Source organism: Oncorhynchus mykiss, chromosome 22 (genome assembly GCF_013265735.2).
Source record: "Oncorhynchus mykiss isolate Arlee chromosome 22, USDA_OmykA_1.1, whole genome shotgun sequence".
NCBI classification, from domain to species: Eukaryota; Metazoa; Chordata; class Actinopteri; order Salmoniformes; family Salmonidae; genus Oncorhynchus; species Oncorhynchus mykiss.
In genome coordinates, this window is record NC_048586.1 from 34449286 (window position 1) to 34593464 (window position 144179).

At 41.7% G+C, this 144179-nt stretch overlaps 3 protein-coding genes across 9 annotated transcripts; 1 reads left to right on the forward strand and 2 right to left on the reverse strand.

The window, feature by feature from the left end:
- Nucleotides 1-14447: 14447 nt before the first annotated feature.
- LOC110501788 (von Willebrand factor C domain-containing protein 2-like) lies at nucleotides 14448-50205 on the forward strand. 4 transcript variants are annotated; one of them, XM_021579614.2, is made up of 5 exons: nucleotides 14448-15533; nucleotides 17157-17563; nucleotides 31638-31763; nucleotides 40233-40362; nucleotides 49194-50205. In XM_021579614.2, the coding sequence occupies exons 2-5, from the start codon at nucleotides 17174-17176 to the stop codon at nucleotides 49343-49345; spliced, it is 798 nt and encodes a 265-aa protein (XP_021435289.1). In that variant the 5' UTR covers nucleotides 14448-15533; nucleotides 17157-17173; the 3' UTR covers nucleotides 49346-50205. The 4 variants fall into 4 exon arrangements, with proteins under 4 accessions (XP_021435289.1, XP_021435290.1, XP_036815065.1 ...); XM_021579615.2 differs by lacking the exon at nucleotides 31638-31763 and having other exon boundaries at nucleotides 14449-15533; XM_036959170.1 differs by lacking the exon at nucleotides 14448-15533 and having other exon boundaries at nucleotides 17075-17563.
- bard1 (BRCA1 associated RING domain 1) lies at nucleotides 24335-94947 on the reverse strand. Of its 4 annotated transcripts, none has more exons than XM_036959169.1 (11): nucleotides 94670-94947; nucleotides 94464-94520; nucleotides 94182-94336; nucleotides 91705-92813; nucleotides 90806-90886; nucleotides 89712-89887; nucleotides 70768-70894; nucleotides 70407-70539; nucleotides 69289-69381; nucleotides 60505-60602; nucleotides 24335-25156 (listed from the first exon to the last, which is right to left on the reverse strand). In XM_036959169.1, the coding sequence occupies exons 1-11, from the start codon at nucleotides 94756-94758 to the stop codon at nucleotides 25067-25069; spliced, it is 2208 nt and encodes a 735-aa protein (XP_036815064.1). In that variant the 5' UTR covers nucleotides 94759-94947; the 3' UTR covers nucleotides 24335-25066. The 4 variants fall into 4 exon arrangements, with proteins under 4 accessions (XP_036815064.1, XP_021435291.2, XP_036815063.1 ...); XM_021579616.2 differs by lacking the exon at nucleotides 24335-25156 and adding an exon at nucleotides 57254-58274; XM_036959168.1 differs by lacking the exons at nucleotides 24335-25156; nucleotides 94464-94520 and adding an exon at nucleotides 57254-58274 and having other exon boundaries at nucleotides 94182-94317; nucleotides 94670-94920.
- A 41467-nt stretch (nucleotides 94948-136414) lies between these two features.
- On the reverse strand, nucleotides 136415-143403 carry LOC110501791 (GDP-fucose protein O-fucosyltransferase 2). The gene is made up of 9 exons (XM_021579617.2): nucleotides 143172-143403; nucleotides 142424-142674; nucleotides 141909-142053; nucleotides 141485-141595; nucleotides 141143-141209; nucleotides 140099-140224; nucleotides 139682-139862; nucleotides 138673-138796; nucleotides 136415-136744 (listed from the first exon to the last, which is right to left on the reverse strand). The coding sequence occupies exons 1-9, from the start codon at nucleotides 143396-143398 to the stop codon at nucleotides 136591-136593; spliced, it is 1386 nt and encodes a 461-aa protein (XP_021435292.2). The 5' UTR covers nucleotides 143399-143403; the 3' UTR covers nucleotides 136415-136590.
- Between the last annotated feature and the right edge of the window lie 776 nt (nucleotides 143404-144179).

Genomic DNA, 144179 nt, shown 5'->3' on the forward strand with positions numbered 1-144179 from the left:
TGATCCTCAACACTGGAGCGTGCTCAGTCCCCTCCTGTACTCCCTGTTTACCCACGACTGCGTGGCCAGGCACGACTCCAACACCATCATTAAGTTTGCAGACAACACAACAGTGGTAGTCCTGATCACCGACAACGACGAGACAACCTATCAGGAGGAGGTCAGAGACCTGGCCGGATGGTGCCAGAAAAACAACCTATCCCTCAACGTAAGCAAGACTAAGGAGATGATTGTGGACTACGGGAAAAGGAGGACCGAGCACACCCCCATTCTCATCGATGGGGCTGTAGTGGAGCAGGTTGAGAGCTTCAAGTTCCTTGGTGTCCACATCACCAACAAAGTAGAATGGTCCAAACACACCAAGACAGTCATGAAGACGGCACGACAAGTCTATTCCCCCTCAGGAAACAAAAAATATTTGGCATGGTTCCTCAAATCCTCAAAAGGTTTAACAGCTGCACCATCGAGAGCCTGGTTTCATCACTGGTTGCATCACTGCCTGGTACGGCAACGACTCGGCCTCCGACCCAACACGACTTTTACGCTGCTGCTATTCTCTGTTTATCATATATGCATAGTCACTTTAATCATATCTACATGTACATACTACCTCCATTAGCAAGACTAACCGGTGTCTGTATGTACCTTGCTACTGTTATAGCCTTGCTACTGTATATAGCCTCTACTGTATATAGCCTCACTACTGTATACAGCCTCGCTATTGTTATTATTCACTGTCTTTTTACTGTTGCTTTTTATTTCCTTATATATTGTTCACCTAATACCTATTCTTTACTTAAAGATTGCACTGTTGGTTATGGCCTGTAAGTAAGCATTTCACTGTAAGGTATTCAGCTTACGTGACAAATACACTTTGATTTGATTTGACATTGATATATTTACCATAATGAGGTTGCTTAATTGACAGCATTTTTTTTTTAAATCTGAAATATTTGGATAATCTATAGAGAGATTCATTTATTTTTGCTCAGCTTTTCTTAACAGCAAGGGGGTTCCAGCAGCTCTGCCAATGAGTAGATTTGTCACGGTGAAATTATGCTAGGATCAATTGAAGTCCAAGGGAAGATTACAACGACGTCAAGAATGACAGCCTATTGGCAAGAGTATAAAGGCAAAAATATGACACAGTCTACTGTACTGGAAGGGAAGGATAATGACACAGTCTACTGTAATGGAAAGAAAGGTAATATGACACTGTCTACTATACTGGAAGGGAAGGTAATATGACCAGTCTACTATACTAGAAGGGAAGGATATGACACAGTCTACTATACTGGAAGGGAAGGATAATGACACAGTCTACTGTAATGGAAAGAAAGGTAATATGACACAGTCTACTATACTGGAAGGGAAGGTAATATGACCAGTCTACTATACTAGAAGGGAAGGATAATGACACAGTCTACTGTACTGGAAGGGAAGGATATAATACAGTCTACTATACTGGAAGGGAAGGATATGACACAGTCTACTGTACTGGAAGGGAAGGATAATGACACAGTCTACTGTACTGGAAGGGAAGGATATAATACAGTCTACTATACTGAAAGGGAAGGATATAATACAGTCTACTATACTGGAAGGGAAGGATATGACACAGTCTACTGTACTGGAAGGGAAGGATAATGACACAGTCTACTGTACTGGAAGGGAAGGATATAATACAGTCTACTATACTGGAAGGGAAGGATATGACACAGTCTACTATACTGGAAGGGGAGGATACTGACACAGTCTACAATACTGGAAGGGAAGGTAATATGACATAGTCTACTGTACTAGATGGGAAGGATAATGACAGTCTACTATACTGGAAGGGAAGGATAATGACACAGTCTACTATACTGGAAGGGAAGGTAATATGACCAGTCTACTATACTGGAGGGGAAGGATATGACACAGTCTACTATACTGGAAGGGAAGGATATGACACAGTCTACTATACTGGAAGGGGAGGATACTGACACAGTCTACAATACTGGAAGGGAAGGTAATATGACATAGTCTACTGTACTAGATGGGAAGGATAATGACAGTCTACTATACTGGAAGGGAAGGATAATGACACAGTCTACTATACTGGAAGGGAAGGTAATATGACCAGTCTACTATACTGGAGGGGAAGGATATGACACAGTCTACTATACTAGAAGGGAAGGATATGACACAGTCTACTATACTAGAAGGGAAGGATAATGACACAGTCTACCATACTAGAAGGGAAGGATAATGACACAGTCTACTATACTAGAAGGGAAGGATAATGACACAGTCTACTATACTAGAAGGGAAGGATAATGACACAGTCTACTGTACTAGATGGGAAGGATATGACACAGTCTACTATACTGGAAGGGAAGGATAATGACACAGTCTACTATACTGGAAGGGAAGGTAATATGACCAGTCTACTGTACTAGAAAGGAAGGATAATGGCACAGTCTACTATACTAGAAGGGAAGGATAATGACACAGTCTACCATACTAGAAGGGAAGGATAATGACACAGTCTACTATACTAGAAGGGAAGGATAATGACACAGTCTACTATACTAGAAGGGAAGGATAATGACACAGTCTACTGTACTAGATGGGAAGGATATGACACAGTCTACTATACTGGAAGGGAAGGATAATGACACAGTCTACTATACTGGAAGGGAAGGTAATATGACCAGTCTACTGTACTAGAAAGGAAGGATAATGGCACAGTCTACTGTACTAGATGGGAAGGATAATGACACAGTCTACAATACTGGAAGGGAAGGATAATGACAGTCTACTATACTGGAAGGGAAGGTAATATAAACAGTCTACTATACTGGAAGGGAAGGTAATATGACCAGTCTACTATACAGGAAGGGAAGGATATGCCACAGTCTACTATACTAGAAGGTAAGGATATGACACAGTCTACTATACTGGAAGGGAAGGATATGACACAGTCTACTATACTGGAAGGGAAGGTAATATGACACAGTCTACTGTACTGTAAGGGAAGGATAATGACACAGTCTACTGTACTGGAAGGATATGACAGTCTACTATATTGGAATGTCAAATTTTTTGATGTTCCAAATTAATTAAGTTTAGGCATTAATTCTTCATTTTTAATTAAGGTTAGGGTTAGATTCAGGCATTAAATAAAAATGATTAATTAAGGTTAGGCATTAACTTTGAAATGTTAAGGTAAGGGTTGAGGCATGGGAAAATGACTTTTTCATCGCTGGATTTGTACATGGAACCTTTGGAATTAGAGGCAGATGCTTACACCCATCTACAACAGCCTAGCAAAACGAAACCTACTTGAAGGTAACAGCGCTCACTCTTGCCCCTAGATGCCGGTTTCTATGTCATCTCCCAACATCCTTAGAAATGGATTGACATCAAATTGTTATTTTATTTGTATTTAACCTTTATTTAACCAGGAAGGACTCATTGAGATTTGAAATCTCTTCTTCAATAGCGTCCTGGCCAAGATAGGCAGCACCAATTCATTACACAAGTACAGACCCTCAACATGAAAAACTACAAGTCATCTAGTAAAAACCATAAATCACAGGAGTACGAAATCATAAAACAGTAAATTAAAACATTTCAGGTCAAGGAATCAGTCTCTAAATCCTTCATCAATTATTTAAAAGGACAAGTTCTTCCAGTTTAAGTATTTTGTAAAGTGTTCCAAGCCGATGGTGCAGAGTACATAAAAGCCATTTTTCCAATTTCAGTTTGGCCATTTGGAAAAGTTAGCAGGATCAAGTCTTGCAGACGAAGAGAGTACCCACCACATTTCTGAAGAATAAAAATGCCTAAATAAATTGTAATGCTTGTCGTCTGGGGAAGGAGAGGAGGACCAAGATGCAGCGTCGTAAGTGTTCATATTATTTAATGAAATATGCAACACTAGACAAAACAACAAACACGACAAACAAACAGTTCTGAAAGGTGAAACAAAAACACTAAACAGGAAACAACCACCCACAAAACACAATGGAAAACAGGCTACCTAAATATGGTTCTCAATCAGGGACAACGATTGACAGCTGCCTCTGATTGAGAACCATACCAGGCCAAACACAGAAATAGAAAATCATAGACAAACTAATATAGACAACCCACCCAACTCACGCCCTGACCATACTAAAACAAAAGACAAAACAAAGGAACTAAGGTCAGAACGTGACAAAAATGGCTTTGTAAATAAAAGTATACCAGTGACTGAGCTTGCGAGTGACTAGAGAAGGTCAGCCAACCCTGGTATATAAAGTGCAGTGGTGCGTAAGGGTTTTGCAGTTTAAAATAAATCTCAATGCTCCATGGTAAAGGGTGTCAATTGACCTTAAACACTGAGCAGAAGCATTCATACAGTATATATATGAAATGTCACCATAGTCTAGTATAGGTATCAATTTAGCTGATACTAGCCTCCTTCTGGCTTCAAAATAAAAATTCCTAAAATTCCTAAAATAAAATCTTCAGCTTCCATTTTTTTGTATATGCAATTTTAAAGAGAGGCTGTCATCAATTGAAATGTTTATGTGCGGTTACAACCTCAATCTCATTACCCTGACAGGTCATAATAGGTGAAAGGTTCAGAGGTCTATTTCTTGCTTTAGAAAACACCATTAGTGTAGTTTTGTCAGCATTAAGGATAAGCTTCAATTGACACAAGGTATGTTGAACAGTATAAAAAGCAGTTTGCAAGTTCTGGAAAGCTTTTGTAAGAGACGAGGCACAACAGTAAATAACAGTATCATCAGCATAAAAGTGAAGTTGCGCATTTTGCACATTTTTGTCAAAATTATTTTTATAAACACTAAATAAGGGGACCAAGAAAAGAGTCCTGGGGCACACCATTACATGTAGACAATTTAGCAGACATGAGCCCATCAAATTGAGTGGTATCAGATAGATAGTTAGCAAACCATGCAACTGCAAGCTCCAAAAGACCTACGCTCAACAATCTCTGCCTCAGTATAGCATGATCAACTGTATCAAAAGCCTTAGAGAGACCAAAAAAAGTGAGACACTGCTGTTTTTGTCAAGCACATCAGTGATATCATTTAAAACATTCATGGCTGCTGTAATTGTGCTATGCTTCTTCCTGAAAGCCTGATTGGTATATAGATAAAATAGTTAGTATATAAAAACTATTGTAGCTTTTTACTAGCAAAGGTTTCAAGTATTTTTGCAAGGGGTGACAGCTTTGAGATTGGCCTATAATTATTTAAAAGAGTTGGATCTCCCCTTTTAATAGGGGTAGGACAAATGCTGATTTCTAGATCTTTGGAATTTCGTTACATTCCAGGGATTGATTGAACAGATATGTACAGTGCCTTGCGAAAGTATTCGGCCCACTTGAACTTTGCGACCTTTTGCCACATTTCAGGCTTCAAACATAAAGATATAAAACTGTCTTTTTTTGTGAAGAATCAACAACAAGTGGGACACAATCATGAAGTGGAAAGACATTTATTGGATATTTCAAACTTTTTTAACTAATCAAAAACTGAAAAATTGGGCGTGCAAAATTATTCAGCCCCCTTAAGTTAATACTTTGTAGCGCCACCTTTTGCTGCGATTACAGCTGTAAGTCGCTTGGGGTATGTCTCTATCAGTTTTGCACATCGAGAGACTAACATTTTTTCCCATTCCTCCTTGCAAAACAGCTCGAGCTCAGTGAGGTTGGATGGAGAGCATTTGTGAACAGCAGTTTTCAGTTATTTCCACAGATTCTCGATTGGATTCAGGTCTGGACTTTGACTTGGCCATTCTAACACCTGGATATGTTTATTTTTGAACCATTCCATTGTAGATTTTGCTTTATGTTTTGGATCATTGTCTTGTTGGAAGACAAATCTCCGTCCCAGTCTCAGGTCTTTTGCAGACTCCATCAGGTTTTCTTCCAGAATGGTCCTGTATTTGGCTCCATCCATCTTCCCATCAATTTTAACCATCTTCCCTGTCCCTGCTGAAGAAAAGCAGGCCCAAACCATGATGCTGCCACCACCATGTTTGACAGTGGGGATGGTGTGTTCAGCTGTGTTGCTTTTACGCCAAACATAACGTTTTGCATTGTTGCCAAAAAGTTCAATTTTGGTTTCATCTGACCAGAGCACCTTCTTCCACATGTTTGGTGTGTCTCCCAGGTGGCTTGTGGCAAACTTTAAACGACACTTTTTATGGATATCTTTAAGAAATGGCTTTCTTCTTGCCACTCTTCCATAAAGGCCAGATTTGTGCAATATACGACTGATTGTTGTCCTATGGACAGAGTCTCCCACCTCAGCTGTAGATTTCTGCAGTTCATCCAGAGTGATCATAGGCCTCTTGGCTGCATCTCTGATCAGTCTTCTCCTTGTATGAGCTGAAAGTTTAGAGGGACGGCCAGGTCTTGGTAGATTTGCAGTGGTCTGATACTCCTTCCATTTCAATATTATCGCTTGCACAGTGCTCCTTGGGATGTTTAAAGCTTGGGAAATCTTTTTGTATCCAAATCCGGCTTTAAACTTCTTCACAACAGTATCTCCGACCTGCCTGGTGTGTTCCTTGTTCATCATGATGCTCTCTGCGCTTTTAACGGACCTCTGAGACTATCACAGTGCAGGTGCATTTATACGGAGACTTGATTACACACAGGTGGATTGTATTTATCATCATTAGTAATTTAGGTCAACATTGGATCATTCAGAGATCCTCACTGAACTTCTGGAGAGAGTTTGCTGCACTGAAAGTAAAGGGGCTGAATAATTTTGCACGCCCAATTTTTCAGTTTTTGATTTGTTAAAAAAGTTTGAAATATCCAATAAATGTCGTTCCACTTCATGATTGTGTCCCACTTGTTGTTGATTCTTCACAAAAAAATACAGTTTTATATCTTTATGTTTGAAGCCTGAAATGTGGCAAAAGGTCGCAAAGTTCAAGGGGGCCGAATACTTTCGCAAGGCACTGTAAGTGGTTCAGCTATGAAATCAGCTGCTAGTTTAAAAAGCAGGGATCAAGAAGATCAGAACCTGCAGGCTTTCTCTGATCTAAGGAGGTCAGGGCTTTATATACCTCCTGCACTGAGTTTGTCAAAAAGCTAAAAGTTTGACCAGCTCTCAACAGTTCATCCACACAGGGTTGTACAGAGACAGAGGATACTGAATCAAACAGCCTACCAGATGATGCAAAGTGCTCATTGAAACAATTCAGCATTTCAGTTTTGTCATATACAGCAACAGTCCTTCAATGGACATAACGGTAATTCGTTAACATTACTTTTACCAGACATAGACTTAATCTTCTTCCAAAACTGTCTAGGGTCATTCAGGTTATCAGTGTTGACTTTTTGGGAAAAAAACATAATGAAATCATTTCCAGGCAGTTTCCACATCAGGAATGAGCTCAATCTTGCTCCAGTCAAAATAAAACAAATCATGAAAGAAAGCCTGCTTATTAAAACACTTAACATTTCTCTTACGAATAAAGCGTGGGTTTGTCTTAGGAACCTTAGTATTTCTACCAGCAACAACAGCACAATGGTCACTTAAATCATTACAGAAAACACCAACCGCAGAATATTTGTGTAGAACATTTGTCAATATCAAATCAATCAGGGTAGATTTCTCTGGACATTTGAGAGTTGGGCGGGTGGGTGAGTTAATCAACTGGGTAAGATTCATAGAATTACAATACATTTTAAAATCTTTCACACACCGGCTTTAACCAACACCAGTTGAGATCACCAATCAAGATCATTTCGCTGTAAACATAAGGTGCATAAGAGAAGAAAATGCATCACCGAGAGCAAAGGGGGGTCTATAACAGCCAATCACGTACTGACTTGTATCACGGATGACCTGGCTGGGAACCCAATAGGAATTAGACATCACTTTGCAAGCCAGCATAATGTGACTTGCAGTCCTGAAAACCAAGAGGTTCCTAAAACCACTGTGATTGGGTAAAACTAGATCAACAAAGTAAGACCTTTTGAGATCTGTATTGTATTATCTTAGCATTACATTTTTATGATGGTATTGAACTAAGTATTCACTTGGCCACAAGCCCATATATTATAGATTTCAATAACTATGTGTCTGTCACTAACAAATACAGTCATGCGTGGTAACTCTACAATTCACTCAAAAAGAGAAGGCCCCATGGGAAATATGCACATTTGGCTTTGCGCAACGCGCACAAAGGATCTACTGTAATAATACAGGTGTTCATTTCTTACACTGAGAAAGTGTAAGAGTTTCATGACTAAGCAAAGTAAATCCAGTTCACTCTAAATCAAGTGTTATGTTTTACACTGTAGGTGTTGCATATTACACCAGAGCAGAGCTATGCAAACACAACAATCAAGTTATTTTGAACACTTTAAGAGTTGAATGGGGAACACTGCAACAGAGTTAAATCTTTAACACTTTATTTAAGTTATTTTAACACCAATTCTGTGGGAATCATATGTTCACTGAAAATAATGTACATTTAACACTTTTAGAGTTAAAAGTAGTCCATTGATTTTGCTGTGTAAAGTACACCTGTCCGCAAGAAAGACTTACAGTTGAAGTCGGAAGTTAACATACACCTTAGCCAAATACATTTAAACTCAGTTTTTCACAATTCCTGACATTTAATCAGAGTAAAAATTCCCTGTCTTAGGTCAGTTAGGATCACCACTTTATTTTAAGAATGTAAAATGTCAGAATAATAGTAGAGATAATGATTTATTTAAGCTTTTTATGTATTTCATCACATTCCCAGTGGGTCAGAAGTTTACATTACACTCAATTAGTATTTGGTAGCATTGCCTTTAAAATGTTTAACTTGGGGCAAACATTTTTGGTGGCCTTCCTCAAGCTTCCCACAATAAGTTGGGTGAATTTTGGCCCGTTCCTCCTGACAGAGCTGGTGTAACTGAGTCATGTTTATAGGCCTCCTTGCTCGCACACGCTTCTTCAGTTCTGCCCACAAATGTTCTATAGGATTGAGGTCAGGGCTTTGTGATGGCCTCTCCAATACTTGGATTTTGCCACAACTTTGGAAGTATGCTTCCAAATTGTCCATTTGGAAGACCCATTTGTGACCAAGCTTTAACTTCCTGACTGGTGTCTTGAGATGTTGCTTCAATATATCCACATAACTTTCCCTGCCTCATGAAGCCATCTATTTTGTAAAGTGCACCAGTCCCTCCTGCAGCAAAGCACCTCCACAACATGATGCTGCCACCCCTGTGCCTTACGGTTGGGATGGTGTGCTTCGACTTGCAAGCCTCCCCCTTTTTCCTCCAAACATAACGATGGTCATGGTGGCCAAACAGTTCTATTTTTGTTTCATCAGACAAGAGGACATTTCTGCAAAAAGTAATTGCAGTTGCAAAGCGGAGTCTGGCTTTTTTATGGCGATTTTGGAGCAGTGGCTTCTTCCTTGCTGAGCGGCCTTTCAGGTTATGTCGATATAGGACTCGTTTTACTGTGGATATTGATACTTTTGTACCTGTTTCCTCCGTCATCTTCACAAGGTCCTTCGCTGTTGTTCTGGGATTGATTTGCATTTTTTACACGTTCATCTCTAGGAGACAGAACGCGCCTCCCTCCTGAGCGGTATGACGGCTGTGTGGTCCCATGGTGTTTATACTTGTGTACTACTGTCTGTACAGATGAATGTGGTACCTTCAGACATTTGGAAATTGCACCCAAGGATGAACCAGACTTGTGGAGGTCTACAATTTTTTACGAGGTCTCAGTTGATTTCTTTTGATTTTCTCATGATGTCAAGCAAAGAGGCACTGAGTTTGAAGGTAGGCCTTGAAATACATCCACAGGTACAGCTCAAATTGACTCAAATTATGTCGATTAGCCTATTCTGGAATTTTCCAAGCTGTTTAAAGGCACAGTCAACTTGGTGTATGTAAACTTCTGACCCACTGGAATTGTGATACAGCGAATTATTAGTGAAATAATCTGGCTGTAAACAATTGTTGGAAAAATGACTTGTGTCATGCACAAAGTAGATGTCTTAACCGACTTGCCAAAACTATAGTTTGTTTACAAGAAATTTGTGAAGTGGTTGAAAAATGAGTTGTAATGACTCCAACCTAAGTGTATGTAAACTTCCGACTTCAACTGTACATACAGCTCTTTGGCTGTCATGTCATGCAAGAGAACATCTTTGTACAGTGACTGACATAATGGATACCTCAAGGCTGTAGAGGCAGAACTTACCTCGGGCCTTTACTGCCACTCTGGCATTGAGTTTATTAGGCCAGCGTGAACAGCCGTGACCGAATATAATACTGAGAAAATCTGATAGCAGTCTATAAATGTAACCCTAATGGCTAAACCATTATAACATTGTTACAGTCCCTGCCTGGTTGCAGTTTGTGAATGAAGCCCTGGGAATGGAAAAGGAGGAGGAGGATGCATGCTGCTTCTTCCATTAGCTAATTGAATTTGAATCGCTCCTACAGATCTCTTAATTTGATCACTCTTTTGTTGCTGAGAATTTTTATGCACAGTAGCAAATGCAAACGTTACTGTATTCAAGGTTTAAAAAGGCTTCTAAAGTTTGTAATTTCCACTTCAAAATTGCAGGCTTGATATGCCATAACAAAGAATTATCAACCCCTACATCAGTATACTGACGTCTGTGTTTTTCTCATCTTTTGTTTTTCACAGTATGTCAAGCAAGTGCAGCTTTAGGAGCAGTAAATAATTACACTTTTGGAAGTAGCTAGAGAAAGGAAAAGTCAGCAGTGAGAAAATAAATGCTAAACTGTGAGATGGAGCTATTTTAGGTACTATTTCACTTGTTTCTGCTCGGCTGTAAACAACAGTATGATCCGTTGCATGGTTTCCACAAGCCAAAGTGAAGGGCTAATGGACCAAGGCTTGCTGTAGTAGTGGTTAGTTGTCTGTACCTAGCCGACCTTATAACCCTATAAGGACCAGTGTGCAGCAGTGTCACTAAATAATTGATCCAGCTCTGGCTTGATGCCATGATGCCTTCCCAATTGGAGTCCTTCCTTAATAAATGTGAAATCTGGGAATCTGTTCAATGGTCAATTAAAAATGAAAGTGATAGGAAAGATATACAAAACCTTGCAAGCAAAGAGCATATCCAACTGACAATCTCTTAGAAGAAAATATAAACTATTGGAACCAAGACTTAAAAATAACTGATGTTGGCACAAGATGGAAGGAAAGTTGGAGCATGACTAATGAATGAATAGAAATGTAAACTTTTGTATAAACAAATATATATAATTTATTATACAATTCACAAATTCTACAGTACAACAGCAGAGTCATGTTTTAAGTGTAAAACAAACAATGATTCAATAAGCCATGCTTTCTGGGAATGCTATAAAGTCCAAAAGTTATGGGCAGAGCTAGAACATTGGCTGTCAGAAGTATTACTAGAACTTACTTTAAATTTGTCTGTCTGCATATTTCAAGACATGGCATATGGGGGTGTAGTGAGATACCCAACTGACTGGATTATTCTCTTCTCATCACTCATCTTGAAAAAAATGTATACTAAAACTTTCAAATCAATTAATCTGCCATCAATAACGCAATGGAAAAATATAATGAATTGTTATTGAAATACTGAATTAGCATGGCGACTGAGAAAAAAAATTGGTACAATTTAAGGCCATGTGGTAAACAATAATGCAGGCTCTAGGGATGGAGGTGTCAGCATGTGGATCTGGTCAGAGGAGATGTGTAAGTTTGTGTGTGTCTGTAAGTTGTTGTTCGTATGTGTATGTTTGTATTTGGTGTGAAAAAATACATAACAAAAATAAAAAGGAAAGTGACTTGGCTACTATGGAGCTGAATTGTTTTTCTCCAGATTGAAACCATCAGTGTTTCTAGGCTTCATACAATCATACAACCAGATCACAGACAAGCATATACTGTAGTGTTAGATGGGAGATGATGTGATTCATAGCTAAGAACTAAGCATGGCACAGCCTGTGACTGTGGCTGCACATCTAGCCCCTGCCCATGGTCATGAGGAGCAAGCTCTCATTCCGAAGTCACACGAGCCAGTCTCGTTAACATCTTCAGACGCTTACACAGACTCAAAAAGGCACGAGGAAGGTAAGTAAGGTAAGGTAACTTAGGGCAGGTTTCCCAGTAGACTAAAGAGGGATTTTCAGTAGAGATTATCCATTCAACTTTTTATGATCAGAATTAGGCTTAATAAACTGTGTCCGGTACACAGATCCATAAGCTTTGCGGGTGTAGACAAATATGAAGACATGAGGGATAGCATCAATATGCATGAAGAAGAATATGATAATATTGCCAACGATGTATTTTAGTGAGAGACAGGGTCAGCACATTTCATACTGTACATTCAGGATAGATAATTGTTCTTATCATCAGTGCAAGTGCAACCTTGTCCTTGCTTGTTAACGTTGCAGATGAAACTGTAATATAATATAGATGCATGTCACATCACACACGATGGCGTCAAACACCCACTTCGCCAAGCGGCCACAGCTTCCCATTGGACTGCATCTGGATCTCACTAATCATTCAATACGAGAAATTACCCATGTAGAATTTCAGCAGTAGCGCCTTAGCTCAGAGTGTGTGTGTGTGTGTGCGTGTGCGTGTGCGTGTGTGTGTGTGTGTGTGTGTGTGTGTGTGTTTCTCTGAGGCTGCTGATTGTCTTATGGAACATGCTGTGCCTATGATACTCCAGTACTGTGAAGGGTGACCTATCTATATGTTGCTATAGTGAAACCTTTCAAAGTCTGTGTTGGTCTGTATACCTGTGTGTGTTCATGTCTGTGTGTGCATACATGCATTTGTAAGTTTGTGCCTGTGTATGCTGTGTGCATGTGTGTGAGCGTACGTGAATGTTTTTGTGCCTGTGTGCCTGCCTATATATGTGTGTGTGCATGTTTGTGTGATGGGTGTTGTGGGTGCGTGAGGAGCCAATTAGAGAGTACATTGCGTCGGTGATCTAACAGGGAGACAGCTAACACGTTGCTATTAAAAATGTGAGAAATCATGCTTCAATTACTAAGGAGCAGGGATATGACATTAGTGATGGTTATTCCGAGTCTTTTCGGTGAGCCAGATCTTTTGGCTCAGCTCACCTAAATGAGGCGTTAATTTGTCTCCCAAACGGCTCTTGGTCAAGTGGTGCTTAAAATGCGATGAAAAGCAATGAAAAATAGCACATTTCTAATGTAAAGCCTAAAGGGTTGCCTACCATTATGTCAGATCATGAAATTTGAGTCCAAATGCTACATTTCACCTGACAACATTTTGTGTGGACCAGAATGTGGCTCTCTCCCCACTACCTATTGTTCCTGCAGTGAGGAATTACCATCTCCAGATAATGTTTTTATAATGTTTCTATAGATCATCATTTTCTGGTGCTCAAAAATCAGTAGCAGTAGTATACAAATCGGGTACTCAATTGAACGGCTCTCTCTCTCGATTCGGTTCCCTATGTTCTCCAAAAGATATCTGGTCAAAAAGAGCTGTTTGTTCGCGAATGAATCATCACTGGAAGACGTCATCCAGGGCTCTGACACAATTCATCCTGATTATCTCTGATAGGTGTTGTTTATGCTCCATTTAAAGAAGCATAACACTGACTCTGACAGAGAGGATGGAGACAAGGCTAAGCACACACAGAGACATTATACCACACGCAGGCAAGCATACGCACACACACAGATGGACTCTCTCTCTCACACACACACCGATGCATGGTACTCTCACACACATAGACACACATGGACTTACTCACATACTTTCTCACACACACACACACACAAACACCGATGCATGGTACTCTCACACACACACACACACACACACACACACACACACACACACACACACACACACACACACACACACACACACGCACAACATTTTACAGTAGTGTACATGCTACATGTCTCTGCATGGCTACTTGTCAAGTGAAGTATTATGAGTATGTTTTCACTCAGAGATTAATCCACCCTTGACATTTTACACCATGTTAGCCAGAGATCCCCAGGGACAGCCTGAGAAGAGAGCTTTAGTTATATCCATTATAGACATGAACCATACCGTACTGTACAAGCAAATGCCTTGGGAGCTGAGCTCTGTAGTTTCTTATTTCTTCCCTCCACTCGAAAATGTGGCACCTCTGTAGGTTCTCTGTAGAGCAGATACGGTATAATGTGGAATTGTGTTCATCTTCAATCCTGGGAAATTACTGTGTAGTCTATTCTGAAATGAACATAACGCCACATTGTACATCATCTCTTCTCTAAGTCTATTTCAGTTATTTGCTGCAAGAATGGTAAAGTGTGTGTGATCTAGCTCATTGGCTACAGTAGCATAAATAACGTCTGCGCACAGAGAAACTGTGCTATCTGTTTATGAAGCTTTCAATAAAAAGTGCTCCACGTGATTTTTAAGAGAGCAAACCCCATCCATCTATTTCGATTGATTCAGTGCATTTTTGAGCGGATATCGATATAATAAAATGCCACTTCAAGTTCTTTGAAGGGTGATCTAGCTGCGCCAAACCATTCGCTTTTTCCTTGCTGGTCTGGGGAGCAACACAAGATGGGAAAGCTCTCCAATCTCCGCGTGCTCAGCGGGACGCTCGACTGAACAGCGACAGTGCTGAAGATAGCGCTGTCTGCCGCTGTGCCCTCTGCCACTGTCCGTGGTCCTGAAGTCAAATGCGTCCCCTCTCACTCACAAGGGCGATGTAAAGCGCCGCTGTTCTGCACGCTCCTCTTCACAAAATTGGCGGTATAGGCAGAGGACTTGAATCGGGGCTTTTTCGCTTCAGCTTATTCAACTAACGAGAATCAAGCTATGATTGGTAGGCTACCATATTCTCTGCTTCTTCCCGGAGAGTGCGCACGGAAAAGTGTGGACAAATAAAATATCTTTAGTAGGCTAAACATTTAACTTTTACTGGAGATGCTGGGTTTAAACTTATTTTCTTTTAGTTAATTTTTCTCTTCTTAAAGGTGTATCTTCCAGAGTTTGGGTCTATTATTCAAATTGCACTCGCTGCTGGATGTATGTTACAATGCATAATTATGTTTTTGATCTACCTGCAGCATTTGGAAGTTGATTGAAATGACTCTCACTGCCGTGGACGACTATGAGTAGCCTATTGGCAAAAATAGAAGGCAATATAATTTCGTACAATTTTTTTCAAGGCTTCTTTTTCACACATCAGCTACCTATTGTTATCTTTATCTACGGGAAATACGGGATCCTCTGAGTCATGTATCAGATTGATTTGTGTGTGCATATCACATCGCTCGCGCTGCTCCGAAGTCATCCGTACCGAAAATGGTCTCGTTTCTAACTGCTTTTACGCGCAACAACAGCAATTGAAGGGGGATTATATTTTTTATCTGGAGCCTGTTGGTTTAATCCAATGGTCAATCTGGAAGTTATTGGATCCTGTGTTTAATCCATTCTACTGGGTTTGGATCTCTGTTGATCCTGACTCCAACTAGTGGAACCGAACATTTCAACGCGGTGAGTCTATAATGCCCAATGTATCCACCTTCCCATTCACTGTAAAACTCATCCTAAAACCTCATGTATTTTTTTCATTGTAAACACATCTTGTTTTTATTGGGGGGGGGGGGGGGGGGGTGTTATCTTACTTAAAATACTGACATTCTGCAATGTATGTAAGAAATGTAATAATAGACAGAACATTATTCAGTGTTAAATCAACACTAGTCCATTGTCTATATGGGTCCATACTTTTCAGTGTTAAATTAACAGTGTGTTAAACATTATTTGCATATTTCCCAGAGTGCCTTGCCTTTCAGTGAATTGTAAAGCTACAAACCTTAACTGTATTTGTTAATGACAGAGACATGATTGTTGCATTCATCAAATAAAACTTACTGGCCATCGAATGAGATCCCATGCAAATATGTTATCATAAGATGTAATTAACACACTGAAACACTTCTATAATAAGATCTTATTTTGAGGGCTGCATTTTTACCTAATACAGTGGCCTGAAATTCATGGCTTTCATGCTACATCAGGCCTGCAAATCACATTATGCTGGCTTGGAAAGTGATGTGTAATTCCTATTGGAATACAGCCAGAGTGGGGATATTCAACATTTTGAATCTTTATTCACCCACAACCTGCATTTAGAAAGACTGCCAGGGTTGGGAAGACTAAGATAGGAGACCACACAATGGGTTTCAAACATACGGTCCAATCCGGCCCATTTTTAAAATGACTCAAATCAAAACTGTGTATAAAGTATAATGGACCTACATTCATACAGTTTCAGTGGGGCCCTATGGACCTCATTGAAGATCAAATGCAGCACCCAGGGAAAAATGTATTTGATACCCCTGAGCTAAACCATTTAAACTGGAACAACCATTTCAGTAACGGGTAACATATTTTTTCTCTGCCCCATGGCAAAAACTGTGGAATTGCAGGAAATTAGCTTTAAAAAACTTCAACATTTTCTCTTAGCCTCATGACAAAAAGTGTAGAAATGCAAATTTTTCTCTCTGCACCCTGGCAAAATGTATTGAAATGCAGTAAGTTAGCTTATTTCCCCAAAAAAACGGTGGGTGGGCCCCTGGAGGCCGGTGCGCTGGGGCCCCAAATGTGGTAATCCGGCCCTATAGTGCAATAAGTCCAGCTCATGGATTGGATTAGATTAGAAAAATGTTTGTTATTTATTTTTGAGTAGCATAATATTAATTAACCAATCAATGTACATGCACAAACATAGATATTGAAACAAACAATTCTAAAAAGCCACCTGCAATAGAGCATACTGGGAAATATGATAAAGATATTAACACCAACACTGGGGTTATTTTACATCAGTGAGTGTTAAATGAATTATGTTAGTGTTAAATTAACACCTGGATCAACACACTGGACCTGTGTTAAATTTAACACTAAGTGTTGAATTAACACTTGAGAATTTGCTGTGTTAGATTGTAAATCTTTTCTGGGATTGTGTCCGTTGCTGTGGATACTTCTAATTGAATATATACCATTATATTTGCATGATATCATCAGCATGTTAATTTGGCCTTCGTGCTGCACAGACTGGGAATGGAATGGGCAAAGTAAATGCAACTTCGACCCTTTCCTTGACTGCAATAGGAATACCGCGGCGAAGGATGGGCCCTCTCTTTCCAACACCCTGCATTGTCCTCCTCGTCCTCCACGCCACCTTGTCACCAGCCTCCCTCAGTCCCGAGGATTACGCCGCGGACGAGGCAGAGCGAACTGCCAACAGCGACAACATAATTTTCGACGATTACCGTGGGAAAGTTTGCGTGGACGACAGTGGCTTTGTTTACAAACTGGGGGAGCGTTTCTTCCCAGGACACTCTAACTGCCCATGCGTGTGCACTGAGGATGGGCCAGTGTGCGACCAGCCGGAGTGCCCCAAGATACACCCTAAGTGCACAAAAGTGGAGCACAATGGATGCTGTCCTGAATGCAAGGAGGTTAAAAACTTTTGTGAATACAGGGGGAAAACTTACAAGATCCTGGAGGAATTTAAGGTAGGGATGTTTGGTGTTTATTGTTTTAATTTGCATGGTCTATTGATCAGTCATTTGTAATCATTTTAAATGTTCAATTCTCATTTGGATGCAATTGCATTTGTACCACAATACACACTATAAGCAGTGTTGCTTATTTAGGTAGGCCGAATGAGCTAAGTGTGACAATTGTATGTGATCAAAACAATGCAGCAGTGTTGACTGGATAGCCATTCCACTCAAAACATAATGATTTTGTTTTCCCCCAATGTTCTCTGCTCGTAGAGAATCGACACAGCAAATTCTCCATTGTTAAAGAAAGTCTAAATTAACAGTGTTCAATCAACCATGAAAGGATTGAGTCTGTGGACCTATATAGACACCGCGACAGTGTTAAATTTACACACTCCGTAGTGTAAAGCCTTATTCAAATATTTCCCAGAGTACCATGCCTTTCGAGTAAATTGTAGAGTTACTGTATTTATTAGTGACAGATACATATTTGTTGCATTCATCCATTTCCAGTCCTATGGACTTCACCAAGTGACATCCTAAGTGGATATGTTCTCTTTCAACATATATATTTAACACAACACCATACGTTTTTTTCTTAAGACCTTATTTTGAGGGCCTAGCTTCACCCTAGTACAATGGCCTGAAAGTCATACACAGCTCATTATCATATTACCCAGCATTCAATATTGCAAACGTTTATAAAAAACAAAATCATTTCATTAGCCTTGAAACCATGTCTCTGTAACTAATAAATTCAGTCATGGGTGGTAACTCTACAATTTACTCGAAAGGCAAGGCACTCTGGGAAATATTTAAATAAGACTGTACACTAAGCAGAGTTAACATTTAACACTGTTTCGGTGTAAACATGGGTCCACAGAGACTCAACATTTTAATTGTTGATTCAACACTCTTAGTCTTAATTCATTATATTACACTGTAAAAAAAACACAACTTGTTTTAATGGTAAATTACTGACAAACAGTTACCTGTAAGTTACTGTAAAAAGAAGTACAGCATGTTACTGTACATTATTGTAAAAGTGCCTTCTTTACAGTAATGTAGAGTTAAACCAAAGTTTATTGGAATTTACAGTAACATAAGTTACCTTAAAAACAAGTAAAACATTTTTACAGTGTATAATACTGATAATAATGGCGCCGGAGGGGATGGCTGCCGTTTTACGGCCTCCTAAATAACTGTGCTATTTTATTTTGCATTGTTTGTAACTCATTTTGTACATAATGTTGCTGCTACCATCTCTTATGACCTAAAAAAGCAATTACTAACCTAGAACTGGACAAAGAGTTCTTCTTTAATGAGTCCAATGCAAAATATATACTGCTTTGTCAAGACAAGGCCCAAATCCCACCTTTACTCCACACACATACAAAGCATACAAAGCTCTCCCTCACCCTTCATTTTTGCAAATCTGATAATTAATAATTATAATAATTATATCATCCTGATTACTGTTTACAAGCAAATACTAAAGCAGGAAGTACAAGTGACTCACGCAATATGGAAGTGGTCAGATGATGCGGATGCTTCATCAATAAGTGCATTGACGACATCGTCCCCACAGTGACCGTATGTACATTTCCCAACCAGAAGCCATGGATTACAGGCAACATCCTCACTGAGCTAAAGGAGCGAACCATCAAACAGGCAAAGCATCAATACAGGACTAAGATTGAATCCTACTACACCGGCTCTGATGCTTGTCAGATGTGGCAGGACTTGAAAAATATTACGCACTACAAAGGGAAACCCAGACACGAGCTGCCCAGTGAAACAAGCCTACCAGACTTGCTAAATGCTTTTTATGCTCGCTTCGAGGCAATCAACACTGAAGCATGCATGAGAGCACCGGCTGTTCTGGCTGACCGTGTGATCACGCTCCCCGGAGTGGATGTGAGTAAGACCTTTAAACAGTTCAACATTCACAAAGCCGCAGGGCCAGATGGATTACCAGGACCATCAGAGATCAAGATAAGACCCAGATGCAGACTGTCAAAGTAACACTGTTTTTTGTAGCAACAGGGGCAGGCAAAGACAAGTCAAGGCAGGCAGGGGTCGAAAATCCAGGGTAAGGCAAAGGTACAGGACTGCCGGCAGACTCAGAATCAGGGACAGGCAGAGAGGTCAGGCGGGCGAGTACAGGGTCATAACAGGCAAAGGTCAAAACCGGGAGGACTAGCAAAGAAAGGCTGGTAAACGATAGGCGCTGACAGGAAAAACGCTGGTAAGCTTGAACGAACAAGACAAAGAGCACAGGGGATAATTGGGAAGATGGGTGACACCTGGATGGGGTGGAGACAAGCACAAGGACAGGTGAAACAGATCAGGGTATGACATTTCGACCCCCGAGTCGATGAGTACCTGGAGAGACTTGGACTGGTCGCCCCATAGCAGGGTGGCATAGAGAGGGGGGCGAGTAAGGGGAGAATAAGAATTATCTTTCAGACCCACCAGTGTACTCCAACGAATAAGCTAGCTCTCTTGAAGGGACAAGTAGACACAAAATGACCGGCAGTACCATAATACAGACAACTCTGGGTGTCAAGTCTGCGTACACGTTTGGCTGGAGACAGCCCAGCCCTGCATCGGCTTGGGAAGAGGTGAGTTTATCAGCTACAAGGTGGGATCCCTGAGTGAGCGATTGGGACTGCATTCGAACCTCTTCTCCCTCCTACGTTCCCGTAGCCGACCATCGATCTGGATGGTTAAAGCGATGAGTGAGTCGAGATCCGTCGGTAGTTATCGGGCTGCCAGCTCATCCTTTACCTCCTCCGATAATCCATGCAGGAACGTGTCGAACAGCGCTTCTGGGTTCCAGGTACCCTCTGCTGCTAGCGTGCGGAACTCCACCACATAGTCTGTCGCACTGAAGGTGTCCTGCCGAAGCTGGAGTAACTTCCAGGCAGTCTCTCTCCCGGACACTGGAGCCTTCAACACCTTTCTCACCTCTGCCACGAATACCTGAGGCAGACGGCGGATTGTTGCTCCCATACCGCCGTGGCCCAGGCGAGTGCCTTCCCGGACATCAGCGTGATAATATACGCTATATTCGAGCGGTCAGAGGAGAATGAAGAAGGCTGCAGCTCAAAAACGAGGGAGCACTGGAAGAGAAAGGCCCGGCAGGTTCTGGAATCTCCATCATTTCACTCCGGTGGAGGTAAGCGGGGTTCTCGGGATACCGGGGTGATGGCGCTGCTACCAGCCGGGTTACAGAGAGGCTGGGAGGGTACCGTCGTGGTCGGCTGCCTAGTAGGCAACCCACGGACTTGCTCCCGCAAAATGTCCAATGCTTGGTCGTGACGATCGGCCGTGGCCTGGAACCCCTCCATCATGCCGCAAAGCAACTCCTCATGCATACCAATGGTGGCTTCTTGAGAGGAGATGGAGTAGCGGAGCTGGTCCAAGACTGCTGGGTCAGTCATGGCCAGTTCGTACTGTCAGGGATCAAGGTAAGACCCAGATGCAGACTGTCGAAGTAACACTGTTCATTGTAGCAACAGGGGCAGGCAAAGACAGGTCAAGGCAGGCAGGGGTCGAAAATCCAGGGTAAGGCAAAGGTAAAGGACGACAGCCGGGTACATGGTCAGGACAGGCAAAGGTAAAAACCGGGAGGACTAGCAAAGAGAGGCTGGGAAACGATAGGAGCTGACAGGAAAAACGCTGGTAAGCTTGAACGAACAAGACGAACTGGCAACAAACAGAGACCAACTGGCAAGTGTCTTCATTGACATTTTCAACCTGTCCCTGACCGAGTCTGTAATACCTACATGTTTCAAACATGTGCCCAAGAAAGCGAAAGTAACCTGCCTAAATGATTACCGCCCCATAACACTCACGTCGGTAGCCATGAAATGCTTTAAAAGGCTTGTCATGGCTCACATCAACACCCTCCTGCCGGAAACCCTAGACCTACTCCAATTCGCATACCGCCCCAACAGATCCACAGATGACACAATCGCACTCCACAATGCACTTTCCCATCTGGACAAAAGGAACACCTACGTGAGAATGCTACTCATTGACTACAGCATTCAACACCATAGTGTTGCTGTTAATTGACTGTGTCCACATCACCAACAAACTTTCATGGTCCAAACACACCAAGAGAGTCGTGAAGAGGGCACGACAGATCCTATTCCCCCTCAGAAGTCTGAAAAGATTTAGCATGGGTCCCCAGATCCTCAAAATGTTCTGCAGCTGCACCATCAAGAGCATCCTGACCGGTTGCATCACCGCCTGGTATAGCAACTGCTCGGCATCTGGCCGTAAGGCGCTACAGAGGGTAGTGCGTACGGCCTAGGACATCACTGGGGCCAAGCTTCCTGACATCCAGGACCTACAGTGGGGCAAAAAAGTATTTAGTCAGACACCATTTGTGCAAGTTCTCCAACTTAAAAGATGAGAGAGGCCTGTAATTTTCATCATAGGTACACTTCAACTATGACAGACAAAATGAGAAAAAAAAATCCAGAAAATCACATTGTAGGATTTTTAACGCATTTGCAAATTATGGTGGAAAATAAGTATTTGGTCACCTACAAACAAGCAAGATTTCTGGCTCTCACAGACATGTAACTTCTTCTTTAAGAGGCTCATCTGTCCTCCACTCGTTACCTGTATTAATGTATTACCTGTATTACCTGTCCACAACCTCAAACAGTCAAACAGTCACACTCCAAACTCCACTATGGCCAAGACCAAAGAGCTGTCAAAGGACACCAGAAACAAAATTGTAGACCTGCACCAGGCTGGGAAGACTGAATCTGCAATAGGTAAGCAGCTTGGTTTGAAGAAATCAACTGTGGGAGCAATTATTAGAAAATGGAAGACATACAAGACCACTGATAATCTCCCTCGATCTGGGGCTCCACGCAAGATCTCACCCCGTGGGGTCAAAATGATCACAAGAACGGTGAACAAAAATCCCAGAAGCACACGGGGGGACCTAGTGAATGACCTGCAGAGAGCTGGGACCAAAGTAACAAAGCCTACCATCAGTAACACACTACGCCGCCAGGGACTCAAATCCTGCAGTGCCAGACATGTCCCCCTGCTTAAGCCAGTACATGTCCAGGACCGTCTGAAGTTTGCTAGAGAGCATTTGGATGATCCAGAAGAAGATTGGGAGAATGTCATATGGTCAGATGAAACCAAAATATAACTTTTTTGGTAAAAACTCAACTCGTCGTGTTTGGAGGACAAAGAATGCTGAGTTGCATCCAAAGAACACCATACCTACTGTGAAGCATGGGGGTGGAAACATCATGCTTTGGGGCTGTTTTTCTGCAAAGGGACCAGGACGACTGATCCGTGTAAAGGAAAGAATGAATGGGGCCATGTATCGTGAGATTTTGAGTGAAAATCTCCTTCCATCAGCAAGGGCATTGAAGATGAAACATGGCTGGGTCTTTCAGCATGACAATGATCCCAAACACACCGCCCAGGCAACGAAGGAGTGGCTTCGTAAGAAGCATTTCAAGGTCCTGGAGTGGCATAGCCAGTCTCCAGATCTCAACCCCATAGAAAATCTTTGGAGGGAGTTGAAAGTCCATGTTGCCCAGCAACACCCCAAAACATCACTGCTCTAGAGGAGATCTGCATGGAAGAATGGGCCAAAATACCAGCAACAGTGTGTGAAAACCTTGTGAAGACTTACAGAAAACGTTTGACCTCTGTCATTGGCAACAAAGGGTATATAACAAAGTATTGAGATAAACTTTTGTTATTGACCAAATAGTTATTTTCCACCATCATTTGTAAATAAATTCATAAAAAATCCTACAATGTGATTTTCTGGATTTTTTTTCCTCATTTTCTTCTGTCATAGTTGAAGTGTACCTACGATGAAAATTACTGGCCTCTCTCATCTTTTTAAGTGGGAGAACTTGCACAATTGGTGGCTGACTAAATACTTTTTGTATATACTAGGTGTTGTCAGAGGAAGACCCCCAAAATGGTCAAAGACTCCAGTCACCCAAGTCATAGATTGTTCTCTCCTCTACCGCATGGCAAGCGATACCGGAGTGCCAAGTCTAGGACCAAAAGGCTCCTTACCAGCTTCTACCCCCAAGCCATAAGACTGCTGAACAATTAGAAATAGCCACCCGGACAATTTCCATTGACCACCCTGTTTGTTTTTACACTGCTGCTACTTGCTGTCTATTATTTATGCATAGTCACTTTACAATTACTTGTACCCCTGACTCGGTACCGATACCCCCTGTATATAACCTCGTTATTGTTTTGTAATTTTCTTGTCTTACTTTTTATTTTTATTCTACTTTAGTTTATTTAGTAAATATTTTTTTTAAACTCTGCATTGTTGGTTAAGGGCTTGTAGTAAGTAAGCATTTCACTGTAAGGTCTACCTACACCTGTTGTATTCGGTGCATGTGACAAATACATTTTGATTTGATTTGATAGTCACAGTGCAACATGAACTCATTAACTTATTGCATTATTTGACATCTGTCCTATTTACCTAACACACCAGATTTTGACTTCACCAGAAACTTTATTTTCCACTCAAAATGATGCCATAAAATCCCCAAACTCAGGGGCGGCAGGGTAGCCTAGTGGTTAGAGCCTTGGACTAGTAACCGGAAGGTTGTGAGTTCAAACCCCCGAGCTGACAAGGTCTGTCGTTCTGCCCCTGAACAGGCAGTTAACCCACTGTTCCCAGGCCGTCATTGAAAATAAGAATTTGTTCTTAACTGACTTGCCTGGTTAAATAAAGGTAAAAAATAAATAAATAAACATAGCAATAACCTTGAAATGTTAAGGTTAGGTAAGAACCCTGAAAAGGTTAAGGTCCTTTAATTTGGTTTTTCAAAATTCAAAATGATAAATAATTATAACAATAAGCTATCAAGTCAAATTAGGCAAACCAAATGGTCATCTAATCAAGGAAAAGCAAAAACAAAAGCAATCTGTCCATCAGTCAGTCCACAATGTGTCTGTGTCTTTGTGTTGTGGGTGGGGTCTGGGCTGGCAGTTGTGGTTTGTCAGTGCTGTGTCCAGGGTTGTTGCTGGTGTTGGGGCCAAGACTGAAGTCATGTTGGTGCTGGGACCAGGGTGGAAAACTGGAGACCAGGAAAAAACAGGAACCGGGAACAAGAAACTGGGGCTGGTTCAGGTGCTGGATTGAAATCTGGGTCTGTAGAGGGGAGGAAGGACAGCCTGACGAGCAATCAAACACACAAAGGTGCCTTAGACCCACAGGCCCATGGTGTTACTTTCCTGTGGCCTGATCCCCAGGTGAAGGTTTGATCTTTGGTCCCTCCTCTGCACTTCGTCTGGTGGTCTGGCGCTGGGACTGGTGCTGGAAGCCGGGTACTGGGATGAGGCTGTAACTGGACCTGCAGAGGGGAGAAAGGACAACCTGAGGAGGAAGCAGACACACACGGGAGCCCTAGACCCGGATATCAATGGTGGCACTCCCCTGGTCTGCTCGTTCCGGGTGAAGGTTGGATGTTGGGTCCCTCCTCTTCACCTCCTCTCTGCACCTCTTCCAGTATTCTGGTGCTGTAACTCGTTCTGGTGCTGGAACTGGGTCTGGTGCTGGAACTGGTGTTGAATCTGCAGAGGGGAGGTTAAGGTTGGGGTTAAGGTTAGAGGAGAGGCTGGGCCTGAACCTGGTGGCAGAGAGAAAGTTGTAAATGTGCACGTCTTATGACACAGCAAATCATGGTATCTTGTATTCAGGCCTACGCCTACTCTGTGGATTAGAAATGGACAAAATTAGATTATATTAGATAATCTGGTCGGCGTCTAGCCTATGTATTTATCCATCCTCCAGGCTAAGATTCTCAAGCGTCTCAAGCATCTTTGCTGTGACAGTGGGGGGCGTAACGAATATGGCTGATTAGTAATGACACTGTGCTGCACAACTACAGGCACCTCACACTTTATCAATGGGCTTGGAGATTCCCCAAGCACATTCATCAATGGCAAACTGAATGCTTTGAGCCATGGTTGGAGCTGTACCACGCTTGAGGTAGGCTGGCCTACTATACTGTCCTATTATACTGGATAAAATATACGCATACCCAGGCCTACCCTAAGGCCTGAACTGGCCTGATATATTTATATGATGATTAATCATGGCAATTAGTCATGTTGGTTGGACATTACATGATGGAAGAGGCTGAAGCACATTATCAGTGTTGGAGGGCTATGTGTCAGTCGGGTGAGAGCAAGAGAAGATGGCAGAGTCATATATTTATTGTTCTGTAGTTGCCATGGCACCAGCCTAAACAGAGAGCTTAAACAGAGAACTCCTGTAAATGTGTACATATTTAATTATTTGTTATTTGTTTTTTATCAGCTGTTTTGTTTTTGATAACATTGAGTTTTAGTGCATATTTCTGGTGTTTTTTTACCCACAGATTTGCAGATATACTGGCAGGTCAACTATTTTTGGCTTGTTAGCTAGCCAATTGTTTTTGTTTGAATGAGGCATCTGGACACTGTACCAGCTTTTTTGTTTCACCTGGCTGCTGGTTCCTGATCTTTTGAAAACATCAATTTAAGAGTCACCTGAAGCCTGAGAAGAATGGGAGATGCAGTAAATTAATGCAGTGCTGAGGCAGAGGGCTTGTGGTTGGGGACGACTGGCTAGTACTCTAAACTGTGTGTGGTGAGCTTTCTGGCACCAAGAGCTGCTAATGCGTCACCCAACTGGATGCCATACATTGTGAAGGAGGATAAGTCCAGTAGCTACACGACTCATGCTAGTTCCCAGAGTAGCCTTCTACATGATTGTCACCAGACTCTTCATCAACCATTTCCCTGACTATACTACCTCTGATCAAGCCATGAACTTCCCATCTCTATCTTTGGATGATGCATGGACTCAAAGACATGGCCTATTGGTTACCTAACTATAGCTAAACTACTCATGATGATGTATTGCTTGTTTATTTTTTGCTTTTGAATCGCATTAAGATTGTTATGAAAAGTGCTGTAGAAATGTGATAAATTATTAAAGTCGATTTTCACTTGCATAGATAGACCCATTTTTCACTCACACACTGTTGCCTATATCCCCCAACAGTGTTTAATAGAACTCTGCCGGATAATGCAGCAATCATTCTAAGCATGAGAAGGAATTGTACCAACTTTTATCTCAGAACATATCTTAGACCTGTGACAGGAGGAGCACCTGGGGGGGATACACAATGAGCTGAATACAGTACAGTAGCTCTGACATGACAAACATGAACTAAATCATTCAGAGATATGCCCTAAATAGTAATGCATATTGAGACTGTAATGCCTTTTTTACTGATGTGAAATAGGAAATGTTATATTAGAAAAAGTAGGCTAGCTAGATGAGCAGCTTAATTCCATGGTGCCTCCCTAATCTGCTGTTAGAGCATTGTTTTTCTCTCCCTGTCAATCCAAAACCATATACACTATTTACAGGGTTCATATTTGTTATTATAAACTGGGTGGTTTGAGGCTTGAATGCTGATTGGCTGACAGCCGTGGTATATCAGACCCTATAACATTGGTATGACAAAACATGTGTTTTTACTGCTCTAATTACATTGGTAACCAGTCTATAATAGCAATAAGGCACCTCAGGAGGTTGTGGTATATGGTCCTATATACCACAGCTAAGGGTTGCGTTGTACATAAGAACAGCCCTTAGCCCTGGTATATTGGTCTTATACCACACCCCCTCAAGACTTATTTCTTAATTATAGTGTCAAGAAACATACCAACGCTTATGCAGTATCATATCATTCCTAGTATATCTTGTGTAAATTCCTCCAGTGAAGATGTGTATAGATCAAATCCAATTTTATTTTTCACATGCGCCGAATACAACAGGTGTAGACCTTTCCGTGAAATGCTCACTTACAAGCCTGTAACCAACAATGCAGTTTTAAGAAAATAATGAGGCTATATACAGGGGGTACTGGTACTGAGTCAATGTGTGAGCTTACAGGTTAGACGAGGTAAAATTACTATGCATAGATAATAAACAGCCAGTAGAGATGTATAAACAAAGAGAGGGGGTGTCAATGCAAATAGTGCAAGTGGCCATTTGATTAATTGTTCAGCGGTCTTATTGTTTGGGGTTAGATGCTGTTAAGGAGCCTTTTGGACCTAGACTTGGCACTCAGGTACCACTTGCCGTGCGGCAGCAGAGAGAACGGTCTATGACTTGGGTGACTGGCCTCCCTCTGACAACACGTAGTATATAGGTCCTGGATGATGAACTAGGCCGTACGCACTACCCTCTGCAGCGCCAAGCAGTTGCCATACCAGGTGGTGATGCAACCGGTCAGGATGCTGTCAAGGGTGTAGCTGTAGAACTTTTTGAGGATCTGAGTACCCATGCCAAATCTTTACAGTCTCCTGAGGGGGGAAATGTGTTGTTGCGGCCTCTTCACGACTTTCTTGGTGTGTTTGGACCATGATAGTTTGGTGGTGATGTGGAAACCAAGGAACTTGAAACTCCCGCCCTGCTCCACCTCAGCTCCATCGATGTGAATGGGAGAATGTTCAGCCTTCCTTTTCCTGTAGTCCACGATAATCTACTTTGTCTTACTCACGTTGAGGAAGAGGTTGTTGTTGTGGCACCACACTGCCAGGTCTCTGACCTCCTCCCTATAGGCTGTCCAGGGTTGGGTAGGTTACTTTCTAAATGTAATCCATTACAGTTACCTGTCCAAAATTGTAATCAGTAACGTAACTTTCAGATTACCCAAACTCAGTAACGTAATCTGATTACATTCAGTTACTTTTAGATTACTTTCCCCTTGAGGCATTAGAAGAAGACAGCAATGTATGTTACCAATTGAAGAACATCTTTTGCAAGATACACTGTAAATCTATGTTAAAGTTTATATTGCTGGCCATATATATTTTTTATTTAACCTTTATTTAACTAGGCAAGTCTTACTGTAAATTGGTCAGTGTAGTTAGATGAACAAGAATTTAAGCTTTTGCCCATATCAAACATGTCTATGTCCCGGGGATTTTTTTGTTTGTTTCTTACAACCTCATGCTAATCAAATTAGCCTACGTTTGCTCAACTCTCCCGTGGGGGACACACCGATCCTTTAAGAACATATTCTTATTTACAATGACGGCCTACCACGGCCAAACCCTGGCCTGGACGACGCTAGACCAATTGTGCACCGCCCTATGGGACTCCCAATCACGGCTGGTTGTGATACAGCCTGGAATCAAACCATGGTCTGTAGTGATGCCTCTAGCAGTGAGATGCAATGCCTTAAACCACTGAGGGAGCCCAACATATATGGACGTTACATTTTTCTTTATGGTTTGGTTATGTAGGCTTCTTCTAACCCATCACTACACTAGGCTACCCTGGGGCGGCAGGGTAGCCTAGTGGTTAGAGTGTTGGACTAGTAACCGGAAGGTTGCAAGTTCAAATCCCTGAGCTGACAATCTGTCGTTCTGCCCCTGAACAGGCAGTTAACCCACTGTTCCTAGGCCGTCATTGAAAATAAGAATTTGTTCTTAACTGACAGGTTTTGTTTATATATACGATACGACTTTACTTGCATAAAAACTGTGAATGGAAACGTCGTTAGTGGGCACCTAACTTTGTAATTTTTGTTTGTAAGAAATCTCATCTCTCGAATAGCTCAGTTAATTGATTTGATTTTCCTATTGTCCATGTTCCACCTTTGTCCTTGATCACATTCTTCAACTCAATTCAATTCAATCACAATGTGACTGCTCACCCCAGTGAAACACCTGCCACTAATTTTAGACTCCATGGCATTAGCTAATTAGTATGGGGGACTTACGTAAAGCAGTGTGTTGCTAATAAGGTTGTGAGAGATCAGCCCTTTAAACCCGTGTACTTAATCCATTGTGATCAGTGACTGGGGGCGCGTCCCATGGCACCTTATTCCCTTTATAGTGCATTACTTTTGACCAGGGCCCTTAGGGTAGTGCACTATAAAGGGAATGGCGTGACATTTGGAACTCAGCCTGGCTGGATCGGTGTTGAGCGGACAAAGCCTCTTAGGCCTGTATTGGGATGCAGATCCATGCTCCCCTCAGGGAGAGAGTGAGGCCTGTAAGTAAAGCCTGCTGGTTTGATGTGAGATCAAGTCCATCAATAGTGCAGCTCACCCTCACATCCCCACTAACCTTGAGTGGCAGGGCCCGGCGAGAGGGAAGGACATTTCACACCTCTTGAAAAACCATTCATTTGTTCCTATAGATTTTCTCACCTGAACAGAGAAATTACAGGGGGAGGCAGAACACAGAGGGGAAACTGTGGGTGGTCAATGAAAATCGCCATTTTCAGATAGTTTAGATAAATAATTGATATAGCAAAGAATTCCCATTGACCACAGCTTTGAAGCTTTGGTCAGATCACTGTTGTGGGGTTGTTGATCCGTGACAGGCATCTGATGACTTGAGGAAGCTAAAGTCATAATCACCATGCTTGTGCCAGAATGAAAGTGCCTATTTATGAAAGTATTAAAGACATGAAAGTATAATTTCTCTTTGAATTACTGTATAAAACGATGACTGCATGGTGTCCAGCGGAGTAAACAAAAAATTGAAGGGTGTTGGTAGCTTCTGATCAAAGCCCCAATTAAGAGGATGCTGACAGGGCTGGCTGGTTAACCTTTGGCGTGGGCTGCGGTGGCATTTCCTTGGCCGTCGTCCTGGCTCTTTATGCATAGCTCCGCATTTACTGAACACAGCAGGCGGGGAAGGAGTCCAACAGAGATCTATATCTTTAAGACCCACAAGGCAGGTTCGATCTCTTTAAGGTTGGAGATCTCTCTGATATCTCTTCTAAACAAAGAGGCATGCAGACATAGGGACCATGAGAGAAACACTGGGGTTTTGGAACACAAGCAGTGTATCTAAGACCAACAAGGCAGGTTTCATCTCTGTAAGGTTGGAGATATCTCTGAGGGTTGATTCACACTACTGTGCCAAGTGCCAGGCCGAGCTGAGCCATGATGCACTGGCTTGGTTAGGCATTCAACATAGCTGCTGGAACCGTGCTGGAAAGGACAATGTAGGAAGGATGTATAGGAGCCAGGATGTGAAAATGGTATTATATTTATCCTAAACACAGGCCAAGAGAGAAACACTAAAGTTTTAATCTCACAGATCAGACTGTATCATCACCTTGTCCAACATTTTGTGTCTCATAGTAACTAATTCACTGACCATGGAATAGGGAATGTGATCAATCTTTTGTGCAAGTGTCTCAGGGTTACATTCTGTATAGATGTAGGATCTTCATTTGATCACTATTTTGTTAATGTGCACAGCAGGAAATGTAAAGCAGCAGGAAATGTAAACTTTTAGTGTATTCAAGGTTTAAAAAGGCTTTTAAAGTTTGTAATTTCCACTTTAAAATGTCATACTTAATTTGCCCTAACGTAAAATGTATCATCTCCTACAAAAAATGTCCATTAATTATAATCCACATAATAATTCACATTTACGGTTGCTGTATTATTTTCCTGCTGGAGAAAACTGGCTCAAATTAAGATACTACATCTGTAGATACCTTGTCAGTAATAAAACCCTTTGATAAGTAAGGACTCTCTAACCATTGATTGATCACGGACGATGCCCTGTAATCTGTTAAGAAATATGATCCAGCCTTAAAGACCTCATTCATCAGAAAGTGAATCTTTCCACAGAATGCTGAGTCAGTCTCTATTGGGCAGTGGATGTAATGTAGTTGATGTGGAGCTACTTTCTTAGCCTGATGGACAGTTATGTGGTTTGGTGATGGGGACGGTAGAGTGAAAACAATAGTAGTTCCATAGAAAAATAGTCATATTTGTGAGTTAGTCTGTAGAAATAGAATCACATAACTATGGGTGGGTCTTTGCTGCTGTGTTGTATTCAGTACTATAGCACATTAAGTACAGTTTCATTTCAGATGCATGTAATGTAGAATATAACACAGATATATATAAATATATATATATACAGTATATTTCTAAGATAGAGAGATAGTATACAGTATGTATATAAGACAGTATGAGAGAGTTGTGCCACTCAACCTCGGTAGGTGTTTCACCTACAGGGTTCCCCGTCCGACGAGGAAGGGACCAGTCCGCCCGCCGTCGCGCCCGTACTACCCCCGGTCCTACCCCCGGTCCTACCCCCAGCCTCTGCAGCGCAGCTCCAATCAAGAACCAGGAAATATAGGGTGAGTTCAGATCCCAGGCCACAGATATAAAACAACTGTTCTATATCTATGTCCCAGGTGAGAAGAACAGGACTCGACAGGCTGTAGGGCTGAAATCCGATCAATCCCCATCCCATCCGTGCTCCTGACTGAGATCTCTAGGGGAGAGGGGTGAGAGATGGGCTGAGAAGGACCGTAAAGACATATGTTGTTGGGTCCCCATCCATTCAAAAATGACACAAAAAGCAACTGTAGTCTTACAAGCTACACTGATTTATTTTGTTTTTACATAACGTTAATCCTCTTAAATATATTCTGAGTGTAAAAAACATTATGAACACCTGCTCTTTCCATGACATAGACTGACCAGCTAAATCCAGGTGAAAGCTATGATCCCTTATTGATGTAAATAGTTAAATCCACTTCAATCCATGTAGATAAAAGGGAGGCAGGTTAAACGAGACAGGTTAAATAGGGTGAATGGGCAAGACACAAGATTTATGTGCCTTTGAATGGGGTATGTTAGTAGGGGACAGGCGGGACGGTTTGTGTCAAGGACTGCAACGCTGTTGGGTTTTTGACGCTCAACAATTTTCCGTCTGTATCAAGAATGGACCATCACCAAAAGGACATCCAGCCAACTTGACACAGCTATGGGAAGCATTGGAGTCAACATGGGCCAGCATCCCTGTGGAATGCTTTCGTCACCTTGTAGAGTCCATGCCCCGATGAATTAAGGCTGTTCTAAGGGCAAAAGGGTGGGGGTGGGTACAACTCATCAGCTAACATCACTTCTCGTGAATTTTTAAGCATTTATGTCATAAAAAAAGCACATAAAGCACATCAAGGCTTTATTCTTAATGTTAAATGACTGATATCATCTCATAGAACAAAACGTATTAGATCTCCTAAACCTGTGTTAACCTCAGACCATATTTTTGCCATTTATCCCAAAACCCTGTTCTTTCCCCACTATTTTTCCCATAGGAATGGCTGAACAAACCAGAGGGAACTCATTTCCGTTTTTTAGGAATACAAGCTGGCGAGCTCTATTACCCACATTGTTACAAGAGACAGATTGGACACAGTTGAATAACATGGGAACCCAAGAGATCCAGCTCTGAATCTACTGAATATTAAAGCACTCATCAGAATCATAACAGAAGTGACTGTAGTGGAAGTTTCTAAATAAAATGCAGTTATTAGTAAATAACACTTTTGGACAAAATGTCAAGGTTTAGGTTAAATTCTGAGGGTTTTATAACTCTCAGCTCTCTCAACTGCCCAGTCTGACATTGCAGCAGCTTTTTAAACACTGATCAGGCTCATAAGAGTAGTGTCTGACTGCAGTAAAAGTTCTGCAACAAAAAACTATTTACAAAGTAATGAACCAATATATCACCCTTTGCACAGCAGAAAATTATAGAATGGAGGACAGAACACACACTTTTACACACACACTTTTACACACACGTGTGCATACACACTGCACATCCTACACTAATTAGTTACTGTGCTCTTCAGCACTGACACCTATGAAAGGAAACCTATGAAAAACATCTAAAATGAGTTGCTCAAATTCATTTTCCTATCCAATTTGCCTGAAGAAAAAAGCATTGTTTTAATTTGAGAAGCTGATTAAGAGAAGCAAACAAGTAGGCCAGAGATAACTGGAGCGTTGAACTAGTTTGAGCAAGTTCCCCGCATAACTTACTTTAAATGAGTTAACTGAGTGAGGTAAATGAAAGCTAAAAAAGATTGCCTTGTGTCTTTATCTGACTTTGGATACCCCTTATACCCCCCCATCCCTTCCTCTCCCATCTCTACCTCTCCTCTCCTCTCCCATCCCTTCATCTCCCATCTCTACCTCTCCTCTCCCATCCCTTCATCTCCCATCTCTACCTCTCCTCTCCTCTCCCATCCCTTCATCTCCCATCTCTACCTCTCCTCTCCCATCCCTTCATCTCCCATCTCTACCTCTCCTCTCCTCTCCCATCCCTTCATCTCCCATCTCTACCTCTCCTCTCCCATCCCTTCATCTCCCATCTCTACCTCTCCTCTCCTCTCCCATCCCTTCATCTCCCATCTCTACCTCTCCTCTCCCATCCCTTCATCTCCCATCTCTACCTCTCCCATCCCTTCATCTCCCATCTCTACCTCTCCCATCCCTTCATCTCCCATCTCCAACTCTCCTCTCCCATCTTTCATCTCTCCCATCCACCCCCCATCCCTTCATCTCCCATCTCTACCTATCCTATCCTCTCCCATCCCTTCATCTCCCATCTCTACCTCCCCTCCCCTCTCCCATACCTTCATCTCCCATCTCCAACTCTCCATTCCCATCTGTTCATCTCCCATCTCCTCTCTCATTCCTTCATCTCCCATCTTTTATCTCTCCCATCCAACTCCCCTCTCCCATACCTTCATCTCCCATCTCCACCTCTCCTCTCCGATTCCTTTATCTCCCATCCCTCATCTCCCATATTTCATCTCTACCTCACCTCTCCCATCCAACTCCCATCTCCACCTCTCCTCTCCCATTCCTTCATCTCCCATCTCATCTCTCATTCTTTCATCTCCACCTCCTCTCTCATCCCTTAATCTCCAATCTCCAACACCTCTCCTCTCCCATTCCTTCATATCCCATCGCCACCTCCCCTCTTCCATCCCTTCATCTCCCATCTACACTCCACCTCTCCCATCCCTTCATCTCCAATCCACCTCTCCCAATCCTTCATCTCCCATTTCAACTCCACCTCTCCTCTCCCATCCCTTCATCTCCCATCTCCACTCCACCTCTCCTCTCCCAATCCTTCATCTCCCATCTCCAATCCACCTCTCCTCTCCCAATCCTTCATCTCCCATTTCAACTCCACCTCTCCTCTTCCATCCCTTCATCTCCCATCTACACTCCACCTTCGTTCTGGTAATGTAAGATGTTGTTTTGATGTAACTTAGAATTACATAGAATAGTCTCAGAGTACAACCACTACAGTCTCTAATGCAGCTTTGACAGTCAGTTCACTCTTATGTGAACCTGAATGGGCTCACAAATCACCATATAGTTTGATCCACAAACTCACTAACACACCCTTCGGCATGGCAAAACATGGTCTTGGTGTTTTTCTTTTTTTTTGTGAGTTACTGTCGTACTTACAGACCGTGGCATGATTAATCCACTTCAACGAACGGTAAATCTCACACAAAAGGTTGCATAAAGCACTCTAGCACTGTTACAGTAAATACATTGATGGACGCATGCACTAGACTGCAATGTATTATTGAGATGCAGGAAGTACAGTATACAGTGGATACTTCCCGTTCATTTTAAATATACTTTCATTTCAGATGTATCAAATGTATAACAATGCATCCAGTCAAGAAATTGCATTCAATGTGTTTTTCTTGTCATGATTACAGAGAAATATGTAATTATTCCTGTGATCATGTCAAATAAATTAATCTTACAGTCTTTGTAAGAGACACTGTGACAGCACATGAACATGTACCGTAGAGACGTAACACAACTTATACAAATGAAATAAATAATAGCTTCAGTTGAATTCAACAATCCATATCTAATGTATCCCTCGATGAGTAGTGTGCAATTTCTTATTTTGTTTCATCTTCTATCTATGCCATGAAGAAGCAAATGTTTGTTATATGTAAATATAGAGTGCAGTAAAGGCTTGTCAGTGTTTTAACTTCATCACCTTCCCCATAGATTTGGCAGTGGCACCAGATCAAGCAAATTCAGCGAGATATATCCGTCCATTTACATCTACAAGAAAACTGGAGGCAGTTTACTGTACATCTAGTGCTGAAAATATTTGTTCAAGGTCTCTTACTAATTCAAGTATTTTAATGACTATTGAGTGCTGGTAAAAAAATATTCCAAAGGAAAGGGGATAAAGAAAGTTACAGGTATGTTGGAAGATCAGTTGCAGGAAAATATGTAAATTAGATAGATTGATATCAAGTAGATATCACAGTTTGAGGAGTTTTGTGTTGTCTGAAAAACAGAGGAAGCTCTGAAAATGACAGGTTTCATGAAAGTCTGTATCATGAAATTGCATGTTACTAGTTACAACCTGAGGATGCTTGAGTTGTCTGACAGTTCACTTTTACTAAAGGTTCAATAAGACCATTATCCCAGAGCTGCAGTTTTATAACGATACCATAGACCTTTAAATGCCTTCATAAAAATGTTACTGCCAGTCTGTGTATAATAAAGTGTTTTTTAAATGATTTATGACAATAAATTACATATATGATAAGGCATTTCTTTGAGGGCCTAGTTATGTCTAGTGATGTTTGATACTGGAGCTCTGAGGCATGCATCGAAATCTCTACGCAGTATACTTCAAAGCAGTGTGCTGATGCCTGTATCACTTTATCAGAAGCATGTGATCAATGATGTCTGAAGTTTAGTTTCATCGAACAACCACCTGATTGGTTTGGAATTGGTTTGGTAGAAGACAAAAAGGCTGTTGCGCACGCGATACGGGGTGTGGGACGTCATCTATAATAATTTGGCAACTGTAAATTATTTTTACCAGCAGGTGCCACTAATGTACACTGTGTTAATCAATGCCTCAAGTAATTGTTTCAAGACTATTGGAAAACCACAATGCTTAATCAAGCTTTGTTTCACTATCACTAATTTAACACAGTGTTAAGAATCTCCTGGTTTACAGGTCACATCAAGCCTGCAAGTCACATGCTGGCTTACAAAGTGACGTGTAACTCCTATTAGGATATCCAACAAGTGGCATTGTTAATCACCTGCATTCAGACTGACTGCCAGAGTAAGGCAACTTGAATACTGAGACTGTCAGTCATCCAAACTGGAACAACCATCTCAGTAACGGGTGCAATACATCCAATAGATTGGATTAGTTTAGAAAACTGTATGTTCTTTATTTTTGTGTTGCATAAAATGAATCAACCAAATAATGCACATGCAAAATAACAGACATGCTAGGAAATATTATATATGGTTCTATGTAGAACCCTTCTTGCCTTCCAAAGAATAATCAAATAACCCTTTCTTCCAAAAATAGTTCTTAAGATGTTAACGTTCTAGGTAGAACCCTTTGCCTTACAAAGAACCCACTTTTAACCCTGTACAGTTGAAGATGGAAGTTTACGTACACCTTAGTCAAATACATTTAAACTCCATTTTTCACAATTCACAACATTTAATCAGAGTAAAAAATCCCTGTCTTACATCAGTTAGGATCACCACTTTATTTTAAGAATATGAAATGTCAGAATAATAGTAAAGATAATTATTTATTTCAGCTTTTATTTCCTTTATCACATTCCCAGTGGGTCAGAAGTTTACATACACTCAATTAGTATTTGGGAGCATTGCCTTTAAATTGTTAACTTGGGTCAAACTTTTCGGGTAGCCTTCCACAAGCTTCCCACAAGAAGTTGGGTAAATTCTGGCCCATTCCTCCTGACAGAGCTGGTGTAATTATAGGATTGAGGGCAGGGTTTTGTGATGGCCACTCCAATACCTTGACCTTGTGGTCCTTAATTAAGCCATTTTGCCACAACTTTGAAATTATGCTTGGGGTCACTGTCCATTTGGAAGACCAATTTGCGACCAAGCTGTAACTTCCTGACTGATGTCTTGAGATATTGCCTCAATAAATCCACGTAACTGTCCCTCCTCATAATGCCATCTATTTTGTGAAGAGCACCAGTCACTCCTGCAGAAAAGCACACCCACAACATGATGCTGCCACCCCTGTGCTTCACCGTTGGGATGGTGTTCTACGGCTTGCAAGCATCCCTCTTTTTCCTCCAAACATAACGATGGTCATTATGGCCAAACAGTTCTATTTTTGTTTCATCAGACCAGAGGACATTTCTCCAAAAAGTATGATCTTTGTCCCCATGTGCAGTTGCAAACCGTAGTCTGGCTTTTTTATGGCGGTTTTGGAGCAGTGGCTTCTTCCTTGCTGAGCAGCCTTTCAGGTTATGTTGATATAGGACGCATTTTACCATGGATATAGATAATTTTGTACCCGTTTCCTCCAGCATCTTCACAAGGTCCTTTGCTGTTGTTCTGGGATTGATTTGCACTTTTCGCACCAAAGTATGTCCATCTCTAGGAGACAGAATGCGTCTCTTTCCTGAGTGGTATAGCGGCTGCGTGGTCCCATGGTGTTTATACTTGCGTACAATTATTTGTACAGATGAACGTGGTACCTTCAGGCGTTTGGAAATTGCTCCCAATGATGAACCAGAGTTTGAAGAGCACTGAGTTTGAAGGTAGGCCTTGAAATACATCCACAGGTGCACCTCAAATTGACTCAAATTATGTCAATTAGCCTATCAGAAGCTTCTAAAGCCATGACATAATTGTCTGGAATTTTCCAAGCTGTTTAAAGGCACAGTCAACTTAGTATATGTATATTTCTGACCCACTGGAATTGTGATACAGTGAATTATTAGTGAAATAATCTGTCTGTAAACAATTGTTGGTAAAATGACTTGTGTCATGCACAAAGTAGATGTCCTAACCAACTTGCCAAAACTATAGTTTGTTAACAAGACATTTGTGGAGTGTTTGAAAAACTAGTTTTAATGACTCCGACCTAAGTGTATGTAAACTTCCGACTTCAACTGCATCACTAACTGTGAGGTTTCACAGTAAAAGTCATGCAGTTTCAGTCGAAAAGACTGCCATTTCACCCTCAGGCACAAACTTGTTTGTTTGTTCTTGTTTACCATTGAGCTCAGTACAATTAGGGAGCGTTTCCATGGATAAGAGCCCTTGGCTCTGAGGCCAAACAGTGTTATTGAAGGCATAGACAGGGGATCTGTCTCAGTCTCAGTTTGGCAATTACCTATGTACAAAGTTTAAACACCTTGGCTACTGAGAGGGCTCAGGCTTCTCCTCTGTCTCTCATCACCCTATTGACACACACACACACACACACACACACACACACACACACACACACGGAGGCACCGCTCCAAATGTATGAGTCAACATCCTTCTGGCTTTGTCTCAAATGGCTCCCCACTCCCTTTATAGTGCATTATTTTTGACCGGGGCCCATATGCCTCTGGTCAAAAGTAGAAGACTATATAGGAAATAGGGTGACATTGTTAAGTTGGGGCAGAGAAAAGGCCATTGGGGCTGCAGGGACTTTTAACATTGCTAAAAGGATACCCTTTGCAGTGGGTGAATGTGAAAATGAAAGATAGTGGTTTTGTCATTCTCTAGAGGCAGTGACTTGCTTTCACTGTAGCTTACAACATGATGGCATACATTCTATACTACAAAAGGCATGTAGTACACTCTTAGGAAAAATAAGTGCTATCTAGAACCTTAAAGGGTTCTTTGGCGGTCCCCATAGGATTACACTTTGAATAATCCTTTTTGGTTGCCGGTTGAACCCTTTTGGTTCCAGGTAGAATCCTTTTGGATTCCATTTAGAATCCTTTCCACAGAGGGTTCTACCTGGAACCAAAAAGGGTTCTCCAAAAAGGGTTTTCCTATGGGGACAGCCAAATAACCCTTTTTTTTAAAGAGTGTACAAACTATAATCGAAATGTGGTCAGTGGGTAAACTAAAGGTTTCTGCTTATGCAGACATGGCATGCCAACAACTGTTGGAGTTCATTCTGTTTCAATTGGGTTGAGTTCTCCCACGCAGTATATTCTCTACGTGAGCTTATATTTACCTTTTGCTACAGACAGACGTTTTTCTCTTTTATTTTACCTTGGACTTACTCTAAGTCCCATGGACATACAGTAACTTTTTTCCAATAGGAGACCTGTCCATGACATTAGGTACCAGTTGGATCTCAGTAGGTAGAGGGACAGACGGAAACATACCCAGGTTGATGTGGCGTGATTGAGATGTTCCAATTCAATCACTCTGTTTCCAGCATGGCCCCCAAGGATGAGTAGGCTAATCACTGTTGCTTAGGAACACTGCTAAATAATATCATAGTTGTCAGTTTACAAGTGAAGTTTCAGTGTATTTCCTAATGTGTTGTAAAGAGTAACCCTACACACTTAGAAAAAATGTGTTATCTAGAACCTAAAAGGGTTCTTCAGCTGTCTCCATAGCAGAACCCTTTGGTTTCAGATATAACCTTTTTGGATTCAATGTAGAACCCTTTCTTACATGGGGTTCTACCTCAAACCCCAAAGGTTTCTAAGTGGAACCAAAGAACACTTTTGGGACCATTTTTTCTAAGAGTGTGCAGACATCCTACTGTGACCATGAGTTGATCTTTTAAATGTTCAGTCAAATTAACCCCATTTTTTCAAGGCTTATAACTTGATATTAACAGTAATCTTGCCACCATGTTGTTACAATAGTTATATGATTGGTATTCAAATGCAATTAAAATCTTCCCCCCTCTCTCTGCCTCTCCTTCTCCCTCCCTCCCCTCGGTCTCGCTTTCTCCCTCACTCTCTCTCTCTCTCCATTTTCTCCCTCCCCCTCTCTCCCTTCAGCCTTCGCCTTGTGAGTGGTGTCGCTGTGAACCAAATAACGAGGTGCACTGTGTGGTCTCTGACTGTGCCGTCCCAGAGTGTGTCAACCCAGTCTACGAGCCAGAACAGTGCTGTCCCGTCTGTAAAAACGGTAAGGGCACTTACTGTCGTGTGTTTCTGACACGCACGCACATAGGTTTTACTGAAATACTTTATGTATATCAACCTTACGATTGCATTGCTGGTTGTTGTGTACATGTACCCTGGTAAGCCAGACTGATGCTGTGCTCACCATTGTTTCACAAAACAGAATGATGAACATAGCTATTTGTCTGGTTAACCAGGCTAGTATGTTTGTATATTTATTGCTGATCTTATTGTGAGCACACTGGAGAGTTACATTTCTAAAGTAGTCATTACAAATTTGTTACACAAATAAACTTGAAATGTAACTGTTTGAACCTCAACCCACACACACACACAAACCCACTACAAAATAATGACACTTTTATCACATCGAAACCAACCAAAAGATTCTCTTTCTCTACGTCTATATTTTCATGATTCGAGTCTTCAGTCTCTTCAATTGAGGACGTGCATCTTTTATGTTTTACTGTATATTAAACTGTTACTTTGGGGGGGTTGCCCGAGCACTAATGAGGACACAACAAACTGCTTTAATTAAATACAACACACTAAGCAGCATTAACACTGCAAATGTGTATGAGTCTCAGGCCCATGTATTTGTGTAAAACTAGGCCCTCAAAACAAGGCTTAATGAAATATGTATGATATTTAGTGATGTTACGTTTGATACAGGAACTCCAAGGCATGTGCAGAAATCGCTAAGCAGTGTACTTCGAAGCAGTGTGCCTATGTCTGTATCACTTTATCAGAAGCACATGATCAATGACGTCTGAAGCTTTGTTTTGTCAAACAACCATCTGATTGGTTTGGTATTGGTTTGGTAGGAAACAAAAAGGCTATACTGCAAACGCGATATGGGGTGTGGGACGTCGTCTATAATAATTTGGCAGCTCTAGATTATTTTGACCAGCAGGGGCCACCAATGTACACTGTGTTGATCAAAGCTTCAAGTAATGAACCTATTTTCGATGCAATTGGCTAGGAAACATCAATGCTTCAGGAAGCTCAGTTTCCCCATCACTAATGGTATTGTGTTAAATAATAAAACATTTTAATTATAACATATGACGGAAAATGGATGAATTCAAAGAACATTGTCTCTGTCACTAACAAATACAGTCATGGGTGGTAACTCTACTAAGTCCTGTGTTAATTTAATATGGATCATGTGTATATATTGGTCCACAGACTCAACATTTTCAGTGTTTAATAGATTAAAACATTTACACTGAAGAATTTGCCTTGTAGCTCAGGGCATCCATACCTGAGCCAAATAGCCACTATGCGGGTATAGTCTTGCAGGTCAGACGTCATGATGATGATTTTGCCGTTGTATAGGCTAACTCTCTCAATGGAAAATGCAAAAGGGACTAAACTGACTGTTGATTAAACTAGCTCCACGTAAACAATGAAGAACAAACTAATGAAGGGTTTCTCACATGCAAGAGACAGGAAAGGACATTTCAGTGCATCCTTAAGGAAAAGGACAAGAGCATCCACTTGGGATATGGCTCATAGCAGTGTATATATAAGGAATAAAGAATAAATAAATGTCCCAATTTAGACTTCAATCAAACTCCTATGTTCATTAAAATGACTGTATCTTCGTTTGTAGCGCAGTTTGTCCTATTTAGGCTAACCTCTCTGAAAGAGGGTACTGGAGCTGTAAGGTGTACAAGGAAGATGCTTGTACACACAGACACACACTTCCGCAGGCGTGCGCGCACACACACGTTGGGCCTGCAGCTGGAGGAAGCACTAATCCACACAGACAGGATACAGTGACACCCTCGTGGTGGTGGCATTTCAGGGAGCCTGTCTGCCATCTCCAGCCCCATAGGGAACCAAAGCCAGCTCTGGCAAGATTCATCTCTGTTGTAGAGCAAGAGAGAGAGAGAGTGTGTGTGTGTGTGTGTGTGTGTGTGTGTGTGTGTGTGTGTGTGTGTGTGTGTGTGTGTGTGTGTGTTTGATTTTGTGTGTGCTTTTTCTTTGCAACTGACTAGAAGGCCAGCATCCCGGAGTTGCCTCTTCACTGTTGATGTTGAGAATGGTTTTTGCGGGTACTATTTAATGAAGCTGCCAGTTGAGGACTTGTGAGGCGTCTGCTTCTCAAACTAGACACTAATGTACTTGTCCTCTTGCTCAGTTGTGCACCGGGACCTCCCACCCCTCTTTCTATTCTGGTTAGAGCCACTGCTCTTTCTATTCTGGTTAGTGCCAGTTTGCGCTGTTCTGTGAAGGGAGTAGTTCACAGCGTTGCATGAGATCTTCAGTTTCTTGGCAATTTCTCGCATGGAATAGCTTTCATTTCTCAGAACAAGAATAGATGGACGAGTTTCAGAAGGAAATTCTTTGTTTCTAGCCATTTTGAGCCTGTAATCAAACCCACAAATGCTGATGCTCCAGATACTCAACTAGTCTAAAGAAGGCCAGTTTTATTGCTTAATTAATCAGGACCACAGTTTTCAGCTGTGCTAACGTAATTTCAAAAGGGTTTTCTAATGATCAATTAGCCTTTGAAAATGATAAACTTAAAACGTGCCATTGGAACACAGGAGTGATGGATGCTATTAACGGGCCTCTGTACGCCTATGTAGATATTCCATAAAAAATCTGCCGTTTCCAGTTACAATAGTCATTTCCAACATTAACAATATCTACACTGTATTTCTGATCAATTTGATGTTATTTTAATGAGCAAAAAAAAATGCTTTTCTTTCAAAAACAATGATATTTCTAAGTGACCCCAAACTTTTGAATGGTAGTGTAGCTCTGACCATATCTGGATAGTGCCAATACTGAGATATTCAAGGTAACTTGATGCCAGAGAAATTAAACACAGTAAACGTGACTATTAAACTGTAAGAAAATTATTTCTACAGTATTTTACTGTAATTACAAGGGATTAGACCAAGCAGGTTGGCTCTATGTATTTACATATTACAGCATAAATGTAAATACTAGGTGTTTTATATCAGTTGCACTTTAGGCCTTAACAAAGGCTTCTAAACTGACAGAAACGGATCAAAAGCACATGGCTAGTCACGCAACCATTAAAGGTCCATTTAAATGATTATGCCAAAATTCAATACATGCTAAAATTTCAAAACAAATTTTGTTCAATTCCAAAAAGAATAAACAATTCAAACAATAAATAATCAATTCAGCTTACAATAATCAAATCAAACAATTACACCCCCCCCCCCCCCCCCCCCCCAATTGCATCTGTTATAATAACATGTAACAATCATCAGTCCATCAGGCACCCGGCCCACAAAGGGTCGTTCAAGCACAATGAGCAAAGTAAAGCGCCACCAGCTAAACCCTCCCCTAACCCAGACGTTGCTGCGCCAATTGTGAACCATTCAATATCTCTCACGGCCAAGGCCGACCATGTCACAGCCCAGGAATGTACCCGGGGTGATTTAGCCGTAGACTGTTGCACCATTGGAGTAGCTTATATTACCGTATTCTGTGGAGGTACAGCATTCTCACTCACTCACGGGTGCAACAAATGTAGTCTCTTACATATTTTATACCTTCAAATATGTTAATGAGTCAGAGACTCTTTCCCCGCCCATAACATTTCTCTCCAATGCACCATAATTAATACAGTAAAACACATTTACGTTATTTTACTCTGCATTTCACAGTGTTTTACTGTTGAAATTACGGTGTACTGTAAAATAAATGTTCAGTATTTTACTGTGCATCCTACGGTAATTTACTATATTCAGTTTACACAGTATCCTACTGTTGATTAATACAGTAAATTACTGATAAAATTACAAAAACGGCTAACATTGCAGGGCCCATCGGGTGACATATGGGACACTCACATAGCATCAGCAGATACACATACTTTGACTAAAGTACTCTGACTTGCAGAGGGCTTCATCAGGCTTTCTTCAAGGTTTCCTTAGGCAAATTAAGCTGAGGATCCCTAAGGACTATGCAAATGTAACAACCTAGCTCTATCCTAAAGGGATATAAATTAACTTATGAATTTGATTTAAATAAGAATTTACTTTATGTAAGATACATTTAAATTATTCACAAGTAAATGTAGCTTACATAAAGTTATTTTACAGTTTTGCAGGGAAAATACACATGGGAACTAGTCTTTTCAGTGTCTATCTATTCCTTTTCATCTGACCTGTCAGTCACTGTATTCCTGATAGACAGTCATGTGACAACACAGAGAAACAGGTAACATGTATCTCTGTTGACAGTACTAACAGACAAGCACTGGCTTTGAATGGAGAAATGTCCCAAGGTCTCAGAGCCTTGTCTTTTCTATCTTCTGCAGTGACAGGCAGTAGTGACAGGCAGTGGTGACAGGCAGTGGATACTGTGTCCTTGCATGTGACTGCATCACAAATGGAACCGTATTCTCTTTACAGTGCCGTTATCGGGAGCCCCATAGGGCGTCGCACAATTGGCCCAGCGTAGTGCGGGTTAGGTGGTGGTTTGGCCAGGGAGGGCTTTGCTCTAGCGAATCCTTGTGGCAGTTGAATGGTGTTTTCTCCGACACATTGGAGTGGCTGGCGTCTCGGTTAAGTGGGCGGGTGTTAAGAAGTGCGGTTTGGCGGGTCATGTTTCGGAGGACGCATGACTCCACCTTCGCCTCCCGAGCCTGTTGGGGAGTTGCAGTGATGAGACAAGATCGAAATTGGGGAGAAAAGGTACTGCACTGCAAAGGGAATAGGGTGCCATTTGGGACCCATATTGTGCCTTTCTCCTGATGTGACTCAGAAGTGTCATTTCCCATCGTAAACACCCACACTTGGCAGGGCTGCTTGATGCCCACTTTTCTTATCAACCTCTGCCCAGTTTGTCTATGACTTGTGCCAGCTGTACTGAAGCTGTACTGAAGGTGGGTGGTGGATCAATGAGAATTAGGACTTGGCATCAGGCCTCTCACGATTTCTCCATTGAGGTACAGGTTGATTGATGGGCTTTTATCATATCTTAGTAGACTGCGAGAGGAGAATCGACCCGGGCACGGAAGAGAGGGGTATGGGTAGCCCAAGGTGCCGGAAGGAGGTAGTGCTAGGCTAGATAGTGTTTGATGTATTATAAGGTATACTTGATGCCATTAGATCTATTTGGTTCAGAGCAGTCTTGCACTGCTACACTGCTAGTGTGTTCACTCAGCTATTAGCAAGAAATCCGGAAACCGAAGTTTGTTCCAGAGCAGCTGAGGGGTGTTTCCAAATGCCTGGGTGTCTGTTAAAACACTAAACTCCTGGATGGAGTCAGTAGTATACCTTGAGGAAGAGGAGTAAGAGACAGTACTGCAGATCATTGAGGACTGCTTTACTGTAGGCCTTGAGACAAGCTATTTTAATGCAATAAAATCAGAAAGAAAACTGATATTGATTGCATATTTTAGATTCTGCTGTGGGGATGTGGGCAGTGTCTTATTATTATGAGGTGTAGCTAGTGGTCTATTATTACTATAGTTAGAGATGTTTTTACATATGATTATTCCTGACATGATATTCCCCTATGTGGGTTAAACAGACAAGGGTGAGTTAAATATGTGTCTGAAATGGCACCCTATTCCCTATATAATTCTGACTACAATCCTAAAGAAAATATGTACTTTTACTCCCATACATTTTCCCTGACACCAAAAAGTTACACTTCGAATGCTCAGGCAGGACATAATTATGGTCCAATTCAAGCATCTATTAATATACCGCTGTAATGAATACTCAGGGAGAAAAAGGTGTAGATTCATGCGCAGAGCGCGGCAGGTGTTAATTTCACCTTCTTAGAAGGCAGGAATCGTGGTCACAGGCAGGCAGTGGTCATACACAGGTAGGCAAACAGGCAGGTGAATCAAAACTAGGACTGAAGGCTGTAACTGGTTCTCACAAATGAGCTAGGAAAAGGCTTAGTAGAGTCAAAACGAACAATACCTAAAACTGAACTAAATAAGGAGCAGATGAGACCAGGTGAGTAACTAACACAGGAGAAATCAATTAACATAAATGAAAGACAGGGCTACGTTCAAGAACACAGAGAAACAGGGCTACGTACAAGAACACAACGAAACAGAACACAAGGTTGACTAAGAAAATAAATACAGAACCTTACAACCATGTTGTCATCCCTAATGCCTCTGATCTGAAGCACTTACTAAACGCAAGTGCTGTGTTTGTAAATTATGTCTGAGTGTTGGAGTCGGACCCTATCAGTCAGTAAATAAAATAAACAAGAAAATCATGCCGTCTGGTTTTCTTAATATTAATCAAATGTTATTTGTCACATGCTTCATAAACAACAGGTGTAGACTAACAGTGAAAAGCTTACTTACGGGCCCTTCCCAACAATCCAGAGAGGAACATTTTTAGAAAGTGTAAAAATAACCAAGCAGTGATGCAGTCAGTCAAGATGCTCTCAATGGTGCAGCTGAAGAACCTTTTGAGGATCTGAGGGCCCATGCCAAATCTTTTCAGCCTCCTGAGGTGGAAGAGGCATTGTCATGCCCTTTTCCCGACGTGCTGATGTGTGTGAACCATGATAGTCCCTTAGTGATGTGGACAAGCTCTCCACCTGTTCCCTGTCGATGTGGATTGGGGCGTGCTCGGCCCGCGTTTCCTGTAATCCACAATCAGCTCCTTTGTCTTGCTGACATTGAGGGAGGGGTTGTGTTCTTGGTACCACACTGGTCTCTATCCTGGCAGGTGTCAAACTCATTCCACGGAGGGCTACAGGTGTCAAACTCGTTCCACGGAGTGCCAAGTGTCTGCGGGTTTTTGTACATAATTGATTAATTAAGGTCACTAATTAGTAAGGAATTCCCCTCAGCTGGTTGTCGAGGGCTTAATTGAAAGAGAAAAGCAAAAACATGCAGACACTAGACCCTCCGTGGAATGAGTTTGACACCCCTGCTGTAGGCTGTCTAATCATCGTCGGTGATCAGTCCTACCACCGTTGTGTCATTAGCAAACTTAATTATCTTGTTGGAGTTGTGCATGGCCGCACAGTCGTGGGTGAACAGGGAGTACAGGAGGGGACTAAGCACGCACCACTAAGGGGCCCCTACTGTATGTTGAGGGTCAGCATGGAAGATGTGTTGTTGCCTACTCTCATCACCTGGGGACGGACCGTCACCAAGTCCAGGATCCAGTGAGAAGGAGGTGTTTAATCCCAGGGTCCTTAGTGATGAACTTGGAGTGCACAATGGTGTTGAACGCTGAGCTGTAGTCAATGAACAGCATTCTCACATAGGTGTTCCTTTTGCCCAGGTGGGAAAGGGCAGAGTAGATTGCAATATAGATTGCGTCATCTGTGAATATTTTGGGGCGGTATGCAAATTGGAGTGGGTCCAGGGTGTCTGATGATGGTGTTGACGTGAGCCATGATCAACCTTTCAAAGCATTTCATGGCTACAGATATTAGTGCTACGAGGCGGTAGTCAGTTAGACAGGTTACCTTGGCATTTGTAGGCACAGGGACTATGGTGGTCTGCTTGAAACATTTAGGTATTACAGACTGGGTCAGGGAGAGGTTGAAAATGTCAGTGAAGACACTTACCAGCTGGTCAACAGTATGCTCTCAGTACGCTTTATGGTAATCCGCCTTGTGAATGTTAACCTATTTAAAAGGTCTTACTCACATCGGCTATGGAGAGCGTGATCACACAGTCGCCCAGAACAGCTGATGCTCTCATGCATAGTTCAATGTTGCTAGACTCGAAGGGCGCATAGAAGGTATTTATCTTGTTTGGTAGGCTTACATCACTGGAAAGCTCGTGGCTGGTTTTCCTTTTGTAATTTGTGATAGTTTGCAAACCCTGCCACATCCTAAGCGTCAGAGCCGGTGTAGTAGGATTCAATATTGATCCTATATTGATGCTTTGCCTGTTTGATGTAGGGCATTTACTTTGACTTTTTACTGAAGTATAATTTAGGCCATGCAATAGACTTGTGTCCTGTCCAGGACGTGTACTTGTACAGCAAGCTACCTCGCGCTTCAGAAACAGGAGATAGGCTCCTGCCCTATGGGCCATTCCAGTTCAGACAAGGCTAGCTACTTACTTTACATTACTTTTGAATCAAGATCATATGCAGCCAGGGAGCAGGGACACAATCTGGACATGATTATCTTTTCCAAAGAAATTAAATAGGCTACTAGGCTTTCCTAATCTCAGCACCCAGAACCAAATCTCACATGCATGCTGGGAAACATTCATTGTTAAGTCTTGTAGGAAGATAATGTAATACATTTTTCAAAGCGACTTACTGTCCTGTGTGCATTTCACATATGGGTGGTCATGGGAATCAAACCCACTATCTTGCGCGCTGCTAGCGCAATGATCGACCAAATAAACTTTCTACAGAGGCTGAGGAGGCCTTTCCATGCAGACTAGGAATCAAGGAGTGACTTTCTCTCTCTCTGTGTGTTGGTGTGCATTTGTTTTTGTGTGTGCGGGAGTACATGTGTACATGTGTGCATTTGCGTGTGTGTTTGTATTCCAGCCCTCTCTGTGCTGTCAAGCCCTCTCCTTCCTCTTCTCTCCTCCTCTCTGCTTGCTGCACATTGAAATGCAAAGCATTCTATGTCGAGGGAGAGCCAGGCTAAGAAAAGCGCTTTAATGTTGCAAAAACAAGCCCATCTGTGCATGCCCGTGAAAGGATCTGTGTGTCTGTCCTGACTTCAAAACTCCCCAAGCAGGCATCACTCTGCCATCCTCTTCTTACAGAACCTCCCGAGAAAACAACCACCACACTCATTTCTCCTTTTCTCTCCCCTCCTTCCCTCTCTGTCTCTCTTCCTTCTGTCTTTCTCTCTTCACTCTCTTCCTCTGCTCCCATGAGGCAGGTCCAAATTGCTTTGCCGGAACGACGATCATCCCAGCCGGTATTGAAGTGAAGGTGGATGACTGCACCATTTGCCGCTGTCACAATGGGGACTGGTGGAAGCCAGCACAGTGCCTGCGCCGGGAGTGCCTCAATGGCCAGACGTTGTCATAGAAACCCCGGCGGGGACGGTGTCGGTGACGTGCAGCCAGGGAGCGGTCCTGCCTGCTGCAAAGGCAAACAAACAAACAAAACGCTCATCTTGTATGATTGATAGGATGGACAGGAGAGGAGCACAATTCCTTGGCAACATTGACTAGGAGACTGCATAACAAGCTGAAATTAAAAGCTCTCGTACACAGTACCTACACACCACAACTTTAACCACAGAGGAGCGGAGAGAGCAGGAGGAACTTTTCTTGAGACTGTTTTTTTGTCTTCTGTTTTGACTGTGTGACTATTTATATTTTCTGATAACTACTTACTGCTTATGCTGCTTATAAACATAATGTTTATATATTTCATGAAGTCATTTCCACCCAATCATTAGCACTGTTAAACATGGTCAGATGTGTTCTGTCATCTGCTTACTGTAGCTCTCTCTCTCTCTGAGATGTCTTCACCACACCGCTTCGCTATGGGAATTACAATGGTCACAAAAACATATCACTCACAGCTGTTGGCTTCCCACTAAATGCACAATCCTTCTATGAGTCAATAGCAAGAGTTCACTTCTGGTGTTGGGGTCAATTAAATTTATTATTGACATAAAATGTCAGCATTCTGATGTGCTGTTAGTTACACTAATCTGGGTTGACAAAAGATGCATGGCCACAAACAGATCCCCTCAGTTACTGTTTTTACTACACACAATATGCTTGATGAGACTGTCTTCGAGGTGCTCTTCTCTGCATGGAGAGATTGGAGGCCAGTTTTATCTAATATACAGTACCTGTCAAAAGTTTGGACACATCTACTCATTCAAGGGTTTTTCTTTATTTTGATTATTTTCTACATTGTAAAATAATAGTAAAGACATCAAAACTATGAAATAACACATGGACTCATGTAGTAATTAAAAAAGTGTTAAACTAATCTAAATGTATTTTAGATTCTTCAAAGTAGACACCCTTTGCCTTTATGACATCTTTACACACTTTTGGCATTCTCTCAACCAGCTTCACCTGGAATGATTTTCTTGAAGAAGTTCCCATATATGCTGAGCACTTGTTTATTGCTTTTCCTTCACTCTGCAGTCCAACTCATCCCCAACCATCTCAATTGGGTGGAGGCCAGGTCATCTGATGCAGCACTCCCTCACTCTCCTTCTTGGTCAAATAGCCCTTACAAAGCCTGCAGAGGTAACTGGGTCTTACTTTCCATTCGCAGTCCTCATGACAGGCAGTTTCATCATAGCGCTTGATGGTTTTTGCGACGGCACTTGAAGAAACTTTTAAAGTTCTTGAAATTTTCCAGATTGACTGGCCTTCATGTATTAAAGTAATGACGGACTGTCGTTTCTCTTTGCTTATTTGAGCTAGAGTATTCTGGCCATAATAAGGACTTGGTCTAGGAAATTAATTCCACAAATGGACTTTTAACAAGGCACACCTGTTAATTGAAATGCATTCCAGGTGACTACCTCATGAAGCTGGTTGAGAGAATACCAAGAGTGTGCAAAGTTGTCATCGAGGCAAAGGGAGGCTACTTTGAATAATCTCAAGTATAAAATATATTTTGATTAACACTTTTTTGGTTACAGCATGATTCCACGTGTTATTTCATAGTTTGGATGTCTTCACTATTATTCTACAATGTAGAAAACCTTTGACTGGTACTGTATAGCCAACCGATACATTAGTAAGTGATAAGTTACTGGAAACAGTAGAAAAAGGAACCAACTTTACTTATTTTAGTTGTTGAAACAACTACTTAAGTTAGAAGCCATGTAACCCATAACAGAGGGGGCAAAAAATACACTACCGGGGCCATTCCTCTTGGCTTAATTGCCTTTGTTGTTTTTCCCCATAGCCCAAACCAACAAAAATTGTCCTCAGTGTGAACAGCTTGAACTTGTTATCTAAGAAATTAGCGGGGCAAGCAGTGGCCTGCTTTAATTTCCATTAAGCAAAGGGTATTCTGTGATAAATCATCTGGCCGGGCCTCTCTGCGCTCAACACTACGCCACCTGGCTGCCGTCTGCAAGCATCAGCCAAGCACCAAGTACACTCGGCAAGAACTCAGAGAGAGACAAAGGGGATATCTGCATAAGCAAACAAACGCACAGGTGAACACGTATGCATGTGCCTACACACAAGCATGTGCGGGCACACACACCCTTTCATCCTCTAAGGCCCATACCTACAGCTTGCACATGAATTCATTTTCAGCTTAAAAAACGTTGATCCACTGCACCCCAAGAAGAAGCACTTAAGCCAATAAAGCTCTCACTGAGATACACAGCTTCTCTCCTCCCCTCCCCTCTATAGATTACACAATAGATTTTCTGTTTTCTAGCCTCCTCCATATATCTGCATAGCTCCGCTACAGCACCCCACAGTATGGCCAGGGTTATAACTTAGCTTGATTTAATGCATTGCTTTGCCTATAGATTCCTTCCTATATGTTTCAGGGTCACACTCCAAGCAACCAACCCCACCCAACCTCCTTTTCTTTTTGAAATGATAAAAACTATTCATTAATTCAAAGGCAGATTTCCTGCTAAGCCCATGCAATTCATCACTGATACTTTAGATTTGTGTGTTCCACTGAGAATCCATTCCTGTTCACCTTTTAGAAGCTATTCGTCCTGTGTGATAGATTAACTACTTAATAACGGCTTCCAGCGTCTGGTAATGAGACGGAAATGAACACAGGAGTGAGACCCCTGACTAAAGAGGTGGAAGAATAGAAAATGACATAGACTGTGTCCCAAATGGCACCCCTATTCACAATGTAGTGAGTGCACTACATTTGACCAGGGCCCAAAGGGCTCTGGATAAAAGTATTGCACTATATATGGAGCAGGGTCCCATTTGGGACATTCCCAAAAATATACATGACCTAATAAGCATCTCCTCCCAAACCCATCTATGTCTGTCTGCAGCCACTGTACTGTAGACTAGCTCATTCTGTTATACTCAGCTGCCTGTAGTTGTATCATTATTGATTCAGGAATTCAGAAGATGAACAAATGAGGGTAGGGGACTTCAATCCTGGGTGCATCATTATGGTCAAAGTTGCTCAGGTCATTTTTATCATTACCTTGTCTCGTGATGAATTAGTCCTTTGTAATGAGAAGAGAGACGCAATTTGTCAAGCCAGAATACTTACTCATACAGTACCTAGAGAAGAGAGTAGAGTGTTGCTTTATTAATCCCAACTTGGGAAGTTGTTTTATCACAGCATACATCATCAATAACTCACAAGGACACATAACAACGACAGACATAGAATTAAAAAACGACACATATTAAGATGCATGAAGGCACATGCACCTTAAGATATACATCACTCTACAGGTCCATACATTGTATGAGACTCCATGACACCTTTATCACTCATCTCTTTTAATTAGGTCTATCATAGTCCTGATATCTGAGATTTTCTCTTTAGTGTGTTATAGATTTTTAGTACTGGATATAGATTATCTCTTGCTACCATGGTAATAATTGAGAGACAGAAAGAGAGGTGGAGAGAGAGGGAGACAGAAAAATTGAGAAAGACAGTATTCCAGATGAACAAGACAGAAGTTGCTCTGGAACCCTTACAGGAACCGTCCATGGTCCGCAGCTGCAAACCAACCAGCTGAGACCTCCTCAAGTGCTATGTATATCCATTATCTGCCTCAATTTAGTTAAACATACTCTACATGCATAGCCAAGAGGTAGTGGATATGTAGCTCCCCATACATTCAGCATAGCCAAGAGCTAGTGGAGTCACCTCGAACCTGCATAGCTCCTCCGTGACCAGTGGCCAGCTGGGTTCAGTGTACAGTGGGATAAGGCAGAGCCATATATAATGTATAACATTGCATATATAGTATATAGCGCTGGGGATAGGGAAGGGGTCCTCCAGGGATTGTGTGGGTAGCAGTACAGCTGAACTCAGACTAACCTGTTCTGGATAGGTGGTTAACCTCTCCCTCAGGAATTGCTAACTTCCTGCAATTCTACACGTTTTGCCATGGGGCAGAGAGAAAATGTTGCTGTTTTAAAAGTAATTCAAGCTCAAATATAGGTGTGTTGACTGTGATAAAGGCACTGGATTATGAGCTGTCTTGCTTGTTGAACGAACAAATGATGTAGGCAGTGGCATGGTGCATATAGCCATAGAAGCACAGTGACATATCCATCAATGCAGTCATATTCATGGCTTTGTTGGGATGTGGCTTTCAGTTAGTTGTTTTTGGCCACCCATCCCATGGAATTGAATTTCATTCCAGTGCACTGCTTGCTGTGAATTTTTCTGGTGGTGTTTGCATGTTCAGGTAAAAAGGCTAAATAATGTCCCATTTAGAACACTGACAAGTAGAGAGCCATAGAGATTATATTAAATTAATAGAGGGGCTATGTCATAAACCCTCAATGTTCCAGAATAGGGTGAAAATAGCAGTCATATTGGTCAGGGAGAAACCCAAACCAGTCTAATTGGAATTAATGGCAGTAGAGGCATTTAATTATGCAGGGGGGGGAAAGTAAGATGTGATATATAAAAAAAAAAGTGGTAATATAATTATTTTCAACACAACTTAAAAAGGTTTTATACCGTATTTCTGTAAAATAGCCTCTAGAATATATGCAAAGACCATAAATATCAACACTTTTGTCTTCTTGGAAAGCTGTGAGTGCTATTACATGAGACAATATCAGTACTTGTTGCATTTACAACTTGTGTAAGTCCTATCATCAACTGATTTCAGCCAGTGTATTGACTGCATTGTTTGAATGGAATGTTGGCCTATTGGCAGTTAGAAATATTTATGGAATCATTCCTCTAAAACTGTCTGGACAGCTAGCTAACAAGCGTACAGTGCAGATCAATTATTAAAATTCATTATTTTACACAATATCTTATCACAGCAATGGCAAACAATGGTGGACCAACTCCCTGACCAAAATGGCTGACCTTTATCCCATAATAAGAAGCTTCTACTCCATTCTAGTATTGTAATTCCTAATTCTATGTAGGGAGCATAATATTGAAATAACCCCTCTCCCATTAATATTGCTAACCCCTATCTCTTTATTGACAATCATATTCCAGGTATTTGTTTCATGAACAGTTGTACAACGAAAGGACGGAAAGTCTTATTTGAATAATACAGAGGGAAATTATTCAAGTACAAAAGGTTAAGGCGGCAGTCATAATTGTGTTCACCACCAGCTACCTTTCAATGTACTGAAACTGTTCAGTGAACTTGCAGTAGATTTGGAATCCAACTGTGAGACCCCAGCTGCAGTGAAGAATTATTGACTGAGTAATAGAGTTTGAAAATGTATCAAAAGATAGTCGGAGGGAGCAGTCGATATCCCTGTTCATTTTCTGCTCATGAAATAGTCTGGTCTTTTGTGTGTCTGGCCATGAAAGTCTAGCCTACTACTCACAAAGCACTCTCCAACCCATTCAACTTGACACTGCTCATTTGCTGTAAAGGTATACCATACAATTTCTCTTTGCACCGACTTACTGTAGCTGGAAGCTATGAAAGATTGTTCTATTACTTCTTTTTTTTATATATATATAAAAAAATATGTTACATAAAGTGTGCCTGAAAAAAACAAGAGTACTATCTAGTATTGAGAGAAAAACACTTAAACAATCAAATTGCATTATTATACAGGCTCAGGGGGGTTACTCCTAAAGATTCTATTAATATTAACTCCTGTTATCAATTAATGTTATATTGAATTAGAGCCAGAAATGTTCATAATAAAAACAAAAGAGATGGTTTGGTTGGAAATACCAAGACACACTAACCTCTAGAGTCTAGAGACCATACATAGCTTATAACACATAGTGGGTACATACATCTAACCAAACACTCCCGATTTTTGTTCCAATTGAAATAAAACCCTCGGTGCCAATTATGGTGTATAGTAAGTTGTAAATACCTTCAAATCGTATGTGTATTCTGAAAATCAGAGTTGAAGAAAAAAAATGTGTCATATTTATGGAGACAAACTATTTTGTTAAATAGAGTGAAAAATAAGTGTTATTATACAGCAAGGGTGTGTGTGTCAATTTATTTATTTATTTCATTTCCACTTCTATTGTCCAGGCAGAAACACAATCCTACATGCGTGCAACTCTTCACCACTTTATTGTAGGAAAGGTCACTCCTTATTCACAATATAACCTCTGCATGAAACTTAGGGGCAGTAATTCACTGCACCAGAAATGAGATAAATATGGTGGTGAGTTAACATTTTACTTCCAATTCTTCACCATTGACACCGACAGTATTTCATATGACTTACACCTGAAGCATCATGCTTCTTCCCATCCCGGTGTAGCTGGGAGTGAGAACACCAGTCAAACAAACCATGCAGAGATCAGAAAAATAACTATTTTGGGAATAGTGCCTGGGCCATAGCCTACCACTATAGAAAACCAGGAAAGGGAGGATACTTGTTTCAGGGGTAGGTCAACTTTAATGATGCACAGATAGAGGATATAAATGTCAAAGAAGTGGGAATTCCTGATTGATCAGGAATAATCATATCCCCGAGGTCTACTAGAGGAAGCAACCCAGGGCTTTCCTCTGTCTTTCTCACAAATGGCACCCTATTCCCTATATAGTGCACTACATTTGACCGGGTCCTATATGGCTCTAGTCAACAGTAGCGCACTATGCAGGAAATAGGATGCAATTTGGGATACGCAGCATCTGCTTAAACACACCATCTGCTTAAACACTCTGGTTCTATTCCACATTCCTATTAATTATGAGGCTGAGCTGAGGTTCTGTTTGTCTGCACCATTAATTGCCCCCCTACACCTCCCGCAAGAACAGGAAGGGGTAATTTAATGTGGCACGCTGCAATCAATAGCAATTAGACCTATCCCTGACTAATGCTATTGAGAAGGAGAGGGGCATCCTGGGATATGGAAGAGAGAATGGCTGTGTCCTACTTCAAAGGCTGGCAGATGGAAATATTGAGTCATTTCATCTTACTGTCCAAAGGCATTGTATGCAGCCAGCTATACACTTGTATCCCCGTGGACCGGTTCGTATATAAAAATAATAATAAATTAAAACAACAAAAATAAATAAAAACATTCTCAATTCAGGTTGCAAAGGCGTTTCTTTCCTCCTTAACTCGGTTTAATGGAGAGAAGGCGGGAAAAAAATGGGAATATAAATATATACTTTATGAAACACAATTTTCCACCATTATGGCTAATGCTACTTTCTGATGTTACACCCCAACGTTCAGCCAGGGACTGCTGCAACCTGATTGGTTGAATACGATACCCAACATCCAGGACTAGCATTCCTATGCATTAGCCACTATGTCCACCTTCTAGCCATACAATTCCTAATATTGAGTTGCACCCCCCTTTGCCCTCAGAACAGCCTCAATTCGTCAGGGCATAGACTACATTGGGTCGAAAGCGTTCCACAGGGATGCTGGCCCATGTTGACTCCAATGCTTTCCACAGTTGTGTCAAGTTGGCTGGATGTCCTTTGGGTGGTGGACCACTCGGGAAACTGTTGAATGTGGAAAAACCCAGCAGCGTTGCTGTTCTTGACACAAACGCACTGGTTGGAGTGTGTCAAGAACTGCAACGCTACTGGGTTTCACATTCAACAGTTTCCCGTGTTTATCAAGAATGGCACCTACTACCATACCCCATTCAAATATTTTGTCTTGCCCATTCATCTCAAAGCATAAAAAAAAAAACTTTAGCCTGTCTCCTCCCCTTCATCTACACTGATTGAAGTGGATTTAACAAGTGACATCAATAAGGGATCATAGCGTTCAACTGGATTCACCTGGTCAGTCTCATGGAAAGAGCAGATGTTCTTAATGTTTTGGACACTCAGTGTATATAATTAAGATGCATATGAGTCAGTAATTGTGTTGCTGCAACAACGTTTATTTTGTAGAATACCATTCGTTCTCAAAAGCCCAAACAGAAAACTGTGTGCAGCAGCAGGAGGTGACGTTGGTATTAATAAAAGGCAGTGTTTCATAATTTTTCTTTTTTAAGTCATACAAATGGAGAAGAGGCAGTCACAATTCAGTTGCAAAGAAAAGGGCATTCTCAAAAGCACAGACGTTATAAAGAGTCTCAGTAGGAGAAAACAGTTTGATTTTTCACTCCTTCATTCAAAATAGTGAAAAGCTAACATTTTTATAATCTTCTATCGTCATTGAGCGGGGATAAAATTAAACACTTCCCTAGCTTATCTTTGAGCTACAGGTACAAGGCGTGGATATATTTAAGGCCAAATCCAGAGACATCAGAGATTGGGGACTGACTGTGGCTGTACAATCTCTATTATGTCAAGGTTATAGTTTTACAACCACAGCTGTCTGTGTTCTGATTAGACCTTGATATTCAGGTGGGAGACGGAAAGACCATGGGCCTGTTAAAGAGGGTGCAAGGTTACGGAACATTTACATAGAAACATAGTGTAGAACAGATATGATTGTCTGTCGTGTAGAATAGGCAATCATGACAACACTATTTATTACATTTCTATCGGAAATGTTGCGAATGTTTCACCTCACTGATTACACACCAGCTGTGTCTGTGATTCAAGCTCAGGCACTGGCAGTAGCTGGAAGGCCGATATACAGTTTACAACCCATGTAGATGGAGCTGACCACACCTTTCCTAACCTCACCCTGGGTGGCCTGTAAGAGCCCTGGGGATCATAGATGATGTACTGGGTACACAGGGCCTGGTCTGAGCCCAGAGAGGCGTGGTAGGCTGCAGCAGACAGGGTCTGGGTCACATCACTGTCTGGTTTGGGCTGTCGGGTAAGAATCTGGCCCCCTGCCTCTCTCACCAGCTGGAGGAGCTCGTCCCTGGGGGGCTTCCTGAAGGAGCCCATGAGGTAGAAGAAACAACCGTCCAACAGCGGGGGCAGCTGGGGTAGAGTAGAGATGAGTGGAGTATTGAAGAATAAAGTCAAATACAGTAGTCAAAAAGAGTATAGTTAAACAGAGTAGAGTCAAATAGGAAGAGGGGACAGAAATGAGATAAGGCTTGTTAAGACAAAAACACGTGTGGACTGCAAGGAGAACTAAACAAATCATTTGTTGTCCTCTAACAAGGAAAAGTGAGGATGTTTCATGAATTTTGTAAATTACGGTAGACAAGCCCTTACAAATTCATCAAAGCCGTGCACATACAGAGGGAGAAAAAAAGAGAACAGAGAATGTATCTTCTTCCTTGATCCTAAACGATGCTAACCACTCTAGTGCCTCGGGATAAAATCAAGTCCCACTAAGAATAGCCGAGTGTCTGGACAAAGTGTCCAGACAACAGAGATTGTTCTGTAGTTAATGAGTTGAAATGCTGCTGAATCACTGCTACATCACAGCCACAACATTTCAGTTCTTACATAACCGCAGCCTCTACTCCACTCCTAATAAAATACCAAATACTCCACTCCTAATAAAATACCAAATACTCCGCTCCTAATAAAATACCAAATACTCCACTCCAGGGTTGGGTGATATGGACTAAAACTCATACCTTGATTATTTCAAACTTATGGGCGATTTATGATATACATCTCAATTTATTTTATTTTCTCTAAATAAGCTTTGTTGCACAATTAAAAAGTTCAAACACACCACATTTTTTAAAAACAGTCAGCAATAATCTATTGATTTCAAAGCTTGTGTAATGATACCGAGGCTGAATACATACATTCCACAACCATAAGACCCACTAATCATTTCATCAAAATAGTTGTACCTGCTTTTTTTTTTTGCAATAATCACTGATCTGGATTTCAGGTCTGTCTATAAAAATGTCATATTGTTACAAATTGAATCACCAGAACCATTCTTAATGCACATTCACTAATAATGTAGCAGGCATTATAGAAAATTAAAACTGGTCTCAAACAATTGCTCAAGCACAAGCCCACGTGCTAGTGAGTAGCCAGCTAATACTTATATTTCAAGTTTAGCCAACTTGGCATTAATAATTTCATAAGCTCTGAATTCAGCTAACAAGGCAGAACAGTTGAATTGTTATGAACACAGCTTTCTGTCCATCTCCAACTGTTTGAACAGCATGCTTGCCAGATGTTGAAATCAAGTGGCCTACCTTATTTCTCAGAATGAGGAGATGTCAAATCCTTATTTGTTTTACGCTTATTGCACATTTATAAAAACAGAGACTAAACAGCTAGTATAACAATCCTTATTTGACAAATGCTGCTAGCGATACATGGTACCGTAATGTGCACGAAAAAAACTGAGCCTACATTTTCCAGAATGAATGTTCATTGGTACATCCGTTTTAGTAGTGTCTACTCAAAAATATCAAACATAAACAGGGTATGGTTCAAAGGTTAACTTCAGTGTCACAGTAAAATAACGTCTCCATGTGTTTCGGTGTCCACATGACCAATTCTGTTGGACCAAACATCAAAATGCAAATAGCCGTTGAAACCATTTATAAGAGAAGAATAAGGGATCTCTCATCTTTGTTGTTGTGAGTGGTAGGGGGAGGGGTGTAGGAGAAAGTGGCGAAGCGAGAGGTTTTACTCCCGCCAAAATCTGTCCGAAATCAGCCCAATGCCTTTCTACGAGCTTATTTTGAACCTTAGCTGGTCGCCTGCCTACCTGCCTTTGGGACAACGACTCCCATTGTTAGGGCGGAGACAGGAGCATCTCAGAAGGAGCAAATGAGACAAGACCAAAAAGACATGAGTACAAGCGGACATAAACACTCAAAAACTATTCTGCAATTCTGGTATCTGGAATATCACGCAAAAACATGCATTTGAATTAATCAAATTAATTCCATAGATCAGCCCTATTGCATTGTACTCCTGTATTGTATTCCTCTATTGCATTCTATTCCATTCCATTGCATTCTATTCCATTGGGATTGCATTGTAATGACGTTGCTTTCCAACCCAAGAGCCAGACTCCATTGTAGCTTTTTTTTTTTTTTAAACAAAACTCTTATCAGTTTAGTGGCTGTGTATTCGGGTGCCAGAAGGCCCCTCCACTGAATGCATCAATGCACTCAATTGTTTCCTGCTGTAAACTGGTACTCTCCAGAGTTTTAGAGAAAGCCGGTTCATTGCCTCCATTTTGTTTTGTTTCTTGTTTGCAGGGGTGTGTGTTACCTACCAGGCTGTGTCTGTTAATGCGGCTGCGTTGCGGTCCTGCTCCTGCTTCATGGTCACTCTCGGAGATCCAGCTATCTGCCTGCAGGCACGCCTCTACCCCTGTATGAGGAGAGAAAGAGACAGGGACAAGAAGGGGACAGCAGAAGCTTAGATGAGAGGAGAGAACTTGAAAACCTATTTTATAGCTAGATGAGAAGATCCCTGCGGTCAAATGAAGTAGAGGTCGACCGATTAATCGGAATGGCCGATTAACTTGAAATCGGCCCTAATTTTCATAACATTCGGAAATCTGTATTTTTTTATATATATTTTTTTTTGTACACCTTTATTTAACAAGGCAAGTCAGTTAAGAACACATTCTTATTTTCAATGACAGCCTAGGAACAGTGGATTAACTGCCTTGTTCAGGGGCAGAACAACCGATTTTTACCTTGTCAGCTCGGGGATTCAATCTTGAAACCTTACAGTTTATGGTTAGGTACACGTTGCATATAATCGATGCGGTGCGCATTCGCGGAAAAAGGACTGTCGTTGCTCCAACGTGTACCTAACCATAAACATCAATGCCTTTCTTAAAATCAATACACAAGTATATATTTTTAAAATCTGCGTATTTAGTTAATATTGCCTGCTAACATGAATTTCTTTGGGGTAGGGTGCAGTATTTTCACGTACGGATGAAAAGCATGCCCAGAGTAAACGGCCTGCTACAAAGCCATAAAAGCTAGAATATGCATATTATTATTAGTAGATTTGGATAGAAAACACTCTGAAGTTTCTAAAACTGTTTGAATGATGTCTGAGTATAACAGAACTCATATGGCAGGCAAAAAGCTGAGAAAAAAAATCCAACCAGGAAGTGGGAAATCTGAGGTTGGTCGATTTTCAACTCCGCTCATATTGAAGATACAGCGGGATATTGGTAATGTTGCTAAGGCTTCCACTAGATGTCAACAGTCCTTAGAACCTTGTCTGATGCTTCTACTGTGAAGTGGGGCCGAAGGAGAAGGGAATGAGTAAGGTCTGCCATGAGCTGACCATGCGCGTTCACATGAGAGGGAGCTCTGTTACATCGCACTTTTGAAGACAATGGAATTCTCCGGTTGGAACATTATTGAAGATTTATGTTAAAAACATCCTAAAGATTGATTCAAAATATTGTTTGACATGTTTCTACTGACTGTTACGGAACCTTTTGACATTTCGTCTGCTTTTAGTGAACGCGCTTCGTGACTTTGGATTTGTTAACCAAACGCGCTAACAAAAGTAACTATTTGAACATAAATGATGGACATTACCGAACAAAACAAACATTTCTTGTGGAAGTGGGAGTCCTGGGAGTGCATTCCAACGAAGATCAGCAAAGTGAAGATTAAAAATGCTATTTATGACTTTTGTTGACTGCATAATATGGCGGATATAGTGCCTTGATTGGGCTCTGAGCGCCGACTCAGATTATTGCATGGTTTGCTTTTTCCGTAAAGCTTTTTTGAAATCTGACACAGCGGTTGCATTAAGGAGAAGTATCTTGTATCTTTTAGCAATGTTTAGCAATGAGTATTCCTGTAAATTGATGTGGCTCTCTGCAAAATCACCAGATTTTTTGGAACTACTTAACATAACGCGCCAATGTAAACTCAGATGTTTGGATATAAATATGAACTTTACCGAACAAAACATACATGTATTGTGTACCATGAAGTCCTATGAGTGTCATCTCAAGATAATCAAAGGTAAGTGATTCATTTTATCTATACATCTATACTTTGGCTGGAAAAATGGCTGTGTTATTCTGTGAATAGGCACAGAATAAAGCCTTTTTGAAATCGAACACTGTGGCTGGATTTACAACAAGTGTATCTTTAAAATGGTGTAAAATACATGTATGTTTGAGGAATTTTAATTATGGGATATCTGTTGTTTTGAATTTGGCGCCCTGCAGTTTCACTGGCTGTTGAAGAGGTGGGACGCAACAGTCTCACGTACCCTAGAGAGGTTAACTAGGTAAATTATGTCACTTCTCTTGCAACAGAGTCAGGGTATATGCAGCAGTTTGGGCCGCCTGGCTCGTTGCAAACTGTGTGAAGACTATTTCTTCCTAACAAAGACAGCCAACTTCGCCAAACGGGCGATGATTTAACAAAAGCGCATTTGCGAAAAAAGCACAATCGTTGCACAACTGTACCTAACCATAAACATCAATGCCTTTCTTAAAATCAATACACAGAAGTATATATTTTTAAACCTGCATATTTAGCGAAAAGAAATCCAGGTTAGCAGGCAATATTAAACAGGTGAAATTGTGTCACTTCTCTTGCGTTCATTGCACGCTGAGTCAGGGTATATGCAACACAGTTTGGGCCGCCTGGCTCGCCGTGAACCAATTTGCCAGAATTTTACGTAATTATGTCATAACATTGAAGGTTGTACAATGTAACAGCAATATTTAGACTTAGGGATGCCACCCGTTAGATAAAATACGGAACGGTTCCGTATTTCATTGAAATAAACGTTTTGTTTTCGAAATGATGGTTTCCGGATTTGACCATATTAATGAACAAAAGGCTTGTATTTCTGTGTGTTATTATGTTATAATTAAGTCTATGATTTTATATTTGATAGAGCAGTCTGACTGAGCGATGGTAGGCAGCAGCAGGTTCGTAAGCATTTATTCAAACAGCACTTTCGTGCATTTTGCCAGCAGCTCTTCGCAATGCTTCAAGCATTGAGTTGTTTATGACTTCAAGCCTATCAACTCCCGAGATTAGGCTGGTGTAACCGATGTGAAATGGCTAGCTAGTTAGCAGGGTGCGTGCTAATAGCGTTTCAAACATCACTCGCTCTGAGACTTGGAGTAGTTGTTCCCCTTGCTCTGCAAGGGCAGCGGATTTTGTGGAGCGATGGGTAACGATGCCCTCGAGGGTGGCTGTTGTCGACGTGTTCCTGGTCGCCCATGTAGAGGCGAGGAGAGGGACGGAAGCTATACTGTTACACTGGCAATAGTGCCTATAAGAACATCCAATAGTCAAAGGTTAATGAAATACAAATGGTATAGAGAGAAATAGTCCTATAAATACTATATTAACTACAACCTAAAAACCTCTTAGCTTGGAATATTGAAGACTCTTGTTAAAATGAACCACCAACTTTCATATGTTCTCATGTTCTGAGCAAGGAACTTAAACGTTAGCTTTTTTACATGGCGCATATTGCACTTTTACTTTCTTCTCCAACACTTTGTTTTTGCATTATTTAAACCAAATTGAACATGTTTCATTATTTATTTGAGGCTAAATGAATTTTTATTGATGTATTATATTAAGTTCAAATAAGTGTTCATTCAGTATTGTTGTAATAGTCATTATTACAAATTAATAGATAAATAAAAATCGTCCGATTGATCGGTATCGGCTTTTTTTGGTCCTCCCAAAAAATCGGTATCGCCGTTGAAAAATCATAATCGGTCGAGCTCTAAAATGAACCCACGAAATTGGCTGTTAGTACCACACACTAGGGTTGTGAACATATACAAACAAAATTGGGATCCTTCAAGTTAAGAAAAATACCTAACTCAAAAACATTTTAATCAGTGTAGTTATCACAAAATATTTGTGTTATAGCCTAATTAGAAAAATAAATGTGTAATTTGAATGTAGACTTGGTTATATGAAGCAGATACACAGAAAGTAAACGGCAGTGGGTCAATTTCCACAAAAAATAAAGAGCTCTGAAGCGCAAAGCTCTGGTGCCCTAGCTACCACGCTGTAGATAGAGTGAAGCGAACCTGTGCACATGTGCCAATAATCTGTGAGCCAAGTGTTGAATTTAGCTCATCTCAATAATCTAGCCTATTCATTGATGATGGCATGGCCCCTGCTTTACTGAAGTTGCGAGACATTGCAAGCCAATCATTGCAGATAGATAATCCTAGTGGACCATTCAGACTATCTGCCAGGTGGCCGACCTGCCTATGCTGTGCCCCTCCTCTCTCGCTCTGTCCCTTGCTAGCTCGCTATGAAAAATTTGAGTTTTTGTGTTCTCGAAAGTACGGCAACTAATCAGTCTCCTCCGGTCCAACAATACTGAATCAAATCTTGACACTCAGAAATGGGAGTAGACGTGCAAGGAGTCAAGGAATCAATTATTTTGGAGTAGACGCTACACCACTACATCATCGTCATTAAGAGTTGGAAAAATGGCAGAGAAAGGCAAGTGAATGCAGCAAAGTCCTGTGTGGCAATACTTTCAGAAGGAAATGCAAACTTTGCGGGGTAGAATTGAGGTAAAGTAATGGTAGTATAGGTGCAATGCTTAACCATCTGAAAGGGACGCACTGAGACCCAAACTGTTGCCGGCAGCAGCACAGCTGCATTGTGAATTCATATGGAATTTTATGAAATCCTTATCGTTTTAATGGAAAACTGATTTCCATTTGTCAAATCCCTACCATACACTTACAGATCATAGCTACAGTATATAACCATGAAAATGTCCTATGTACCCGCATTTAACCATGGAAAGGTGACTGGGAACATGGCAGAACACAGAGTAGTCATTCCCTCCGCAAGGCAATCAAACAGGCAAAACGTCAGTATAGAGACAAAGTGGAGTTGCAATTCAACGGCTCAGACAATCACGGACTACAAAAGGAAAACCATCCACGTCGTGGACACCGACGTCTTGCTTCCGGAAAGGAACATGTTCTTTGCCCACTTTGAGGATAACACAGTGCCCCTGCTGCCGGCCCAGACGGAATCCCTAGCCACGTCCTCAGAGCATGTGCAGACCAGCTGGCTGGTGTGTTTAAGGACATATTCAATGAATCCCTATACCAATCTTCTGTCCCCACATATTTCAAGATGGCCACCATTGTTCCTGTACCCAAGAAAGCAAAGGTAACTGAACTAAATTATTATCGCCCCATTGCACTCACTTCTGTCATCATGTAGTGCTTTGAGAGACTAGTCAAGGATCATATCACCTCCACCTTACCTGCCACCCTAGACCCACTTCAGTTTGCTTACCGTCCCAATAGAGCCACAGACGATGCAATCGCCATCACACTGCACACGGCCATATCCCATCTGGACACATATGTAAGAATGCTGTTCATTGACTATAGCTCAGCATTCAACACCACAGTACCCTCCAAGCTATCATTAAGCTTGAGGCCCTGGGTCTGAAGCCCGCGCTGTGCAGGCCGCCCCCAGGTGGTGAATGTGGGAAACAACACCAGTTAGGTGATCCTTGACACAGGTGCCCCACAAGGGAGTGTGCTCAGCCCCCTCCTGTACTCCCTGTTCACCTATGACTGCGTGGCCAAGCACGCCTCCAACTCAATCATCAAGTTTGCAGACGACACAACAGTGGTATGCTTGATTACCAACAATGACGAGACAATCTACAGGGAGGAGGTGAGGGCTCTGGGAGTGTGGTGTTAGGAAAACAACCTCTCAATTAACGTCAACAAAACAAAGGAGATGATCGTGGAAACAGCAGAGGGAGCACCCCCCCTATCCACATCGACGGGACAGCAGTGAAGGTGTAAAATTAAGTTCCTCGGCATACGCATCACAGACAAACTGAAATGGTCCACCCACACAGACAGTGCTGTCCCGTCGATGTGAAATGGTCCACCCACACAGACAACAGCGCCTCTTCAACCTCAGCAGGCTGAAGAAATTTGGCTTGTCACCGAAAATCCAAAAACTTTTACAGATGCACAATCAAGAGCATCCTGTCGGGCTGTATCGCTGCCTGGTACGCCAACTGCATCGCCCACAACCGCAGGGCTCTCCAGAGGGTGGGGCGGTCTGCACAATGCATCAACGGGGGCAAAATACCTACCCTCCAGGATACCTACAGCACCCGATGTAATAGGAATGCCAAAAAGATAATCAAGGACAACAACCACTGCCTATTCACCCCACTACCATCCAGAAGGCTTGGTCAGTACAGCTGCATCAAAGCTGGGAACGAGAGACTGAAAAACAGCTTCAATCGCAAGGCCATCAGACTGTTAAATAGCCATCACTAGCACAGAGAGGCTGCTGCCTTTATAGACTTGAAATAATTGCCCACTATAATAGTGTCACTTTAATAATGTTTACATATCTTGCATTACTTATCTCATATGTCTATACTGTATTCTATACTATTCTACTGCATCTTAGTCTATGCCGCTCTAACATTGCTCATACATATATTTTTTATTCTTCATTCCAATCCTTTACATAGATTTGTGTCTATTGGGTATGTTTTGAAATTGTTAGATTTTAGTGTTAGATATTGCTGCACTGTCGGAACTAGAAGCACACACATTTCGTTACACCCGCAATAACATCTGCTAAACACATGTGACCAACAAAATTTGATTTGAAGAAACCATTTGAAAAATTAAAGTGTGATGAAGAGTAGAATGCCCTCAACACACTTGCCCTATAGGCGAATGATGCAACACAGAATGAAATACGGCAAGCTTTAGCGTAGTATCTCCTTCTCTCCACGTGTAAGAAATTAACTGTTTACAAAAAGCAGTGATTTTTCCCCACATAGCACTTGAATAAATTGAGTACCAGGATCTGGTCTAGTCGTGCTTCTAACCACTGACGACATATGGCCCCCAGTGGCAGGAGTTCAATACACACATCCACCATAATCCTCTCTTCACTTCACTCTAATCTAGCGCCCCCTTTCATTTCTTAATATAATATCACAATTGTTTTTAAAAAACGGGAGAAGTTGCATAGAGATGAAAAGGCCCTAGGATTGATCCCAAATGGCACCCTATTCCCTACATAGTGCACTTATTTTGACTGTAGGATCCTGGGAAAAAATACTGCACTATATGCAGTAGGTTATAGGGTGCCATTTGGGAAGCAGACGTTTTCCCCCTCCATGTGGTGCTCTCCCTGTGGTGCCACAGACAAGAGGAAGGTTTTCTCCAACGGTACCAGACAACAGAACTTTAATAGTACTGTCTGGGACTAGGTAAATGCTCCATTATTACATTATCGATTGTAAAAACAAAAACAATATTTGGGTTGTTGTGTTGCTCAGCACTGGGAGACCTCTTCGTGCCGAGAGAGGTTCGGATGACAGATGAACAGCAGTCATGGCTAAAATAAGAAGCATTTCAAGGGGATGGGAGTGAGGGTTGCTTTAAACTTTTCCATTGGCTGCATCCGAAATGGCACTCTATCCCCTACATATCGCACTATATAAAATACAATTTCAGACAACCCTTACTCCAGTAAAATAAGGCTTTCAAGGTGATGGAGGGTTGCATTACACTTTTCTGTTAGTTGGGGTAATTTATGGACATTAGTTACTACATGCAAATAACATGGCCTAAAGCTTAATGACAATCTGCAAGGTAACCAAGTGTTTTCCAGTTGAATGTATCATGATGCCATTGTGCTTGGCATGATGATATATGCTATCAATACAACAGTGTCATGTTGATCACTGCCTAACCGCGGCAGTGGCAGCTACAATGTATTTTCTCATGAGGGCACTTCCCATGTGACCACACTACACAGTCACACAACACTGTCTGACACACACAAACAGTGTCCAAAGCAGTCATCAAGCATAATTACATTTACTAATCCCCCTTAATTGCAGCTTTCATTTCGAGAGACCCTGCGAGGCCTTGGCGGGGGGGAAAGAGATACCGGGGTTAATCCAGGCTCCCACTCCACTCTGCTTCGGAAGATAGGGCCAGCTAGTTAGCCTCACCACCAGAGACTGGGGTTCATGGAAAGAGGGACAGACAGAGGGATGGAGCGTGGCACACTTGTTGTTGAGGGTAGACAGGCTGTGTCAAGTGTTCATCCTCCGTGGAGGAGAGAGAGGTGTTGGGAATAATAAAAAAATTCTCAATCCTAAAAAGACAAGACACACACACATACCCCAAGGCATCAGACACCTTGATGACAGTCACCTTTTTCCTTCTTGAGGTAGACTGCCTGTGAATATCTAGTATATTTTATGGTTGCCGCTAGGAATAGATGGCAAAAAAAAAAAAAAAAACTGCATGGAAATTGTAAAGTTTCCACTTATAAATTCACCTCTGTAGGAAACAAACACAAGAGAAGAGAGTTTCTTTCTTTGATTTCTACCAATTTTGACATCTAGGTCCACTGACAATTCTCAAACCCCCCTATTTCAATCCACTGTATTTGCCTGTATGCCCGACACGTAATATCTACAATATCCTGTTGAACAAACGCTTCATGCCTCTCAGGACACTGCATGACATAGAATAAAGAAGATAAAAGACAAAGTACAAAAGCAAATGCATTTCTTCCAAAAGCAAGGAAACAGCAGATAATGCAAGGGAAGATGAATAAAAAGTAGGCATATTTCTCCATCTAGATTGTTATGGAGTATAAATCCATACTGCTTTAAAGCATACTTGAAACAGAGGGTAGAGGATAACTCTAAATGCCTGACATCGATCATGTAAAAATGTAAGGGTTTGAAATTATATATTATTAATGCCCAATGTATCCATGTACAGGTTATTACACAATATATGGACAGTTTTACAGTTTAACTATATTTCTCATTAGAATACATTAACCATACATAAGACACACATTTGAAAGAAGCAGTACAGAACCACGGTCAAAGTTAATGTATGAGGGAAAAGAGTGCCATTTGGGATGCAGCCTGTATAAGAATAATAAGATACTTAGACATAAGTTCATAGAGGCTGAAGGTATGGTAAGAGGCAGAGTTGTAGGCCAGGCTACTGTAGGCAGAGGTGAACGTTTCTTACAGCTAAAGTTGAGGACCCAGCAGCCGTTCAGGAGGCCAAGGAGAGTGGACAGGGTGGTGGGCATCGGCCCGTCTGGTACCACCACATGAGTGACTAGAGGAATGGGAGAAGAAAAACGGGAGGTCATCCAAAGATGTATTTTAGTGCATGGGTAGTGATGGATACAGCACATATCAACTAATGTCTGCCACTTCATGGGTTGGGTTAGTACACATCAAATGCATGCCAGTGCATTCAATTGGTTTCGTATCTGTTTAAAACAGTTACAATCTGATAATTAGGCCTAGTTATGAAAATGTAATATCAATGTAGGCCTACTAAATAAATAGACAGTTGAATACAATTTTAATAGAATAGCCTTCTCCAAAATATTATTTGAATAAAATAATGGCAATGTCTTTGTTGTGAGTGATTGCAACACCGGCATGGGTAGAATCTGCCTCATTCACACCAGGCTTAGACAATGAGACTTTTTATATATATTTGTGTTGTCTCTGCAGTCAACAAGGCTCTGTGGCTGACAGGCTGCAAAATGACCTTAATTGTATCTCGGGGCTAAACTCTGTGGTTTACATGCTGTGGAGCTTTGCTCTGCCTTCACTTTAAATAATATGAGACACTGAAGTCTTTACTACTCAAAGCCCTGTAAGTCTAACGCTCATCACAACAGAAGTCACAAACAGCTTATGAGAAATTTCTTCACTTACTTTCTAGCCCTGTCCTCGGTTCCAACTACCATTACCAAAGAACTAACAAACTGCCTTCCCTGTTACTCTGTATCACTAAGATTTGCAAAGCTCCAAAAAGGTAGCTACTTGTATGTAATAAGTGATGTTGCAACCCTTTCACAATACGACAAATGTGAGTCTTCTGTTTCTTAATCAAACCTAGAGTGGTTGGGAGTAACCAGGAATTAAGTCCCAAAATGTGCCTGGACCCAAATCTCTTTGTGCTGCATTGCCAACTCCTGTTTGGTCATTGACATGCCAAACAAATGTTTGCCATAGGATTTGGCACGACAGAACTAACAGATCTGGGAGCAGGCTAGTATCAAATATGTTGTAGCAGGTGGCAGTGTACGGGTAGATGGGTACAGGTATAGTGGACAGGTAAGTTACCAGAGCAGGAGAAGGCGTCTGCCCTCTTTCCTCCCAGGAGATGTCCCAGTTTGGCCAGCCGGGTCTGTTGGGACTGGGACAGTTTACTGCCCAGTACAACTACCTGTTCCTCCAGTCTCACACCTTCACTGGCCTGTAACAGAACATAGACACACACCATGGGTTTTAAATGACAGATTTTATATGTTGTTGCCCTCTTGCAACTTACTGTATATAATAAATAAAAAAAGGTATAAAATAAAACAACTTCCTGCTCTTTCCATAGTCGTATAATTTGGAATAGGTTAAACGCAGAGCTAGAAGGTAATGGTTGATGTAACATTGTTTTTGTGTGAGAACAATGATGGACTGATGGGCATACCTTATTGAGGCTGGGTGAAGGACTGAGAGGTGAGTTGACTGGGTGGGGTCCTTCAGAGGCTGCCAGAAGGATTGCCTGCATCTCTGGGCTCACGGCATAGTCCACAGGGCGAAGGCCAAACATATTCCTGTTAGATAGAGATACAGACTGTCTCCGTCACAAACCTGAACCATGTCAAAACTGTCTGGGTATCCGGATACACAAACTAGTACCATCTAGCAGCCGGACAGCAATGCATCATTCTGGGTGCTAAGATTAGGGTTATACAGACATGGATGGTAACAAAGTCACTCATCGGTGACAATATGATACAATATATTAGTGCATGGATTGACATAGGGCTATGAGGATCCAGTGAACAGCAATGCAGCGCGAGACACTGAGACACAGAAGACAAAGTGAAACAGCAAATTCCTGGAAGAGGGGAAGGAAGGGATGAGAAAAAGGAGGGGAAGAGGGAGGAGAAGCAGAACAGGTTGGTGCATAAAGATTAGGCGTCAGCAAAGATAACACCTGGGGGACAATTAATAGGTCCACTGGTCCATAAAATATTTCAATTGGACTCATAACACCCCCCCCCCCCCCCCCCCCCCCCCCACACACAGATAGACACACAAATACTGCAGACGCGAACATGTACAAAAACACACATACACACACACACACACACACTTCCAGTGAAAGGATATGAAAAGCATGGAAAATTGCTTTGGGTAGGTGGTGTAGTGTGTGTATCTAAGGGGTGTGGGTAACCACTGAAACCAAGCCTTTCATACTGATAAGGGAAAATGCATTAATGTATCCATTCAGATCTGAATGCAGAGTATAGTAGTTGCACAGTGTTTTGTCCAATGTTTTTTTACATAAAAATGAGTTCTCAAACTTCCTCCATCTACATACGACAAACCTTGCTATAAATGAATAGGCCAGATGTTTTGTCAGTTGTTATATCTGTAAGTAAATACCCCATTGAGATCATATTTTATTGATCATGATACATATATGATGTGTGAGGATCCAAGCCAAGACGATGACATACAGAAGAGGAACCAGAAACACCCGATGCATGGCTCTGTGCAGTTCTCAGTGCAGCTGGGGAAGCGAAGCGATCAGCTGTGAAAGCCCAAAAACACCTTGTGTCTGGGAGTGCCTTGTTTCTCTTGTTTCTTACATTTTTCTACACCAAAAAAATATACATCTCTCGTGTTTTTGTTTTGTTTTAGTTATATATTTTTATATTGAATACTGCCCTGCTGCAAGTTAAACCCAGAATGCAATCAAAAACTAAAAGCAATGTATTTGGGACAAACCATTCACTAAACCCTAAACCTCAACTAAATCTTGTAATGAATAATGTGGAAATTGAGCAAGTTGAGGTGACTAAACTTCTTGGAGAATCCCTGGATTGTAAACTGTCATGGTCAAAACATATTGATACAACATTAGCTAAGATTGGGAGAAGTTTGTCCATAAGAAACCGCTTCTCTGCCTTCTTAACGCTATCAACAAGGCAGGTCATACAGGCCCTAGTTTCTACCTTCTTAACAACACTATCAACAAGGCAGGTCATACAGGCCCTAGTTTCTACCTTCTTAACAACACTATCAACAAGGCAGGTCATACAGGCCCTAGTTTCTACCTTCTTAACAACACTATCAACAAGGCAGGTCATACAGGCCCTAGTTTCTACCTTCTTAACAACACTATCAACAAGGCAGGTCATACAGGCCCTAGTTTCTACCTTCTTAACAACACTAACAAGGCAGGTCATACAGGCCCTAGTTTTGACGCACCTGGACTACTGTTCAGTCATGTTGTACGGTGCCACAAAGAGGGATTTAGGAAAATTATAATTGGCTCAGAGCAGGGCAGCACGGCTGGCCATTAAAAGTATACCGGAAGCTAACAATGATATGCATGTCAATCTCTCATGGCTCAAAGTAGAAGAGAGATTGACTTAATCACGACTTGTTGTTGTAAGAAGAATTGACAAGCTGAATGTTTCGAGCGGTCTGTTTAACCTGTCCTTTGGTCTGATGAGTCCAAATTTGAGATTTTTGGTTCCAACCGCCACGTCTTTGTGAGACAGAGTTGGTGAACGGATGATCTCTGCATGTGTGGTTCCCACCATGAAGCATGGAGGTAGTGTGATGGTGCTTTGCGGGTGAAATGTCAGTGATCTATTTAGAAATCAAGGCACACTTAACCAGCATGGCAACCACAACATTATGCAGCGATATGCCATCCCATCTGGTTTGTGCTTAGTGGGAGTACCATTTGTTTGTCAACGGGACAATGACCCAGAACACACCTCCAGGCTGTGTAAGGGCTATTTGACCAAGGAGAGTGAGGGAGTGCTGCATCAAAAGACCTGACCTCAACCCAATTGAGATGGTTTGGGAGGAGTTGGAGCGCAGAGTGAAGGAAAAGCAGTGCTCAGCATATGGGAGAACTCATTCAAGACTATTGTTAAAACATTCCTCATGAAGCTGGTTGAGAGAATGCCAAGAGTGTGCAAAGCTGTCATCAAGGCAAAGAGTGGCTACTTTAAAGAATCTCAAATATATTTGTTTAACACTTAATTGGTTACTATATGATTCCGTATGTGTTATTTCATGGTTTTGATGTCTTCACTATTATTCCAAAATAGTAAAAATAAAGAAAAACTCTTGAATGAGAAGGTGTCCCCAAATGTTTCACTGGTAATGTATGCATGTAAACTCATAAAACAAATTATTAAATCCCTTTTTCAATGAACCATAAACAATTAATGAACATGTACCTGTGGAACGGTCGTTAAGACACTAACAGCTTACAGAGGCAATTAAGGTTACAGTTATGAAAACTTAGGACAATAAAGAGGCCTTTCCACTGATTCTGAAAAACACCAAAAGAAAGATGCCCAGGGTCCCTGCTCATCTGTGTGAATGTGCCTTAAGCATGCTGCAAGGAGGCATGAGGACTGCAGATGTGGCCAGGGCAATAAATTGCAATGTCCGTACTGTGAGACAGGACAGACAGCTGATTGTCCTCGCAGTGGCAGACCACGTGTAACAACACCTGCACAGGATCAGGTACATCCGAACATCACACCTGCGGGACAGGTACAAGATGGCAACAACAATTGCCAGAGTTACACCAGGAACGCAAAATCCCCCCGCCAGTGCTCAGACTGTCCTCAATAGGCTGAGAAAGGCTATTACACCAGCAACAACATTGTCTATGGGCACAAACCCACCGTCACTGGACCAGACAGGACTGTCAAAAAGTGCTCTTCACTGACGAGTCGCGGTTTTTGTTGAAGGAATGAGCGTTACACCGAGGCCTGTAGTCTGGAGAGGGATCGATTTGGAGGTGGAGGGGCCGTCACAGCATCATCGGACTGAGTTTGCTGTCATTGCAGGCAATCTCAACGCTGTGCGTTATAGGGAAGACATCCTAATCCCTCATGTGGTACCCTTCCTGCAGGCTCATCCTTACATGACCCTCCAGCATGACAATGCCACCATCCATACTGCTCGTTCTGTGCGTGATTTCCTGCAAGACAGGAATGTCTGTTCTGCCATGGCCAGCAAAGAGCCTGGATCTCAATCCCACTGAGCACGTCTGGGACCTGTTGGATTGGCAGGGATGAGGGCTAGGGCCATTCCCCCCAGAAATGTCCGGGAACTTGCAGGTGCCTTGGTGGAAGAGTGGGGTAAAATCACACAGCAAGAACTGGCAAATCTGGTGCAGTCCATGAGGAGGAGATGCACCACAGTACTTAATGCAGCTGGTTACTTGAAATTTTGACCCCTCCTTTGTTCAGGGACACATAATTCAATTTATGTTAGTCACATGTCTGTGGAACTTGTTCAGTTTATGTCTCAGTTGTTGAATCTTATGTTCATACAAATGTTAAATTTGCTAAAAATAAAAGCAGTTGACAGTGAGAGGACATTTCTTTTTTTGCTGAGTTTATGTATGTACACAGTGCTACTAGCAAAATATTTAAAAACTACAGATGAGTTGTTTGGAAGGAACACACAACATTATGCGCAAAAAAAAAAAGGCAAAGCACACCAACATCAAAACCTCATCACAACGGTAAAGTATGGTGGAGGGAGCATCATGTTTTGGGGCTGCTTTGCTGCCTCAGGGCCTGGACTGCTTGTTATCGTCAACAGAAAAATGATTTCCCAAGTTTATCAAGACATTTTGCAGGAGAATGTTGGGCTATCTGTTCGCCAATTGAAGGTCAACAGGACAACGACCCAAAACACAGAAGAAAATCAACAGAATGGCTTCAACAGAAGATACACCTTCTGGAGTGGCCCAGTCAGATTCCTGACCTCAACCCGATTGAGATGCTGCAGCATGACCTCAATAGAGCAGTTAACACCAGACACCAAGACAATATTGCTGAACTGAAACAGTTTTGAAAAGAGGAATGGTACAAAACTCCTCCTGACCGTTGTGCAGGTCTGATTCGCAAATACAGAAAACATTTGGTTGAGGTTATTGTTGCCAAAAGGAGGGTGAACCAGTTATAAATCCAAGGACTCACATACTTTTTCCACCCTGCACTGTGAATGTTTACAGGGTGTGTCCAATAAAGACATGAAAACGTAATTGTTTGTGTTTTATTAGATTAAGCAGAATGTGTTTGTCTGTTGTTGTGACCTAGATGAAGATCTGATCAAATTTGATGACCAATTTATGCAGAAATATTCCAAAGGGTTCAAATACTTTTTATTGCAACTATTTCATCCAATTCCCAGTGGGTCAGAAGTTTACATACACTCAATTAGTATTTGGTAGCATTGGCTTTAAATTGTTTAACCTGGGTCAAACGTTTCAGGTAGCCTTCCACAAGCTTCCCACAATGAGTTGGCTGAATTTTGGCCCATTCCTCCTGACATAGCTGGTGTAACTGAGTCAGGTTTGTTGGCCTCCTTGCTCGCACATACTTTATCAGTTCTGCCCACAAATTTTCTATAGGATTGAGGTCAGGGCTTTGTGATGGCCTCTCCAATACTTGGACTTTGTTGTCCTTAAGCCATTTCGCCACCACTTTGTAAGGATGCTTGGGGTCATTGTCCATTTGGAAGACCCATTTGCAATCAAGCTTGAACTGATGTATTGAGATGTTGCTTCAATATATCCACATAATTTTACTTCCTCATGCAGCCATATATTTTGTGAAGAGCACCAGTCCCTCCTGCAGCAAAGCACCCCCACAGCATGATGCTGCCACCCCTGTGCTTCACAGCTGGGATGCTGTTCTTCGGCTTCCAAGCCTCCCCATTTTTCCTCCAAACATAAACGATGATCATTATGGCCAAACAGTTCTGTTTGTTTCATCAGACCAGAGGACATTTCTCCAAAAAGTACGATCTTTGTCCCCATGTGCAGTTGCAAACTGTAGTCTGGCTTTTTTTATGGCGGTTTTGGAGCAGTGGCTTCTTCCTTGCTGAGAGGCCTTTCAGGTTATGTCGATATAAGACTTATTTCCTTGGTCATCTTCACAAGGTCCTTTGCTGTTGTTCTGGGATTGATTTGCACTTTTCACACCAAAGTACGTTCATCTCTAGGAGACAGAATGCGTCTCCTTCCTGAGCCGTATGACGGCTGCGTGGTCCCATGGTGTTTATACTTGCGTACTGTTGTTTGTACAGATGAATGTGGTACCTTCAGGCGTTTGGAAATTGCTCCCAAGGATGAACCAGACTTGTGGAGGTCTACAATTGTTTTTCCTGAGGTCTTGGCTGATTTCCCAATGATGTCAAGCAGAGACACTGAGTTTGAAGGAAGGCCTTGAAATACATCCACAAGTACACCTCCAATTGACTCAAATTATCTCATTTAGCCTATCAGAAGCTTCTAACGCCATGACATCATTTTCTGGAATTTTCCAAGCTGTTTAAAGGCAGTCAACTTAGTGTATGTAAACTTCTGACCCATTGGAATTGGGATACAGTGAATTATAAGTGAAATTATCTGTCTGTAAACAATTGTTGGGAAAATGACCTGTGTCATGCACAAAGTAGATGTCCAAACCGACTTGCCAAAACGAGTTTGTTAACAATACATTTGTGGAGTGTTGAAAAACGAGCTTTAATGACTCCAATCTAAGTGTATGTAAACTTCCGACTTCAACTGTATGCATCTCTGCCTGTCTACACTATGAGGTTGGAATAATACTGTGAAATGGTGAAATATTAGGATAATACCATTTTAGTGTAATGGCAGTTTGAAATAACTGCCTAACATTACTGCCTGTTTGAGTTGAGTGGTGACATCACCAGGTGGTAAATTAGTTAGACCAATAAGAAAGAGTTCCCAAACCTCTGCCCATAATGGCTAGTTTTCTGTTTTCCCCTCCCCACTCACAGACAGTCCTAACAAAATTCTAGCTTGAGAAATTGCTCTTCGCTAAGAAGCTATTTTTGTTAATTTTTGACCATTTTAATTGAAAACTATGACAGTAAGGTACTTAATTGTCACACAGAAAATATTTGATATTGAGATAAAAAAAAAAGGCTGCATGAGACCTTTAAGCATTTCACTGTGCTACTGCATGTGACAAATAAAACTTTCACTTGAAACACAAACACTTCTTTAGTCTAAATACACAAACAAAAAAGACAATCTGTCCAATGTTGCAGATGCAGAGCTGGGTTGAGGCTATCGAGATGGATGATTTCAGTGGACATGGCCACAGAGAAATCCTCTTTCTTTCTCTCACCGTGCAGCTCTGTGTGCCAATCAATCCATTAGGGATGGCACTGGCTCTCTGACTCCGGCACAGCCTTCAGGGAAATTATTTCGGACTTGGAGGACCAGGGTGTCTTTGTGTTTGTGTGTGTGTTTGTTTGTGGACGTGTTTAACTATACTTGTGGGGACCAGAAGTAAATTAACAAAAATTGGACTAACTGGGGATATTTTGTTAGTCCCCACAAGGTCAAATTCCTTTTCTATGGATTTAGGGTAGAATTTGGTTTTGGGGTTAATGATAGAGTTAGGGCAATGGTTAGGGAAAATAGGATTTTGAGTGGGACTGAATTGTGTGTCAGTCCCCAAAAGATTAGTTATACAAGACTGAGGCAGCGTGTGATCATCCCTGTGTGTGTTTGTGTAGACTAAATTCATTGATAGTGTGTGGCGGGGAAGGGTTGCACTTGTCTTGTGGCATCATGACAGATTGTCTCTTTTGCCTTGCAGACGACTAGCAGGCAGGCAGGGGAAACTTGCGTAAATCTGCTGTTGCTAACCTCTGTCTCCAAGGCCCCGGGCGCCACCCACTACAGCACATCAACATGCTGAGCAGTGGGGAAGCGAGAAGGGAAGGTGAGAGAGAAAAGACAGAAGGGGAAAATAAATGAAAGGAGAGAGAAGATAGAAGGGGAGAATATATAGGTAATTGTTCCTTCAGCGCTCAGTTAACGACCGCCACCTTATCAGCATCAAATAATATGCGAGTGTCCTCACACACACACAAGCCCCTTCCCACCCCACTGGCTGATGTATTCTAAGCCAACCTGCCCAATGAGGTCAAACCACTTGACCATCAAACAACCAATCAGTGTCCGGGTGTCCAACTAGAATTGTGACTCCGGCTGTCCGCTACCACACATCATGCAAAATTAACTCATGGTATTTGTGACTGGTAAATAGGGTTGCAAAGGGTCAGGAAAGGGTCAGGAAGTTAAGCTGGAATTTGGGAATTTTGCTTAAATTCATCAAAAAGTTTAGCTTATAACAGAGAACCTTTTTTTGTGGGATATACATAAGGCAATTCTAAGTATTGCGGCATATTTAGGCTACACTATCCCCAATTCAATGGAATTGCAACCCTCTGCATGCACAGTGCATTCTTCCATCATATGTACAGCTGATTCTCCAGGACTTGCACACTAATGAGATACTAGAGCCCACACTACTACATGGACTGCGCAAAGGAGTACATGCTTTCTGGTAAGTTTTTATTACAATACCGGGTGGGGTGAATATATTTTACATGACATGCATCATTTTTTTTGTTAACTAGTAAATAGTAGCCTACAGCAAAGTTAAATAATTTCAAACTTTTATCAATTTCTGATCAATTTTCTTGCTACCATGTGGATTTTAGCTTGCTTGAGCCTGCTAACTGAGGAGTGTTAATTCTCCTGTTTCCATACATGGTTCATTTTAAAACATTTATCTTACAAAGGAGTTGTTTAATCTAACTGCTTAACCATTTATATGTTCATGGAATTGTATTTGTTTTACTCATTTTTAAAAATCTTAACAGGAAAATGCCAAGGGCACTGATGTATGGAAAGATTTCACTGCAGCTTATGTAGAAGGAAAAGCTGTGTACATTTGCAAATAATGTTCAAAATAACATGTGAAGAATGCAACAAAGATGCAGAATCATCTGGCCAAGTGCATAAAGTTCCCTCATGGCTCACAACAAGCAACCTCTGGACAAAAGTCCCTCTACTTCTATTCGAAGTGAAAATGATGAATCGAACACCTTATCGATAGCAACAGCTCATGGTCCTTCTGGAATCAGAAGTTTTTTTGACTCAATGGAGGAACGTAGTCAGAGAAATGCTGATGAATGTATGCAAATGGTTCACCTCTGATGCTCACAGGCAATGTGTATTGGAAGAGATTTCTGAATGTTCTTTGCCCAGCATACACCCCTCCAACCAGACATGCTTTATCTACTAATTTGCTGGATGTAGAGTTCAACAGAGTTCAAGTGAAGGTGTAGCAAATCATAGAGAAAGCAGACTGTATTGCAATCATCTCTGATGGGTGGTCTAATGTTCGTGGGCAAGGAATAATTAACTACATCATCTCCACCTCTCAACCAGTATTCTACAAGAGCACAGACACAAGGGACAACAGACACACCGGTCTCTACATTGCAGATGAGCTGAAGGCAGTCATCAATGACCTTGGACCACAGAAGGTATTTGCACTGGTGACAGACAATGCTGTGAACATGAAGGCTGCTTGGTCTAAAGTGGAGGAGTCCTATCCTTACATCACACCCAATGGCTGTGCTGCTCATGCATTGAATCTGCTCCTTCAGTACATCATGCCAATGAAAACAATGGATACACTCTACAAGAGAGCCAAGGAAATTATTAAGTATGTGAAGGGTCATCAATTTATAGCACTACCTCACCAAGCAAAGTGAGAAAAATAAGAGCACCACATTGAAGCTGCCCAGCAACACCCATTGGGGTGGTGTTGTCAACATGTTTGACAGTCTCCTGGAGGGGAGGGAGTCTCTCTAAGAAATGGCCATATCACAGTCTGACCCATCAAGATGATCCTGGATGATGTATTTTGGGAGAGTGGTAAGCAGCCTGAAACTCCTGAAACCTATAGCAGTACCCATTGCACGGATTGAAGGAGACAATGCCATCCTGTCTGATGTTAAGACTAGAGGTCGACCGATTATGATTTATCAACGCCGATACCGATTATTGGAGGACCAAAAAAAGCCGATACCGATTAAATCGGACTATTTTTATTTATTTATTTGTAATAATGACAATTACAACAATACTGAATGAACACATTTTAACTTAATATAATACATCAATAAAAATCCATTTAGCCTCAAATAAATAATGAAACATGTTCAATTTAGTTTAAATAATGCAAAAACAAAGTGTTAGAGAAGTAAAGGTACAATATGCGCCATGTAAAAAAGCTAACGTTTAACCTCTTAGAGCTCTAGGGGCGCTATTTCATTTTTGGATAAAAAACGTTCCCGTTTTAAGCGCGATATTTTGTCACGAAAAGATGCTCGACTATGCATAAGAAAACACTCTGAAGTTTCAGAATCTGCAAAGATTTTGTCTGTAAGTGCCCCAGAACTCATTCTACAGGCGAAACCAAGATGATGCATCACCCAGGAATTAGCAGAATTTCTGAAGCTCTGTTTTCCATTCTCTCCTTATATGGCTGTGATTGCGCAAGGAATGAGCCTACACTTTCTGTCGTTCGCCCAAGGTCTTAGCAGCATTGTGACGTATTTGTAGGCATATCATTGGAAGATTGGCCATAAGAGACTACATTTTCCAGAGGTCCGCCCGGTGTCCTTTGTCTAAATTTGTGCGTAATCTTCAGGTGCGGTCATTTTCTCCTGGGATTCAGGAGAGAAAGAATGTGTCCAAGAACGATGTATCAATGAAGAGATATGTGAAAAACACCTTGAGGCTTGATTCTAAAAAACGTTTGCCATGTTTTCAGTCGATATTATGGAGTTAATTTGGAAAAAAGTTTGCGTTTTGAGGACTGAATTTATGGATTTTTTTTGGTAGCCAAATGTGATGTATAAAACGGAGCTATTTCTAATACACAAGGAATCTTTTTGGAAAAACTGAGCATCTGCTATCTAACTGAGAGTATCCTCATTGAAAACATCAGAAGTTCTTCAAAGGTAAATGATTTTATTTGAAGGCTTTTATGTTTTTGTTAATGTTGCGTGCTGGATGCTAACGCTAATGCTAACGCTAAATGCTAACGCGAAATGCTAACTCTAGCTAGCTACTTTTACACAAATGATTGTTTTCCTATGGTTGAGAAGCATATTTTGAAAATCTGAGATGACAGTGTTGTTTACAAAAGGCTAAGCTTGAGAGATGGCATATTTATTTCATTTCATTTGCGATTTTCATAAATAGTTAACGTTGTGTTATGCTAATGAGCTTGCTGATAGATTTACACAATCCTGGATACAGGGGTTTTTTCATAGCTAAACGTGACGCAGAAAACGGAGCGATTTGTCCTAAACAAATAATCTTTCAGGAAAAACTGAACATTTGCTATCTGAGAGTCTCCTCATTGAAAACATCTGAAGTTCTTCAAAGGTAAATGATTTTTTTGAATGCTTTTCTGTTTTTTTGTGTAAATGTTGCCAGCTGAATGCTAATGCTAAATGCTACGTTAGCCATCAATACTGTTACACAAATGCTTGTTTTGCAATGGTTGAGAAGCATATTTTGAAAATCTGAGATGACAGTGTTGTTAACAAAAGGCTAAGCTTGAGAGATGGCATATTTATTTCATTTCATTTGCGATTTTCATGAATAGTTAACGTTGCGTTATGGTAATGAGCTTGAGTCTGTATTCACGAACCCGGATCCGGGATGGGGAGATCAGAAAGGTTAAGTTCCTTGCTCAGAACATGAGAACATATGAAAGTTGGTGGTTCCTTTTAACATGAGATGCTTGTTCTAGGACCCAAGAAACAAAGAGATCTTCTGTTGAATCTGACAATTAATCTTAATGGTTGTACAGTCGTCTCAAATAAAACTGTGAAGGACCTCGGCGTTACTCTGGACCCTGCTCTCTCTTTTGAAGAACATATCAAGACTGTTTCAAGGACAGTTTTTTTCCATCTACGTAACATTGCAAAAATCTGAAACGTTCTGTCCAAAAATGATGCAGAAAAATGAATCCATGCTTTTGTCACTTCTAGATTAGACTACTGCAATGCTCTACTTTCTGGCTACCTGGATAAAGTACTAAATAAACTTCAGTTAGTGTTAAATATGGCTGCTCGAATCCTGACTAGAACCAAAAAAATTGATTATATTACTCCAGTGCTAGCCTCCCTACACTGGCTTCCTGTCAAGGAAAGGGCTGATTTCAAGGTTTTACTGCTAACCTACAAAGCATTACATGGGCTTGCTCCTACCTATCGCTCTGATTTGGTCCTGCCGTACATACCTACACGTACGCTACAGTCACAAGACGCAGGCCTCCTAATTGTCTCTAGAATTTCTAAGCAAACAGCTGTAGGCAGGGCTATCTCCTATAGAGCTCCATTTTTATGGAATGGTCTGCCTACCCATGTGAGAGACGCAAACTCGGTCTCAACCTTTAAGTGTTTACTGAAGACTCTTCTCTTCAGTGGGTCATATGATTGAGTGTAGTCTGGCCCATGAGTGTGAAGGTGAACGGAAAGGATCTGGAGCAACGAACCACCCTTGCTGTCTCTGCCTGGCCGGTTCCCCTCTTTCCACTGGGATTCTCTGCCTCTAACCCTATTACAGGGGCTGAGTCACTGGCTTACTAGGGCTCTTTCATACCGTCCCTAGGAGGGGTGCATCGCTTGAGTGGGTTGAGTCACTGATGTGATCTTCCTGTCTGGGTTGGCGCCCCCCCTTGGGTTGTGCCGTGGAGGAGATCTATGTGGGCTATACTCGGCCTTGTCTCAGGATGGTAAGTTGGTGGTTGAATATATCCCTCTAGTGGTGTGGGAGCTGTGCTTTGGCAAAGTGGGTGGGGTTATATCCTTCCTGTTTGGCCCTGTCCGGGGGTGTCCTTGGATGGGGCCACAGTGTCTCCTGACCCCTCCTGTCTCAGCCTCCAGTATTTATGCTGCAGTAGTTTGTGTCGGGGGGCTAGGGTCAGTTTGTTATATCTGGAGTACTTCTCCTGTCCGGTGTCCTGTGTGAATTTAAGTATGCTCTCTCTAATTCTCTCTCTCTTTCTCTCGGAGGACCTGATCCCTAGGACCATCTGACATGATGACTCCTTGCTGTCCCCAGTCCACCTGGCCGTGCTGCTGCTCCAGTTTCAACTGTTCTGCCTGTGATTATTATTATTTGACCATGCTGGTCATTTATGAACATTTGAACATCTTGGCCATGTTCTGTTATAATCTCCACCCGGCACAGCCAGAAGAGGACTGGCCTGGTTCCTCTCTAGGTTTCTTCCTAGGTTTTGGCCTTTCTAGGGAGTTTTTCCTAGCCACCGTGCTTCAACACCTGCATTGCTTGCTGTTTGGGGTTTTAGGCTGGGTTTCTGTAAAGCACTTTGAGATATCAGCTGATGTACGAAGGGCTATAAATAAATTTGATGAGAATTCAATATTCCAAGGTAAGAGGTTTTAGGTTGTTGTTAATATAGTATTTATAGGACTATTTCTCTCTATGCCATTTGTATTTCATATACCTTTGACTATTGGATGTTCTTATAGGCACTATAGTATTGCCAGTGTAACAGTATAGCTTCCGTCCCTCACCTCGTCCCTACCTGGGCTCAAACCAGGAACACATCGACAACAGCCACACTCGAAGCAGCGTTATCCATCGCTCCACAAAAGCTGCGTTATCCATCGCTCCACAAAAGCCGCGGCCTTTGCAGAGCAAGGGGAATAACTACTCCAAGTCTCAGAGCGAGTGAAGTTTGAAACGCTATTAGCGCGCACCTCGCTAACTAGCTAGCCATTTCACATCGGTTACACCAGCCATTAGGCTGATAGGCTTGAAGTCATAAACAGCGCTGTGCTTGCGAGCTGCTGGCAAAACGCACAAATGTGCTGTTTGACTGAATGCTTACAAGCCTGCTGCTGCCTACCATCGCTCAGTCAGACTGCTCTAACAAATCATAGACTTAACATAATAACACAGAAATACGAGCCTTTGGTCATTAATATGGTCGAATCCGGAAACTATCATTTCGAAAACAAAACGTTTATTATTTCAGCGAAATACGGAACTGTTCCGTATTTTATCTAACGGGTGGCATCCCTAAGTCTAAATATTCTTGTTACCTTAAATTTTATGTCATAATTACATACAATTTTGGAAAATTAGTTCGCAATGAGCCAGCCTGCCCAAACTGTTGCATATACCCTGACTCTGCATGCAATGAACGCAAGAGAAGTGACACAATTTCACCTGGTTAATATTGGATTTCACCTGGTTAACCTGGATTTCTTTTAGCTAAATATGCAGGTTTAAAAATATATACTTCTGTGTATTGATTTTAAGAAAGGCATTGGTGTTTATGGTTAGGTACAGTCACAGTCGTCTCCCTGCGTTGCATCGATTATATGCAACGCAGGACACGCTAGATTTAACTAGTAATATCATCAACCATGTGTTGTTTTTTTTTTTACCTTTATTTAACTAGGCAAGTCAGTTAAGAACAAATTCTTATTTAATATGACGGCCTAGGAACAGTGGGTTAACTGCCTGTTCAGGGGCAGAACGACAGATTTGTACCTTGTCAACTCGGGGATTTGAACTTGCAACCTTCCGGTTACTAGTCCAACGCTCTAACCACTAGGCTACCCTGCCACCCGTGTAGTTAACTAGTGATTATGATTGATTGTTTTTTATAAGATAAGTTTAATGCTAGCTAGCAACTTACCTTGGCTTCTATTGCATTCGCGTAACAGGTAGTCTCCTCGTGGAGTGAAATGAGAGGCAGGTGGTTAGAGCGTTGTACTAGTTAACTGTAAGGTTGCAAGATTGGATCCCCCGAGCTGAGAAGGTGAAAATCTGTAGTTCTGCCCCTGAACAAGGCAGTTAACCCACCGTTCCTAGGCCGTCATAGAAAATAAGTATGTGTTCTTAACTGACTTGCCTAGTTAAATAAAGGTATATAAAAAAAATAATAAAATTAAATGTTTAAAAATAAAATAGGCACCCAAAAATGAAAACTTGAAATCGGCCCTAATTAATCATCCATTCCGATTAATCGGTCGACCTCTAGTTCAGACTCTGCTTGCAGATGTAAGAGAAGAAATCCGTACTGCCCTGCCCACTTCACTGTTGCTCCATGCAGAGGAATCTGCAGTTCTGAAATACATCAAAAAGTGAGAAGACTTCTGCCTGAAGCCCATACATACCACAGCGTACATGTTGGACTCCAAATATGCTGGCAAGAGCATCCTGTCTGGAGAACAACAAGGCCTATGGTGTCATCACTACGGTATCTCCCCACCTTGGCCTGGATGAGGGCAAGGTTCTTAGCAGTCAGACAAAGTACACTTCCAACTAAGGAAGCAAGGGCTTTGGGATGGAGATACAATATGGCAGTCGTGACAGCACATCTCATCAGCCACCTGGTGGAAGGGACTTTGTGGATCTGAGGCTCTTTCCCCTGTTGCCTCAATCATCCTCCAAATCCCACCAACATCAGCAACCTCAGAGCGTAACTCGTCCTTGTTTGTGAACACACACACCAAAGCACGCAACAGGCTGACCAATACAAGGGTTGAAATATTGGTGGCCCTCCAGGCAAATTTGAGCCTGGCAACGAGCCATCCCCAACAAGGTTGGAAAGTGAGTGAAGAGGAGGCCTCAGAATCTGATGTTCAAGAGGTAGATATTGAGGAGGTCCAGGGAGAAGACATGGAAGCCTGAGAGGAAGACAACCAAACCTTTAGTTTCTAGACTATCATTTTACAGATGCATGTTGAAAACATTTTTAGGAGATGCAATGGATCATTGGGGATCATTCAATATTCCCTTTCTTTTGTTGTTCAGTGAAATCATCCCATGTGAAGAGTCAACTCATTTAATTAAAGTTCAATTTGTAACTAAATTATTATTATTTTTCTACTGGAAGGATTTAATCATTTGCAATTATGTCTACTAATGATAAACTTTTTACAATATGGGCCACTTCTGCTATCCATGAGATTAAGTGTCTTTTTTGCCAAGCAGAGGGCATAGAATATGGTGAAAACTAGAGACAACTATGGAAGACCAGACTATGTACGATGGATAAGTGACTAAGGTTTGGTTCACTCGCTATGGTGTCAGATAATGGGGATCCAAATAAAGACTATCATAAATACTCATGTGTCCAGATCTCTGATGAGGCTTGTCAAATGTATGCTTATTTTTACATTTAAAAAAAGTAAAGACTCAGAGCTTGAAAATGGTATCTCGTACACTGTAGTTGGAGGACGCACAAGACAGTTATGCTGCTTTAAAAGTTTATATACTTGTTATCCCACTTAAAAGACAAGTTGGAGAAAAATGCCGTTTGAAAGATTCACACTTCCTAGAGAACACTTCTTTGTTCACACATCATTCCATCTTAAGCCTCACCCACACATGTAAATGCATGAGTCCGTATGAAAATGTCCTCCAGAAAGTCATCACGCTACTTAAACCCAGCCAAATTCAGGGCAGGAAAGTTTGAGAGCTGTAGCAACCCTTTTGCAGTTGTCCATAGATAGATCTTTTCATAAATCTGCAGTAGCAAAGATGATCTATATACTGACCAGGGAAGAGCCCATTCTGGTATAGACAGAAGCCTGAGACATGCAGCCCAATCAGGACTAATCTCTAGGCATGTCCAACCACTCCATTATCTCAACCAATCATAACTAGAGAAGGATCCTGTCTTTCTCCCTGTATAGCTCAGTGCTTTCTCCTTGGCTCAACTAATTTAAAATGTTTATTCATATTTACACATCCCACACCAGTTTGTAATTAAGGCACATAAAAGTTGCCATGTTCAAGAAGGCACTTCCACAAAAACAAATTATTACTTTCTTAAATTAATAACATCAAACAATATATTTATTCAGGGAAACCCCATTGAGACCAGGGTCTCATTCCCAAGTGTGCCCTGATCTCAGCAATACAACAACCAATAGAATGTAAAACAAAACAGCAATCAATACAAAACATCAAATTTAAGAAGAACAGTTCGATTCCTCAGCAACTAGGTCCTCAATCAACACCATAAACTACCCGAGCAGCAACAGAACATCCAATTGTAAGGAGTTCTGCAAATTGTTCCAGCAGTGAGGTGCATTAAAACTAAAAACGGAATTACCTAATTCAGTGGAGACCTGAGGAACATCAAGAGTTAACCAACCCTGTGAATGGGTTTGGTAAATCATGTTTTTATACTTCAACAACGAAGTCGGAAGCTTTTATAGTAGAGCTTAGTAAACAAAAAGAGAATAGTGAAGTGATCTACTGGACTTTAAAGAGGACCAGCCAACCTTTTGATGCAGGATGCAGTGATGAGTATTAAAAATGGCCACCTGTGGTAAAGCGAAGGGTGCTTTGACAGACGGCATCCAAAGGTTTAAGAGTATTAGCTGCTGCATTCTGATAAATTGTGTCACCATAGTCAAGAACTAGCAGAAAAGTTGACTGTATAATCTGTTTCCTGCTGTTCAGGGAGAGGCAAGATCTATTTCTAAAAAAAAGCCCACTTTAAATCTTAGTTTTTTAACTGAAGTACTATAGCTCACCAGCATGTTTTTTTATTCGACAATCCAAAAGCCCAGATATTTATAGGCGGGAAACTCATCGTTGGGAATATCAATCGATTCATAAATATGTAGACCATCTCTATTTTAGAGAACATATATTTAGTGTTCCTGACATTAAGTATAAGTTTGAAACTACCAATTTTTGTAAGGCAACAAAAACAGATTGCAGCTCTAAAAACACCTGGTCTACAGTTGGGGCAATGGCATCTGACGCGACAAATGCCTCAGATCCTGTAACCAGTCACATACAGTGGGGCAAAAAACTATTTAGTCAGCCACCAATTTCCCACTTAAAAAGATGAGATAGGTACCATTTCAACTATGACAGACAAAATGAGAAAAATCCAGAAAATCACATTGTAGGATTTTTTATTTATTTATTTGCAAATTATGGTGGAAAATAAGTATTTGGTCACCTACAAACAAGCAAGATTTCTGGCTCTCACAGACCTGTAACTTCTTTAATTGGCTCCTCTGTCCTCCACTTGTAACCTGTATTAAAGGCACTTGTTTGAACTTGTTATCTGTATAAAAGACACCTGTCCACAACCTCAAACAGTCACACTCCAAACTCCACTATGGCAAAGTCCAAAGAGCTGTCAAAGGACACCAGAAACTAAATTGTAGACCTGCACCAGGCTGGGAAGACTGAATCTGCAATAGGTAAGCAGCTTGGTTTGAAGAAATCAACTGTGGGAGCAATTATTAGGAAATGGAAGACATACAAGACCACTGATAAGCTCCCTCGATCTGGGGCTCCACGCAAGATCTCACCCCTGTGGGGTCAAAATGATCACAAGAACAGTGAACAAAAATCCCAGAACCACACGGGGGACCTAATGAATGACCTGCAGAGAGCTGGGACCAAAGTAACAAAGCCTACCATCAGTAACGCACTACGCCACCAGGGACTCAAATCCTGCAGTGCCAGTACATGTCCAGGCCCGTCTGAAGTATGCTAGAGAGCATTTGTCATATGGTCAGATGAAACCAAAATATAACAACTTTTTTGGTAAAAACTCAACTCGTCGCGTTTGGAGGACAAAGAATGCTGAGTTGCATCCAAAGAACACCATACCTACTGTGAAGCATTGGGGTGGAAACATCATGCTCTGGGGCTGTTTTTCTACAAAGGGACTGATACGTGTAAAGGAAAGAATGAATGGGGCCATGTATCGTGAGATTTTGAGTGAAAATCTCCTTCCATCAGCAAGGGCATTGAAGATGAAACGTGGCTGGTTCTTTGAGCATGACAATGATCCCAAACACACCGCCCGGGCAACGAAGGAGTGGCTTCGTAAGAAGCATTTCAAGGTCCTGGAGTGGCGTAGCCAGTCTCCAGATCTCAACCCCATAGAAAATCTTTGGAGGGAGTTGAAAGTCCGTGTTGCCCAGCAACAGCCCCAAAACATCACTGCTCTAGAGGAGATCTGCATGGAGGAATGGGCCAAAATACCAGCAACAGTGTGTGAAAACCTTGTGAAGACTTACAGAAAACATTTGACCTCTGTCATTGCCAACAAGGGGTATATAACAAAGTATTGAGATAAACTTTTGTTATTGACCAAATACTTATTTTCCACCATAATTTGCAAATAAATTCATTAAAAATCCTACAATGTGATTTTCTGAATTTTTTCTCTCTCATTTTGTCCGTCATAGTTGAAATGTACCTATGATGAAAATTACAGGCCTCTCTCATCTTTTTAAGTGAGAGAACTTGCACAATTGGTGGCTGACTAAATACTTTTTTGACCCACTGTATGTGACTAAGGGTTTCGCTGCGGATATCAGTGTGCATTCTTCCATACTCACAATATGCTCTACCATATTAATGTGTATAATGCCATGTGGGATGGGCCACAAGAGTGGCTAAAAAAATATATAAATATATATAAATTCAATCATACTCACAAGACGCTCTGTGAAGCCCCGTGCTGCAGCAGTAGCATGGCGATGCCAGTATGTCCGTTCCTGACAGCGTCGTGTAGAGGAGAATCGTTCTTGTAGCCTGGTGTGTTCAACAGCACGCCTCCCCTCTCCACCAACACCTCCACTACACCCAGGTGGCCCAGGTTACATGCCTCGTGCTGTAACACAGGAGCACCGTTATTACATACATTATACAGTGACGGCATCCTTCCTCTTGCATACGCTCTTCTATTACTATGTAATACATACTAGCACTGATGACATTGAATATTCAATGAGGCTGTTAAAGGGATACTTCTGAATTTTGAGTCAGTGGAACTCGTGGATACCAATTCTGTGTCTCTGCGTGCAGTTTGAAGGAAGTTGCTAACTAGCACTAGCGCAATAAGATACCCATAGACTTCATCATTACGCTAACTCTAGTTAGCATTGGCTCACGAAACTACCTCTAACTTCCTTCAAATTGAACACAGAAAAACAAAAATAGTTTCCACAAGTTGATTGGACTCTGGAAAAGTAGATAATTGGGCAATTTGCAAAAATTTCCCTTTAAAAAAAAAAAGTATCCCTTTAAAAATTCCAAAAGTCATAGATTTGTAATACTGTATGCATACGTATAACAGCGCTTCTATCGGGCAGGGCAAAGTTAAAGACTGGCATGCTATACCAACATGTAAATCAGGGGTGTCAAACATGAAGCCCGTATGAAGGGGTCTAATCGGCCGAGGGTAGTTTGAGTAAAGATTTGTACAAAAGGTGTTGGGGAGGAACGAACACAATATACTTTAAAATGACTAAAACTGTGTAGAAATGACAATGGACCTACATTCATAAAGTTTGTGTCAAGCCCGCTAAAAATCACTGAAATGAAAGTTAGATAGTCAGGGAGCATCGGAAATTTCAAAATCAAATTTTGACGGCAAGGAAATACAACCAGTTTTCAATGAGGCCTTCCGGACCGAAGCCCCCGGGACAAAATGAGTTTGACACCCCTGCCCTGTATTCCTATCTGTCCCTTAATGTATATGATTGGATGTATTTGCTGTCTAGACAAGGAGAGACAAGGCTTCACTCACCAGCGGTGTCCATCCAGCATTGTCTTTCAGGTTGGGGTCAGCCCCTTGGTCTAGGAGCTCCTTCACTGTCTCCACATCACCCTGCAGGGGTGACAGAGAAAGGAGGCAGGTTTAGGGTCAGTTCTAAAAGATATGAACATGCCATTCAAACACATTGGCTGATCCAAAATCATCTTAGACCAGCTGCTATTATCAATCAATTACTCTGTGAGGTTCACAAAGATGCATCTGGCCACATGTCTAGGGTCAGGTGTTGGAGACATGTCAACATGTACTCCAAACACAGCATCTGATCCTACACAGGCATCATGGGGCCTGCAGCGATCATCAATCAGGTTCACAGGTACAGAGTCAGTTACTAGAGACATGAGAAGATGCACTTCACACAACCAGCGTGTGTCCCAAATGGCAACCTAAGCCCTATATAGTGCAGTACTTTTACATAGGTATAGGGTGCAATTTGGGAAGCAGACAGTAATACAATAAAATAGATAGTCTCCCCAGGTTGTTACTATTGTAGTTTAAGGTTATGTTACTATTGTAGTTTAAGGTTATGTTCCTATTGTAGTTTAAGGTTTTCTGGGTGCCTTGTTGTGAATCTAGCTTAAATCTGAATTTCTAAATCTACCTGGTTGTGCGGTGTGGTTCTCTCATGGCCCAGAGCACTACTCTTTACTGATCAGACAAGCATTCCCTTCCCAGCCCTGGGAGAATAGCAAGGAGCTTAACATAAGCCCTGTAAACACTGCTGTAATCCCTGCCTGGATCCTCCCGAGGTAATCAATGTCCCAACGCTGTGAATGATTGATAATAGCAGCAGGTCTGGGATCAGCTGCTACAATTTGACATGTCTCTAACAACTGACCCTGAGCCTGTGACCCAAGTCATGTTTATCTCACCTTTATTGCTGCCAGGTGTAGGGGTGTCTCTCCCTTGTGGTTTCTCTTCACTACCGCTGGGCTGTTCTGTGACAGTCTGCCCGGGGATCTCTTCCCCAGGGGGGCGGGGGAACACGGACTACTGCCCCACTGCTGCTCTACTCTGGATATCCTGGTGCTGGTGGAGGTTCCACCCTGTCTGGGGCTGGCAGCGGGGGAGGGCGAGGTATGCATGGCTGGGAGTGCAACCCTGTCCACTGCCGGACGTCTACCCTGGCCAGGAGATGCCTTGGGTTTCTTTGGGGTACACTGTGAGATGTTTTTATCTTCCACACAGAATCTTTTGGGAGTGCGCTTAGGAGGGGAGGGCAGGTCAGGCTTTTTAGTCATTTCTTCATTTGGTTTGGAGTGCTGCTTTGCAGATATCTTATCCAGCTGAGAAGGGGTGGTGTGTGGGCTTGGACTGTCCTGGTCCTCAGAGAGTGGGACGTTCTCTCCTGGCTGAACCACCTTCAGGATGCTTCTGCTGGGGCTGAGGATTATGGTGTTCCCCTGAGGGAGATCCTCCTTCTGAGGCTCCGCAGTGGCAGGCAAGGTGGCTGGGCTTTGGAAGGAAACTCTTTTACTAGACCTGTGCTCTCCTTCCTCTGCAGTGACCTGCTCTTCTTCCTCTCCGACATCTCCTTCTCTCGCTCCGCCAAAGCCCCACTGCTGGTTGATTGCCTCCAGCCTCTGTGTCTTGACATTCTGCTTGGTTTCTTCATGCTTGGTTGGTTTCTGCCCACCCACAGCTGCAGGCTTCCTGACACCACCACCATTTCTCGTCTTCTTAGTCGCTTTCTTCTTTTCATAGTTAGTCGCCCTTTGAGGAGAGGAGGAGCCAGAGTCTTGGGAGGAGGAGTTGAAGTTGAAGACAGACAGGTCTTTGCCTTTAGACTCAGGTAGTGTCTCAGGATGTCTTGGAGCAGATTTCACAGTCCCACTCCCAACCTCCGGTAGAGGCACCGCCGCAGGCTTCTCTACCCGGCAGCGCACCTTGCGGCTGCGGGGACTAAACCAGATCTTGAAGTTCTTCTTGTGCTTTAAGACAGATTTATCTGACTGTGCTGGTGGTGTAATGGGAAGGGCATCTGAAAATAGTACAGGAAAGAGAAAAATACTGGTAGAACAAACTGAAACCACACATCAAAACGTCTCACCTAAGCTAAGGACAGAGTCTATAATGGCATATGTGAAAGCAAGCGGTAAGGTAGCACTATAATTGTTTCTTTCCTTGTCACGGCACAATTTGTATTCCACTAGATTCACCCGTGGTTGTGTTTGGTTGTCTGCGCTGCATTCATTCACGCGACCTTGCTTGTCACACATCCAGCCTGTTCTGCCTAGCAAGCTAGCTAGTATCTAATTTGGTGACCCAGAGGGGCATGTAGCTGCCAGTCAGTGTTCCTCTACCACTGCGGCAACATGAACATCACCCGTTTGTTAGAGCTCAAGTATAGAAGCTAAACACCACCATACATAATGGCATTGCATCATTACTGTCATTAACAGGGATTATGATGGGAGGGAGAAAAAAAAAAAAAGAGGGAATACATGGTAATACTTCCATTTGTGCTTAATGCTAAGGGATACAGGCCTACCTTTGTTAAAGAATAATATCACAGGTGAGATGAGGGCAGTGGAAAGGTAGGCCCCTAAATGGCAGGTTATAAAAAGGAATATATTTACAAAGGAATACATATGGGAGCAGTCAGAATTGTACATCAGGGTGCACAACCCGTTGCAGTTGTGCATCCTGGCGTACAATTCTGACTGCTCCTGTATGTATTATTTTGTAAACACTGTATATTTTGTTAATAGTTTACTAAAGTGTATTGCACCACACTGGCCGCCTATTTATTTATTTAACTAGCCAAGTCAGTTAAGAACAAATTATTATTTTCAATGGCAGCCTAGGAACTGTGGGTTAACTGCTTGGTTCAGGGGCAGAACAACAGATATTTACCTGGGGATTCGATCTTGCAACCTTTTGGTTACAAGTCCAACGCTCTAACCACTAGGCTACATGCCGCCTACTCGTCTTCTTCAAGGAATACTATCATTAATATCCTACAAGTTGTACCTACCTACAGGGGAAACAAAGTGAAAGCATAGTCATAACTATCATGTTGAGTGAACAGTCACAGACGTTCAGGGGAATAAACAGTGAATCTAGGTTGTGGAAGAGTTTAGTGCTGTCTATAATTCCTTTATCTTAAGGCTTGTGCATGAAATTGGTCAGCACTCTTTCACAAATTACAGCCTGCACTCTGTTCAGAGGTTATAAGTACTCTCGGCCAGCAAACACTAGCGGTGTGTCCGTATCCTAATTATCATGGTCAGTGACAGGCACAGTCGTTATAATATAATAATCTGGGGGTGTTGGGAAAAGCAGTAGAAACATTTCCATTCTAACCAATGGACAATACAGTTGTTTTTATTTTCTAATAATAACATACCGGAGTAATCGGAGCCAGTGGGATTGAGCAGTGAGTCTAGGTTGCCATAGAGTTCTGTGATATTGCTGAGTTGTCTGTTGATCCGAATGTCTTTCACCCAGGCAGGACTGTGACACACCACACATCCCTCTCCAGCCTGAGGACCAGCACACGACCTAGTAGTTAGTACAAAGAATCACAAGTCATTGATAACCTCAGGATAGTAAAATAACAAGCCAAGTAAAGTACAACAATCTGCTTCTACCAAGTTAGCCACTCCCAAGAGGGACAGCATCCACTCACCTGCAAAGCATATGTTCACAAACCCCGAGGCACACAGGTTCGTTCATCAGTTTTGAACTGGAATGACAAAGTATATCAAAGACATGACCATAATCATGTAAATTAGATCTCGCTATTATTATAAATGACCTCAACTAGTTAGCAACAAGCAGCCAAGCATGCCCAGTTTCATAATAAATAAGTCAAGTTAAATGTAGCGTGTTTACCATTTTGAGCACAGCAGAAGTTTTCGAAAATGCGCGACAGCCTCCTTCGTTTTCGTCCAGCCTTCGTCGGTGCAAAGATCAGGATCCATTTAACGAAATGTAGCTACGTTTTCCACTATTTCGAAATTATATTCGTACACGTTTGAAATCTTGAAATGACGCTAAAGCTGAGTGTTGATGCGGTAGCTTCACTTCTTCGTTTTTTTCGCTTCTCCCGCCAAAGCGTCAGGGACAAGGGCCTGCCTGTGATGTAACTGCGTATACCTCCCTCCCGCCCTCTTTTTCTTCTTCTTTGAATTTCACAACCGAGAAGGGTGTATTGCTGCCACCAACTGGACCGGTTGAAACCAAAACCAGGTTAAAAGAAAATCCATACGTAATAGGGAAACTAACTTAATCCACCCAAATAAAAATAGTACATTGACAAAACAAAAATCCCAGTTCTCAGGCTGTACAAATCCAGGCTGTAGGGCCTGAGATGGTGGTACGACTTGTGACAACTCCTTCGCCAAGAAATCTTTCAGCCCCAGGAACCTCTTTGCAGCATCCACAATGATTTCTATCTTCCTGGTCCTTCTCTCCACCTTGGCAGTGCCCTTTATCCCCATAGATATAAAGGCCACGAAGTCCAACTTCTTAATTGCAAGATGGCGCAGCAGTAAGACATGTTTGTTTTTGTCCCATGTAAATATTGTATTTTCGGGGGGGGGGGGGGGGGGGGTATACATTTCATTATATTTCAATCTCTTTAAAAAAAAAAAATTCTGTAACCTGCTACCTGCCTCACCCAATGTGGTACAGATCTGCTATTTTTAGACCTTATAACTGGAACATCCATCAGAAGCTAGCCAGCTAATTAGCTACTAGCTATTTAGTCATTGTTAGCCACTGCTAGCGGTCTTTACCTTTAGCTCGGATTCCAGCCGCTTTAGCCCGGACAGGCCGGATAATACCTGCAGTAATATTCATATGTGTAAACATACTGAATTGTAATTGGATGCATTTTACCGCCATATCATACTGTGCTATGGTTGGTTAAGACCCAAATGGTTAGGTCATGGTCGTTTTGAACCTGGTTGGCGATACGTGAACATGCCAGTTATAGCTAGCTAATAAAGAGCTACGTTAAGAAATATCCTGTAGCACTGCATTTTATTATTTTGTACAAAGTGTGCAAAACAAGACATGGTGTCAGAGTAAAAGGTCTTACAAGAAGGGTTTTTCTGGAGTTCCTTCACCTCGAATGGACTGGGAGTCTACAAACTTACCCGATGCATGGCGTAAGTACAAACAGCATGTGGAGCCAATGTTCACGGGTCCTCTGAAGGACAGAGGAGAAGAGGAAAAATGCAGCTACCTGCTCTTCTGGATCGGTGAAAAAGGGAGAGATATTTGCAACACATGGACACTTACCGAGGCTGAATCAAAGGTACTGAAAACATACTAAGGTCGTTTTGAAGCATATGTTGCGCCGAAGACCAATACGATTTTCGCTAGGTACAAATTCCATGAGAAAGTACAGGGAGCTAGCGAGTCTTTCGAACAGTTTGTGACAAAGCTGCGTCTGCTTGTGAAAGACTGTGATTATGCTAACAAGGATGAGATGGTCAGGGACCGTATTGTATTTGGAATACACTCACCGCGAGTGAGAGAGAAACTTTTGAATGTTGGGTCTGAGCTAATGCTGGACAAAGCTATCGACATAGCCAGATCTCACGAGCGAGCACAGGCTCAGATGAAAACCATTTCGGCAGCAAGAGCGCAGTGCATGCAGTCAGGCAGACATCAAAGCACACCTCCGGTGCACAGAGTGTGGATATTGTGGATACAAAGTGCATGGCGAACAAGGAAAACGCCCAGCTAAAAGGCAAACAGTGTACTAAATGTGGTAAATGGAATCACTTTGCAAAAGTATGCAGAGCTTACGATGGAAAAACAGTACACACAGTGAGTGAAGATGAAATGTCAATCAAAGAGTCAAACGCTGATGAACTGTTTATTGATTCAATGACACAGAAAAGTAAAATATCAGAGACAGAGCAAGCCTTTGCTGACATTGAGATACGAACACAAGACACAGAGCTAAAGTTCAAACTAGACACTGGTGCACAAGAAAACATTATTCCTCTGAATAAGTGAGTGCGAGCTACAGCCCACCATGCACAGACTGACTAGTTATGGTGGTGAACAGCTCCCAGTAAAAGGCACATGTACTTTCAAATGCAAATACAAAGAAAGTGACATGATGTTTGACTTTTATGTTGTTGACACTAGAGCACCTACAGTGCTAGGTATTAAAGCATGTTTAGACATGGACCTCATCAAGCTAGTTTTATCAGTGACAGCACCAGTAGAGACAGACAATGTACTGGAGGAGTTTGCTGATGTTTTTACAGGGATAGGATTATTCCCAGGAGAATGTACTATTCACCTTGACCCAGACACAATCCCTGTGGTCTACCCACGAGAAAGATTCCCCTTGCTCTCCGTGCCCGTCTGAAGAAAGAGTTGGAAAGCATGGAGCAATGTGACATAGCCACCAAGGTTACAGAACCGACTGACTGGGTAAATGCGTTAGTGGTGGTGGAGAAACCACGCACAGGCAAGCTCCGAGTATGTCTCGACCCAAGAGACTTGAATAAGGCTATCAAACGCCCCCATTATCCTTTACCGACGCATAGCATCACACACAAGCTAGCGGGAGCACACTACTTCAGTGTCATGGACGCTAGATCAGGCTACTGGGCTATAAAGCTCACAGAAGAGTCATCTAAGCTCACAACATTCAACACAACATTTGGACGCTACAGGTTCTGTCGCCTGCCTTTTGGGATTATCTCAGCCCAAGACGAGTTTCAGCGAAAGATCGACGAAGTGTACGAAGGCCTAGACAGAGTTGTGGCAGTTGTGGACGACATCCTTGTCAATGGTCAAACCGAAGAGGAGCACGACCGAAACCTCCTCTCGATGCTGCAAAGGTCCCACGAGAGAGGAGTCCGGCTCAACCCTGAGAAGAGCACAGTCGGCGCTACAGAGATCAGCTACTTCGGACATCTTCTCACAGCGACTGGAATCAAGCCAGATCCACAGAAGATCTTAGACATAAAAGAAATGGAGCCACCAAAGAACCGTGCAGAGCTGGAAACAGTGCTTGGCATGGTCAACTACTTAGCCAAGTTCGCACCCAGCCTCTCCAATGCTAATGCACCCCTGCGTCAACTGCTAAAGCAGTCCAGTGAGTTTCTTTAGGACAAGCAATACGACAATGCTTTCCAGAATGTGAAAGACTTGATCACGAGAGAACAAGGATCAATCCTTGCCTACTACAACCCCGACAAAGAGCTCAGACTCCAAGTGGACGCGTCGAAGTATGGACTAGGTGCAGTGCTACTGCAAGAAGGAAAGCCCATCGGCTACACTTCCAAAACTCTCACAGACTGTGAAATCAACTACGCTCAAATCGAAAAAGAGCTCTACTCCATTCTGTTCGGATGTAAACGTTTCCATCAGTACATATATGGACGACAAGTCATTGTAGAATCCGACCACAAGCCCCTTGAGTCAATTATGAGGAAACCACTAGAGCAGCCCCGCCAAGGCTACAGAGAATGATCCTTCAACTACAAAAATACGACTTCACAATCACTCACCGTCCAGGCAAAGACATCCCTGTCGCAGACACACTCTCCAGGAAGTTTCTTACCTATAAGGACAGCAGCCTTAGTGAAGGCATGGACATGCAAGTGCACACTGTGTACAGTAACTTACCAGTTAGTGACACAAAACTGAAGGATATCCACGCAGAAACAGAACAGGACACAACTCACACAGCTGAGGAAAGTCATACCGGATGGATTATCTGAGGAGAGGACAAAATGTCCTCAGAGCGTCTCAGAATTCTGGAACCATCGTGATGAACTATCACAGATCAAAGGAATCATTTTCAAAGGAGAGAAAATAATTATTCATACCAGTCTCAGAGAAGAGATTTTGACAATGATCCATGCTGGACACATGGGCATGGAAAAGTGCAAACAGAGAGCATGGGACATTTTGTTTTGGCCTGGAATGTTCAAACATTGTTGGTAAATGCACCATATGTCTTCAACGACGCCCCTCAAACACCAAAGAGCCAATGTTACCTCACTGTATCCCAGACCGACCCTGGCAGGTCGTGGCAACCGATCTGTTCACCTGGAACAGCGAGGACTACATTGTAACAGTGGACTACTACAGCAGATACTTCGAACTTGACAAGCTTCACAGCACCACATCTGCAGCTGTGATACACAAGCTGAAAGCAGCCTTTGCCAGGCATGGCATTGTATAGACTTTAATATCTGACAATGGGTCATGTTACAAATCAAATGAGTTTGAATCCTTCACAAATTCATGGGAGTTTACACATGTCACCACAAGCCCACATTACCTTCAAAGTAATGGCCTTGCTGAAAAATCTGTGCAGATTGCTAAATCACTCATGGATAAAGCAAAAGCAGACAAGAGAGACCCCTACCTCAGTCTCCTTGAATACCGCAACACTCCAGTTCAAATCACCAGCCCAGCTGTTGATGAGCTGCAGACTTCGCTCAAGCCTTCCCAGCACCAACCAGCAGCTGCAACCTGAGGTCGTCAGCTACAAGGAAATGCATGGAAAATGTGCATAGAGACAACAACAACAAAAGCAATACTACGACAAGTCAGCTAGACCACTGCCACCACTGATTGACAGAGTCAGTTAAAATCCAGGAGCATGGCCTCTGGAAGCCAGCAGTCGTCATCCAGGCAGCTGACACTGAACGTTCATATCACGTCCGCGCCACAGAAGGAGCGGTGTACCGCCGCAATCGTCGTCACCTACGGACACAAAAGAACAACACCCCGATGGGATGAACTGTTCCTCTGAAAGAGAACGTGATGGACTAAACACACACACACACAGCACAACATACACCATACTCACCTGCAACACCACAAGAACTGTTGTCTGACACAGAAGCATGCTCAGCATCATATCGCACAAGGTCAGGAAGAGAGGTCAAGCCCAGAGCTGTCCTAGACTTGTGAAATGTCAAAGGGTGTAGGCGGATCGCTGTCCTAAAAGAGTTCCAGACTGTAAATGTGTTATTGAAAGTTCACTTGAAATGCTTTGGTATTGTATTTGTTTGAAATGTTAAGATGTTATTTCTACAGTGAAAGCTGAGTTGGTGAGAATCCCTTGTTTGAAAAGTAACAGAATGTTGGATTATTGTTTCAGAGTCTATGTTGATTCAGTTGGTGTAGTATGCATTATAAATAGTTACTTACCTTGAGTTCAAACTACAGAGCATGTATTCAAAAGAAACCCTTAGAATATGAAAACATTTATTTTGTTTTAAAAGAAGGGGGGATGTAATATGCATATGTGTAAACATACTGAATTGTAATTGGATGCATTTTACCGCCATATGATACTGTGCTATGATTGGTTAGGTCATGGTCATTTTGATCCTGGTTGGCGATACGTGAACATGCCAGTTATAGCTAGCTAATAAGGAGCTACGTTAAGAAATACCTGTAGTACTGCATTTTATTATTTTGTACTAAGTGTGCAAAACAAGACACCTGCCAGTCTGCACAGCGCGATATCAGCCCTGAGCATATCAGATAGCTTTTTTTCCCACTACATCACCGGATTCATGCTGCAAGCGCTGAACCATTACACCGAATCTTTTCAGCTAGCTAGTTGCTACCGAGTGGCTATTGTGGCTAACGCCCTTGTCCAGAAACATGCACCAGTTAGCCTCGAGCAAGGCCCATCTCTCAGCTAGCAAACGAAGTACACCAACTACAATACGTCTCTTGCCAATTGGCCTGGACCCTTTGTCGACACGGAGCCCCGCCGATCCATCACTGCTGGTTTGCTGACATAATTCGGCCGATGTGCTCTCAACGTCATGGATGTTGGTGATGATCCATCTGCTATCCCCGGCCCACTAGCTTCCTGAACGCTGTGTCTCCCGCTCGCCTAGTGTAGTAATTGACTACTGAACAGCTCCCTGTTTCATCTATTGCTGCTCATTGGACCCTATGATCACTCAGTTACACAGCTGATGCCTGCTGGACTGTTCATTAACACTGTACTTCATTTTGTTTATCTGTCGGCCACAGCCTCGAACTCTGCCCATTCATCACCATTTACCCATTGTTGTCCTAGCTGTTTACCCGTTGTTGTCTCACCCGTTGTTGTCTTAGCTCTCCCAATCAACACCTGTGATTGCTTTATGCCTTTCTCTAGTATCAATATACCTTGTATACTGTTGTTTAGGTCAGCTCTAATTGTTTTATTTTACTGCGGAGCCCCTAGTCCTGCTCAACATGCCTCAGATAGCCCCTTTGTCCCACCCCACACACATGCGGAGACCGCACCTAGCTTAACTGGGTCCTCCAGAGGTGCAACCTCTCTCATCTTCACTCAATGCCTAGGTTTCCCCCCACTGTACTCGCACCCTACCGTGCCCGTGTCTGGACATTATACCCTGAATCTATCCTACCACGCCCAGAAATCTGCTCCATTTATTCTCTGTTCCCAAAGCACTAGACGACCAGTTCTTACAGCCTTTAGCCATACCCTCATCCTACTCCTCCTCTGTTCCTCTGGTGATGTAGAGGCTAAGCCAGGCCCTGTGTGTCCCCAGGCGTTCTCATTTGTTGACTTCTGCAACCGTAAAAGCCTTGCGTTCATGCATGTTAACTTCAGAAGCCTCCTCCCTAAATTTGCTTTATTCACTGCTTTAGCACACTCTGCCAACTCTGATGTCCTAGCTATGTCTGAATCCTGGCTTAGGAAGGCCACCAAAAATTCTGAAATTTCCATCCCCAATTACAACATTTTCTGTCAAGACAGAACTGCTAAAGGGAGTGAAATTGCAATCTACTGTAAAAAATAGCCTGCAGAGTTCTGTCATACTATCCACGTCTACTATTAAGATCCATCTCTCCAGAAATAAGTCTCTCACTGTTGCCGCTTGTTATAGACCCCCCTCAGCTCCTAGCTGTGCCCTGGACACCATATGTGAATTGATTGCCCCCCATCTATCGTCAGGGTTCGTACTGCTAGGTGACCTAAATTGGGATATGCTTAACACCCCGGCCATCCTACATTCTAAGCTAGAAGCCCTCAATCTCACACCAATTATCAAGGAACCTACCAGGTACAACCCCAAATCCGTAAACATGGGCACCGTCATAGATATCATCCTGACCAACTTGCCCTCTAAATACACCTCTGCTGTTTTCAACCAGGATCTCAGCGATCACTGCCTCATTACCTGCGTCCGTTATGGGTCCGCGGTCAAACGACCACACCTCATCACTGTCAAACAATCCCTAAAACACTCCTGCAAGCAGGCCTTTCTAATCGACCTGGCCCGGGTATCCTGGAAGGATTTTGACCTCATCCTGTCAGTAGAGGATGCCTGGCTGTTCTTTAAAAGTGCTTTCCTCACCATCTTAAATAAGCATGCTCCTTTTAAAAAATGTAGAACTAAGAACAGATATATCCCGTGGTTAACGCCATACTTGACTGCCCTTGACCAGCACAAAAACACCCTGTGGCATACTACACGAGCTTTGAATATTCCCCGCGATATGCAACTTTTCAGGGAAGTCAGGAACCAATACACACAGTCAGTTAGGAAAACAAAGGCTAGGTTTTTCAAACAGAAATTTGCATCATGCAGCACTAATTCCAAAATGTTTTGGGCTGTACATGGAGAATAAAAGTACCTCCTCCCAGCTGCCCACTGCACTGAGACAAGGAAACACTGTCACCACTGATAAATCCACGATAACCAAACATTTCAATAAGCATTTGGCTGGCCAACAATGGCTGGCCATGCTTTCCACCTGGCTACCCCAACCCCGGCCAACAGCTCTGCACCCCCCTCCCCAGCAACTGGTCTAAGCCCCCCCCCACCCCCACCCCCAATTTCCCCTTCACCCAAATCCAGACAGCTGCAAAATCTGGACCCGTACAAATCAGCTGGGCTAGACAATCTGGACCCTCTCTTCATAAAATCTGTTACATCATGTCATAATTACCTTTCAGGGTGGAATTTGTTTAGTCATTACCTTTCAGCATATAATTCCCTTATCAGTGGACAACTACAAATACCTAGGTGTCTGTCTAAACTGTAAACTCTCATTCCAGACTCACATTAAGCATCTCCAATCCAAAGTTACATCTAGAATCGGCTTCCTATTTCGCATCAAGGCCTGTCATTTACAAAATAGCATCCAACACTCTACTCAGCAAATTGGATGTAGTCTATCACAGTGCCATCCCTTTTGTCACCAAAGCCCCATATACTACCCAGCACTGCAACCTGTATGCTCTTGTTGGCTGGTCCTCGCTACATATTCGTCGCCAAACCCACTGGCTCCAGGTTATCTTTGCCAGGTAAAGCTCAACTTATCTCGGCTCACTGGTCACCATAGCAACACCCACCCGTAGCACGCGCTCCCGCAGGTATATTTCACTGGTCTTCCCCATAGCCAACCCCTCCTTTGGCCGCCTTTTTTCCAGTTCTCTGCTGCCAATGAATGGAACGAATTGCAAAAATCACTGAAGTTGGAGACTCATATCTCCCTCACTAACTTTAAGCGTCAGCTGTCAGAGCAGCTTACTGATCGCTGCAGCTGTACACAGCCCATCTGTAAATAGCCCATCCAACCAACTACCTACCTCATCCCCATATTTGTTTTTGATTTTCTGCTCTTTTGAACACCAGTATTCCTACTTGCACATCCTCATCTGCACATATATCACTCCAGTGTAAATTGACAAATTGTAATTACTTCGCCACTATTGGCCTATTTATTGCCTTACCTCCTTACTTAATTTGGACACACTGTATACAGATTTTTCTATTGTGTTATTGACTGTAAGTTTGTTTATCCCATGTGTAACTCTGTGTTGTTGTTTTTTGTTGCACTACTTTGCTTTATCTTGGCCAGATCTCAGTTGTAAATGAGGACTTGTTCTCAACTGGCCTACCTGGTTAAAAAAAAGGTGAAATAATAATAAATAAATAAAATTTAAACACCCGAGCCATTGCCTGTTCACCACACTACCATCCAGAAGGCAAGGATCAGTGCAGGTGCATCAAAGCTGGGACCGAGAGACTGAAAAACAGCTTCTATCTCAAGGCCATCAGACTGTTAAACAGTCATCTCTAACACAGATAGGCTGCTGCCTACATATAGACTTGAAATCATTGGCCACTTTAGTAAATGGAACATTAGTAACTTTAATAATGCCAGTTATCTTGCATTACTCATCTCATATGTACTGCATATACTGTATTCTACACCATCTATTGCATTTTCGCTTATGCCGCTCTATCATTGCTCATCCATATATTTATATATTTTTATTCCATTCCTTTACTTAGATTTGTGTCTATTAGGTATTTTTGTGGAATTGTTAGATATTACTTGCTAGATATTGCTGCACTGTCAATAACATCTGCTAACCATGTGTATGTGACCAATAAAATTTGATTTGATTTGAAATGTCTGTCAGTGAAGGCCTTTCCACCACCATGGATTCTTCAGGTGCACCATTCCAACCCTCAACCCTTTTAACAGCTGCTGCATATGAAATGCTCTGGACAGCCCTGACTTTGGCCACCTCATTCTCTTTCACTCTTGTGTGGCATTCGAAAGCTGGGGCTTCATGGTTCCCACCACAATTACAACGTTTCACATTTTCATCACCTTTATAACACATGATATGATATTTTCCACAACATGGACATCTTGGCTTCTCCCTTCTGCAAACACTTGAAACATGACCAAAACTTTACAATGGTCACACTACATTGGTCTTGGGATAAATGCTCTAACTTTGTAGTTTATATACCCCAACTGCACTTGAGTAGGGAGAGACTCTATATCAAAAAACAAAAGAACAGATAGACTTCACTTTTTCACCACACGATTCATCCGACGGGCTTCAATCACTCCAGAAATATTTTTCAACTCTTCAAAATCTACTTCCCACAAGATGCCAGATATAACCCCCTTGAGGTGTGCCCTGTTCCAAAGAGACACACATGACACTTCAAACTTATAAAATCGGTTAAGACACAACGCACGTTCCTTCTGATCCGCAGAAGCACAAAAAATCTTAACAATCTTCACGGCCTTCACTTTGCCCAGCACTCTTGCCATCAGTTTGGATAACTCAAATGGTTTCTTCAAGATTGGTACTCTGCTCAGCTGTTCCTCATTAACAAAACATACTCCTACTTGATACAAAGGGTCATTCTTATCACTGTACGCTACTTTGCTCCGTTTTCCATTATTTTGGACAATACTCAAATTCTCCTTGATTCTCCCGTAATTGTATTCAGAATCCACTTCATCATCTGCTTCCACCATCTTTTTTTCTGCTGATGAAGCAGACACCTTTCGAACCTCTGCTAGTCGCCGCTCATAGCTGGGCCTCGTATCCCCTCCTTCCCTTCCTCCCTCCCTTTTCAGCTCCATCGAAAGCAGCCTTCTTCTTCTTTGGTGGGGTTTATTGGCGTTTGGCATCCAAAGTTATGGTGCATTACCACCACCTACTGTATTGGAGTATGGGCCAGAGACATTGAGAAACTAACCGGCCAGCCCCGTTGCCAACCGCCGATAAACCTCACCAAAGAAGAAGGCTACTCAATATAATCTTTAAACAAATTTGCTGTACCCCCTTTTCCCTCATACTCTCAGCCTCTCTCTTTCTCTCTACTGCCCACACTGTATCAATGCATGGTCCGTGGTCTCTGTTTCCTGATGAAAATCCCACTTTCTTGTTAGATGCTTTTCAACCGGCTGTGTCCCACCCTTAATCTTGCGAAAATAGCCTACTCTCTTCTGTCCCTTCCTGCCACCCTCCCGTCCCCGACTTTCCTCTTTACTTGAAATAAATGCCTACTCTTAGTTTATCTATTTCACTGCTCCTGCCATCTCTGCACCATTGGTGTTTATATCAGGCTTTTTGCCTCTGACTTGCTCATTGAAACCACAACATCAACATCCCCACTACTATGTGTTGTTTAGCCAGTACATCAACTGCCTCGTTCCCCTCCACCCCCACATGTGCTGGGACCCAAGTAAATCTTATCTGCATACCCATCTGTCTAATCCTGCCATGGGTTTGTAGCGCGGGTCTTGCAGGTCTTGTCTGCTACATGAGCTAAAGGACTGCAGACTCACAACACTGCATATGAATAAGAGCAAATAACCACTCTGTCTGGTTTGTCTCCCCCACCCATTGCAAGGCCAACAGTATGGCCATCAGCTCCGCCGTATATACAGCCAGATGATCTGTAATACATTTCCTGACTGCCACCCAACATTCCTTCACTACAAATGCTGACCCATTACATCCTGTCCTTGGATCTTTTGAACCATCTGTGTAAATGGCCACAAAATCCTGATACACAGTATCCAGACATCTTTCTGTAGTCTCTCCAACACTTCTAGATCAACTTCTTGAGGCAGGAGTAGCCATGGTGGATTTACAGGAATAGCTCCCGTTTTACTAAACTCCCTTCCATACAGTCCCATCTCTTTCGCCTGGGTATTACCCACCCACCCAAAGTTTGTGTTCTGTCCTCACTCATGTTCCCAGCATGCCTTTAAAATCCCTTTCACAGGATGAGACCCCCGCATGTCCCTGTAGGTTGACCCAATAATTAATTGGCAGCTGCTGTCTCCTATTCTGCAATGGCATATCCCCCATCTCCACCTGTAGTGCAGCCACTAGTGAGGTCTGAAACGCCCCACTACATATTCTGAGTCCTTTCCCCAGTGTGACATCTAGCCTGTCCAATGAGGTTCGGGCTGCCAAACCATACCCTATACTGGTCATAGTTTATTACAGATCGGATCAATGTAACATACATGGTCCTCAATGAGGAACGCCCAGCCACCCCACTCCTTCCCCATCAGACAGCACATCACATGTAGCACCTTCTTACACTTTCCCATGACTCTCTCTCTCTCAGGTCAGTCTAGTGTCAAAATATACCCCAAGGAACCTGAAAGCCTCACCCTCTCCAAGTTTCTCCCATATAACCTCAAGTGTACCTCATCGCTCACCTTCCTGGTAAAGAACACTGTCTGAGTTTTCTCTACAGAGAACCTGAATCCCCACATTAATGCCCACTGCTCTACCTCATCAATTGCTTCCTGTGCCTTCCTGACTGTGTATGGCACATTTCTTCCCCTCTTCCATAAACGAAAAAAGCCTTAACAAGTAGATACTGTATCTACCATCTCAACGTTATACTCATTCATTATGCATTGAATATATTTAGAATTATAATGAAAATGACGGTAGCTAGCAACGATCTTTAATCATACTGGAATGGAGGAAGGTCATTTGCATGCACATGGTGAAATGCAATAGATAAGCCTAATGGACAAAGTAATGTTTTATGACACATTGTTGTAATAAGGAACCAACACTTGCTATCATATAATGAGCACACCACACAGCAACAAATGCTTTGAAAAATAGTGTTATTAAATATACAAAAATAAGTTCAGTGCATTCATGTTTATGTGGAACTGTGCTTAAAGGGGCAATATACAGTAGCTACATAAATTATTGCACTTATAAATGAATAACATATTCCCATTGATTCTTGAAGAATATAACTTATGAGTTTAGTTCAACTGTTAAACCCCATCAGAACTAAAAATATAAGCTTGTTTTACCACAATGTTTGTAAACATTAAATGTAAACAAACACTATAGCCTCAAAACATGATTAAAACTATAATTTTGATATTAAGGATGGTCAGCCCTTGCACCCATAGCTATGTCTATGAATTTGAGAGTGGTTAAATTTCTCCTGCCCCATACCTCAGCTTTCTAGAGAAACGGTGGCGGGGAGAACGATTTGTCAACTGCTGATTGCCGCTTTAAAGCATTTGGAGGTGCCAATAAAATATTTAGATATGCCCTCAGAGGAAGTCGTAAGGAGAAACGAAGAGATATTGAGAACATTTGTATCTCTGGGTGGCAAAACGTTTTTTCTATTGACTTACATCTATCTCAGAAGCTTTGATGATATTATCATCACCATAAGTACAGTCTCTGCACATATAGTAGGTCGTACATTTTCAAGTATTTTTCAGATCTTTTTTTGCTTAACCATTGGGCCAAATAAATAACATTTAATCAACAAAATATAAGAGTTTCACCATTGGAATGCAGAGAATGGTTAAACATGGGGAATACTGATTTCTCTAAGGTTATAACTGTTGTTGAAGAGCAGTGCTTCCACCACAGTACTTCGATTTGGAATGATAATAACATGACAATACCATTTATTTGCTCTTAGATGTGATTGTAATTGTAAATATGTAATTGTACTTTTGTTAATTGGTTATAGCCTACAGGTGAGCAAGGATGGCCATTACATTTTTAGGACTTCAACCCATATTTGTGAAGAAACATGATAGAAGCATGTTAACATCTCTTTGATTCTCATTACATGATGAACCATCAATAGAGCAAACCGGTTCAATTTAACAGTCCAAAGTGGCCACAAAGTGACTTCATAAGTTATCCTTTATAAGGTATATGTGATACAGTGATTTGATAAACAGATTACAGTACCAAAAGCAAAATTATACAATTAAAATAAAGTGAATTAACAATTAATAATTAATTTAATATTTGTATTATTATTAAACGTACATGCAGATCCATTTATTCATTTCCAACCCAGATTGAATGTTGCTCTTCTTCCTTCACAGTGGGTGTCAGACACATTGTATTGTGAACAAGATAGCCGCAAAAGCTATGTATCTGAAGCCTCAATGTATTGGCTTATGCTGTGTGCTTGGGATTGTCTCCATGCCAACCTTTCCCATGGCAAAGTTCATGAAGACCTGGAAGGATCAGTGACTGGGTTTGTTATTCAGACTGCTTAACATACTGTAGGGTTATGCCCCAAATGCCATTTTGGGATGCAGCATAGGTAGGATTCAAAACATATTTTGCACCTTGATTTTTGAAGCGTGAAGACATAATTGCCTTTTAAGTCTCTGCCAGACTCCCCCCACCATCTCTGTCTGTCTCTCTTTTCTCACACCCCATATCTCACTTTCTCCATCTCCCTTCCTCTCCCTGTCTCTCTCGCTCACCTCATCCAGGGTAGTCTGGCTGACAGAGAAGTGCTTGATCTGCAAAGTGGCTTTGTTGGACTCCAGCTGGTCAAAGATGTCGACCATACCTCCAGGTGCCACAGGAACATGATACTCCACAATGAAAGAGTGTTGGTCCTGTGAGGAGACAGGAGGGCACATGTCAATCAATCAATCAGGTGCCATACATCATAAACTGTGGGAATGTGCTTTGGGAACGTGCTGGGAGAAATGTGGGGAAGTGGTGTTGAATGAAGTTGGTAATAAACTCCACCTCACAGGAAGACACTGCCAGATACGTCTTCACTGTGAAGCCACCGCCAAAGCTGAGAGACACACACTCAACCACAAAGGAATTTCTATATTTTATTACCAATCAGAGTCAATGTTATTATCTGTCAGAAGGGGGAATATTAGGTTATAGCCATAGCGTACAGTTAGCCTGGTCCCAGATCTTTTTGTGTTGTCATGGTGCAATAGCTGGCTATACAACACAAATAGATCTGGGAACAAGCTAGCTTAGGGCACAGGAAACAAACATCAAATCAGTCTGGGCACAGTAGGAATTGCCTGGTCCTAGATCTGTTTGCGCTGCCTATGGCCGTTGTCACGAGAAACAATGACCATATGAGTTGGCAAGGCAGCACAAAATACATATATGGGAGAATGCTACACAGCAAAATCTTCAGTGTAAAAAAAAACATTAAATTAACACAGTGTTAATTCAGCACGTAAAGTGTTGAGTCTGTGGACCCATAAAGACACTGGAATATTGTTAAATTACCACACTGCTTAGTGTAAAGCCATATTCATATATTTTCCAGAGTTCCTTGCCTTTCCAGAAAGTTCCTTGCCTTTCCATGACATGTTGCATTGTTGCGTTCATCTATTTTTTGGTCCTATGGACTTCAAGTGAGATCCTAAGTGAATATATTTTATTATTAAAAGTAGCAATTATTTAACACAATACAACATGTATTTCATAAAGCCTTATTTTGAGGGCCTAGTTTTACCCTAATACAAAGCCCAGAAACGCAAACCAAAACCATGCCCATCATTATCATATTTCCCAGCAGGCTATATTTCAGGTTGTTTCAATATCTGCTTGTGCATGTACATTGATTGATTCATTCATTAATTTTGTGCAACTAAAACCCGGACACTTATAAGAAATCCTGCTATGTCCTGCGACGAACAAGCAAACAGTCAAAGCATCAATACAGGGATAAGATTGAATCATACTACACCGGCTCCGACGCTCGTCTTATGTGGCAGGGCTCGCAAACTATTACAGACTATGAAGGGAAACACAGCAGCAAGCTGCCCAGTGACACGAGCCTACCAGATGAGCTAAATCACTTCTATGATCGTTTCGAGGCAAGCAACACTGAGGCATGCATGAGAGCATCAGCTGTGCCGGAAGACTGTGTGATCGCGCTCTTCGTAGCCGACGTGAGTAAGACCTTTAAACAGGTCAACTTTCAAAAGGCTGCGGGGCCAGATGGATTACCAGGACGTGTGCTCTGGGCATGTGATGACCATCTGGCAGGTGTCTTCACTGACATTTTCAGCATGTCCCTGATTGAGTCTGTAAAACCAACATGTTTCAAGCAGACCAGCATAGTCCCTGTGCCCAAGAACACGAAGGCAACCTGTCTAACTGACTACAGACCCGTAGCACTCAAGTCTGTAGCCGTGAAGTGCTTTGAAAGGCTGGTAATGGGTCACATCAACACCATTATCCCAGAAACCCTAGACCCACTCCAATTTGCATACTGCCCAAACAGATCCACAGATGATGCAATCAATATTGCACTTCACACTGCCCTTTCCCACCTGGACAAAAGGAACACCTATGTGAGAATTCTATTTATTGACTACAGCTCAGTGTTCAACACCATAGTGCCCGCAAAGCTCCTCACTAAGCTAAGGATCCTGGGACTAAACATCTCCCTCTGCAACTGGATCCTGGACTTCCTGACGGGCCACCCCCAGGTGGTGAGGGTAGGTAGCAAGACATCTGCCACGCTGATCCTCAACACTGGAGCCCCCCAGGGTTGCGTGCTCAGTCCCCTCCTGTACTCCCTGTTCACCCATGAATGCATGGCCAGGCACGACTCCAACACCATCATTAAGTTTGCAGATGACACAACAGTGGTAGGCATGATCACCGACAATGACAAGACAGCCTATAGGGAGGAGGTCAGAGACCTGGCCGGGTGGTGCCAGAATAACAACATATCCCTCAATGTAACCAAGACAAAATGAGATGATTGTGGACTACAGGAAAAAAGAGGACCGAGCACGCCGCCATTCTCATCGACGAGGCTGTATTGGAGCAGGTTGAGAGTTTCAAATTCCTTAGTGTCCACATCACCAACAAACTAGAATGGTCCAAACACACCAAGACAGTCGTGAAGAGGCCACGACAAAGCCTATTCCTCCTCAGGAAAATAAAAAGATTTGGCATGGGTCCTGAGATCCTCAAAAGGTCCTCAAAAGGTTCTCAAAAGGCTGCAACATCGAGAGCATCCTGACTGGTTGCATCACTGCCTGTTACGGCAATTGCTCGGCCTCCGACCACAAGGCACTACAGAGTACGGCCCAGTGCATCACTGGGGCTAAGCTGCCTGCCATCCAGGACCTCTACACCAGGCGGTGTCAGAGAAAGGCCATAAAAAGTGTCAAAGATCCCAGCCACCCCAGTCATAGACTGTTTTCTCTACTACCGCATGGCAAGCGGTACCAGAGTGCAAAGTATAGGACAAAAAGGCTTCTGAACAGTTTTTACCCCCAAGCTATACATTCTATACATTCATGTACATACTACCTCATTTGGCCCGACCAACCAGTTCTCCCGCACATTGGCTAACCGGGCTATCTGAATTGAGTCCCGCCACCCACCACTCGCCAACCTCTCTTTTACACCACTGCTACTCTCTGTTCATCATATGTGCATAGTCACTTTAACCTTATCTGCATACTATCTCAATCAGCCCGACTAACCGGTGTCTGTACGTAGCATCGCTACTTTTATAGCCTCGCTACTGTTATTTTTCACTGTCTTTTTACTGTTGTTGTAATGCTCGTCGTTGCATGAAAAAGGAGTGGACCAAAGCGCAGCGTGGTACGTGTTCATGATCATTTATTTAAACTGAACACTGAGACAAAATAACAAAATGGAACAAAACTAAACCGTTCTGTCTGGTGCAGACGCAAAACAGAAAACAACTACCCACAAAACACAGGTGGGAAAAAGCTGCCTAAGTATGATTCTCAATCAGAGACAATGATAGACAGCTGCGTCTGATTGAGAACCACACCCGGCCAAACAGAAAGAAATAGAAAACATATAAATAAATAAACTAGAATGCCCACCCTAGTCACACCCTGGCCTAACCAAAATAGAGAATAAAACCCTCTCTATGGCCAGGTCGTGACAGTTGTTTTTATTTCTTTACTTGCCTATTCTTCACCTAATACCTTTTTTGCACTATTGGTTAGAGCCTGTAAGTAATCATTTCACTATAAGGTCGGCGCACGTGACAAATAAACTTTGATTTGATTAGATTATTATTATTAATTTTTTTACTAATCCATTATGCTACTTGGACTTATTCTACCGATAAACCTGAACAACCATTTCATTAAGATTTTTAGGTAGTCTCATAGCTTAGTCTTCCCAACCCTGGCATTCATTCTGAATACAGGTTGCGGGTGATAAAAAAAAAGCCTAAAGTTGGCTTTCCCCAAACTGGCTGGATTCCAATACGAATTACACATCATCTTGCATGCCAGCATAATGTGACTTGCAGGCCTGATATTGCCTATAAACTGTGAGTTCCAGGCCAGTGTATTATGCTCTCAGAAAAAAAGGTTTAGATTTGTTCATAAAGTGGTACAAATATTTGACACTATAGTGGTACCTCGTGATGTTACGTTTTATACCAGAGCTCCGATGCATGCGTTGAAATGGCTGAGCAGTTTATTCCAAAGCAGTGTGCCGATACATGTATCAATTTCCTTTTTCTGTTTCCAGGAAACTTCCAACCAAGCTTCCTGGAAAAACTGGAAATTTTACCAAAATTATGCAACTCTACCTGCAAATCACATTAAACTGGCTTATAAAGTGACATTAATTCCTTTTGGAATCCGGCCAGAGTTAGGATACCCAACTGTTAGAATCTTTGTATCACTTGCAACCTGCATACAGAACAGTACAATAATCTCAATAAAATGTTGTGATACTCAAAGCAACTCAAACATTGAAATTCCATCAACTTTCATCAATTTACATAAACCCTTTCAAATCAAATCAAATTGTATTGGTCACATAGACATGGTTAGCAGATGACAAGCATTTCTCTACACTCGCAATAACATCTGCTAGCCATGTGTATGTGACCAATACAATTTGATTTGATCTTTATTTTATTTTTATACCTCCCATTTGGCATGTCTTGTGCAGCGGGTCACAGCAGCACTGACAGATGTGTTAACTTGACAACTGCTTCTGAGATTTGAACGACCTCCCCACCCACCCTTTTGTTCCATGCTGGCTGAAGACCTAGCTAGCCAGTAAATAACTAACACCAGACACAGATGAAAGGGGAAACATACAGGGTTGGGTAGGTTACTTTCTAAATGTAATCCGTTACAGTTACCTGTCCAAAATTGTAATCAGCAATGTAAATTTTGTTTGACCTAAACCCAGTAACGTAATCTGATTACATTCAGTTACTTTTAGATTACTTCTCCTCAAGAGGCAAAAATGTGTGTTACCAATTGAACCACATCTATTGCAGGATAAATCAATGTTAAAGTTTACATAGCTGGCCAAATATGGATGATACATTTTACTTTAAGCTTTCTACTACATATAATAATACAATAAAATGTTATCTTTACATTAAAATCCAAAGTCTATCAGAATTCCAGTAATTCCAATAAACGTTATACCCCTTGATCTTCAAGAATAGGACTTGGAAATATAGTTTAGCAAAGTTGTTTAACCTGAGCATGACCTCCAAACTAAGGATTTATTAGCCAGCGCTACTCTGTTGTTTATGATTTTGTTGTCATGGAGGACTGATTGGGCTCATTGAATCGAGTTGAAAAATAAATGCTGCGCTCATGGAATGGCATGCTTTGAGCACTACTGAAAAGTGCTATTTACATGTGAAAAATGAATGCCATATGCTGCATTTGCTATAGGCCTATTGTTTACTTTTTTGTTGGTGACACTTTGATATCTTGATAATATGCAGCAGTTTAACAGGCAAATAGACAGATGAAACAATAACAAAATGGTTGCCCCACCTCTGTTTTGGTAAAGGGAAAGGGGGATACCTAGGCAGTTGTACAACTGACTGCCTTCAACTGAAATGTGTCTTCCGCATTTAACCCAACCCCCGAATCAGAGAGTTGCAGGGGGCTGCCTTAATCAAAAACTGAGGAATGGGTCTGGAGAAATGTAGCCACTCTCAGATTAATAGAAAGAGCTATGGATGAAGGACTGACCATCCATGATATCAAAACGATTGTTTTAACCATGTTATGAGGTTACAGAGTGTTTGTTTGCATTTACAATGTTTACAAACATTGGATAAAAATAATCTTATATTTTGGGTTCTCATGGAGTGTGACAGTAAGGCATGTATTATTCATATTCTTCAAGAATCAATGTGCCAGTAAAAAATGTAAACACACCTACTCATTCCAGGGTTTTTAATATTTTTAATATTTTCTACATTGTAGAATAATTGTGGAGACATCACAACTAATAAATAACACATATGGAATCAAGTAGTTAGCCAAAAAGTGTTAAACAAATCAAAATATATTTTACATTTGAGATTCTTCAAAGTAGCCACCCTTTGCCTTGATGACAAATTTGCACACATTTTGCATTCTATCAACCAGCTTCATGAGGTAGTCACCTGGAATGCAAATACGGAAAATGTCAAGAACTTTTAAAGTTTCTTCGAGTGCAGTCGCAAAAACCATCAAGCGCTATGATGAAACTGGCTCTCATAAGGACCCCCACAGGAAAGGAAGACCCAGTGTTACCTCTGCTGCAGAGGATACATTCATTAGAGTTACCAGCCTCATAAATTGCAGCCCAAATAAATTCTTCACAGACACATCTCAATATCAACTGTTCAGAGGACACTGTGTGAATCAAGCCTTCATGGTCAAATTGCTGCAAAGAAACCACAACTAAAGGACACCAACAAGAAGAAGAGAGTTGCTTGGGCCAAGAACACGAGCTAAGGACATTGGACTGGTGGAAATCTGTCCTTTGGTCTGAAGAGTCCAAATTGGAGGTTTTTGGTTCCAACCGCTGTGACTGATCTCTGCATGTGTGGTTCCCACAGTGAAGCACGGAGGAGGAGGTGTGATGGAGTGGGGGTGATTTGCAGGTGACTCTGTGTGTTATTTAGAATTCAAGGCACACTTAACCAGCATGGCTACATCAACATTCTTCAGCAATATGCCATCCCATCTGGTTTGCGCTTAGTGGGACTATCATTTGTTTTTCAACAGGACAATGACCCAACACACCTCCAGGCTGTGTAAGGGTTATTTGACCAAGAAGGAGAGTGATGGAGTGCTGCATCAGATTATGTGGCCTCTATAATCACGCGGCCACAAACAAATTGAAATGGTTTGGGAAAAGCAGGCTACAATTGCTCAGCATATGTGGGAACTCCTTCAAGACTATGTGGAAAGCATTCCAGGTGAAGCTGGGTGCGAGTATGCCAAGAGAGTGCAAAGCTGTCATCAAGGCAAAGGGTGGCTACTTTTAAGAATCTCAAATATAACATATATTTTGAATTGCTTAACACTTTTTTGGATACTACATGATTCCATATGTGTAATTTCATAGTTTTGATGTCTTCACTATTATTATACAATGTAGAAAATAGTAAAATAAAGAAAAACCCTTGAATGAGTAGATGTGTCCAAACGTTTGAGTCATACTGGACACAGTTGAAGTCGGAAGTTTTTCACAATTCCTGACATTTAATCCTAGTAAAAATTCCCTGTCCTGTCTTAGGTCAGTTAGGATCACCACTTTATTTTAAGAATGTGAAATGTCAGAATAATAGTAGAGAGAATGATTTATTTGAGCTTTTATTTCTTTCATCACATTCCCAGTGGGTCATAATTTTACATACACTCAATTAGTATTTGGTGGTATTGCCTTTAACATTGTTTAACTTGGGTCAAACGTTTTGGGTAGCCTTCCACAAGCTTCCCACAAGAAGTTGGGTGAATTTTGGCCCATTCCTCCTGACAGAGGAGTTCAAATACACATTTACACTTGTGAACAGCCATCCACAACAACCACAGTGTGATTCACAACAATGCGCTATGTAGATATCAACAATAAGTGATATCCATGTCGCCGTAGACTACACCACTGCGATCATCCTTACCTCCAAGCGTTTATTCAAGTTGGATAATCGTTGGATGTCGACAGCAGTCAAACTATTGGAAGACATAGTTTGGACTGTAGTTTTACAAGCATTTCGCTACACCCACATTAACATCTGCTAAACACTTGTATGTAACCAATAAAATTAGATTTGATGATTTGAGTCTATGAAAGCCTATTCCTGTTGTTTTAGAGATCATAGTGATCTCTGACTTATGGTCAGACAAACTTAAACTTGAGCTTTTTTTAAATGCTGATTTGAATGTCATTGAGAAAACAGAGAAGTGTCAAAGTTTTTCTTTTCGCAAACATTCTTTCTGAATCTAAATGTAATCCTCGAAGTGATCATCTATTCTGATTCCAATATTTTTGCTGGTAACAATACTGGAAACATATAAGTATCTTTGCAATAGATAAAGTAGAGTAGCTATCTAGCTATATTAACCACGCCCCTCTGCAAACACACAATTTCTCCAAAGTTGGTTACAAGGCGGTACTTATTTAAATCAGGCAAGAGAATATCACGTCACCATTGGTGTATTAAAATGAGAGTTAAAGTGATGTCACCTTGTCCCCTTAATACGGAATCCAAGTGCTTGACATTATGACCAAACTTTATCAATGTAGACGCCACAGTCATTTGTCATACTTTAATCATCATACCTTGATCTGGTGTCCTTCAAACATCATCCCATTTCATGAAAAACATGATTTTAACTGTTCAGAAACTTTAAATATATTTTCCTCTTTCACAATGACACATTCACTTAAGAGCTCAGTGACTTACAATGAATGAACGCAACAACCATGTCAAAGTCACTAGCAAATTCAGTCATCGGTGGTAACTCTAAAATTTACTGCCAAGGCATTCTGGGAAATTGACCAACGTACATATTTTCAAATACATGCAACTTAAAAGTTTTATATTACGAAATGTTTTTTTGAAATGTTTTGGACATCAGAGCAATCTTGAGGGAATCCTATTTGAGTCAGGAAAGGATATTCATATTCCTTTCTAGTAAACCTTGCAGAGAGCCTATCTAAGAAAAAAAGATAAACTATTGGATCCAAGACCTAAAAATAACTGATATTGGCACAAGATGGAGGGAATGTTGGAACAAAAGCAACGAAATTACAGTTAATGAAAATGTACACTTAATCCAGTATAAACAAATGTATATAATTTAATATACAAGAGACAAAATTCACAAATTCTACAGCACAACGGCAGAGTCATGTCTTAAGTCTAAAACTAACAATGACTCACTAATGCATGCTCTCTGGGAATGTTGCAAAGTCCTAAAGTTTTGGAGCAGAGTTAGAAAGTTGCCGGTCAGAAGTATTACAATGTGCATTTCTGTACATTTATCTGCCTGCATATTTCAGGACATGGCAAGTGAGGGTACAGTGAGATATCCTATGGGTCTCGTCAATCATCGTACAAAAACGTATACTTATTAAAAACTGGAAATCAACCAATCATCCGTCATCAAATCAAATGCTATTGGTCACATACACATGGTTAGCAGATGTTATGCGATTGTAGCGAAATGCTTGTAAATAATACATTAAAAAAAATACTGCATATTTTCCTTAGAACGTGAAGCGAGGAGACCATCTCTATCGGCACCATTTTTACACATCTTTATCATTTTACACGTCTGCACTCATCAGCACAATGGAAAGGTAAGATTCTTTATTATCTCTCCATGGGCGACGGAGAGAAACAAAAGGGTGCAGTTTTAGGCCAAGTGGCGAAGAGTGACGCGGCGCTGGAGATGGGGGTGTGAGCACGTAGGTCTGGGCAGGTATGAAGTAGTTGATGTTTGTGTGATGATGTTGTTGTTCTTTGTATGTTAGATATTGTTTAAAAAAACAAAATAAAAATAAAATGGATGACAGCAACAACCATGTCTCTATCACTAACAAATTCAGTCATGGGTGGTCACTCTTCAATTTACACTGAACAAAAATATAGGCAACATGTAACGTGTTGGTCCCATGTTTCATGAGCTGAAATAAAAGATCCCTGAAATTTCTTATTCACACAAAAAGCTAATTTCTCTCCAATTTTGGCCATAAATTTGTTGACATCTCTGTTAGTGAGCATTTCTCCTTTGCCAAGACAATCCATCCACCTGACAGGTGTGGCATAGCAAGAAGCTGATTAAACAGCATGGTAATTACACAGGTGCACCTTGTGCTGGGGACAATCAAATGTGCCGTTTTGTCACACAACACAATGCCACAGATGTCGCAAGTTTTGAGGGAGCGTGCAATTAGCATGATGACTGCAGGAATGTCCACCAGAGCTGTTGCCAGATAATTTATTTTAATTTCTCTACCAAAAGCCGTCTCCAGAATCTGGCAGTACGTCCAACCAGCCACACAATTGCAGACCATGTGTATGGTGTCATGTGGGTGAGTGGTTTGCTGATGTAAACATTGTAAACAGAGTGTCCCATGGTGAAGGTGATTATGGTATGGGCAGGCAAAAGCTATGAACAACAAACACAATTGCATTTTCTCAATGGCAATTTGAATGCACAGAGATACCGTGATGAGATACTGAGGCCATTGTCGTGCAATACATTCACTGCCATCACCTCATGTTTCAGTATGATAATGCCCACCCCATAGAAAATCTTTGGAGGGAGTTGAAAGTCCGTGTTGCCCAGCAACAGCCCCAAAACATCACTGCTCTAGAGGAGATCTGCATGGAGGAATGGGCCAAAATACCAGCAACAGTGTGTGAAAACCTTGTGAAGACTTACAGAAAATGTTTGACCTCTGTCATTGCCAACAAAGGGTATATAACAAAGTATTGAGATAAACTTTTGTTATTGACCAAATACTTATTTTCCACCATAATTTGCAAATAAATTCATAAAAAATCCTACAATGTGATTTTCTGGATATTTTTTCTCATTTTGTCTGTCATAGTTGAAGTGTACCTATGATGAAAATTACAGGCCTCTCATCTTTTTAAGTGGGAGAACTTGCACAATTGGTGGCTGACTAAATACTTTTTTGCCCCACTGTATCTGAAAAACGCTTTACACTACGCATTGTGTTAATTTAACACTGTTCCGGTGTATAATATGATATAAAACTCTGTTCATTTTTTAAATGTTATTAACGCTGGAGAATTTTATGTGAAGGTGAGTCAGAGAACAATATAAATAGTCTGGTTTCAGATCTCATTTGGCCATTGTCATGCCAAACAACAACCATCATAGGATTTGGCAAAGCAGCACAAACAAATCTTCAAGCAGCCCAGACTGACTAATGACTAGCTGAAAGGGAATGAGAGTGGGAGGGGAAGGAGATGGTGAGGGGAATGGGAGTGCGAGGAGAGGGGGGAGGTGGGAGAAGCCACTGACAGGTTCTTGATGTGCTGCAGGGAGCCCAGACACCTGAACTAGCCCTTCGCCGTGATGACCAGAGTGTACACTCGGCCTTGCCGAAGAGCCCAGTGACTTTCAACGTGGCACCGTCATAGGATGCCACTGTGCTGAAGCGTGTAAAAATCATCTGTCCTCACTTGCAAAACTGCCTCTGGAAGCAATGTTAGCACAATAACTGTTTGTCGGGAGCTTCATGAAATGGGTTTCCATGGCCGAACAGCCGCACACAAGCCTAATATCACCATTCGCAATAACACGCTTTCTCTGGAGTGATGAATCAAGCTTCACCATCTGGCAGCCCGAAGAACTAATCTGGGTTTGGCGGATACCAGGAGAACAATACCTGCCCCAATGCATAGTACCAACTGTAAAGTTTGATAGAGGATAAATAAGTCGGGGGCTGTTTTTCATGGTTAGGTCTAGGCCCCTTAGTTCCAGTGAAGGGAAATCTTAACGCTACGGCATACGATAACATTGGAGATGATTCTGTGCTTTCAAATTTGTGGCAACAGTTTGGGGAAGGTACTTTCCTGTTTCAGCGCTACAAGCAAGGTCCATACAGGAATGGTTTGTCGAGATCGGTGTGGAAGAACTTAAGCCCTGACTTCAACCCCATCAAACTTCTTTGGGATGAAGTGGAAAAGCCAACTGTGAGCCAGGCCTAGTCGCCCAACATCAGAGCCCGATCTCACTAATGCTCTTGTGGCTGAATGGAAGGAAGTGCCTGCAGCAATGTTCCAACATATAGTGGAAAGCCTTCCCAGAAGAGTGGTGGCTGTTATAGCAGCAAAGGGAGACCAATTTCATATTAATGCGCATGATTTTGGAATGTTTGATGAGCAGGTTTCCACAAACTTTTGGTAATGTAGTGTAAGTGTATAGAGAATTCTTATATTTTTTCAAAGCTTTCTTCTATCTGTCAGACATACTTCCTTTTGATTACATTTTTGACTGTCTGTTTTTACATGTATAAATATGTTATTAAAAGCATTTCTATGGCTTAATAGCAGTAAGGCCAAATTCAATGTTTCATCCCCCCAAAAATGTATGTGTTTTTTGAGAGAGAGAAAGAGAGGGGTCAGCACTTCATGCAGGAGTTTAAATATCTACAGTATGTCTCAATCCATGGGATGTCAACTAGGTAAACAACGAAATAGTTTCATTATTGAGCAATATTGAAAGGAAGTTGCCTTTCAAAACCCTTCTTTGTTTACCTAAGAAGTGCAATGTTTATCAAGCCTAAAGAGTAATGGAATCAGAAACCTCTTCAATATGCAAAGACAATCAGAACAACAGTCGGAACAACATATATTTTCAGGGGAAATATCTTTTGAACATGGTTTCAGTTAACATTTACATTTTAGTGATTTAACAGACACTCTTATCCAGAGTGACTTACAGGAGCAATTAGGGTTATGTGCCATGCTCAATTTTCATAGTTCTGTCATTGATTGTATAAAGGAGGTGCAGGATGAGCAACGTAGAAATCCTCCTGGCTATCAATTTTTGGACAATGTAGCAAAGCTAGAGGAAATGTATTGTATCAGCTAACTGTACATGATGTGTTGGCGTAGTCCTACCATGTCGTTGAATAAGTTGATAGCTCAGTGGAAGGGTTCTCCTATCCTAGATATGTGCTGTTGTATCTTGATGCCGCTGTGGTGCTCATGGACCTCGTAGATCACGAAGCTAGCCGTCATAATAGAGTAACTAGTCAGGACACACAGAGCCACCAGAATATGGTCCATACCTCAAAGGTGGAGACACTCTAGAACCAAACTGCTACAGACCTATATCCATCCTACCCTGTCTTTCTACGGTCTTCGAAAGCCAAGTTAACAAACAGATCAATGACCATTTTGAATCCCACCGTACCTTCTCCGCTATGCAATCTGGTTTCCGAGCCGGTCATGGGTGCACCTCAGCCACGCTCAAGGTCCTAAACGATATCATAACCGCCATCAATAAGAGACAATACTGTGCAGCTGTATTCATCGGCCTGTGCAAGGCTTTCGACTCTGTCAATCACCACATTCTTATTGGCAGCCTCAACAGCCTTGGTTTCTCAAATGACTGCCTCACCAGGTTCACCAACTACTTCTCAAACAGAGTTCAGTGTGTCAAACCGGAGGGTGTGTTGTCCGGACCTCTGGCAGTCTCTATGGGGGTGCCACAGGGTTCAATTCTCGGGCCGACTCTTTTCTCTGTATATCAATAATGATGTTGCTTTCACTGCTTGGGATTCTCTGATCCACCTCTACGCAGACGACACCATTCTGTATACTTCTGGCCCTTCTTTGGACACTGTGTTAAGGAAGCAATAAAACTGGCCTTGTTTAGAATAGGTGAGTGTCTGGAGCATCAGCATTTGTGGGTTCGATTACAGGCTCAAAATGGCCAGAAACAAATAACTTTCTTCTGAAACTCATCAGTCTATTCTTGTTCTGAGAAATTAAGGCTATTCCATGCGAGAAATTACCAAGAAACTGAAGACCTCGTACAACGCTGTGTACTGCTCCCTTCAGAGAACAGTGCAAACTGGCCCTAACCAGAATAGAAAGAGGAGTGGGAGGCCCTGGTGCACAACTGAGCAAGAATACAAGTACATTAGAGTGTCTAGTTTGAGAAACAGACGCCTCACAAGTCCTCAACTGGCAGCTTCATTAAATAGTACCTGCAAAACACCAGTCTCAACGTCAACAGTGAAGAGGCGACTCCGGGATGCTGGCCTTCTAGGTAGAGTTCCTCTGTCCAGTGTCATTGCTCTTTTTCCCATCTTCATATTTTATTTTTATTGGCCAGTCTGAGATATGGCTTTTTCTTTGCAACTCTGCCTAGAAGGCCAGCATCCCGGAGTTTTATTTAAAAAACAAGGACATTTGTAAGTGACCCCAAACTTTATCACTACATTTACATTACAATTTAGCCATTCAGCAGCATCCAGCGTGACCCACAGCTAGTGCATTCATCTTAAGATAGTCAGGCGAGACAACCGCATAGCACAGTCGTATCCCAACCTCGTATCTCATACATAATACAATACATAATACAATGCAAAATACAATACAACACGTCTGTGTGTCTCTTCACAGTCCCCGTCGTGCAGTAAAGTGTTTTTTTATATGTTTTGTTTATATCTGGTTATATTTCTAGCTTGAGTTACATGGGGTGGCAGAGAGTTCCATTTAGGGGGAAGAATGGAGAGAGAGCGCTAGGGAGGGATGGAGGGAGGGACCTCCCCCTTCTGCTTGCTCTTTGGGGTCTACTAAAAAAAATAATAATAATCACTTTGTGACAACTGGTGGTGTAAAAATGGCTTAATAAATACATTTGATTGATTGATTAACTGATCACAAAGTCAAATGTCCCATGTTTATTAGTCCTGCTCCAAACTGTCCTGTGTCCTTATTTGACAGGCCTGGAGACAATGTTGGTTTTCCATGCCAGCAGAGCCAGTAATTACTCTGAATGGTTCAGCGGAGAAACCCACAACAAACAGCATTTCATTCATAATAAATGATCTCTCGCAAACAAAAACGTTCCAACTCCAGATGTTCCAACTTCCAGCACCACGAAGAAGCAATTACTGTTTGCCAACACCCCCTGCCAGAGCTCTCCTTACAATTTATGAATCAAACCAGCTGCTTCCTGTTATTGAAACGTCTCAGTGATGAATAAATATTGTTCGAGGGATTGTTGAGAAGCATCATGGGGTTGTCAGACAGATTCATAGTTACTAGCTGGAGTCCTTTAAGATTATCGCCTACTGTGTATTTGGTGCCTCCTCATTAATTTTTAGCATTGTTTAGACCAATTAATGTAATGATAGTAGACATAACAAATATTAGTGATTTTGAGTTCTCGTCTGAGGGAAAAGTTAAAAGTCAACTTTTTAAAAAACACAGCATTTGAGACTCACATCATAGGCAGAACAAAACTAGAACTGTGTGTGTGTGTGTGTGTGTGTGAGTGGTCGGGAGACTTCCACACTGCATAGCTTACTCAATTAAGGCAAATTGGCAACAGTAGACACAGCAAATATCAACTACTGATTCAGATTTCTCATCTGAGGTAAGAGCAAGTTAAGATTTCATAAAAACTCAAGAGATCTTTAAAAATTATGATGATGATGAAAGAACTGGGGAACATCTTGCTCTAAACAGGGTTCTCCTCTCTGCTCTGTCAGTTCCTCTCAGTTCCAAATAACCAAAGCTAGCTCAGGTTGTGGGTGGGGGAATCCTGGTGCACTTCATATGTCGTAGTGGGAGGACCACACAAAATGTAATCACGGAACTCCAAGTTTACTTCGATGTGATGATTATTATATCAATATTTGTCCATAAAAGCGTTTCCACCAACATTTCTCGCATAATGAACACAAAAAATTCCACCAATGAATTTCATCAACACAAAATATGTCGAAAAAACGAATTACCTGTCACCGTTTATAAAATTGTACCAAAATGTCCTGTTTCCATCATATATTTTTTTTATATACAGTGTGACTTTACACATAGAACCTGTGGGTGAAAACATGGTTACAAATGTATATATTTTTATATACAGCTCCTGTTTGGCACGTCTCTTGCGATGCAATTCGTAGCAGCACTGATGAATGTGTTGACATGACAACTGGTTTGAACGACCATTCCCCCACTTTTGCTCCATGCTGGCTGAAGATCTAACTAGCCAGTAACTATTTAACACCAGACACATGTGAAAGTGGAGACATTCAATGCATTTGAAAGTATTCACACCACTTGACTACGTTACAGCCTTACTAGAAAATGTATAATATTTTTTTTCCCGTCATAATGGAAAAAATAACGACAAAGCAAAAACAGGCTTTTAGAATTTTTTGCAAATTTAAAATGCGAAAAAATTGATTGTTGGGTATGACATTACAAGCTTGGGCTCCAGAGTGGCGCAGCGGTCTAAGGCACTGCTGTCATCGTAAATAAGAATTTGCTCTTAACTGACTTGCCTAGTTAAATTGAAAAAAATATATAATAACAACAACAAAAAAGCTTGGCACACCTGTATTTGGGGAGTTTCTAAAAAACTGTTTTCGCTTTGTCATTATGGGGTATTGTGTGTACAGTAGATTGAGGCAAAAAAAAAAAAAATCCATTTTAGAATAAGGCTGTAACATAACAAAATGTGGAAAAGGGGAAGGGGTCTGAATACTTTCAGAATGCTCTGTATAAGTATCTTTGCCATAAATGAATAGTATAAACTTTTAATTAGTGTTGAAGTCAGAACTTTACATACACTTAGGTTGGAGTCAATTAAAAAAACTATAGTTTTGGCAAGTCGGTTAGGACATCTACTTTGTGCATGACACAAGTAATTTTTCCAACCATTGTTTACAGACAGATTATTTCACTTCTAATTCACTGTTTCACAGTTCCAATGGGTCAGAAGTTTACACACACTAAGTTGACTGTGCCTTTAAACAGCTTGGAAAATTCCATAAAATGACTTTATGGCTTTAGAAGCTTCTGATAGGCTAACTGACATAATTTGAGTTAATTGGAGGTGTACCTGTGGATGTATTTCAGGGCCTACCTTCAAACTCAGCGACTTTTTGTTTGACATTATGGGAAAATCAAAGGAAATCAGCCAAGACCTCGGAGAAAAAAAAATGTGGACCTCCACAAGTCTGGTTCATCCTTGGGAGTAATTTCCAAACGCCTGATGGTGCCACGTTCATCTGTACAAACAATAGTACGCAAGTATAAACACCATGGGAACATGCAGCCGTCATACCACTCAGGAAGGAGATGCGTTCTGTCTCCTAGAGATGAACGCACTTTGGTGTGAAAAGTGCAAATCAATCTCAGAACAACAACAAAGGATCTTGTGAAGATGCTGGGGGAAACAGGTACAAAAATATCTATATCCACAGTAAAACGAGTCATACATCGACATAACCTGAAAGGCAGCTCAGCAAGGAAGAAGCCACTGCTCCAAAACCGCCATATAAAAGCCAGACTACGGTTTGCAACTGCACATGGGGACAAAGAAATGTCCTCTGGTTTGAAAAAAAAAATAAAAAAAATAACTGTTTGGTCATAATGACCATTGTTATGTTCGGAGGCTTGCAAGCCGAAGAACACTATCCCAACCATGAAACAAGGGGGTGGCAGCATCATGTTGTGGTGGTGCTTTGTCGTGTATTTGGCTCCATCCATCTTCCCATCAATTTTAACCATCTTCCCTGTCCCTGCTGAAGAAAAGCAGGCCCAAACCATGATGCTGCCACCACCATGTTTGACAGTGGGGATGGTGTGTTCAGCTGTGTTGCTTTTACGCCAAACATAACGTTTTGCATTGTTGCCAAAAAGTTCAATTTTGGTTTCATCTGACCAGAGCGCCTTCTTCCACATGTTTGGTGTGTCTCCCAGGTGGCTTGTGGCAAACTTTAAACGACACTTTTTATGGATATCTTTAAGAAATGGCTTTCTTCTTGCCACTCTTCCATAAAGGCCAGATTTGTGCAATATACGACTGATTGTTGTCCTATGGACAGAGTCTCCCACCTCAGCTGTAGATCTCTGCAGTTCATCCAGAGTGATCATGGGCCTCTTGGCTGCATCTCTGATCAGTCTTCTCCTTGTATGAGCTGAAAGTTTAGAGGGACGGCCAGGTCTTGGTAGATTTGCAGTGGTCTGATACTCCTTCCATTTCAATATTATCGCTTCCACAGTGCTCCTTGGGATGTTTAAAGCTTGGGAAATCTTTTTGTATCCAAATCCGGCTTTAAACTTCTTCACAACAGTATCTTGGACCTGCCTGGTGTGTTCCTTGTTCTTCATGATGCTCTCTGCGCTTTTAACGGACCTCTGAGACTATCACAGTGCAGGTGCATTTATACGGAGACTTGATTACACACAGGTGGATTGTATTTATCATCATTAGTCATTTAGGTCAACATTGGATCATTCAGAGATCCTCACTGAACTTCTGGAGAGAGTTTGCTGCACTGAAAGTAAAGGGGCTGAATAATTTTGCACACCCAATTTTTCAGTTTTTGATTTGTTAAAAAAGTTTGAAATATCCAATAAATGTCGTTCCACTTCATGATTGTGTCCCACTTGTTGTTGATTCTTCACAAAAAAAGACAGTTTTATATCTTTATGTTTGAAGCCTGAAATGTGGCAAAAGGTCGCAAAGTTCAAGGGGGCCGAATACTTTCGCAAGGCACTGTATATATATATATACACACAGTATATCACAAAAGTGAGTACACCTCTCACATTTATGTAAATATTTGAGTATATCTTTTCATGTGACAACACTGAAGAAATGACACTTTGCTACAATGTAAAATAGTGAGTGTACAGCTTGTATATATTTTATATATATATAAATAAATGTTCACTGTGCGTGTGGGGGGGTTGTTTTAAAACCAAATTTATAATTGCTCCAGAAATGCAATCAGGAGGCTCCATATGGAGGGTTTGACACAGTTGAGGTGCCTTCTGAGGCCAAATCAGAACAAAGCATTTTATTTTACCCTTAGTTTACCAGGTAAGTTGACTGAGAACGCATTCTCATTTACATCAACAACCTGGGGAATAGTTACAGGGGAGAGGAGGGGGGATGAATGAGTCAATTGGAAGCTGTGTACAATCAGCTGGCCATGATGGTACAAGGGCCAGATTGGGAATTTATTGAGGCCTTTGTGTTTTTCCGATTGCATGGTCACACTAGCAGCGAGTGGATCTAGCGGATGGGTCTCCCGCTTGCCTTGCGTAGTAGCGACTACCGAACTGCTCCCGGACTCATCTATTGCTGCTCATTGGACCCTATGATCACTCGGCTACACAGATGATGCCTGCTGGACTATTCACTAACGTGGTACTTATTTTTGTTTATCTGTCGCCCACAGCCTCGACCTCAGGTCCTGTGCATACCTGACTGACCATCTCATCTTATGCCTCTCTCTAATGTCAGTATGCCATCACGGTTAGTATATGTTGTTTTATTTCACTGTAGAGCCCCCAGTCATGCTCAACATGTCTTTGATAGCTCTTTTGTCCCACCACCCACACATGCGGAGACCTCACCTGTCTTAACTGGTGCCTCCAGAGATGCAATCTCTCTCATCATCACTCAATGCCTAGGTTTACCTCCACTGTACACACATCCCACCATACCCTTGCCTGTACACTATGCCTTGAATTTATTGTACCACACCCAGAAATCTGCTCCTTTTATTCTGTTCCCAGCGCACCAGAAGGCCAGTTCTTATAGCCTTTAGTCGTACCCTTATTCTGGTGATGTAGAGGTTAACCGAAGCCCTGTAATCCCCAGTACCACACCTATTCCCCAGGTGCTCTCATTTGTTGACTTCTGTAACCGTAAAAGCCTTGGTTTCATGCATGTTAACATCAGCAGCCTCCTCCCTAAGATTGTTTTATTCACTGCTTTAACACACTCTGCCAACCCTGATGTCCTAGCTGTATCTGAATCCTGGCTTAGGAAGGCCACCAAAAATTCATAAATGTCCATCCCCAACTACAACATTTTCCATCAAGATAGAACTGCCAAAGGGGGCAGAGTTGAAATCTACTGCAGAGATAGCCTGCAGAGTTCTGCCATACTATCCAGGTCTGTGCCCAAACAGTTTGAGCTTCTACTTTTAAAAATCCACCTTTCCAGAAACTGCTTTCCTCTCACTGTTGCCGCTTGTTATAGACACCCCTCAGCCCCCAGCTGTGCCCTGGACACCATATAAATGACTGCTCCCATTTATCTTCAGAGTTCGTACTGTTAGGTGACCTAAACTGGGATATGCTTAACACACTGGCTGTCCTACAAGATGCCCACTGCACTGAGGCTAGGAAACAGGGAACACTGTCACCACCGATACATTTACGATAATTGAGAGTTTCAATAAGCATTTTTCTACGGCTGGCCATGTTTTCCACCTGGCTACTCCGGCCAACAGCTCTGCATCCCCTGCAGCATCTTGCCCAAGGCACCCCCCTCCACTTCCTCTTCACCCAAATCCAGATAGCTGATGTTCTGAAAGAGCTGCAAAATCTGGACCACTACAAATCAGGTGGGCTAGACAATCTGGATCCTCTCTTTCTAAAATTAGTTGCAACCCCTAATACTAGCCTGTTCAAACTCTCTTTCGTATCATCTGAGATCCCTAAAGATTGGAAAACAGCTACCCTCTTCAAAGGGGGAGACACTCTAGACCCAAACTGTTACAGACATATATCTATCCCGCACTGCCTTTCTAAAGTCTTCAAAAGCCAAGTTAACAAACAGACCACCGACCATTTTGAATCCCACAGTACCTTCTCCGCTATGCAATCTGGTTTCCGAGCTGGTCATGGGTGCACCTCAGCCACGCTCAAGGTCCTAAACGATATTATAACCTCCATCGATAAAAGACAGTACTGTGCAGCTGTCTTCATCGACCTGGCCAAGACTTTCGACTCTGTCAATCACTGCATTCTTATCGGCAGACTCAACAGCCTTGGTTTCTCAAATGTATACTGCATTCTCTATTCTTCTGGCCCTTCTTTGGACACTGTGTTAACAAACCACCAAACAAGCTTCAATGCCATACAACACTCCTTCCTTGGCCTCCAACTGCTCTTAAATGCTAGTAAAACTAAATGCATACTCTTCAACCGATCGCTGCCCACACCTGCCCGCCCGACTAGCATCACTACTCTGGACGGTTCTGACTTGGAATATGTGGACAACTACAAATACCTAGGTGTCTGGCTAGACTATAAACTATCTCCAATCCAAAATTAAATCTAGTATTGGCTTCCTATTTTGCAACAAAGCCTCCTTCACTAATGCTGCTAAACATACCCTCGTAAAACTGACTATCCTACCGATCCTTGACTTTGGCAATGTCATTTACAAAATAGCCTCCAACACTCTACTCAGCAAATTGGATGCAGTCTATCACAGTGCCATCCGTTTTGTCACCAAAGCCCCATATACTACCCATCACTGTGACCTGTATGCTTTCGTTGGCTGTTCCTCGCTTCAACCACTGGTCATCTATAAGTATTTGCTAGGTAAAGCAACACCCACCCGTAGCACGCACTCCAGCAGGTATATTTCACTGGTCATTCCCAAAGTCAACACTTCCTTTGGCCGCCTATCCTTCCAGTTCTCTGCTGCAAATGACTGAAACAAATTGCAAATCACTGAAGCTGGAGACTTATATCTCCCTCACTAACTTTAAGCATCAGCTATCTGAGCAGCTTACCGATCACTGCACCTGTACACAGCCCATCTATAAATAGCCACCCAACTACCTCATCCCCATATTGTTATTTACTTTTGCTCTTTTGCAGCCCAGTATCCCTACTTGCACATCATCATCTGCACATCTATCACTCCAGTGGTAATGCTAAATTGTAATAATTTCGCCACTATGGCCTATTTATTGCCTTACCACCCTAATCTTACTACATTTGCACACACTGTATATATATTTTTCTACTGTGTTATTGACTGTATGTTTGTTTATCGCATGTGTAACTCTGGGTTGTTGTTTTGATGAACTGCTTTGCTTTATCTTGGCCTGGTCGCAGTTGTAAATGAGAACTTGTTCTCAAACGGCCTACCTGGTTAAATAAAGGTGAAATAAAAAAAATCTTTGCCCTTTGGCCCCAACCCCACTTTTGATCTGAAATCACCATCACCCACTAATTAATTTGTCATTTTTGCAGATTAAAAGTGTTAGAGCTAGTAATGTATCAATATTTATTTTGAAAAATGTGCTATGACATAGCCAATCAATATATAGCACAATTTTGGATTTCACCCCCCTCTCATAATCGAATGGTTTAGATCTTTTGGAAGTGAGTGAGCTTCTCTTCTCCAGCTTTGACCATGCAGTAATGGCAGGTTGAGGTTTATTGTCATGAGTCTTGTCCTTGTCCTAGCAAAAGTAATTGCTGCCCTCGTTATGAAATGATCAACTTTACATCTAAAAATGTCTTTACATCTAACCATATGTATACTGATTGTTTCAAGCAAAACTACCAAAACTATTGCTGATTGTGAACCTGAACAATCAAACCCAAATCTAATGTAAGCCCCAATCAGCATGTATAGACTGATTTACCTAAATATTGAGATTTTAAACACATAGTAGGGAATAGCATGCCATTTTAGACACATTATATTGGGCCTGCTGTCTGTCAAATCATGCCAGCTTAGGAAAATCAATCTATCAAATAAAAAATGGGTAAATACATAGTCAGTCTCCACATAATCCTTGTTATCTCAGGCTAGAGCTAGACTGGTTTCCTTTTGGAGATATCAACTCAGGTTAATGAAAGTAATAAACATTGAGGTATCTTTAAGTATGCCAGGCAGAGACAGGAACATCAGGCTTTGGTTTTGATGCCCAACCAAGATAGAAGCAATCTCACGAATGCCAATGAAAGTTAGAATTCTCTCTTTTTTGTTTACAGGCATAGTAACTCCTTTTAGCAACAAGATATACTGTATGCTTTTTAGAGAGAACCAAGAGAAAAATAAACTATATTTAGTCTCCAATGTTTATTGAAAATATAAATACATTTGCACAATGAGCACTTGTTGTCTCTCAAATACATTGTTACAATTGTTGGTTAGTTAGCTAGCATTTTTTTTGCCATATTAGCATAGACGTGACATCAGTCAAAAAAAAACACCTCAGAACAAGACATAATATCAAGAACCACATAAAACTAGCTTAAACGAGCCACCTACGATTCCCCACATGTCAACTTCTTGTCATTGAGGTTAGCTTCTGGCCATCCAGAAACACACGGACTTCTGACTCATTGAAGTGTGCGCATCAATTTTGTGAGGTTGTCAGCTAACACATCTATAGAGACAAAATCAAACAGAATCACTTTAGCAACATTCAAAAGATGAAAACATGACACTGAACAGACTGAGCCAACGATAAAACAACAGTCAGCCAGGGTAGCAGGGTAACATTAGGCTACCCCCCCACCCCAAATGACCAACTCATCATCAAGCTCTGATGATTTGAATCAGCTGTGCAGTGCTAGGGCAAAAACCAACAAGTGCACCCAGGGGGGCACCAGGACTGAGTTTGGGAAACCCTGCCCTATATAGTGCACTACTTTTGACCAGAGCCCTATAAAAGTAGTGCACTATAAAGGGAATAGGGTACTATTTGGGTCACAGCCACAGGCTACACTGCTGGTGCTGATATAAGGATGAAACTTCAGTCTGCCTGCCTCAATCCCTGAGTACACCTCTCAACACTACTGATTGGTATTCAGCCGGCATAGTGATAGGAGACTGATGAGGAGACACTACTGCCCCCTGGCTTTAAACAATAGAGCTAAAAGGGTGGAGAATTGGGATGCAGCCCATGCCTTTCAGACTACAGGATGCAAATGGTTGCCCTGTGAGAACATTCACAAAAAAAATGCTGGGTTAATAACAACCCAGCGCTGGTAGGTGGTGGCTCGAAGCTGAAAAACGTGAAGTTCATCGATCCCCATCACGGGAGGAGCGGATTTTCTGTAAATGACAGTAAAACATTCTTATGATGACACACACACACACACAACATTTGCTAATTTGCAACTGTTATGTCCTTTAATTAACTCACCTGTTCATGTTGGGTGCATTTGCAAGACTCAGACGGTACTGAACTGTCTCCTTTGGTTTCCCAGCTGTCAGACTTGGTGCTTCAGGTGCAGACCAATGAAACAAAAATACATGCACAATGTAAACCACAGGCTTGTTCATAAACATAGATTAGTAACAAGTCATTGCCCAAAGGAGATTTAGGGCCAGTTTCCATGACCCCGATTAAGGTAGTGTTTTATTGTGAAGACCAATCAAAAAAACTAAAGATATTCACAAGGTGAACCACAGGCCCGTTTAAAATGGTAAGATGACTGCATTGTGCATACGTGTACGGATTCACAACGAAACTATCCAAACCATTCCAATAACACTTGTACATACACACAAATGCATAAACATATAGCGGGAACATCGTACAGGTAAATCCTAACAGACAATGCTCTCCATCAGGAAATAAATACAAATGAAAATCCACACAACAAATTTAAGATCTCGCCACCTCGTCATTGAACATATTTGCTTGTGGCATGTCACAATTATGCCAGTTATTCAATGTTGATTGTTTTGTTAGGTTTGAAAAAATAACAATATTTTGGAGATTATTGTTTTCAAATAACCTCAAGTGAGCGAGAAAAAGGCCATTTTTGAACGGGGTGAGACATTGTTACTAATTTGTAACTAATTTAGAATGATATATTTCTGTTTTTAGAGGGAGAGAAACCAAAAGCCTACCGTCACCTCATGGGTCTCCTGGTCGCGGCCAGCACGGGTATCAAACCAGCATCTGTAGCAACACAGTTTGCACTGCGATGCAGTGTCTTAGACCGCTGAGCCACTCAGGCAATGTACAACATCACTGGTCGGGAGTAGGCTGTAGTACTACAGTAAAAGCTAAATAATCCTAACATTTCCACACCTTAATTCTAGTCTAAGTTTGCAGGACAGAGGAATAGCAATTCTTAGACTATTGTTCTAAATTCAATCACCTTCATCCTCATCATTCAGTTCATTGAAATTTTGAAGTCGTGCACAATTATAACTTTCTATTTGGTTTATGTCGCCCATTCATTGTCAGTTAGAGACACAGTTGTGCCTTGGGACCCAAAAGCATAATCAGTCCTCTAACTCCCCTTGTGCTGGTCTGGAGCAATGAAGTAGTGGTGCAGGGTACCGTACCAAACAACAAATTACCTCTTAAATCCCGCAGCATAATCTCAAAACTTTTAGTTGAGCAACCACTGTACCATGTCACAACACAACTGATTGGCTCAAACGCATTAAGGAAAGAAATTGCACACATTTTAAAAAGACACACCTGTTAATTGAAATATATTTCAGGTGACTACTTCATGAAGCTGGTTGAGAGAATGCCAAGAGTGTGTGTGCAAAGCTGTCGTCAAGGCAAAGCGTGGCTTCTTCGAAGAATATAAAATATATTTAGATTTGTTTAACACTTTTTTGGTTACTACATGATTCCATACGTGGTATTTCATGGTTTCGATGTCTTCACTATTATTCTACAATGGAGAACATAATAAAAATAAAGAAATGAGTAGGCGTGTCCAAACTTTTGACTGGTACACACACATATATATATATATATATATATATATATATTTTGCAGTTCACCTTAGAACATATCGGCAGGTGACCGCTTTGTGTCAGTCTGTCATTTTGTTGTAAGAAAAAGATTTATGTAATCATCGAAAATATGGTATGTGCTCTGATTGATACTCCTGAAAATAATTTATAATTAAATCATTTCCAAAATAACAGTCATACAAGTGGAAAGATTAAAATAAAAGTCCCAAAATTATCATAATTTTATCTGTAAAAAAAATATTACTGTAACTGTAATCATTGAAAATAAGTTGTTTATATCTGATCATAAAATATAGATCATATTCTATACCATAATTACCTGGTCAATCAATGTTCACTATATGGCTTTGAACTTACCAGGTCATGCGGGGGGAAAAAAAATGGATCAACAACATACTATATTTAACCACATATCCGTTTTTCTCTGTTCGAAGACTGAAATGTCAACCAAGCAACACAGTTTCAATCATAGGCTAGTCACAAAGGAAAACAAAACAAAAACAGGTTCCTCAATCTCACAAAATATCGTACACCATAATGCAACACAAGGTAGACTCACAACCGAATACAGTATGAATTGGTCATAGAAGACACTGCACTTTCAATGCATGTTACATGACCAAAAAATAATTCCCTTATAAAAATCGCACAGCAATTGAAATACCATTGATTGCAGCCAGATTTGATCATTCTCACACATAACACTAAAAAAGGCCAATATCATACCTAGAAAGTGATTAGAAAGGTGCAATGAGTGTAAACAGGTCAAATTAAAGTGGTGATTTTTAAATAATCTGACTGCCCAGACCATTTTAGCATCACATTCAGTCAGTGGTCAATGGACCCCAGTTTGCACAATTCTCAAAACAATACAAACATAGCACAAAAAAAAAAAAACTTTAATAAAAAGTAAGACACGTTATATATATACACACACACTACCGTTAAAAAGTTTGGGGTCCCTTAGATATGACTTTGTTATTGAAAGTAAAGCTATTTTTTTGTCCATTAAAATAACATCAAATTGATCAGAAATACAGCGTAGACATTGTTAATGTTGTAAATGACTATTGTAGCTGGAAACGGTTGATTTATGCAATATCTAAACTCAGCAAAAAAAGAAACGTCCCTTTTTCAGGACCCGGTCTTTCAAAGATAATTCGTAAAAATCCAAATTACTTCACAGATCCTCATTTTAAAGGGTTTTAACACTGTCTCCCACGCTTGTTCAATGAACCATAAACAATTAATGAACATGCACCTGCGGAACAGCCGTTAAGACACTAACAGCTTACAGACGGTAGGCAATTAAGGTCACAGTTATGAAAACTTAGGACACTAATAAGGCCTTTCTACTGACTCTGAAAAACACCAAAAGAAAGACACCCAGGGTTCCTGCTCATCTCTGTGAAAGTGCCTTAGGCATGCTGCAAGGAGGCATGAGGACTGCAGAGGTAGCCAGGGCAATAAATTGCAATGTCCATCATGTGAGACGCCTAAGACAGCGCTACAGGAAGACAGGACGGACAGCTGATCGTCCTCACAGTGGCAGACCACGTGTAACAACACCTGCACAGGTTCGGTACATCCGAACATCACACCTGCGGGACAAGTACAGGATGGCAACAACCACTGCCTGAGTTACACCAGAAACGCACAATACTTCCATCAGTGCTCAGACTGTCCACAATAGGCTGAGAGAGGCTGGACTGAGGGCTTGTAGGCCTGTTGTAATGCAGGTTCTCACCAGACATCACCGGCAACAATGTCACCTATGGGCACAAACCCACCATTGCTGGACTAGACAGGACTGGCAAAAAGTGCTCTTCACGGACGAGTCGCGGTTTTGTCTCACCAGGGGTGATGGTTGGATTCACATTTATCGTCAAAGGAATGAGCGTTACATCGAGGCTGGAGCGGAATCGATTTGGAGGTAGAGGGTCCGTCATGGTCTGAGGCAGTGTGTCACAGCATCATCGGACTGAGCTTGTTGTCATTGCAGGCAATCTTGTCTTCTTGCTCAGTTGTGCACCAGGACCTCCCACTCCTCTTTCTATTCTGGTTAGGGCCAGTTTGCGCTGTTCTGTGACGGGAGTAGTACATATCATTGTACGAGATCTTCAGAACAAGAATAGACTGACGAGTTTCAGAAGAAAGTTATTTTGTTTCTGGCCATTTTGAGCCTGTAATCGAACCCACAAATGCTGATGCTCCAGACACTCAACTAGTCTAAAGAAGGCCAGTTTTATTGCTTCTTTAATCAGGACAACAGTTTTCAGCTGTGCTAACATACTTGCAAAAGGGTTTTCTAATGATCAATTACCTAATCCAAGTTTATCATTTTAAAAGGATAACAGAACGTGCCATTGTAACACAGGAGTGATGGTTGCTGATAATGGGCCTCGGTACGCCTATGTAGATATTCCATAAAAACATCTGCCGTTTCCAGCTACAATAGTCATTTACAACATTAACAATTTCTACACTGTAAATCTGATCAATTTGATGTCATTTTAAATGGACAAAAAAAATAAGGTTCTCTTTTAAAAACAAGGACATTTCTAAGTGACCCCAAACTTAACGGTAGCGTATATATAAAATAATGAAAAAACTGTCAACTTCAACACTGCTTTTGGCATGTTTTAAAGAGGTCTTGAGTGGGGTTTTGCATTGATGAGTCAGTAGACTATTTTCCAGTGTGTGGGCTGTTCACACTCTTTCTCACTGTCCCCACAGAAGCGGTTGTAGGTGGTTTTGGGTTCAAATCCCAATATCTCTCTCTCCTCGTGGATACGGAAGGAGAAGGTCGACACGGATGTTCCGATAAAATACCTGGGAAATGGAAGGGAGATGGAGGGAATTCAATTCAGTACAACATTATTAATCCATCCAAGAGCAACTAAGAAAGAAAGACAAGTCACTTTTACAAGTATCAAATCAACAAGAAATATTCAACAAATACAATATAACAAGACTTCACCTTCCCAAATACAATACATCATCCCATACATCGTAGATCTTATTTAGCGTTTACTTCACCCCTATTCTAGTATTGGTTGTATTTGCCCAACACCCCTTATTTTCTCATTAGTGGAACCTACAAGTCACCCCACTTCTATCAGTCAATCACAGTCTGCCATTCCCCATGCACCTCAACTGATTGCAGTTACATGCACACAATTAATTGTGGATAGTCGGATTAATATAATAGTTTGATTAAAATGTTTACATGCCTTGCAAGAAGAACGATTTCCCTAATAATCCTGTATAACTGCAGAAGATTGGCAATCAAAATAAACGTGTTTACATGTCCTAATAATCCTAAATATTTCTCAGAAAACCAGGTGTTTTTAATCGGAGTATGCTTACTTTGATTTTGACCTTACACCGATTAAGATAAGCAGAGTAACGTGTTTACATGACTATTGCATAATCTGCCAAATTATTACTGTGCACACGTGTTACAGGGTTTGGTTTTTCCAGTTATGTTTTGAGGTTGGACGTATAGCACATTAGCAAGTAGGGCGCACCGATTGGTGTCACTTCGATAGTCAGTGTGTGTTACAACTGTGCTGGTTGCCATCTCATTGGTGGGAAGGTGTTTCACCTGTGCTGGCCCAGGTTCTATTTAAGACTGTCTGGCCAAGTGCTTCAGTTGTCTTGAGCGATGTGGCGTGTCAACACCTTTAGTTGGCGATCGCCATTTTAAATTCTAGACAAACAATCCTTTTATCTGATCTTCCCTGTTTTCATTTTGCTAAACTTTTGGTTTGGTGTGGGTTTTTCTTTTGTTTGCCTCTTCTTGGGCAAATTTAGTGGGTTTCTTTGAGATTCTAGTTGTTGTTGCTAGTCAACTTTCAGTGGACACCCCCATGATTGTCTTTTAGAACCCATGCTAAAACCCCACCTGTTTCGTTTTGGTTGTTGTCAGTGACACTTTGTTAGTTCCCCCTTCAGTTTGAGCGACATATTTGGTTTTCTTGCTGGGGAACATAACAGTATGTAAACGTAGTCTCTGAACCCCGCTCCTGTCTTCAGAGTGAGATCGTGGTCAGAAGAGGATGGACTAGTTGGACTGTTCCTCACCAATCTGTATTTGACCTGTGTTTTAGTGTGTGCATCTAATAGTAAGTACTATCTGACATGTCATTACTTTAGTTGAGTGTTGCTAGTTCATATATACCATATCTATGTGGTATTTTTCTTTCATGTGTGTCATGCTACTGCTATCCAGCTAAGCCAAGATGTTAGCTAGTAATGCTAGCTCTTTAGGCCTGGTGTAGCTCACCTATCATTTCAGGGGTAATATTATCAGTTTCATATTGACTGTTTATGCATAGCCTTGTTTATGGACATTTAGAACATTTATGTAGCTTCATGCTACTGTACACTGTATTTAGCCTTATTTATGCATGTAGCCTAATTTAGCCTGTGACTTCCACGTGGCGTAGTTACTATCCCACGGTTGGCTTGTGCACAGAGCCTGGTTTCATTACGGTCACGTTTCTGTTATGTGTTTACCAGTAATTGGGCCTTTATTCTGTAAGTGTTTTTGGTTTTACGACTTATGTTATATTATGCCGTAGCAGTATACTCTTAGGGATTAACATATGCACTTCAACAAAAGGGAAGCACAAGAATGTCTGCATAATTTGTACTCATTACAGCTCCCTCCCTACAGTATGCACACATTGTGCAACACTTTCAACTGAATGGTGGAATATATACTGTAAGCACGCAGTGTAAGCTGGGAGCTGTACCTGGCATGTGCGCAGATCCATTGGTCGATGATAGCCACGCCCCCGTCTTTGAGTAGTTCCAGGTCGTCCCAGGTGGGCTCAAAGCGTGTCATCTCTGGTAACATCATCTTCAGCTCTGCCAGCTCTGCACAGGACAGACATATGCCTCATTAGGAACACACTGGTCCTATTATCTAGGTCTAGGACAGACTCTGTCAAGTAGGGTACAGACAGCATAAACCTGCCAAGCCTCGATGTAGGTATTCTCTCAACTGGGTAATAGGGTTGGGGTCAATTCCATTTAAGAGTCTAAGCCCTGTCTAAGTCAGGGGAGGGGTCCTACTAAGCTAAATGGAATTGTTTTAAGAAGGTCATACCAAGGATCATTTTGCTATTCGATTTAGAATTTTATGAACCCTTGAAATATTTAAATATAAACAATTATTTGATAAAAATATTTTTGGCCTCACTGCAATTAGCCCATTCAAACACATTGAATAACAGATTCACCACATTGAACAACAGATAGTGTCTGTCCTATATCTGTGAGATACAAGAAAGATCAGGAAACATTTGTTATGCATTTAACCCTTTATTGTATTTAACCCCTTATTTTTGGCACTAATGAGTCTTGAGGTCTGTGGGCATCCTAGAGCAAAACATGTTCGTGAGTGTCTCCTTTCTATAGAGGGGTCATAATAGTTTCTAGGCTAAACCGTTTGGACGCTACAGACGATTTTGTGAGAAGAGCGACTTTCGGAGATGTCTCATGGTCAGACAAACACCGCTCCAGCCCTGACATCTTTCCCTGCAGATGCGGGAGTGCGACAGGCAGATTTCTATGCAGATTTTTTATTTTGCTATTTAGATTTCCACAGGGGTGCAGACATCGACTGTGGGCATTCCAACTCCTAACAACATTATTAGTATGTTATTTTCTTTGAGCTGCAAATATGAATTGCTTTATTATCAACTCAGTCATCTAAATTCAACATCAATCTATCTCAATTGCACCAAAGTAAAACAGTACCTTCATCATCTGCATCTGTGGCCACAAAGACTCTGTCTAGTTTGGTTTTCTTCATGAGGCTCATGATCTTCTTCACAGCTCCTTTGAGGCTGGGCACATCCTCTCTGTGACCCCAGATAAAGTCCTTCCTTCTCAGGTGGACACCCAGGTATGGCCCCCCTCTGGCAGAACCCAGCTTATTCTGAGTTTACACACAGAAATTAATAACACATCAAACCACTCATGCCCAATCCAAATTAACCACCAACAGCAAATCATAACTATCCATACGTTAACATGTCCCCTCCATTAATTGTAAAGGTTAAGTAGATACAGTAGACCTACATGCTGCTAGTGCAGGAAGTAATCAATGCGAATGGATATATAAATATAATCTAAATGTGCAAATATTTGATCTATGTGAAGAGGTCTGAAAACCTTAATGAGAGTCCAGTCCTCGTTGTATACGGTCTGGTCCTGCTCGTCTGTGGAGTTCAGGTACTTTGCTCGGAACTCGTCCCCTAGGAGACGCAGGTGTTTGGCGAAGACCATGCTGCGGCGAGTCTAGAGAGAAGGCACGAAAAGACAATTAACAAAACTGTTAAACCAAACAGGTAAGGACAATTCATTAAATTAGTGGTAATAAGGTACAATTGTGATGACAGAACAATTAAATAGCAAAAGGTTGAGGCATTGAAATGCCCAATTTAGTTAATCATCTTGTTACTACAGTATCTTATCTACACTGAACAAAAATATAAATGCAACATGTAAAATGTTGGTCCCATGTTTGAGCTGAAATAAAAGATCCCAGAAATGTTCCATATGCACAAAAAGCTTACTTCTCTTAAATGTTATGAACAAATGTGTTTACATCTCTGTTAGCGAGCGTTTCTCCTTTGCCAAGATAATCCATTCACCTAGCAGGTGTGGCATATCAAGAAGCTGATTAAACATCATGATCATTACAGGTGCAGCATGATAATGCACAGCCCCATATCGCAAGGGTCTGTACACAATTCCTGGAAGCTAAAAATTTTCCAGTTCTTCCATGGCCTGTATACTCAGACATGTCACCCATTGAGCATGTTTTCTTTGGATCGACGTAGACGACAGTGTGTTGTAGTTCCCACTAATATCCAGTAACTTCGCACAGCCATTGAAGAGGAGTGGGACAACATTGTCACACTGCATGAGGCAACTAATGGTCACACCAGATACTGACTGGTTTTCTGATCCACCCTCGTACCTTTCTTTAAAGTATCTGGAACCAACAGATGCATATCTGTGTGCCCAGTCATGAGAAATCCATAGATTAGGGCCTAATGAATTTACTTCAATTCACTGATTTCTTTATATGAACTGTAACTCACTAAAATCTTTAAAATTGTTGCATTTTTATTTATGTTCGGTGCATGATTGTAGGCTATCAACCATTACCAAACTTAAGCTACATTCTTTACAACATAACATCAGACTAACATTCCAGTAGTCCTTTCCAGCGTAGTGATCATGGAGGACAGTCTCTGCTCTATCCAACATCACTGACCTGCAGGGATATGAAAGGAAATATAAGTGAACATGTGCACATCTCATACAGTACATTCAGAAAATCCAATAAAGACTATGCATCTAACTCTAGAATGTTTTTTTTGTTGTTTTGGTTTAAATTGGAAATCCACAGCACATGTCATATGGTTATATTATTAGTATTTGATTTGCCTAAGACAAGAAGATTTGGCCTAAATCAAGCATTCATAAGGGCTGGTTCCATATGAAATTATTTTATCTACCATGGCCAAACACAGACTTCTATTGACTCACGTTGATGTGATGTTGTTCTGCAGGAGGGGTGCCAGCATGGAGGCGTGGCCCTGAGCTGAAAGACAAGTGACGTTCACACACCTGGTTTCCTCATAGCCCCAGAACCAACCTCTATAGAGAGGGAGAGAGAAAGAGAGGAAAGGTTGTAAGGCCTCCATTAAAACACAGGGATATTTCTTTGACTGCAACTACCCCATACTCACTACCCCACTATACTACTACTAACACATTTGCTTCCACTCCCATAACAAAACCTTTAGTAGCAAGTATTTACCTTTTCTAGTTCAACTTTGTGAGACATAGAGATAGGTAAGCACAGATGACAGACTGTTAGTTTCCTCAGTGCCATAGTCCTTTGTGTCTTTGGAATGCATTGTGCTTTGTTTCTTGTGTTGCTATCCATCTCTGAACCTGGTTACTGTACCTGTAATAGCCCTGTTTGTCTTTGGAGTACATTAACCGCTCAACGCAGGGTCTCTCATCCACTTTCTCCTCCCATTTTCCATCCGTCCACCCTTCAGCGTAGTTCTGTAGCACCAGCACTTGTTCAATAAATGGACCTCCAGACTCTGGAGCCAAAAACATGGAAATATAAAATGTTACTTTAAGCCTGCAGGTACAATGTTTTATAACTTGTTATACGTTTGTATGAGCCTTTATATCCAGGAATCATAATGCATTCTTATACCCATGCAACAATCATTAACAGACGGAAATGGAAAGGAGCCAGGCATCAGGGGAAGTCAACCAACCACAGCAACATGTAAATGTACTCAAATGTCTGAGGGGTGGTTCACACTGTCGTGTTGACCAGGGTGTTACTGTGCTGCCTCTGATATTTGCCTTCCACAATATCCTTTCCAGCTCGATCCCAGTAACTATGGTGGATGTATAACCAGGCCAGCACAGTACAGCTCACTTCAGCTCAGCTGCACTCACCGGCTATAAACTCCTCGTATTCTATGACTGGCACATTGCCCTGAAGGCTGGTGAGGCTGAAGAACTCTCCCCAGAGGATTCTTGTCTGGTGGATGTCTGGGCTCTGCCAGTGGTAGAGACGCCCCCAGGGGGGCAGCACCAGCACCCAGTCACCGTGTCTCCTCAGGGTCTTCACCAGGGATGCCATGCGGATGTAGACATCCCGACGCAGGTTGAAGCCCTCTGGTGGGTTGACATCGTAGAGAAGATACCTGGCAGCATAAAGTTATAGAGATAGAATAGTATAGTATAATACTGTTGTGTTATATTGATGTGCCCGGCAGCCTGATAAACATGAGTTGTGTCAGACCTAGAGTTACAGCTCCCAGGAACCCAGGGAGGCGTTTCACTCAGAGGTGGTGAGGCAGACAACGGTAGCCTGCATTTTGAGCGTTTTAGTGTCAGGCTTGCTCTGCAGGTTTAACTTAGCTACCACACTAAGTTACTTGGTGATAAAGACTTTATTCAATCGGTTTAAAATGTATTCTGGTTATAGAATATGTATCCCACGTCTTGAGTTAAAAAAACAAACATATTTTTTAACAGATATGACTGGCACCACTGTGGAAAACTAAACTAATCTAGTCAAATGTTACCGAACTGAATAGATTGGCGCTAAATGCCTCCCTAATGCAATAGAGGCTAAAGAACAGAGCAGGCTAAATATGTGTTAACTATTGCTAATGAGTACGCTGCCGACGCTCTTTACCGTAGATCCCGTGCTGCTGCAGTGGTCGGTGAAAATACTGTATTTCCTGCACGGAATGCATCTTCAATTTGACCCTCAGCATCAACAGCTCTCAACCCGAGAACCATCAAACACATTTTGACTACAAATGTAACAGAAAAAATCCACAACACGGGCGAATGAAATCCACTGCAGCTGTGGTCCACCATTTTCTCGTTGAGCCACGCACTTCCGGGAGGGTGAAGCATCTGTGGTTGCATAGCAACTGCATTTTGTAACAATTTGATACAGTATAGGTAACGTGACAGTATCACCTGCTGGAGGAGCGACATGTGTCAAGGGGGTAGATTTTTAGCAACGATTTTATAGTTTCTTGTTTTTACGCTGGTCAGTTATTCTACCTCGTTCTCTTTCAATAAGTTGACATTAGTGCACATACAGTCAGAATGGAATACAATTTAGTTAGGACTTCCCATTTCAGAATACAGCCTAATTCCAGAAACATTCCATTTCATTATATTGACATTTTGGTAGAATATGGCATCGATCGAATATAATAGAATAGGATAGAAAATAATAGAATAGAACATATTCTACACATTTAACTTTCAGCTAGCGTAGCCTATATCCTGTATCACATATTTTGGAACATAGAAAATAATAGAATACCATCATTTGAGTTTGCTTATTGCAATTCCACCACTTGCCAACAAAAAAAAACCTGCAACTGCAGGCCACAATTCAGGCGTTCCTGCATGTCAAAATCAAATCAAACTTTATTTGTCACATGCGCCGAAAACAACAACTGTAGACCTTACCGTGAAATGCTTACTTTACAAGCCCTTAACCAACAGTGCAGTGCAAGAAAAGTTAAGACAATATTTACCAAGTTTTATTTTTAAAAATGTATTTCACCTTTATTAAACCAGGTAAGCTAGTTGAGAACAAGTTCTCATTTACAACTGCGACCTGGCCAAGATAAAGCAAAGCAGTGTGACAGAAACAACAACACAGAGTTACACATGGAAT

Excerpts from the sequence above, each read along its gene's own strand:
- bard1 (XM_021579616.2), bottom strand. The coding sequence starts at position 94,758 with ATGGATCCTGATCTTTGCACCGACGAAGGCTGGACGAAAACGAAGGAG. Across the intron at positions 90,887-91,704 it reads TACACCTGGCAGCAATAAAG|GGTGATGTGGAGACAGTGAA; the intron begins GTGAGATAAACA and ends TCACCCCTGCAG. Across the intron at positions 89,888-90,805 it reads ATGCTGGATGGACACCGCTG|CACGAGGCATGTAACCTGGG; the intron begins GTGAGTGAAGCC and ends CCTGTGTTACAG.
- LOC110501788 (XM_036959170.1), top strand. The coding sequence starts at position 17,111 with ATGGGCAAAGTAAATGCAACTTCGACCCTTTCCTTGACTGCAATAGGA. Across the intron at positions 31,764-40,232 it reads CAAGAACCAGGAAATATAGG|CCTTCGCCTTGTGAGTGGTG; the intron begins GTGAGTTCAGAT and ends CTCTCCCTTCAG. Across the intron at positions 40,363-49,193 it reads CTGTCCCGTCTGTAAAAACG|GTCCAAATTGCTTTGCCGGA; the intron begins GTAAGGGCACTT and ends CCCATGAGGCAG.
- LOC110501791 (XM_021579617.2), bottom strand. The coding sequence starts at position 143,398 with ATGCTTCACCCTCCCGGAAGTGCGTGGCTCAACGAGAAAATGGTGGAC. Across the intron at positions 140,225-141,142 it reads CTGGAAAGGACTACTGGAAT|ACTCGCCGCAGCATGGTCTT; the intron begins GTTAGTCTGATG and ends CCTTCTCTCTAG. Across the intron at positions 139,863-140,098 it reads AGGACTGGACTCTCATTAAG|AATAAGCTGGGTTCTGCCAG; the intron begins GTTTTCAGACCT and ends GTGTAAACTCAG.